A 144,179-nucleotide genomic window follows, 5' to 3' on the forward strand; every position below is an offset into this window, starting at 1 on the left:
ACGTGACAGGAATGTCCCACTTTTCAGAAAGGCGGGGAGGTGCGGCATCCAGGTGCCCTCCCCAGGCTGAACCGTTGGGGCTGCCCTTCTCCACCCAAGGTGGGCACGTCCCTACCTCACTGGCCGAAGTTCTTGGAGGCCTCCACTCCCCTGGACCAGGTGCTGGTGACTCTGGCCAGCCCGGGGGCCCACACGTTCCCAAGCTGATTCCAGATGAGGCACGTGGGACCTTCTGGGAACCCGACAGAACCCTGAACGAGGCTGATGGCTCTTGCCAGCAAAAAGCAGCTCAAGCCTTGGCCACGTCTCCCTTGAGATGCCCCAGTGGCCTCCAGATCCTCAGGGCACTCGAGGTCTGTCCGATTTGACCCAGTTACTGCCGATGGGGAAAGGCTTTCTGATGAGGACCGTTCCTCCTTTCTTCCGCTCCCTACTTGCCACTGAAAGCTTTGGCCCAAATCAGGCAGCTGCTTTGAAGAGCCCACATTCAGAGTCACTCCAGGCACTTGGACCAAATGTCTGCAACATGACTTTTCTTTCCAGAGTCCACCCTGGATCGGGCCGTGGATTTGAGTGAATATGCAACGTGGGATCTTTGAACTAAAGTGATGGATACAGTGGCTGCTCCACATGGTATTGGGAAAGGCACACGGGAGCACAGACCCCCAAAAGAAACGTTCAAACCCCATGCATCTGTGGGCTCTGGAATCATATTGTCTTCTGGTCATAAATTTGGCCACTTCTACAGGATCTAGCAGGGAGAGTCCCACTACTTTTAGGGTCACTGACTTGCTGGTTATTTTTTTTTAAAGAGAGAATCTTAAATGTAATCTGTTATTTTTCCTCATACACTTTTCTATTTACTGCTGGAAGTCTTTAGTATCGATCTTGAGGTGCAAACATCAACAACATTTCCTTTTAAACAAAAATGTAATTTTTTGGTATCATACAACAGTTCGATTCTTCATACCCCATTCTAGGATGGTTCTATAAATTTGCTGAGAAAAAAATGGTAATGATGGTCACTGAGAACAACTACTTTTAAGTTAAAGACAACAATGACAAATGAAGATGTATGAGATGAATTACATCGAAAGCGCACTTGTGAAGAAGTGATATTTGCCTTGTTTGGGTTTTGTTAAACTTTAGGACCCTGTTTATCATACTTGTGTTCTGATTTGGAAAGTTAAGTAGGGCCTTCAGCATGGCAACATCAACTTGTTGGCTGTGAGGAAAATGATTTCTAAAGGGGTACCTGGGTTATAACGGTTATGGGCTGTATCTTCAGGGAATACAAGTCTGTGATCACAGAGAACACGGCACTTTCCATCATAATGTTCCTAGAACATCGTGCATTATCATTTTCAACCATATTCTCAAATTTACGTATAATCTTTTAGTAAAATTATATCCACGACGTGGTGAAATGATCACAGGATAGTTCTGTGTCTGTAGAAGTGACTGCAATAAGTTAGTGTGATGGACTAACACAAGTATTATAAACAGTTTTATTTTTCTTTACATGTACAATGTGTAAACATGGCTTATCGTCTGCATTTCATGATGGGATGTCACCATGAGAACGGATATATTGCACTTGGTCATGTCACACAAACGGGTACCATTCCATCAGACCCAGCCGCAAGCATCCCCCCTGCCCCCCGTCACACGACCTTCTTTGGAACAACGTGGACCAAACAGGGGTTCGTACACGTTCCCCACTTCGCATCAACAACTGATGTCAAATTTAGTTGTAGGTGAATTTGCTCACCAAGGGATGGTTTAGGCCAAGACTTTGGGGGATTTTAAGATAAAAATGAGTCTACAAAACATAAAGAAAATTAATCCAAATCCAGTGAGTACTTTGGTTTAGTCAGGATCAGGGAATCTGGGATCTAAAATCATTATTGTCTAATTTTATAATTTGTTGGTATATATTTTGTACAAGTTCAAGGAAATGAGATAAAACCCATCAGCTTCCAGGCGAGGCACACGTGAGTAGGTTGGCAAGCACGTATGCAGTCTACATTTCCCCATGTGAAGGAGTACACACCGAGTTTTCTGTGGTTATTCCTAAAGAACTGTTTGTCTTAATAATACATCATGTTTAAAGTCTAAAATGCCAATGCTTGCAAATACATTTGTCTTTAACATAGTATACTGAATATAGGAAGAAGCATCAGTATTGTATACTACTCAGGATTTAGGTATTTATTTAGGTAGAAAAAAATGTTTAGAATACTCTGGGGGAAATAGGATTCATTTATAGAAGAATATTTCAGGGAATTTTTTTTTTTTTTTTTTTTTTGCATTTTTCAAGGATATACATTCGTACTGATTTTTGCTTCCAAATATATTTTAAGGCTGTTTGGTAAAATATATACCAGATATGAGGTTCCATTTACAGGGTTTTGTCCTTACAGGGAATTCTTAACTACTCAGCTTTAAAAAAGTAAAACTTTGAAGCTAAACATGCTTTAATATCATCTGTGCTCCTACGAACCCCATGCTTCGTGAAATGTAGACTATGAGGAAAAAGAAAAGCTGCAGGCGTTAAGGCGCGCCCCAGCTGTGCGAGGACCTCACCGAAGGCTCTCATACATTATCAGGCTGCAGGGAGAGCTGGGTGCGTCTTAAAGTGCGAGTCAAGGTAGGAAAACAAAGTGCTATGGGGCAGGGTCTGTGCTGCTGGGCTGGGGGCACAGCACTCCTGGGGCCGCAGGGGACCCGGCTTTCGGGCGGAAACGCCGCGTCACCTGCTTTTACCTGGAGTCACAGCGAGGACTCTAGTATGGGGTCAAACGGATAAATCCACAGGCGCTTCCTCTGAAGTGATGTCTGAACAGACACACACACCGTCGGATTGGAACAACGGTCACGGCATCTAAATTTCATGAGACGAATGGGAAACCTTCCGTTAGAGACCTTCCTATTTTTCTCTGGTGCCAATCAGAACCACGAAAACGAAGGACTTTTGCTGAAGTCCACAGCTGGAAATCACAATGTGCCCTTTTTCTTTTTGTTTAAAACAGGCAAGAAATATATTCTTGACTTTAGCCATACTGCATAGGACAAGAGAATTCTGGAAAAATACAAATGTAAACTACGTTTCTTCTTTACCGTTTTAACTGAGAGATACTTACCACTCACATTCATGTTTCTTAAACTTTTTACAACATCACAACTGTCATTTTAAACAAGCAAACTTTTTTTGTTTTGTTTTGTTTTTTAAGGATACCCTGGAAAGTCAACTGACAGAGCATTTGAGAATATATATACATCTATAAAAAAAAATCACATGGTGCATAAAGGGTGAAACTTAAAGACAGAACCATGTGTGACATCTTAAGTTACAAAGGAATAAAAAATAAATGACTCTTTTATCTGAGTGAGGACAACTCTTTGCCCTTTCTACTCCTGCTACAGAAGTGCCAGCCTTTCTTAAGACTCTGCTCTGTTTCCATCTGTCTCTCCCTGTGTGAATGAACATTCAGCTGACTTTCTGATTGTGTAGATGCTGCGCTGAATATCTGTGGCGAGGGCAGACTTCTCACCCCCCAGGTTTCTGGAGAAGCACATGGCGGGGAGCTTGGTGGCTGGAGAGATGACTTCTCATCACCATAGACTTGGCACAGAGAACCACGTGAGGGGTCAGCTGGGTTCAGGGCACGGTGACCCCAGGCCACGGGTGGGGTCTTTCTTTCCTGCACTCAAGCTGTAGCACCTTCCTCTTGGGTGTCTAATGCCTCGAGTGAGTGGTGAGATGCACCCATTCATAGTTTTTTTGTTATTCTTGCCTCTAATATCACACAATTTATAAAAATATAAATAACAAAGTGTGAACTGGGTTCCATCTCGAGAGGTGTTCCTCGTCCCCCTCTGAGAACAGAGTGGGTAGGTCAGGTGTCCCCATGCCTCTCCGTCCCTGCTGACGGGAAGCCAGGCCATCCGGGGAGAAGTCGTCGTGGCCGTGAGCTCGCAAACCGTGGACGTCAGGGTGTTCCAGGGTGTTTATGGCACAAACACAACAGCCGGGGCGAGCTCGCTGGAGGAGTGACACAGGAGTGACCAGGGATGTGATGCATGGCACGGGTGATGGGGAGAAGGGGAGGCAGGGGCGGGCCCGGAGCCCTAGAGCCGGGTCTGGGCCTCGGGGATGTAGATCTCGATGCTGTCGGCCCGCTCGCTGGCCGAGCTCTGGCGGAAGGACGCTGCCCTCTTGGCTGCCGCCAGACGCCTCCGGGCCTCCTGGCGCTGTCTGTCCGGCAGGTCCAGAGACTTCTCTCTGGTGATGGGAAGTTTCCCTTTGGGGGGCTTCTTTGGTATTGGAGGGGGGACCTTTCTTTCCTCCTGAAAAGCATCACAAGTCAAAATTGGGGGAGTCAGAGGAGCCCGGCCGTCCCCCCCGCCGCTCACAGCCCCGCGCCCACCCGATGCCGGCGTGACCCTGCCCGGGGTGGGCCTGCTGCGCCTGCCCCCAGATCCCCTGGGCGGGAAGTGTTTACACACGAGGACATCCATCCTGCACGTGCGCGTGGGACGCCGCCCTAGTCTTAGAGTTATTTTGACCCTGTTGCTGGGTGAACACTTGGCAAGCGCTCACAGGCTCACGTTCTTGAGTTTCCCAGGGGTCTCGGAAGATGCCGCTTGACAGCCCTGTCCTACGCGACAGTCTTTTCAACAAGACTCCAAGGTCCAAGGACATGGAAACCTTCTCACAGGGTGTCCCAGGGAACTGATGTCCAAATTCTCTACTATGGGCCTTAAGCCCTTTGACATGAACTACATATGATGTTTCGCTTACTTGGTAAAAGGATGCAAATAACTATTTCTGACCCTTAGCTCGTGTTCTCAAACAAGTCACCCCAAGATACGTGTATGCCTCTTCCAGAAAGAGAAATGGCACAATTCTGCAGCAAAACAACACACAATGCTTGCAAGGGTCCTGGTGGAAGGTTTGTGTCCCACACTGTGTTCTCTGTTTGCTGTGGCCCCTCGCTAACAAGGCTGGACCTTCCCAGTGGATGGAGGGCGGGAACTCAGCAAGCAGTATCCTTGTCAGGAAAGGGGATGTTACATACGGGGCCCGGATGCTGCCTTTTCTGAGAAGATAGTTGTTGAGGGCGGCACCCACTCCTCTGTCTCTTTCCCTTCAGCCTCCAAAAGAATCCGAAGGGCACCAGATGGGCCCGGGCTTGGACACTAGCGCAGGTTCAGGTGAACACATGGCAGAATCCTGATGTTGTGTGCTATTGTTTTTGGCAGGAAGATCGTTTTGGTGTCTGAAACTTTGTTCCCATGACTTATTTTAAAATGACTTGGACCAGAAGCAACGTCCCTCCTGGCTTTTTGGCAGGGATACAATCAGGGGTAATTAATTTGTGAAGACTTCCAGCTATTTCAAAATTTAACTCCTGCCTTAAGTGCTTGACTGTGATTATCTATCTCTCTCCTCTCCTTTCGCAGCCTCTGAAATATGGGACTGTAAGAAATCAACCATTCTTGTGAGTCTCCGTTTTCAAGAGGCTTACAGGCGTCCTGCAGTGGAAGGGGTGGGGGCAGGTGGCCGAGCAGATCTATGAGGCAGAGGGTCAGGACTTGTGTCCCGAGTGCAGGACACGGAGCCTTGGCCGCGTTCAAGGGCTGCTCGCCTTCTGGACGGGGTGCTGTACCCTCAGCAGGAACCGTGTTCATTTTGAGGACTACTCTCTGTGTACAGTTGAGGTGGAAGGGATTATATTAGCTGTCAATTACCGAAGAATGAAAAATAGGGAGGATTTTTGCATATCATCAGACTAGTTTAATAAGTTGTATTTTTAGTGATTTCTTCGAAGAACTTTTTCATTTGGAATCATTACTTATGATTTCCTTCACTTCAAAAGCAAACCATAGATTTCCTGGACTTGCTTATGTACAACCTGGTGGTTTGTGGGACCCTCGGCCCCGTTATCTGTGGTGAGGACTTTGTCAGCCGCCTGCAATGGAGCTATGGCCTCCAGCCTGGAGCCCCACAACGATGGTGGGCAGCACGTTTCTGGGAAAATGGGTGATGACGATGCTTTCATTCTAACTATCTAGATATACACCCTGAACTACATATTAAACACCACTGTCCCAAAGTATGTTGGATTTTCTTTATCATTTTAATTGATAATGTCTGTCCAGAAAAATCAGATTATGATTACGTAGAACTTCTCTAAAATGTGTTAGGAAGTCAATGTCGTTATAGCTAATTCACACTTATCTATTAGCCCCAGTAAAGATGATCTCTAAAGGGAAGAGGTGAAACCACAGGTTCAAACTTAATGGACATTTTCAGCCTATTTCAGGGCCAGGAAGTTTACATCCTCAAATTGTTCAGGCAAGTTTAAAGGGTTCCTTGTCTTCAACTGCAGATGTGCAACTGGAAAGTTTATCTCCACAGGAGGCATTGTAACTGAACTGAAACTTCCCCGGTGGGAAACCATCTCAGTACAGTACAAACAGAGGTTTGATGGCGATAACGCAGAGGACAGACCCTACCGGAAACCAGACTGCGGCGGACAACGTGATTTTTGTTGGTGTCTTCCGGGAATTGTCAGCAAGAAAGGGACTCACTACACATGCTGACGACTTTAGCTCCACCCCGATCACGCACACATGGGTTTATCCCTGAAAATCGGATCCCGTACTGTTAATCAAAGACCGAGACACACATAATAACGTGGCATTTGGAGGAGGTGGCCTGGACGCCGGGAGGTGGCAGCGGCAGGTGGGGGGTTACCTTCCTCTCCGGGGACGCCACCTCCTTCCAGTTGCTGAGCTTCAGCTGGTGCAGCTCGTCGAACTTCATGCTGACGTCCTGGACGGACAGCTGCAGCATGTCCCAGTACCCGGCCAGGTCCTGGGAGGTGGGCCTGGGCATGGCGCTGGGGTCCTGCCGACACACACGCGCAGTTAGAGCTGCTGAGACCTCGGGGGGTGGGGGCGGGGCTGCTCTTCCCAAGGAAGCGGGTTAGGGAGAAGCCCCACGAGTTCAGAATCGGGTGCAGATATTCCCGAGGGCCCACGAGGATTCAGGGACAGTTCCCTTAAGTATTTGCTGACAGTTAAAAAGTCTGAAAAGGCTACATTCTGTATGATTCCAACTCTAGGACCTGCTGGAAAAGGCAAAACTATGGAGATAGTAAAAGACCAGTGGCCATGGGGGTTGAGGGGAGGAGGGGAGAACAGGCAGAGCACCGCGGATTTTTAGGGCAGTGAACCTACTCTGTGGGATGCTGTAATGGTGGATAGGTGTCATGATCACTTTGTTCAAACCCGTAGAATGTCCAACACCGAGAGTGAGCCCTGATGAGAACCACGGACTCTGGGTGGTGACGTGTCACTGGAGGTCCATCAGTTGTAATAAAGGACCATCTGGTGGGGGTGCTGATGGTGGGGAAGCTGTGGTGTGTGCGGGCAGGGGGGTGTGTGGGATTTTTCTCTGTATTTTTCTGTATTTTCACTCAATTCTGTTGTGAACCTAAAACTGCTCTAAAAAATAAAGTCTATTAACCTGATTAAGAAAATGGGCAGAGGATCTGTCTTCCAAGGAAGACATACAGATGGCCAACAGGTGCATGAAAAGATGCCCAACATCACTAATCATCAGGGAAATGCAAACTGAAACCATAATGAGATGTCACCACACACTTGTCAGAACAGCTACCAACGAAAAGACAAGAGATAACAAGGTTAGTGAGGATGTGGAGAAAAGGAAACCCTTGTGCACCGCTGGTGGAAATGTAAAGCCGTGATGGAAAACAGTATGGAGTTTCATCAAAAAATTAAAAATAGAACTAGCACACAATCCAGCAGTTCCACGTCTGGGTATTATGTGAAGAAAACAAGAACACTAATTCAAAAAGATATATGCACTCCAACGTTCATAGCAGCATTATTTATCAATACAATAGCCAAGACGTGGAAACAACCTAAATGTCCATCAACAGACAGATGAATGGATAAAGAAGATATATATATACACAGTGGAATACTCAGCTATAAAAAAGAATGAAATCTTGCCATTTGAAACAACATGTAAGTCAGACAGAAAAAGAAAGATACTGTATGATTTAACCGTTATGTGGAATCTAAAACTCAAAACGAGTGAACAAAAATCAAAATGAGTGAAATAGAGTCATAGATACAGAGAAGAAACGGCTGGTTGCAGAGGGAAGGGGGTGGGGGGAAGAGAGAAATAGGTGAGGGAGATTAAGGGCTACAAGCTTCCAGTTGCAAAATAAATGAAATGTACAGTGTGGGGAATATAGTCAATAATTATGTAATACCTTTGTGTGGTGACGTATCGTAACTAGACTTACTGTGGTGATCAGCTTGAAACATCAAATCACTATGTTGTGTAACAGGAACTAACAGTGTTGTAGGTCAGTTGCATTTCAAAAACAAACAAACAAAGAAACAAACTCTTAGAAAAAGAGATGAGACTTGTGGTTACTGGAGATGGGGTGGGGAGTGGCGGAAGGGGGTCAAAAGGTACAAACTTCCAGTTACAGGATAAACAGGTGCTAGGGATGCGATACCCAACATGATAAATACCACCAATACTGCTGTGTGTTATACAGGTAAGCTGTTAAGACAGTAAATCCTAAAAGTTCTCATCGCAAGGAAAAACATATTTTTTCTATTTCTTTACCTTTGTACCCATAGGAGGTGATGGATGTTCACTAAGCTTATAGTGATAATTATTTCATGATGTATGTAAGTCACATCATTATGTGGTACCCCTTACATTTACTCAGTGCTGTATGTTAATTATATCACAATACAACTGGAGGAAATGAGAAGAAGAAAAATAAAGTCTACTGAAGAATACACGTGTAGTTACATTCCTTCGCTGTTTCATTTTGAAAACGCTTTCTTGGAACCTGGGGATGGTGGCACATGTTAAGGCTCCAGCCGCTTGACAGTTTGTGCAGCAGCAGGCCCCATGGTTCTGGTCGCCTGTGGGGTTACTGGGAAGCTGGTGCCCGGGAAGGGTCTGCAGTGGTGCTGGTGGTCATGGGCGCTGGGGAGATGGGCCTGGAGCCATGGCCGTTTCTGTTTGTTCTCTGAGCGGTCTCAGCCCTGCTTCTAAAGGTCAGGGACGCCCTACAAATGTACCATGTATATTTCGTCGCTCCCACGCAGAGGGAGGGCAGGCACGTCGATCTCCTGAAGGGACAGAACTGTCTCGGGGACAGGTCCCCACCCTTGGAAGGTGCAGGTGATGCCACGGAGCGGCACACGGGCAGCCAAGGGCGCATGTGGCCCCAAGGTGGGTTTGCTTCTGCACACGGCGCCTGATGTATGTGTAGTTTCAATGAGTTGTCTCTACTTAAAGCTGGGTGACTCCACAAGAGCAGAGGGCCAGCGGCCTGGCCACGCCCCCAGCACCCAGCGCTGGCTGGTGACCACAGCCCTGAGTTCCCCGGGCCACATGACCTGCCTGCAGGCACCTGAGTTTGCCAACCTCGGGTTAAGGGTGTGGATTTTTCTGGGTGTGGTTCCCTTGATTCAGTGTGGGGCTATCTCAGGTTAAACAGACAGAGAAATTTCTGATAGGTAAACATTTATCTGAATTTGCTTAAAATGTGCCATTTCCGGCTTGTTTATAAGTCCTTCCCATGAAGCACATCAGGAACTTCTATTTGGTTGGGTTTAAACTTCCTTTAACCTTTGTCTTAGTCCATCTGGGCTGAGAGAACAAGAAAACCACAGACCGGGGGCTTATGAACAGCACAGTCTACTTCTCCCAGTGCTGGAGGCTGGACGTCCAAGGTCAAGGTGCTGGCAGATCCTGTGTCGGGTGAGGACCCCCTTCCTGGTTCACAGACGGCGTCTTCTCTCTTGTGTCCTCACGTGGAGGAAGGGCTGGAGTCTCTCTGGGGTCTCTGTTATGAGGGCACTGATCCCAGCATGGGGGCCCCACCCTCATGACCTCATCATGTGAATGTTGGGGGACACAGACATTCAGTCCTGGTTCCACATCCACATCCACAAGCTCACTCTTTGAGCCCCATCCGTTCTGCCGACACAGCCAGATGGCAGCTGTGCTGACCTGAGGGCAGAGGGTAAGAACTACTGTCCAAGCAACTTGCACAAAACGCCCTCATTTTCTCCTTCTCCGTCTGGAGTGAAAGTTGCAACCTGGGGCCATTGTCTGCGGTTTGAAGCCCGTTCTCCATTGAGCCACCAGGAGGCGACCTGGGCATGTGGATCGAGGAGCCCAATGGGCAGATGCAGGGTCAGGTGCAGGTGCAGGTGCAGGTGCAGGTGCAGGGTCATGGGCAGGTTCAGGGTCAGGGTCAGGGTCAGGGTGGGTTCACGGGCAGGGGCAGGGTCAGGTGCAGGGTCAGAGTCAGGGGAAGGTTCAGGTGCAGGGTCAGGGACAGGTGCAGGTTCAGGTGCAAGGTCAGGTGCAGGCCCAGGGGCAGGGGCAGGAGGGTTCATCCAGTCGCCTGGGTTGTCACGTACTTGCCTGTCTGAGCTCAGCCACTGCTTGTGAAGAAAAGCAGAGCGAAGGTCTTGCCTCCGGGGCCGTGTTCTGCAGGTGATGGGGACGCACAGGGGCTCCCTGGACAGTCGGGGCTGGGGGGGGGACTCCTCCCCCCAAAGGCGGGTCCTCAGCTGCTCTTCTGGAAGATGACACAAGTACAACGTCCTCTCCCGCAGGTGCAGGCGTGACGGGGCCTGAACGTGTCCGAGGGATGGAACGGGTCCCCAGGTGGGACTTCAGGCCCTGGTCCTGCCCCACGGCTGTGCTGAGGCTCATGTCGCCCGAAAGTGGACTCTGTGGTCACCTGCCCTCCCCGCTGGGCCGGCGAAACCTTTGTCCTCTGGGCTCCCAGGGAGCAGAGGCCGTGGCGTTGGTGGAACTGGGCACGGCCAGGGTCTGGCTCTGTGCAGGAGGTGGCTGCATCTGTGTCCACTGGACATTCAGACGCCCGATCTGCTTGTAAATCTCATTTTTTCATGTCAGTGGTGAGCCAGGCCGGTCCCCTCCCCCAGCAACGTGTACAGAGCCATCCGTCCTTGCTAACCGCAGGCCGTGGGGTCCAGGTGGGATGTGGGCTCTGAGGCTCCATGTTCCGGAACATTCTCTGGGAGCTGTGTGTCCTGAGAAGGGCTGAGAAGAGACCGTGGGTCGTGTTCAAGTGCACTGTTAGACCGGCCGGTCTGAGCGTGACTCCATTTCTCCCTGTTCTGGGGTGCTGAGCCGCTGGCCCGAGAGGCACTGGTATCGACCCGCCAGCTTCAAGGGCGGGTCCTGCCCGGTGTCGTCCATCCTAAACAGCTGGTGGGCTCTTGACGTATCTCCTGGGGCCATTTTTTGACTGAAAACTAGTCACCGGCCTAAAGCCGCAAAGTGTGGGCAGAGTGTGGCTTTGCTGAGCAAGGCCTCCGCTCGTACTGTCAGCATTTCAGCATCTCTGCTGACAGGCCTGCTTAGGGCCCCAACCTGACCTCCTCCAACAAATGCTCCAGACTCTTTTGGTCTAATCCTAGACGGAGGTCAAAAGAAAAGGAAGCCGTCACGCCAGACTTTTTAAGGTTAACACAAAACGCAATCTGACATGTGTAAGACGGATCAAAACTATTAGGGTGGATAATTTTTAAGTCTAATATCAGCTGCTTCTGGCAGAGAAGACATGCAGATTTTATAAGCTTGAATAATGCGCCTCTGCTGAGTGTAGGGTCCTGAAGATGGGGATGACCCTCCCCACCAGACTCGGTGGAATACGGACCATGCTCTCCAACGGCCTAAATCAATTGCTTAAAGATGATCATTCAATACACATGACGGAGGATACTAGAACATGCCCAGTAAACATGATAACTGAATGTTTCCACAGCTGTATGTTTCTTTCAGGGACTCTAAACCTGCCTGTTTCCCCTTTTAAATGTTGATTATAACTTCATGTCATAGGCAACCAGGTGGTAACTCTTCAAATTTCATGATGAACTTGAATGGGATTAATTGGAAAATATTTGAGAAAACATACTTTTTAATGATCCTGATTAAAAGGGATAAATTGGCAACTCTGACGTGCTATGCTGCCTTTGATGTGGAAGAACATTCTGTAAATCCACACGCCTCCTTGTAAATTTAAAAACAGAACAAAACAAAATCAAATCACCTTGAACCATTGCTATGGGAGACCTTGCAGAGACCTACTTGTGTTTTAATGAAAATGTTTGGTCTGAAAGAAGTCAGTGTATGGATTATAAATAAAAGAACCTGGAAAGTAATGTGATTACTGTTTAGTTATTTCTCCAAATAATATCAAGTGAATATTTTCTTTAGTCAGATAAGGAAAAGTGTGTATGTAACAATATATACTTATATTTATTTATACACAGTATAGTATACATATAAGTATACATATAGGTAAGAGTGTCCCCTTGATTTTCAGGAAGATCAGAACCAAGTTTAATGCCAACCGTATTACCTAATTTAGTCCATGGTATTTCTGTTCACTCCTGACTGTAACATATAAAGCGCAAATTATCTCTAAAATCTCTTCCTAATCTCTTGCACTGTGGTTGTTTACATGTTTCTATTCAAGCCACCTCCTAGCACCGTCCTCACTGTGACATCCACCGTGACAGTGATTTATGCTTCCCCTCCTTCCTGAGGTCCCCTGGGGGACAGCCGGGTGGCAGAGGACACCCCTCACGGCTGGGGAAACACCTGTCTCCTTCCCACCCCTGCCCCTCCCCTGCCCACACCCCCGATCCCTCTCTGCTTTGGCTGCACTTTTAAATCACCCCCAAAGCTGGGAGTGTCCCTCTACTCATTCACCAGGCTGCACCTGTGCAGGGGTCTTTTAACAGGCAGGAAGGCGGTGAGCACAGAAAGAACAGATGTTCAGCTTGGTTACAAGGGGCCGAGGTTACCTGAGGATCCACTTACCATGTTCTGTTGGCAAAGCCAGTAAAACTGCTGGAATTTCTGCGACATCAGAAGCTGGGCGCTCCCAACAGCACTCCTGATTTTCCCAAGAACTGTTAAAAAAAAAAAAAAAAACAGGTTTAAAACTGGGTCAATTAAAAAACAAAAGCAAAAGCATCACACAAAGGGGATATGACCCAAAGAGCAAAAACTATTATTCTATCATCTCTGTTACTGGAGGTGAAACTGTTGAGTTTATTATGGCCACGGGCTGAACTGTCTTTCTGTCTACTCCATTCCTGAGCATGAAGGAAATTCAAAGACGACCTGTCATACAGAGTGAAGTAAGTCAGAAAGAGGAAAACAAATACCGTATGCTAACACGTATATATGGAATCTAAGGAAAAAAAAAAAAAGGTCATGAAGAACCTAGTGGCAAGACGGGAATAAAGACACAGACCTACTAGAGAATGGACTTGAGGACACGGGGAGGGGGAAGGGTAAGCTGTGACAAAGTGAGAGAGTGGCATGGACATATGTACACTACCAAACGTAAAATAGATAGCTAGTGGGAAGCAGCCGCATAGCACAGGGAGATCAGCTCGGTGCTTTGTGACCACCTAGAGGGGTGGGATAGGGAGGGTGGGAGGGAGGGAGACGCAAGAGGGAAGAGATATGGGAACATATGTATGTGTATAACTGATTCACTTTGTTATAAAGCAGAAACTAACACATCATTGTAAAGCAATTATACTCCACTAAAGATGTTAAAAAAAAAAAAAAATGACCAAATGCCAGCTACTAGGATACTTCAGTGTTGGGGGAAATTTAGCTTGGAAAGCTACTACTAACACCACCAAGCCCTTCGGGGGTCAGCAGGGTGACCAGTTCCCCCGACCTGCTCACATCACCATCCGCTGACCCGTGGAAGCGTCACATTCGGTGGTAGTGAGAACATCCAGCTTTGGGGTACCCTGTGGGCTAGCTCACCAGCGCTTTCAGGGCATAGGAAGTGTCAGTTTAATCCAGAAATGATTTGTAAGTTGTAAGACTTTAATCAAATAGCACTTAAAAAATGTAAATAATATAGTTTTGTCAGTGGAAAGGATTTAACCAATTACCCGATAGCTATGACAACTTTGGGATTTGCACTGGGCAGATAAAAGACTTTGGGCATGAAATTTCTGGGAAAAACCCACAGCTGCTACCTCCAGGGGCCTCCATACTTCCCATCTTTCTGCCCCAATCCTTCCTTAGCCTGTATAAACGTCATCATTATTTTGGAAATAATAGCTTTGGTGGATCCCAGCTCCCATAATTCTCAAAAGCATGTAGGAATCTGTAGGAAAACATTTCTGGCGACTATACCCAGGCCCACTTATCTCTGATGTTTTGTCCATAAGCAACAATTCCCAGCTATTTCACTGAGCTTACACAGCATCTTCCTCTGATGGCCAGAAGCATCTTCTCTTCTGGGTCCCCCTCGAGACTCTGTGCAGAACACAGATAACAACCAGCCACACGGACCCCCTGAAACTCAAAGTCGGGCCAGTTTGCTAGTCTGGTCATTCCCTCAGGCTTTCAAGAGAGCAGGGCAAGCTTGTCTCCAGTGCCCTGCGGGCAAGCCTTCAGGAAAAGGGGGGTTTTAGCCTGGAGGTTCGTCCATCATGAAGCAGAGACACAGCCATCACCACTAACAGGCTATTTAAGTACTTACTCTGGACGGAATGCTTACGTCCTTGAGGTTTTATCTGGAGAAGAGCCCACAAAGGCCAGCCCCATCAGCACGTGAGTCACCTGGGGGTCTGGTTACAGGCAGATTCTGACTCAGGGGGTCTGGGGTGGCGCCTGAGACCTGGCATTTCCACAGAGGCGTAGCCTGAGTCCAGAGAAGTAAACTCAATTTCGTTACCTTTCTCCCCAATTTCCCAAACATCAGTAATTTTGACAGGCAGCCTTCAATAAAATGACTTGAGACATTTAACGTGCTTTAGAAACTGGCATCAAAGACTGATCCCTGAGCCTGGCCACACAGCTGCTGAGACCCTGTTCCTTGGCTTCCCTCGAAGGGAACGGAGTCACAGACACTGTTGGGAAGGGCCTTGATACCACGTAACCAAGTGTCACGTGTTGGAACTGATGTCCCAGAAATAAACCCATTGCTCTGAGGGGTGCTGAGGACACATCCTAATGTAACAGAAATCAGCCACACAACAGAAGGGATAGCACAGCCTTCATTTTTACAGGGTGAGGATCTGGGCCTACAGACAACGTGTTCGTAACTTGATGCTCTCCTGGGGAAGTTAATGGCCTGAAACACTTCTTAGTTTGCCTGTGTTTTCTTACTTGTCCAGATTGTTGTTCCCCAACGTCTTATTATGGCAAATTTCACACACAGAAAACTTGAAAGAAAGTATCACAAGCACCTCCACCCCATCCCTTAGAATCACCAATCTCGGAGCGTGTTTATTTTCCTGACCCACTTGGATAAGCTGTGGCCAGAGCCCCATCTGCCATCATCCTGTATGACCACAGCGCCATGACCGCTCCTAAGAGATGAGGAGTTCCCTAATATCATCCAATTCTAGCTTGCTCCTAAAATATGAAGAAGAGTTAAAAATGTAACTTTTAATACAAGTGAGTTAGCTGGATAACACTCTGGCATCCTTTCAGACTTAAAAAAAAAATGTCTTGTCAGCATCTTGACACCTGGGCCCTCGTGTCTCCTACCAATCCACTGCGAGAGGGGCTTACTACCCGAGACCCCCCCATTCCGCCCACCTCCTCTGTCTGCTTTGCCTGCAGCCTGGCAGGAGGGCAGTGGGGTTGGAGCACCTCCTGGAAGGGCCGAAAATACTTCCTGATTTGTTCCCAGTTTGATTCCCCAAACTGAATATGTTTCTGCAGCTCTGGTCCCACTGCTGCTGAGTGGAAGAGTTAGCTTTGTTTTTGAAAAGTTGAATTTTCACTTGTAAACCCCTATAACTTGCATGACGGATGAAAACCTTTCAAGAGACCTGTTTTAACCAAGCTGTCACTGCAGGAATATATAGAAGTGACTCATGTATAAGTGCACTTCTTTTCACTGACTCTGTGCTTCCTGAAATGGTATTTATTTATTTATTGTTAATTTCTCTAAGCCTCAGTTTCTTTTTTTTTAATTTAATTTTATTTATTTTTTTATACAGCAGGTTCTTATTAGCTATCCATTTTATACGTATTAGTGTATATATGTCAATCCCAATTTAAAAAGTCAATCAGTTTTACCCATTTTGAAGTTTTAATCCCCAATTTTCATATTCTTCTTAAAACGTACTTCAACGGAAGTGTTAATATAAAGTACTTCAGTTTATCATCTTTAGCACAACATGGATAGGTGGGTGATATCTGGGTGTTGATTTAATGCAGTGGAGACTTATTATAAAGGGTATAAATTGATTATTGCTAGAGAGAGATAATGACTGTCAGAGTGTAGCTAATGACCTGATTGCAAATGGCAGGAGAATTTGCTGCTCAGTGAACGGGGATGATTCTATCTGATACCTATAATGTAAATAGCTTCCTATAATTGCAAAGAATTTGAAGCGAAAATTCAATTTATTCTTTTCCACTATCCTTCCCTAATTTTGTCATAGTTTAGACACTTTCTTTCAAGAGTTACAGATTAGGACGTATGCTCATCAGAATGCAAACGTACAAAGAACCTGAGACAACCCTGGCCTTTGATGTACAAAGATATTTGATTAACTGACTTGCCCCTTTAATTTATTTTTCATGCGTGTTCTACAATTTTCAATTCTATCTAAATTTGCTATGAAGTGCCAGGACAACATTTACACTATTCTTTTCTTTCAAAATTTGAGGTGGGTTTTTCTAAAATTTGCAGACAGTTTGAAATGATCATTTGAAGATATATTACTCCGGGATCTCTTGGGATTCCTTCCTGACTCATTTTGTAGAGCAGGCTGGGGGACACGGCTGCTTCCACAACCCTCCTCGCTTCCGGATCTCTGGCTTTATCATTTTCGTTTCGTTTCGTGTTTCTTGAGCACACGTTTCTTTTTATGCTCCAGTTTGCCTGTGGCCACTGGGTGGCTGGGCTGTGTGGGGACATCTCCGTCGTGCACTTACCACATCCTTAGCAGGATTCCAGGATCCCAACCAGGCTTGTGTGTCCTGGCAGGGGTCTGGAAGCAGTGGCTCTTCGTCCCCTGGACGACTGGTCAGATCCCAGAGGCTGTAGCGGCTGCGGTGCTCAGAAGCATCATCATTAGCTCTGGTCTTCAATGTGCTGTCTTTGCTGATGGGGACTCCTGGGCAAACTGCAGACCCAGGGGCACTTTCTCTGTGGCCCATGTCCTCCTCGTCTCCTGCATTGCCACGTGGCCCACGAATCCTCAGGGTCACTCTACCTGTTGTCTGCTCTTCCCTGTGCCGACCGCACAGCGACCAAGCCACGCCCCCTGCCACCGCCGCCATCCAGGGAGCATCGCCCCTCCGCACGGAAGGACTGGGGGACCCATGCTGGACACCGAACCCCGACGCTGGCGTTAACATGACTAGTGAAGCCGGGGTCCCTTAGATGAGGAAGGAAATCACCAAAGCCCCCAGCTCCGTGAGTCTGCCGGTCCGTGCATCGGACTTGGCGATGTTCAGATTATTCGCTTTTGGGCAGAGCTGTTTTGGGGGCAAGAGAACGTCCCAACACCTCTCAAGAGACCCCATTGTTGAGTTCCTTATACCATTCATATTTCTACAGACCTGCTGAGTAAGATCTTTGTGGTTCTGGAACCATTTCTTTTATTTCAGAAAACATACAATTTTTTTGGTTTTACTTTATGCCACTTACCCGTTTGGTTTAACATAATTAACACAAAAATCCCAAAACACTAGTCTAGTGATGGTTTACAATCCTTCCAGAATATATCTATTTATGTATTAACAATAGGAAGCCTGCTTTAACATGACTTACCTTAAACCAGTATTTAACTGGGCTCACGATGTTTTTATTAACCACAGAGGGCTGAATGAATCTAAATTCGTTCAGTCAATTCAGTGAGCTGTGATTATAAAATTACAGCTTGGGAGAAAAGTTATCTCACGTAATGGAAATTTCAATATTCCAAGCTCAGGGTTTTGGTTCAACAGCCATTTAATTTAAGCTTCGCTTTTTGAAAGGGCCGTAACCAATAACTCTGTATCTGTTCTTAAAACGAGGACTAGACTTGAAGGTTACCTGACCTTTAAACATTACTAGGGAAACAGCTAAATGTGGCTAATATGGTGCTAGTTTAATGGGCAAAGCATACAGTTGAGGTTCAAAACAACTGTTTTGTCATCTTGGTCCACAAAAAAATAAAGCCAGGCAAATAAGAGAAGAAATTAAGAAAATCATAAAAAGGATCAAGCAGATCTATTCTCTGTTCTTTGCCTCTGAGCCTCATAGAAATGCAGTTGCACGTAGTTATTGAACGGTGGTAGGAAAACCCACGCAGAGTCACGATTATTGAGCTGGTGCTTGTGGAACGGGGTCTTCCCCAGCCTGGCCGAGGGCGACTGCAGAATGCGTGGGGTTTAGATGCTACGCTTTAAGAAGGCGTGAGCAGGGCTGTGACCACGCCACCCCCACCCCCACCCCCGGCCCCGGGTGTGAGTGAAGGCTGCACCTCTTCCCGCCTTCTTCCTCTCTCTGACTCTCAGTTGCACAGGGCTTCTGCCAGGCACTGCTGGTGGATAATCGATGTACCAAGTGTGAGCCTTCCAGGAGCCTAAGATCTCAAACGACAGCAGGGGCCGGGTGGTAAGAGCGCTGGGAAAACGCAGAGCCGTCCCCGCCTTTGAGCAGCATGTCCCCAAGGCAGTGGAGGGCGACAGAGCCCAGGGACTCGAGAGGTCGTGGCTCAGCCTCCCCCTCGGGCAGGTGCAGAGTCCACGTCTAAGGGAGGGTCTTCCTGGAGGGTCTCCCAGCCAGTTCTCTGCCTCTGCTTGTGCCCTTGACCCTGCTCTCTCATCACCATCCCCCCCCCCACCTGCTTGACCAAACCCACCTCCCCTCAAAGTCCAGCCCAGATGCCACTGTCACCAGGAAGCCTTCTCAGACTTTCCCTGCTGGCAGCATCTCTCAGGCTCCTGAGAGAGCCTTTTAAAAGCACTGGATCTGCACTGCTCTTGCTACGCTTCATATTTCTCACTCGCCATGAGCAGCTCTGCCCTGGTCTTACTTCACCCCTTCTTAGGTCACCGCAGCTTCTGTGCTATACACTCCTCTTCGTATCCACCTGCAGTCTATCGAACGACTCATAGTATGGGTTCAGCAAATATCTGCTGGGTGTTTACAAGATGGAGAGAGTCCAGAAGAAGGTCCCAAAGGTGCCAAAAAGATTAAAAAAAAACTTGTGTATGGAAATACAATTGAGGGATGGCAGAAACTCCCTTCCCGCTCCGCCTTGCTGAAGGAAAAATGTGTTCTCCAGATGTCCAGTAATAAGACAACTGAACATCCTAAGTGATGGACTCTTACTGTTGATGTGGGTCACTGTAGATCATCATATCGGATTTCAGACACAGTACACTTACGGCATTACTCCCAGAATTTTCTTGAACGCCCCAGTGACAAGAAAATCATAACTTATGACAATGCTTCAGTGCTGAAGCCTTTTAATTTCACCTCTCAATTTCCAAGGGCTGAGGCACAACCCAAGTATGTATTTTAAGGCTCAGGGGTTCTCTCTGGACCACAAATGGGTGTCACAGATTCAGAGAATCAGAATGAAGTAAACGGCCAGGGATAGGGGCTCAACATTTTCTAAAAGAGCAGAAGAAGACAGTGTTAGAATACAGAGAAGGAGAAGTTCCCAGGAATGGAACATCTGGATTGAAGAATGTCGGGCAGCGTGGTGGGAAAGCACAGCTTTTGACACAAGACAGCTCTGACTTCGAGCCTGGATTCCATTGCTCTACTCTGTGGAATGTGGGGCAAGATTTTAACCTCTCTGAACCTCAGTTTCTTTACTTCCATAAAGGTGACAGTATTTTCCAGGTATCATGCTATGCTGAGCCCTTGAAGATGTAAGTGATGCACTTAGCGTAGCCCTTGGCACTGTGTTCAGTACATGATGGCTTAGAGATTTCTTTTAAAAAACATATCTTTAAAAAAAATGATAATCCTTGATAAAATAATAACTGAATTAAAGGTACACAATAAATATGGAAAATCACGACATGGCAGGTTTTGCTCTGGGTTGTCTTACAAACACAGCAAGGACTAAGGCCTCCATCTCTTCCACGCACAGAGGGAGACCAGAACCTTGTGGATGTGTCCTAAACGGTGTAAATCCACATGATTCTAGAATAAAATGCTACAGACATACTGTGGGGTAAGCCCTGACAAGGGTTACCTCTTGCTGAACTGTCCCCCCATCTCCTCCCCTTCAAAGGCATTTCACGGAGGAGCCACAGGGTAGGAAACACATCCCGACTCATCAACCTCAGGCTCACGTCTTACAAGCCCCGAGGACCGCTCACCAAGCCCGGGCTGAACGCGGGGGTGTGTACAGAGCGGGAGCTGAAAGTCTCCTTCAAATCCCCGGTCAACTTGGGATAAAGAGGATAAATCCCTGATACAATTCAAACGGCTTCGCCCTGTTGAAGCACATACTGACAAGTGAAGAAAAGCTGCGGGAAACGAGGGATTTTTAAACATCGGATTGAGCGCAGTCACCGTCGGCTGTGCCCTCGACAGGTGACACGTGTGGACAAACGCATGGGGGCGGTGTGACTTTGGCAGCTACATGCAGCGATGCCGCACGGCTGGGGCACCGGCTACACTTCCTCCAAAACCCTCAGCGTCTAGTACCCACTCCAGTGAAGGAGGTGTGGGGTGTGATGACTGAGAGAGGAATGTGGGAGAAGAGAACTGGGGATTTGAAGGTACTCTCCCCCTTTCTTCCTAAGTTAACAATGTACATTTTAACAACTCAGGATCAAAACACCAACCATTTTCTTGGACTCCTCAGTGGCCAGGGCCACTGTGTCTATAAGTTACCGTCCTGATACTTTCATCCTTGTGCCTCCACTGCCAGGATTACTGACATATTCTCCTACAGCAGATTTCTGGACATGCAATGTCAGGGTGACATTCCCAAGGACATCAGGTGTCCTTTTGAACTTCAGGATTTATAGTGATCTAGCAATTGTACAAAGGACTTCATGGAAAAAGAAAAAATTAAGAAGAGCATGCTTTGTCGAGTTAAGACATTCAGAAACGCCTCTGTGAAACTGTATTTGGTAAAGACAAGTGTTAGTTGTATGTACATTGCAATCATTCTTGTGGTATTCTTGGTCTATAAACAAAGTAGGGAGCTATCTGTTTCGAAATCAACACAGCAATTCATAAAGGATGCTGCTTCTGGACAATCCTGACGATAAGTTTCTTCAGGAAAAGGGGAGGCTGTGCCTTTCTGCGCAAGAGCTGGAGACCCACCTGGCGTAAAGGGTTGGGAGCAGATCTGCGCTGCCCACATGAGGTCGGGGAACTTAGATCCCCACCCACCCGGGGATGGGGAACCGGGAGCCGCCATCACCAGCTGGCTGGTTAGTCGTCTACCATGTCCAACGTTTCTTTGGCATAAAGCCAAAGCAATTTCTTATAAACACAGGACAGTCATGATTCTAGAAAACGGCTGAACTGCTCCATATCAAGTCATTGCCAGAATTCAAGAGAACCGGCACGTGGAACAGGAGATAAACTACATCCCTGTGAGCACAAGCTATCCTGTTATCCAACAAACAAAACAAAACAAAAGGATGCCCTTTAATATTTTAGCAATTGCTTTTCTGCTCATTTACTTGTGTCTTAGAATTGGTGGGAGGCAGTAGGAAGCCCACTCATTTAAATTTACTCAGGGACCCAGGGACTTTCCCCGGGGATCCTGCCATTTGTGTTACGGCAACATCACGAGTGTCTACAACCCTCAGAGGAGACCTGGGTCCTTACTTTCCTCCGCGAGGTCGTTCTCCTCCGCTTCCCTCTCCATCTCTTTGCACCAGCCTTCCATCCTCTTCGTCTCGCTGTGCAGCAGCTTCAGAAACCAAGCGCCGTCCCTGTGGCACGGAGACACGTGGCCGCCATCCACCGTGTCCATGGACGGGTCCAGCCAGGGGTCGGGAGGGGGCAGGTCGGCAGTGTCCACGGGGGTCCGATAGTCCTCTCGGTAGCTGAAGAGCCCCTGGGTCCGGACGGTCCGCACCGCCCCGTACTGGGTCGGGGTGCTGGGCTCCGAGTGCCTCTGGAAGGAGGACCCGAACTGCAGGCCCTTGTCCTCCGTGGCGACATGTCCCGGGAAGCCCTCCAGCTCCAGGTCCGCCTGCACAGCGGCCGTCACGCTGTTGGAACGCTTAAAGCGTCCGCATCTGCAAGGGAGGCAAGGGGGACAAGTGGGGACTTTGCGAGGTGACCTCGTGCAGCAAAACCTAGATGCACCCATCAGGAGCGCGCCTGGGCCACAAGCCGGCACCTCGCGGAGAAGATGAGCGTTTTCATCTCTATTACAAGCACTTTGGTGCTTCATCTATGGCAGAACATCATTTGGCTTTGCAAACAATGAACCTCTACCTTCTACCTAAGTTTCAATGTCTAAACAATGCCCACTTAAGACTTAAGTTTATTGCACGACACAAGGAGGCTTGATGTATCCCGTGAAACCACTATCTTGGAGTGGTCACTTGCCTTTCAGAAAGACACTACAAGTTTACTCTCTTCCGTTTGTGGCATACACGTAAAACGAAGCCCTGCTGCTTCTTTTATGTCTACAATTCTTTTAAGTAATAACATCTGTGTCCTACTGAGTTTTGATGGCTGTTCCTATCGCAGCTTAGCACATGAGTTTCTTCTCCTATCTGAATACTGTCTTTTATGCAAAATAATGAATCCAAATTCTGACCTCAGCAGGTGTTTAAAAAACATTTTCATCGTATGTATTTAAATGTCAGTCATTCCACACAGCCAGTTACTGAAATGATTGGCAGAAGTGAGCTTATAACAGGAGTACAGATTTTGCTGGTGAGAACTCTGGGGGGGGGGGTGTGTGTGTGTGCGTGCACGTGTGCATGTGTGTCTGCATATCCAAACTTTGCCCATGCTACATGTTTTGGCTCCTCAACAACTGGCCCCCCAGATGGCACACAGCTGTGAGTACAGCTGGTTAATGGACCTGCCACCATCTCCTGCCCTGGAGGCAAAGGAGCTGAGAACAAGCCACCGCCGGGGACGGAGACAGCCAGCCCAGGTCCCCAGGTACAGACGACGTGCGGGTTCTGAGAGCTCGGCGTCCTGGGGAAGCCATCAGTTTGTGTCCTGAATTCCTTGGCAATCAAAATCTTTGCAGGTTGGTCCTAAAGCCCTCCACCGTGAGCGAATCACTGGGGCTTCACAATGTAATGCGCTCATCAAAATTTGTTCTTATGAAATTTACAAGATATGCTATTTTAAATATAAAATAAAATAGCCACCCTGTTTTTGTTACAAAAACAACACTCCTGTAATGGACTTCTCTGTGTTTGACAGTTTGAGGGGTTCCTTTGAAGTGTCACAATCCCAGCACAGCTAAGGTCTTAAACTTCTTTCAATCTCCCTCCCTCTCTCTCTGTCTTTCCTTTTACTTTTAACATTATAAGGTGAGAAAACCTGTGTTTGTTTCACCCTCAGCCTGTTTTTTCCCTTTGGATAAAGGACTCTAACATTCAGAGCTGCCAGCCCCTCTGCTTTCGTAGGTGGTAAATTACTTTAGAAAAAGCGAGTCCCCTGCCACTTGCAGAAACAAGGCATAGGAGGATGTTAATGCACACTTGAATGATATACATTGAAAAGTATAAAGATATGACCCTGTTTCCTGGCCTGAATTACTGATGGTCAAATGCCCTGAATCATTGATGGTCAGTGTGGTCTAGACACTTGCAGTCAGGTTACAAACCAAGAGCCCCGCTTGGGAGATGGCGGGTATTTGGGTATTTGGGGGGCTGCTTACCGTTTCTCGTCCTCCACCTGCACGCCAACAGATTGGTACTCCCGCAGGCCACGGCTCTCCGTGTCAGAGTCGGTAGCTGTTTCCACCTAATTCAACACAGAACACCTTATTTTAGAACCGAGGCATGGGACCTGGGCCAGGGACTCTTTGTGTGTGTGTATTCATTTGTGGTAATTAATTATGTATTTGTTTAATTAATGCAGAGATGCACTTGACCCAGGAAAATGACAGAGAGAGGGAAATGCACTTATATTGGTGTAAGTCAGTTGCTACTGTGTTTCGTCAAATTCTGCATCACCACTTGAACTCAACACGGCACCTCAGTCTTTTAAATGTATGCAAATAAAATTGCTTTGTTTAGCTCGGGCAAAAAATAGGTTTTGTTAGATTGCATTATGAGAGGACTTAAAAGCTCTTATCACACCCTACAGGTACAGCATGAACCAGACAGAGCTAACAAAACACACAAGCGATTTAATAGGACTGTGCTGATGGCTGCATCCACATACAAGAACACACGGAAGGAATTTAAGCCTTTACCAGGAACACCGAGGCAACCTCTCCATCTGCGCCTACACAGAACTGTCTCTCTTTTGCTAACGACTGTGCCCAGAGCAGGGCGATGTCAGAACAGAACAGAAATCGTGCATTCTACACACAATCCTTATGGCGTCTGCGTTTGCCAAAAAGTCTCCCCGAACCCAAAGAACCATTTACGGTCATCACTGGTGTAAAGTTAACTCATGAGAGAATTCTAATAGCGCAGGTTTTCTAAAACAACAGACAAATAAACAAACAACTCCCCCCCGCCCCACAAACTCTCAGTATGAAAAGTCTGCAAAACCAAAGGTTAGTTTAGTCAAATATTATCCCAGCTACTACACTGTCCCTTTTCCTTTTCACAAAGAATATTGCCTACTGTCTCAAAAGGACTTTTGACCCCAATCCACAAATGTCATAACTAAACTGTCAAACACATCTTTTCTTAAAAATATTCATGATTGCTGCAAGGGTAAGATACAAACCATTAAACGAATAATCAGGACGCTCTCCTGTGAGTTATGAAAGAAAAGGTGTACTTAATCATGCCTGTAACTTGGGATGCCCCTCGGCTAAGCCTTTGTCACTGGGGGCTGACTCATTTTGTGGTGAGTAGAAGTCGTGGTACTAAGAGCGAGCTGGCATTTGTTTTCCGCTGACCCCGTACCAGGTACCATGCTAAGAGCAGACAAGTGTTACTACACCTGGTGCACATGATACCCTGTGTCATTTCCAGCCACATCGAACACTGAGGAATCAGAGAAGGTGAGTAACTTGCCCAGGGGTGCACAGCTTGTTGGGGGCAGAGCCATGCTCTGCACTGATCCGCTGTGGCCAGAATCAACACGGCCCCATGGAGACCCTGCAGCTCCCGGTGGGCTGCGGAGCTGGGGACAGCAGTCGGGGGCTCCCCACTGTTTATTGGTGTAATTCTGAAAACATGCACAGAAGTCGTCTCTCATTTGTGTTGCGTATTTTGGCGGCTGGAAGAGGAAATAGGTTGACTGCAGGGGGCAATGTGCTCGAATAAAATTCCTAACCTTGCTGTTAATCACCACGTCTTTTGAGTTTCAAGTGGGTCACGGCTCACATAAATGTTACCTTGCTGGGTGGGGAAACTGTTGTTATTGTTTTACACAAAAAGATTGCAATAAAAGTTAATATATTAAAAATGTTACCCCACGTCAGTGCAAAAGGAGCTGCCTGTGCTTTAACTGCTCTTCCATTCTATGGCTATAACCTGATTTATTTAATCAGTCTTCAATGGAGGGATAATTTGGTTATTACTAATTTTCTGACATTGTCAATGACGCCGCTATAAATACACGTCTGCACGTGCATGTACTTTGGTTACTATACTCACAGCCCATATGGTGGCTGAGGCAAAGGTATCCCATTTTACAGTTTTGGTCAGTATTGTCAAATCTGATAGATACATAATACGGGTGAAATTGCTTCATTCGTATAGTTTTAGAGAGGTATTTGTAATGGAAAGAGCATTAGCTTTTAATCATAAAAATGTTCCAAGTATTTCCCTTACTTTTTCCAGTCTTAGGGTTCTGGGCTAAAGAAGTTACCTCGAATTCTAACAAATTATAAGGTGACACGTGGGGACAACAGGAGGCTAGGAAAGTAGGATAATAGTAACATATGGTAAGTTTTCATTTCTCATGACACAGAAGAACTGTGCAGCTATGAAAATGATGGTTTAAGGATGACACCATGAAAGATGCTTACGATACAATGTCCACTAAGGAATGTAGACAGGCAGGTGGCGTGAGCGGTCAGATCACAAGACGTGTGTGCACACATACAACTACACATCTTCACAGACACATAAACATGCCATAAAGTGACTAAAAAATACGACCAAGATATCACAAAATGTATTTTTCTTCCTTTCTCTAGTGTGTACGTTTCCTCTTATAATTCTCTTATTTTTACAGTGAATGAGGAAAAGCAGCTTTGGAGGCAGTCAAATCCTGCCACTTGCTGGCCGTGTGGTACTTGGGTAAATCTCTTAAATTCAGTGGAGTCTTTTCTTCCTACTCTCAAAAGCGAGGGAAGCGCTGGGCACCTGGTCTGATTGATGTAAGACTCTTTGGGTGGAGCCAGATTCAGGTCAGCTTCTCCACAGCACATCTAATGCTCTGCCCTCTCACCCCCGCTTTTAAGATCATCAGCTATATTAACAATAAGGTATTAAATTCAAGGAGTTTATATTTAACGACTTTTTTAGATTTTACAGTGTTTGTCATATGAAACCTTTGTAAGAAAAACATGAAGATAGCTCTACTTTTCAGAAGGTAAAGGTGAAGGGGGATATGATCCAGTGGTACAAGGCCAGGATGAGCTAAATATTTATCATTTCAGAAATCCTGAGACAGCTTTATGTAGATGGGGAAAAAAAGTAAATTTGGGACAGAGAAAAGGAATTACTGTTTTGCACAGTGGAAAGGAAATCAAAGGAATCTTTTCCCGAGAGAAATTTCTGCCTAGGAGGGTAAAAGGATTGTAAAGGTTTTGAGAAATATATGCGTACATTCATTTTTTTACAAGATCCACGGTGTTCCAGGCATTGAGAAGAAAGATGAAATCAGCAAAATTCCTGTATTTTAAGCGAACTGTCTGTGAAGCAAACGCTGTACTGGAGGTGCTCGCTGATGAAAGGGGAAAGGAGCACCCCATCACTGCAGTGAGTGGTGGGCGCCGGGATCCGGAAGCCCCTGCCTCACTCTCCCCGGGCCTCAGTGGAGGGACGGATGCTGAGCCTCGGGCCAGGAGGAGCAGTGGGAAGGAGGACGGTCCCGCACAGGCCAGTTAGGGAACAAGGAGTTTGGTGTGGCCGGTGTGTGTGAGTGAGTGCACACGTGTGTGTGTACATGCCTGTACACATGTGTGCAGCACATGTGTGTACACGTGAGCGCACGTGATTGTGCATGTGTGTGTGGCCTGCCTGTACGCGTGTGCACGTGCATGTGTGTAGCGCATGCGTGTACAAGTGAGCGCACATGTGTGACTGTGCATGCGTGTGCGTGGCCCGCGTTTTCGGGAGGTGAAGGCTGATCGCCCATAGTTGGAGGCACCAGAGAGAAGCAAGCTGTTACCAGGATATTTGCTGGAGCTCCAATCTCAAGTTTTTGCTCTAAACTGAGCTCCTTTTAGGCTCTGCCTTCAAAACTTCACACATAGCAAAGCGGGTACATTGCTTCCCATACAAAGTCCCCGCAGTTCCCTCAGGGACCTATTACAAGTCCAACAGTTAAATATGATTTGCCAGCCCTGCTCCGTGAGATGCTTGCAGCCCCAGCAGAAGCAGTTAGGAAGGTGGGGTGCGGAGGGAAGGCTTGCTGGAAACGTGAAACGGCTGGGACTCCGAGGGCGTCCTGGGTCAGGGTAAATCAGCATCATCTCAGAGAGGACATTTAAACCCAGTAACCAGCTGGTGATACCGCAGAGTGGGAATCGCTCCCATTTTAGAGATGGGGTGACTGAGGCAGACGGGATTGAACGATCCCTGACATTAAACCACATCACAGGGTCTGGGAACAGTAAACGTGTTCTACAGAGTTTCACACGCGCACACACACACACACACACACGTAGAAACTGCAATAACAGACAAATCACAGATAAAAACAAAAATGAGCACAAAGAAAATAGCTAAATGTCACCACCATCGTGAGGAAAAGTGAGGTAGGGCCAGGTGTGGGCTCCAGGTGAGAAGACAGGTGTGCTGGCTGGGATATGTCACCAGGAGGGACCCAGGTGTCACGCACACCTGCAGGGCCTGGGGCAGGATGTCCCGGAGGAGCCCTTAGCTGAGCCCCTGAGGACCCTACACATCAGTGCTCCTCCCGGGCCTGGGCTCCAGGGAACGTGCAGGCAGGAGGGCGCAGTCCGCTCGGTGGGAAGGACAGTGTCTGTAAAATGAAAAGACTCTGCACTGTCTAAGTTTCCCCGACGGCTGTGGTTCTGGGAACCCGTCAGGTCCTGGTCTGGGAGGCCAGGCAGGAACCCATCCCCCCAGCGCTGGATGGGCACGCAGAACACCAGCCCCCCTGCCCTGCAAGCTGAGGACAGCGCGATGGGCCGGGGGCGTTGCCGTCCTCCATGCGGGGTCATGGGCTGAGACCCACAGCAGGCTCCCGGCGGGGGTCACCGCAGGACCCTCCTTTCTTCCCCTTCCGTGTGCGGCAGGACACTGCAGGCTGGGGTCCCACCCTCCCCCTGTGGCTGTGAACCTGTAGGCAAGTCACTCACCCCCAGCCTTGGGTTCCCCGTCCCTGATGGGGATGTGGCTCCAGCTGGCCTGTGGGGTTACTGTGAGGTTACTGTGAGGATGAGGGCAGCTCGGGGCGGGGCTGGGACGCAGACTCAGCAGATCCACGCGTGGCCCCAAGCCAGCCCCCTTCTTCGCCCTTCGCATCACCTCTACTTTGTGCCCTGACCACCCTGACGCCCTCGAGCATTCTTCTAGAGCTCTCTAGGCATCTAGGGGTGGTCCTTCCATCGGCTCTGTCTTCACTTCATCCCTCTTCCCCCCTGTACTCTCGAGCTGGCGCCCCACACCCATCTGTCTCCCGTTTATCCTGACACTCGAGTTTCTTGGACGACATCTTCTTTGGCTTCCAGCTCACTTCCCTTGGCCACCGCGAGGTGACAAGCTCGCTTCGTGCTGTGACATGCCACCAGGAGGAAAGCGGAACCCCTGCATTCGCACGCTCGCCCACACTCGCCCACCGACACTGACCGAGAGCTCGCTATGTGCCAGGCGCTGTGCTAGGCGCTGTGCTAGGCGCTGGGTACCAAGAGGCGGCAGGTGAGCCCGGCCGGCACGCGATGCGCAGCTGGGGGCGGGTCCGGAGAGGCTGGTAGGGAGGGTGGCCTCGGCAGAGCAGGGGACCTTCTGGGGAGAGGCACGGCAGCCGGAAGCAGAATGGGGCGTGAGGGGGGCTCCTGGGGTGACTTGCAGGCAGGAAGTGGTGGCCGGATAAACTCGCTTTATGGGCTTCTGGAATTACCTGAAATTATCTGAATTATCTGGAAAGTTCCCGCTATTTTCGGGTAAGTTGGCAACTCCTCGTGTTTGGAAGTCAACCCCCCAGCCTTGTTTGTGGCTGGGTGGGCAGTGCACCTGTGGGAGGTGGTGGGTGGGCAGACCGGGGGGCACACGCGCCCAGGAAGGTGACCTTGGCCTCCTGAGCTTGGGGGCCTCACAAGTCTCGTCTGGAGACGTGAGTCTAACGGCAGAGCGACCCCCGAGTGAACGCTGGCTGCCCCCGTACCAGCACCCCCCGCCCGGCCAGGCCTCGGCTGCAGCGAGTCGCCTGCCCATTTGAGCCCCAGTTTCTTCCTCATCAGAGTGGGGCTGATTCTGTGTCATCAGGGGATGCAAGAGTTCCCTGCAGTAATATGGGAGCACCTAGCATAGAGCCTGGCATATAGAATCAGGACAGAGAGAGGTGACATGAGCAGTTGTATGAATAATCCAAAAAGGGAGAAAAAATAAAATTCATGCGTACTTGGCTTTGGAGTATATTTTGGTACTTACATCTGACCTTGGGTATGGCTGATGCTCTGGGAATTCAGAATCCTAAACAAAACAACGAAGCCACAGTGTGGAGACCGGGCTCAGAGGACCCGGACCAGCGGGCAGTCTCCCCAGCCTGCGTCCCCCGGCCCCCGACACCCAGGACACGGCTCCCCTCTCACACCTGCTGAGCTCGCAGGCCCTCCTCCCTGGCGCCAGGAACGCCCTCGGCTGGACTCGGGCTGGTGGAGGTGCCCGTGCTCGCCGAGGACACCACGGGGAACCTGCCTGGCTGGCCGACACCACCTCTTGCAGGGAGTCACGGCAGAAATCTTGGGAAACGTGGTCCATGCGAGGCCTGTCCTGGGCCGTCCCCGGGTTGGGGCAGGAGCTGGATGGTGCTGTTCCTAGCCGGGCGCCTTCCCCACCCCTGTGCTCAAGTGGACGTGGTGGTGGGAGCTGGCGCAGAGGCAGCCTCTGTGGCCTGAGCGGAGGTGGCTCGGCCCTCGGTGCTCAGAACACAGTGACCAGAGCTAACCCACCAGCGTCCTGGGGTCGGCGCGGGGACTTTCGGGGCCACCTCGAGTGGCTGTGAGCCCCTTTTTCGTACAAGCAGCCCTTCCCTGTCCTTCACCTTTGGTCCCAGTGCCCTTCCTCCCCACTCTACTGTCTGGCCACTAGACTAAAAATCAGGTTTCAACCACAAAACCTCCTTCTTAAGCATCAGAATAACCTATTTCCATACTCTCCAAGCAGCTGGCAGCCCCTGGAAATGCCTGGGGGGGGGCCCTCCGGGTGGCGGGTGGGCCTGGCCGGGGCGTCCCGCCCGCTGCACCCACAGGCCGGCCTCCCCTGAAGGCTGGGCCCGGGCTCTGGAGCCTCCGGCCCCCGCGGGGTCCCTGCGAGGGCCCGGGCCGAGGCCGGCAGTGCTCGGTCTGTGTCACCGTGGGGGGCACGCGGGAGGTACCTGGACCCCGACGGAGGAGCGCCGGCTCTGGAGGAAGCCCTCCGCCTTGGACACGAGGGTGGCCTTGTCACTGGTCCGCGCCGAGCCGCCCTGGCCCTCGGCGGCATGGCGCTGGGCTGCGGCCGTCTCCAGGGCCAGGCTCATGGCCTTGTTGCTGTCCAGACTGTCCGTGGAGGTGTAGAGGCCGCGGCCGTCCTGGGACCAGGGCACCATCCTCGGGGCGCGGCTGTCCTGGTAGGCGTCCTGCGTGGACTCGGTGCTGCTCTGTGCTGCCACCGAGATCAGAGGCTTGGAGGTGGCGCGGGGGGGTACGGGCGGCGGCGTCTTTTTGTAGTTGGTGTAGGACGCGGCTGGAAGAGAGACAGAGGCCCGTCAGCGGGGCCGGGTCCCCGCCGCCCGCAGGGAATCTGGTCCACGACCCGAGCCCTCCCGTGGCCACTGGGCAGGTCTCTCCCCGACGTCTAGCCTAGGAGAATGAGGCAGAGTGTGGGGAAAATGCTTCAGGCTCAGAGAGGGTCGACAGGGATGTGTGTATAACAGCAAAAAACTATAAAAACACCCCCAAATCCAGCAGAATAAGTAACGTCCGACTCAGCAGGACGCAAGGCAGCCACACCATCGTCTTCACGCGGGTCATGGTAGCAGGTGAAATGCTCATTGTATAACTCTAAGTTCAAAAAGCGGGGCCTGCTCAATTCTATCCAGTCTAAGATGGAATATATTATAAAGAAAACCTGTGAACGAAGAAAGATGAGAAGTACATTCTAACCACGGTCATCATTCAGTGACGGTGTGGCGGACAGTTCTCTGTATATCCTACCAACGCTTCTAATGAACAGGTATTCTTTTAATCATGGAGAAAAACACACAGTATCAGAAAGCTCTTTGCTCCCCTTAAGTACACACTCCCTGGGTGTAAACAATTGGAGCCGACTGAGAAGGGACCTGGGTCTCCACGTCTACCCGGTTCATAACCAGCCACTTCGCCTCCTCTGAGCCCTGCACACATTGGAGTTCTACACACGCCGCTGACAGTAAACTCCCCAAAGAAAATAAGTGCAATTCGACATGAAATGATATTAAATGCCTCTTAGAAGGCACCCAAAATTCATCAGATGTATTTGCTGGGCTCTGGGTGTTACCAATGTTCACAGCAGGAATATATCACATCCGCTCTGAAGGAATGCGTTTTCCACAGGTGCTGGTCGTGTTTCTTTACCTGGAAGGAAGAACTGGCAGAAGTGTTTCCGAGAGGGACCCGGGCACCCTCATCACCATGCAAAGCACTCGCGCCCACGCAGGGTGCAGGCGTCGGGGGCTGTTGGCTTGGGGACCAGACGACGTGCCCAGGAGGGCGGCCTGGGAGGGCCGAGCCTCGTCCGTGAGGACAGACGGAGCAGCTGTTTCCTTCAATGCCTCCAGACACTGTGCCCGGGGACCACCATCCTGCTGCGGTGTGGAAATGCACCATTTCCTCTCCTGTTTGTGGGGACTTCAACCAACATTCCTAACCCTTACCCTCTGCGCCAGTGATTTTTAAATCTGCGTGAATGGATTTTCCCGAGAAATAAAGCCTCAAATGTCATCCCAGATGAACACAGGCAAATAAAACAAAATGAGTTTGTCATGTCAGGATGATCTGAGTTTTAAGGCATAACAACTTCGCATGAAAATTTATGAAACGCACACATTTTCGAAAGGATGAATGGGAAAGAGGCGCTGAAGGGTGGGAAACACAGGGAGGCACACGGTCATTAGAAAAATGGGCTCCGAATATGTTTACACCCGAGAAACCTCTAAAAGCATTCTCTTTAAAGACGCCCATCAAGCTCTAGAGGAAAGCTGTGGAAAGCTGACTTTATTCAGGGCTTTATTGTGGGAGATTCCGGTGTTTAAGAAAAGGCTCCCAACCTCCAGCACTTACCACTAGTTGCTGTTCTAGATAAGCCTGAGCCCGGAGGCTGTGTCGCCAGCCGAAGGAAGCGGCCCTCCCTGACGTGGGGCTGCGAGTGGCTCCTCCTGCTTCCCCCGGACCGTCATCCACACCCCAGGGCCCTTGTGCCTCAGGTCCGCTTCTTAAGGGCACCTTCAGCATCGTCAGCAGACCTTTCCCCTGCGCTGTCCTAGCGGCTAAAACACTTCGGTTTAAGGAGACCTCTGTCCATCTGGTTTCAGTCAATCACAAGGCGTCCACCACCAACCCTGCAGTCCCTCCTGCCCTGGTCCCGCCCTCTGTCCTGTCCTCTAAAGCCTGCAAAGCCTCGGGACCACCAGACCTGCTCAACGCAGCCTTTTAACCTCCCTCACACACCTACCGTCGCAGCCCTGCCAGGCCCCCTCAGAGCACACCCAGGACTGAACGAGCTTGCTGAAAGCCCAGCATCGTTCCCATGGGGCCCAGGTCACTAGGACGCAAGGTCCTAGGAGTCAGGGAGCCCGGCCCCATCACCAGGCTAGGGAACTGCTCCAAGAGAAGAAAACTTCAAAGCAAAGAAAACCTGCCTCTTCAAGAACGTTAATTCGTGAATGTTTTATAAAAACATGTTGTCACAGACATAGAAAATGGACTTGAGACACGGGGAGGGGGAAGGGTAAGCAGGGACAATGTGAGAGAGTGGCATGGACATATATATACTACCAAATGTAAAACAGATAGCTAGTGGGAAGCAGCTGCCTCGCACAGGGAGATCAGCTCGGTGCTTTGTGACCACCTAGAGGGGTGGGATAGGGAGGGTGGGAGGGAGCCGCAAGAGGGAGGAGATATGGAGATATATGTATATGTATAGCTGATTCACTTTGTTATACAGCAGAAACTAACACACCATTGTAAAGCAATTATACTCCGATAAAGATGTTAAAAAAAAAAAACACTGCGTCAACCTGAAGTCTTGCTGTGGATGCTGTGACTCTGGATGCTTGGAATTTGCAGCTTCTTCCCCGTGGGCACCAAAGTCACCGGCTGGAGAGGGTGTGGAGGAAAGGGAACCCTCCTACACTGTTGGTGGGAATGTAAATTGGTGCAGCCACTGTGGAGAACAGTGTGGAGGTTCCTTAAAAACTACAAATAGAGCTACTATATGATCCTGCAATCCCACTGCTGGACATATATCCAGAAAGGACAAAAGCTCTAATTTGAAAAGATACATGCATTCCTATGTTCATAGCAGCATTATTTACAATAGCCAGGACATGGAAACAACCTAAATGTCCATCGACAGATGAATGGATAAAGATGTGGTACATATATACAATGGAATATTACTCAGCCATAAAAAACAATGAAATTTTGTCACCTAGAGATTATCATACTAAATGAAGTAAGCCAAAGACAAATATCATATGATATCACTTATACATGGAATCTAAAATATGATACAATGAACTTATTTACAAAACAAAAACAGAGTCAGACATAGAAAACAAACTCATGGTTAACAAAGGGGAAGGGATAAATTAGGAGTTTGGGATTAGCAGATACACACTACTCTATACAAAATAGATAAACAACAAGGTCCTACTGTATAGCACAGAGAACTATATTCAATATCTTGTAATAAACTATAATGGAAAAGAATATGAAAACGAATATATATATATGTATATATATCTGAATCACTTTGCTGTACATGTGAAACTAACACAACATTGTAAGTTAACTATACTTCCATAAAAAATAAATAAATTTTTAAAAAAGAAGGGGAATTTCCCATATTTCCATTCTGGTTCTTTTAGAGCTACAGTAAATCTTCCTTGCTTCAGACATACAGTGATGTAAGCGTGCGTGTGATCTGGGAGAAGCTGCCTTCTCTCAGCCTTAGTTTGCTCATCTGTAAAAGGGAAGCAGCCACAAAGTCACTTATCTGCTGTAGCGAGGATGATGGGGAACAAAGCTCACGCAGGGGCGGGCGGAGCACGGTCTTGGGAAGGGCGGCCCTTACAGCGGTGGTCACTTAGAGCTGCTCATGGCTCCTCCCCCAGTGGACAGAAAGACAAACACCAACAGCAAACAGCACTCGGCACCACCTCCTTTCTTTGGAGGCTGTTACCAGGTCACCGTAGGGGTGTTTATGAGACACAGTCCCGGGGAAGAACAATCTCTGTGCACCCCGCCTGGAGCACACCCAGGGGCACGGCTACGACTGGGAGAGCGTCTCTGTGGCCATCTGAGCTCTCCATCCTTTAGCCTCATGGAAGCTGCAGAACAACCTTGCCGGTTGATGGCACTTGTTCTTCCATTTCCCAGATGAGAAAACGGAGGTTCCAGTGGCTTTAAACATTTTCCTGAGGGCAGCCAGCGAGTCAGGGGCAGGACGGGACCCAGCGCCACCCCAGCTGCCGACTAGAGAGACTCCTTCCTCCTTTTCCTGACCTTGACCCGGCTCAGCCTGCTTTAATTCCTGGGGTATTTTGGACGGGACCCCTGCATCTAATCCCCCGCCATCCTCTGAGGCAGCTGTCCTCAGGTAGGCAGTGTAGACTTGGGTCCCGGCAGCCTTGATGGCTGGTTTGCACCACTGGCTGTGGAGTTCCAGGGCTGCCACGCTTCCATGAGCTGTTCCAGGGGACGACCACGTGACGTCCCCCCAGAACGTGGGGCTCCCCTGAAGACATGTGGGCCGACGTTTAGCTAAGTGGCCCAGGGAATGTTCTGGCTGAACACGTGAGGATTTCCCACCCCCTGGGATCCAATCACCATCTTCTCGATGGGGGAAGTATGTGCAAGGGTGGGACAGTTTTAAGCCCCTGAATGTATTTATCACTTGTCACTTGATTCCCCTTGAAATGGCTCCAGTGAAAATCCAACACATACATTTATAATGAAATAAATAGGCGCTACCTAATGTTTTGAGAGTAAATTTACACAAGTTAAAAAAACACATTCAGAAAACACACATAAAAACTTCCAGGCACCCAGATATCGGATCCATTAGTACACATTAGTACAGAAGTCAAAATGGGATTTGTAGTTTCAGACGTAAGACAGGCGTTTAACACATGTTTTGAATGTCCCTTTTGCCACCCTCTCAGGCCCTATATGCACATGATGTGATTCCTTGTGTGACTTTGAATGAGGCTGTTTACTGCTGACGATGCAACACTTTTATATTCTTGGTCAACTGGATGCTTTTGAATTTGATAATTTAAAAATTAAGTGTCAGTTGTCAGTCTTGGGTAAATAAAAATTAATGTATACAGACTACTTTAGATAAGTAAAATAACACTGAGACAGAATTTTTGAAAAATAAAGTATATCAATGTATTCATTCATAAGTCCATTCTTCTGACAAATACATGTTGGTACTTACAATCTCATGAAGCAGAATTGTATATTCTTAAACGCCTCCTTAGAATTAGAATTAGAAGCTGGGAAATATAGTAAAGAAAGAATTAAAAATGCTCATTTGAGCATGTTAATTTGCTGCCATGGATTAAAATAAACCATTATAGGTAACATTTTACACATTCAAGAAAAATATTCGATTATTCAGTTGAACAGTTTAGGTAATAATGATTGAGCTAATTGTTAGTTACAGGCTGTATTATCTATCATTTTCTACATGTAGGTCAGAGAAACATTATATATGAATGAAAATTTTAATTTTAACTTAGCAATGTAATTCTGTCAAAGTGTATACAGCTTCAAAAAGCAGATGAATCAACAGAGAGATTTCTAAACATCCCAAGATTTGTTTCAATAAAAGGGATCAAATATAAATTTTAAAGTAAAAAATGAAATGATTACTTAACATCTTTAGGTATCTGAAGGCCTGACTACTCTATTTTTATTTTTTAATTGAGTCCAGGCAGGAACATTCTTTTGGTTTTAAAAGCCTGTCATCGATTTCTTTCACCATGTGTCTAATACTGTGAAAATCCCTGGAGATTTTCAAGTGGCTTCCTGATTCTAGGGAGAGAGATTAAAATGCACTTGTGTTTTAATCCATTTCCTGAGTTAGTCTGGATTCTGTTTATGTCTTGGGGATCAGATGAGTTGGTGAGACTCACCCTGAAAATAATGGGGGTGACAGAAAGCAGCGGCTCTGTGACGTGCCTTCTCTCCTGAGTCTACTGATACCAATATGAGACTTTGTGCCTCCAAGAAAAGGTTAATTACACTATTTAAGATGGAAGGAGCCATGCATATAATACATTTTAGGGAGATTTCTATGAAAATTGTACTAAACTAATAGTAGTGATACTTAAAGGACATGTTACTCTTCCCTGTTAGAGCTGAATGAGAACCATGGCAGAGGCATGTGAAAACCGTACTTTCCCAGATATACGTGGTACATATACATGGGATTGAGTTAATCTCATTGGGACACTTTCTGAAAAAAGGGCTCAAAGCCCTGGTCAGAAGGGTGTGAGCTGGGCAGATGGGGAGAGGCTGCAGCTGCTGACCCTGCTGGCCAAGCAATCTGTGCCCAGAACCTCGTAGATTTATCCTGATTGTGTGAGAAGGGCCACATTCTAGACGGCTTTGTCCAATAGCATAGCCCTGAGCCAAATTTAAATGACCTAAACTTCTAAAATATCTGAACACCTCAACTACACTTAAACATCAGTTCCTCTGCATTTGAGCTGCATTTCAACTGCTCAATAGTCACGAACAGCCAATGGGGACAGTACTGGACAGAGGCCAGAGAACATTCTCATTGCTGGACGGTGCTGGTCTAGAGGTTTTCTCCAGGCAAAGTCGAATCAGTATGAGCACCCCCCATCTGTTCAACAGATGACATAAAGCAGAGGACATCGATCATAAGGACTTCCCTTTAGGTCTTCAAAGTGTTGGGTTAGCAAATCTACTGAAGGAGAATTTGGAGAAACACATTTTATTGGAGGTAAAGTAACTTGAATGGGATGAAATACACTGCTGCTCAGTCTATACTTCCACATGGCTCTGCGTAATCTCAAATGTGAATACATCGTTACTTTAAATGCGTGCCTAGTTATCCCTCCACACCTGGAATTCTGGACACCATTTCTGAATTCAGTCCTTACAAGTCATTTGCAAGCCAAAAAGGAAATTTAAAAATTAGCATTCTGTCATATAAATACGTAATCAAGATAAAATAATTTTTGAAAGTCAGGCATCGCCGTTCTACTTGAATGTAACAGCGACACTTAAATTCACTGCACTCTTCATTAGAACTTCAAAGATAACAGCATAAAAGGAATTACAGTCATCAAGCCCATGAATGTCTAATGAGAGTCTGGATATTGGAGAAACCAAACCAAAGGCAAAGGTTCGACATAAAAGATTAAAGCTATTTTGACACTTTAATTAATGTTAGTCTCAAAACGTAAGTGTAAATCAAACAGGACACAGAAGTCTTATCCCACTGGCGTGCACACAGTGGTTTCCCTAAAGTTACAAAAACTTGCGTGGGTTCCCCAAGTTCTGGGGCAACATTGATGGGCTGGTAGCACAGACATCTACCTCGGATGTGTTAATTAGCAAGAAATTATAGTCTAACCAGCATCTAACATCTTGCAGACTGTAAAATGAAGTGATGACAGCTGTTTCATGGTTTGAGACACTTCCTGTTTGCATTTTAAATATTTAAAACTCACTTTGCACAAGAAGAACTTGGATTTTCTGAAGAAAAACTGAGAATGAGCCAACTTTTAAGGATGTGAAGAATCAGATAAGTTTCTAAGTACAGAATTCTGAGTGTTCAAGGGCCCAGGCAGTAAACAAAATGATAACACAACAGGGAATTGATTATAATGACGGCAAGTGCTGAGCTTATAGAGATCAGATAACAAGACAAAACAATGAAAACATACGGGCAGCAGAGGGTGTTTCTCCCCCCACCCCCCGCCCAAATCAAGTGTCCAGTGTGACACAACTGTGTCCCACGTCTTTTGAGAATGGGAGGCTTTAAACTTAGATGAAAAACATTTTTGAAAAGAATGATTTGTTTCAGTGGAAAAGCTGACAGACCAATCACAGGGACACAACTGGGTGACTTGGGTCAATCTGTTCGTGGAGAATTTGCAGATCAAGTAGTGGATGGCACTGTCCTGTCCTCACAAGCAATATGTGGGCTGCTCTTTGTTTCACTTGGGACGTTTAATCGTGAATAAAGTCTACATTAAAATTGTGCCAGAATTGTATTTTTACCATCAAGATGTGGGAAGGGGTAATTCTTGGGTGGGGTTTTGTTTGATGGCGAAACCACCGATTTTCATGTCTGCTCATGGCAAATAAGGAGTATGTAGCTGTGACCCACTGGAGTTAAAGTATCCAGAGTTACTACACTACTGTCTCTTTACTCAAGGGAAAGCAAATGACCTTCCAATGAAAAAATAAATAAAATGATAAAGCTGATGCTACTTGCAAGGGTAAAATCAACCCATAACTTCTGAGCTATTTACACCTATTGATACTCAGCGTCTAATGAATACATCCTAAATATTGTCTACTTCTCCCAGAAAGTTCCATAAGAAGGTTGGAAGACCCCCAGACCTCTAATACGGACAACATAGTCACAATCTCAAGGTGACTGTAGTAGAAACAGATACACAGTCATGGATCCTGACACACAGGACAAGCGTCAGAGGCATCTTCTGTGTGTGCCGTGTTGAGATCAAGCAGTCAGCTGTGCCAATAAATCAGAGCTCCTGGCCGGGGGCTTCCCGGTGACCTTTCTGAGCCTGCTTGAATCAGTGACCACTAACAGTTTGAGCACGAACAGGTCGTGTGGCCAGGATGCTGGTGGCCACTAGGGGCATGGGATGGGGTGTAGTGACTCTGCCTGGACGCAATGAGACCCTGGCCCTATTCTGGCACTGCCGTCAGCGGCCATGGGGCTCCAGGCCCCACTCCACCTTCTGCAAAGGGATGGATCCTACTCTCTAACAAAGCTCGCCGACCCAGCACAAGGACAAATACGGTGCAAACACAACGTGTCTGTAAACTCCTGCTTCGTCCTGGCCATGGAACTGTATCTGCTCTGAATTTCCCATTAATAATGGGACCCTGAAAACCAGGGGCCTCTAACAGCAGGAAGGGCTCACTGCAGCCTCCAATCTCCAGGAAATCATGTCCCTCCCTGGCCTGCAGGAGAGGGTGCATTGAGAGAATAGGTTGGCACGGAGACAACAGTGAGTCATCCCCAAGCCCGGCCTTGAGATAAAACAGGGAGGAGATGAGACATGGACCAAAGTGGCCATTTACTCTGCTTTTCAGAAACTGCTGGCAACGTGTCGGTCTGCCAGCTGCCTGCCATTCCTGGGCTCCACCTCCCATGATATTCTTTATTAAAAAGAAAACCTGACCCTGACACCTGGAGCTAGAAAACAGATGACGCAGAGTCTGTAATGAAGCACAAAGAGGCCCTAAATGAGTCCCCACAAAGGACTGGTTTGCTGATCCATGCGTCCCTGGATGTCTGCTGGTGACTGCAGTGTGCTGTCAACGTCACATAAAAAGTTTTACTCTCAGCTCTAAACTCATAACGTCAATCACAGAGTGAAAACCACCTGCACTGGGAACAGTGCTACCACCTGAGGGCAGCTCAGAGAGAAAAACATCCTTTACTAATTAACCTGTTTGTTCATTGTTTTCATTAAAAACTCAGCAAGTATTTCTTCAATGTTTAGCACATTCCAGGCCCTGGGGACCCAACGGTGAGGAAATCCCTGCTTTCCTGTTCTTTTGTCCCGGGAGAGGAGACGCTGAGCCAGACGCATCATTAAAACACAAAGGATGCTCTAGCTGACAGACTCCAAGTGCAACTTCATGACATGTTTGTGAAAAGTACCACGATGTGTATCAAACCCAATTGACTTTTCTGCCTAAACCTGGGGTCTAGTTTAATATTCAGTTAGCACCAGGTTCATGGAATTATTTTCTTAAAGGAGAGAGAGAGAGAAACACAGCATCTCTAAATTCCACACCTGCATGTTAATGAATGTATAACTAGAAAAAAAGCCAACTTAACTGAAGGGAAAAGAGGAATCATTCAAATGGGGCTTCAGAAAAGGAACTCCCTGATCTCCAGCCACAGGCAGGGCCTCTAAGTGCCTGGAGTGTGGGCGGGGCTTGCCGTGGGCGTCCACACCTGCAGGACAGTGGGCGGGGCTTGCCGTGGGCATCCACACCTGCAGGACAGCATCCATCTTTCTTCTCCCTAACCTTTCATATTTGGTTCTGATGAGCACAAATGCAGACTGAGACTAGAAACAGAAGCTTTTCTGCAGCCTGGCAGGTGCCCAGTCAATCAGGCATTTTCCCGCGTTACTTAACTCTCACCCACCTGCCCTGGGTGCTTCTGCGGATTCGCGCAGTGAACAAAGACATCAGGGCTGCGTGTGAGGTGGCTGGTGGCCGAGCACCGCAGGCAGGAGCCGAAGGGCCACGCAGACCATCCTCGGGAGGGATGGAGGTCCAGTGACCCACAGCTGCCTCTGTGGCCTCCACCCTCTGGGCACCCTGGGGCTTTGGGTCTCCCTGACGATGGAGCTGACGCCTGACTGAGGACCAGGGCAGCTGAGGTCACTGATCAAGAGCTGAGCTGAGCTGAGCTGGAAGCCGCTCTCGGCTTGACGCTGAGGATCCTGGACTCCCAGGGGACTTTCCCGCTGCTGTGACAGGTCTCGCTCATTTCTGCCAGCCTCAGGGCTGCCCACTGAACACACAGCACATGGAACCTAGCGGGTTCCCCGTTTCAGCCACGCAGGACACCTGTCAATCCTATTAGCTTCAGCACTTGGACCTTGGGGTGTAGGTTTGAGAGAGTGAATGGGTTTCTTTGTTAGCGCTACTCCCCAGATACTTTCCGTGTGATGCCAGAATTATGCTGAGTGGGGAATTTCTTGGCAGAAATGGGTATGGAGACCTAGATTTGGAGCAATAGTAAGGGAGCCTGTATCTGTCCTTTCCCCAGTATCTCTGCTTCAGAGACTCTGTCCCCACGCTCCTGTCATCTACATACAAGGGATGCAGATGTAGACTCTGAGCATCCTTTGAGAGGCACACAGAACCTGCCTCTTCAATAATCCCAAGTGCCAAAATAACTCATTTCCTTTTGGCACCGTCTGCCACCTAGTACAAGCCTTTTAGAAAATTCCCTCACAGTGACAACTAAGCCTCAGTCTTCAGGAAAGAGTGTGTGGGAGGAGATTTCTCTGTCCCACAGTTAAGATCTAAGATCTAAGTTCATGCCGTAAATATTCGGAAGAGAAGAGAACTTTGAGCATTTCATGAATCATAGACCACTTTGTAATAACTCACCATTAATAAGTAGAAGGGATCAAATGTTAACTACCAAGTATTAGCAGAGAAAATTTGAGCATGGTGATTATCTATTTGCAGATGTGTCCAGAGCTTCTAAATCTATTTCAAATTCTGTTTCCCTTCATTTCATGAAGCATCTCTTTAGTATTTTAGAGACATTAGACACAAAATAAAAATCTGTGGATTTGATTCTGTTGATTGTGTGACTGATCAAAATGGCAGTGCAGGAAAGACCTGCTATAAACCCATAAACCGATAAAGAAAACACCAATTGTCCATTAGAGAAAGCGATCACAGCACACACAGACAATTTAAAGAACTGGAAAGGTGGCCTTGCCCCATATTTGCCGTATGGGTTTTTCTCCAGGAATTCAGCGGACCTACACCTGTTCATGCCAGAAACAAGCACTGTTCCTTAGCTGGCGAACCTTTTCCTTCTTATTTCTTATACTCATGGTAACACCGGATACGATCAATCAGTTCATTCTTCCTTATCCCTCTCCTTCTTGGTTTCCAAAAAGTAATAAATGGATAAACAGAAGTATAAATGTTCTTTATGATAAATCCACTGGGAATTTCAAAGCTCTCCCATTATTTGTGTTTAAAAAGCACAGCATGGCTCTGCCTCTTAGTGGCTATGTTAGGATGAAATAAATCCAATGTAATTAATTATTTTATAAAGGAATGTTTTACACATATGAATATGTGTTTCCTATGGTCTATAGAACTATTTCCTTACTATGTTTCACTGCCACCTATCTGTCATTTGAAAGGATCCAGGCAGATATAACCCAAATCCCTAAAACCATAAACCAAGCCCACTATGTATATGTGTGTAGCACTCCACTTTTTTTGGCTTCTGAAAAGGGGTTGAAAGATTAATCTCAATTCAATCTCTTCCTCCAAACTTGGGAATGTTAAAATGGCCTAAACAAATTCCGTTTTGGCCTAATACCTCTACTGAAAATGAATGATAACCAGCCAGCACTAACTATAAGGTAGAGATTTGAATAGCTCCAGTATCTTTGTAAAGGCAAAAGGAAGTTAGTGATGGAATTTTTTCCTCACTTAAAAAATATTTTGAGCTATGTGTATTTGGCTTTTGGACATCCTCAATGTTAGAGAAAGGCAGTTCCCTCAAATTCAGTTTATATGCCTGAATAATTCTTACCTTTTCAGGGAATCAAAATCAAAATTGGAAGGATCACCTGAAATGATTTTGCAATTAGTGGGCCACTAAGGACCTCTTTTCAGAAGTGCTCAGATGTCATCTGAGGAGTAATTAACAGGCATGGGTTGCTGCCATTCTGGGAAAACCTCTGCACTTGACCTACATGGCAGGATAAAACTTCGGGATATTATTTGTATGTTTTTTCCCACAATCCTTCCCATTGCAAGCAGCTCTGGGGTTCCTCTCTGCAAAGATTTTGTTGGGGGACGGTAAATCCAGGTTAACCTCGCCTTGACTTTGGTAAAAACCTAGACTCAATAGAGGTTGCCCAGGGGTCAGCGGGGAGAGGCCAGAGAACAGAGTTCTGCAGAGAATGGCGGCAGGAGGAGAACCTGTGGGTCTCTGAGCAGCTGAGTCCTGACCATGCAGTGGAGGCCCAAGAACCCTGAGGCCATGCGGAAAGGGACACGGAGACCTTAGGGCAGCGGGTGTCCGTGACCGGGGGCCTCCAGATGCCTTGATGCCACATGGGAGTCCTGGCCTTGTAATGCCCTGGGTTCACCCCAAAATGACCAAGGCTGAATATCAGGCAGGAGGGGTGGGACACTCAGAATTGGTATTAAACTGATTTAAAGAAAATAAACTACTGTGTTATTTCTTGCACAGCTAAGTTGTAGGTGATCCACTCACATGTCACACTGAATATCGGATAAAGAAGTCGGTGGGTACCATGAGTTGGTACCGTCCAAAGAAAAACATCCGAGAGAAAAAGCTGAACGAGAGGTCTGAGGGAAGGGCTTAGCAGAGGGGGAGTTTAAATACTGAATTTTGAATATTAAGTGAGTGCAAACTCTTAGTGTAAATAGATTTAAATATTTTATACGCTGTAAATTCTAAAGTCAACCATTCTTACATTCAACAAATATTTACTGAGTCCTGTACAGCCCAGGTGTACAGATCAGGAGATTGGGCAAATCTAAACTCAGCTGCAGCAAATCCCAAGGTGCCCAAGTGTGGTCCTGTCCTGACCTTGGCTGATACTAGGAAATACAGCAACTAAAGATCAATGACGCCCCAGAACCATGGGTTTGTGCACTGTCTTGGGCAGGATGTGCCAGCCTGTGAGTAGCAGCCTTGCTTAGTAGTGACAGTGGCATTTGTGATTTCCAGCTGGTTTCACCAGAGCCTGGTGGGGTAAGACTGGTCACGTAGCTGCAGGTGCCCGTGTGGCCAGTGCGCCATGAAAGACCCCACCCTGAGCAGACCTCGGGCCTCCTCGTCCCGTGGTGTTTGCACACATGCTGCTGCTGATATCAGAAGGCATGTTCTGTGTGACTAGCAGTGAGAGGACAAAGAAACCCTGGGCCCCTTTGGATGCATACTGTCCCCCTGTTGTGTACTGTGTCCTTTGATGCAAATTGAACACTCGTGGGTGGTAACCTCCAGCCCCTGTTCTAGAAGTTTCTGATACAGTGTTTAACAGCTCCTAGAGGTGCTTGCTCTCATGGCAGTGGAGGAAAGACAGTCAACAGTAAAAGTTAAAATAATTTCTGATATCGATTATCTATAAGAAAACCTAATACTGCAAATACTGAAAACTGCACATATCTTACCCTGTGGCTGCAGGATGCCTTGTTGGTCAGAGCAGAGAAATTCTACTGTGATACCTGCCGCTGGGCTGTGACCCGTCAGCAGCTCGGTCAAGCCGACACCCTCCTTCTCAAGATAACGTTTTAAATTCAAAAACTAAAATGCAGAGGATTAAAAAATTACATCAAAATATAATCATCAAAATGTTAAAAATGTTTGTGATACGTTCGTGTCTATTAATGCAGTACATAATGAGATCGGGCAACGGGACTAATAACTACTGTAATTTCAAAGCCTGATGAGCGTAAATGGTGTTTCGAGATGCCTGCAGGAATCGTAGGGCGACTCTGAACTGACACTCCAGCACTCAGAGTCAGATGCACTGCTAACGTGAGCGTGTTCCGTAGCATTCCTAACCCAGGGCGCTGTAAGTTACAGTCAGAGGTCAGAAAAAATAAAGATCCACTTTTTATCCCAGCTCAGTTCATGTGGCCCCGAATTCCTGGATATATTAGGGACCCCCAGGGGCCCATGGATTCCAGGTTGGGGACCTCAATTCTGGAGCCCGTGGCCTCTGTGGGGAGACTGTTGCCAGCTTCCTCGCTACAGTTTCCTGCAGGGCGTCAGCTGCAGACCCGCCAGGTGAGGATGGGAACCTTCTCCCTGGAACTACATGCCCTTAACCCAGCAGTCAGGATGAGCTCCGGGCCCTGCAGCTCTGTTTCTGCTGAGTCCTGGGCCCTCCCTCAGCCACCAGCTGACTGCCTCTTGGTTGCTTCCGCTGCTGGGCCTCTCACTCCCTCCTTTATGGTGATGGACACTGGCTTCTCTGGCTGCCACCCTCGGTTCTCTTCCTAGACCAGAACTTCACCTGCCCTCCGGCTCATGCACGCTGACAGCCCTGGTTAACGAGTCACCCAACCAGTGCCAACACAGTCCTGGCAGTGGGGACACTCTCAGGGACTCACCTGAACCGCCAAGTGGGACTTCTTTTCTCTGATGTCCCCGGGCCCCATGGGAGGGTGTGGCCCCCAGAAGGTAGCATTTGCTGCCTTGGGTCCGAGCCTGGGCCACGCATGTCCACAGGGAGCACGGTGTCCTGCAGGCCAGCTCCCTGGACGCGCCTAAAACCTGTCATGTGACTGTTGGGAACCGCCGGCTTTCTGAAACGAATGGTGTTTTCATACTTTTACATCTACCTGATTGATCATTTTCAAACGTAGCTTATCAACATCTGTGAAAACACCTTCCATCTTAATGAACCCCCCCACGGCCCCCCAGCCACAAGGACAGAAGATTCTGATCCATCTCGTTAAAGTCCAGGTTTTTGCCAGAGAGAGAGAAGGTCTGCTGGTGAAAATTCTCTGTGTAAATACTCTGACCATTTAAAACATAGAACCTGAAGAAATATTCTTTGGAGATACTGTATTAGTCACGTCTGTCCAGAGAAACAGACCAAGAGAATGTATCCATACATAAAGAGGTTTATTGTGAGGAACTGGCTCATGTGACTATGGGGGCTGTCAGGACCGGAGGTCTGGGGGGCCAGTCAGCCAGCTGGGAGAGACAGCTGATGGGTAAGTTCCAGTCCGAAGGCCGGCAGGCCCAAGACCCAGGAAAAGCTGATGTTTCAGTTCAAGTTCTAAGGTAGGAAAAAGCAGATTTCCTACAGTCGGGCAGGGGGAATCCTCTCCTACTCAGGGGAAGGTCAGCTTTTTGTTCTGTTCAGGCCTTCAACTGATTGCGCATGGCCCACCCACATTAGGGAGGGCAATCTGCTTCACTCAGTCTATTCACTCAAAAGTTAACTTGTCAAAGAAACACCCTCACAGAAACACCCGGAATAATGTTTGACTAAACATCCAAGCCTGGCAAGTTGACACATAAACTTAACCATCACCGGTATCACATATAGAATTTTCCAGCATTCCTCAGCTGGAAATGCCTTAGTCCTCAACCACTAGTCCAAAGCAAAAATCAACCAACCACTAGCAAACAGAATGGGAAAGACAGTGATAGCATAAGACAAACAGGTTTCAGGAAGTCTCCTCCTCTTCCCTTTCTGAACAATGCTTCAAAGGATAATTTTTCTTAAAGGCGAACTCTCCAGAAAATAGAAATACATAACAGGAAACCATTTTGTATAAGTCCAAATACACCACATTAAACTGTCAAAGTGTTTCTTGGAAACTATAAGCAAAGAAGAAAAATCTGAAGTTGCAAAAGTAACAAGTGCATTATACTTTTTAGTGCATTTTAAAGATAATGTATGGAAAATTATTAAGTCCAGATAATCAATAAACTCTGTGTAATACAGGACTTTATGGACACATTCCTCTGATTTCCAATGTTAATTCTTTTCTACCTCATCGCAAGGAAAGAAAACTAAATCCTGTCAGTGAGTGATTTGATTGAAAAGCATTGCTACACTATTTCTTTCTTCCTGAGAGCAAAATTATTTTCTTTTCAAAGTTCTTAGAATATTTTATAATTTTGTGAATTTAAATAACTTGTTTTAATTTAAATTTTTTTAACTAACATATTATAAGAAATAAAAGCCATAGTATCGATGCTTTCTAAACATATTTATGAGAGGATGTAAGTATACGCAAATAGTAAATATAATTTGCTACTGTAGCCTAAATGTTTTGCCATCTCATATCTCTATATCTTTAAAAGGGAAGTACATTTTATTTATTTTTTATTTTTTTGTGGCCACGCTCGTGGCTTGTGGGATCTTAGTTCCCCGACCAGGGACTGAACCCGGGCCCTCGGCACTGAAAGCATGGAGTCCTAACCACTGGACTGCCAGGGAATTCCCAGTACATTTTAAACATAAATGAAAATTAGGATTTTTTTTGTTTTAATAAATATGTACTTTTGTTGGAATGCATCTGATAGGGGGGTAGGAAGGAAGGAATTAGATGAAGAGCAAAGCAGTGAAGGCTTCCTGGAAGAAATGATTCCTGGGTTGACTCTGAAAGCATAGCTAAGAATTAGGCAAAAAAAAAAAAAATATATGAAAAAGCAAATTCTGGTCTCAGCAAATAGGATATGCCAAAGCCCAGAAGTGAGAGACTGTCAGGAGGGGTGAGTGCCAGGGGAGAGGGTGAGAGGGCAGCTGGGGGCCGGGCCGGGTCATCCAGGTCACACACTGGCTGCAGACACTGTTGCCTCGGCTCACGGAAACCACGAAACCATGGGGGTACCAGGTGGGAAGTGCTGGACCAGGCTGAATTTTCAGAAAGTTGGGTGGAGGGTGGGTGAGAAGGCACTTAGGGGACCAGCTGGAGGGCTAAGCAGAGCTCCAGGTGAGCACGGCCGGGTGCGCAGCAAAGAGGGTGATGCAGGTGCAGGGGGCAGGCTGCCTGGGAGGCCTGAGGGGTCAGCCCCACAGCGCTTGGATCTCTGCAGGATCCTAAAATCTAGCTGAATGATTCATTCATCCATCCGTTTCTTTATGCAAGCATGAATTCATTTATTGAATCACTGATTATTCAGGGCGTAGGATGTTAAATGTTAAATCTGACTGGTTCACTTCTCCACAAGTTAAACAGTCATTTCTTATAGTGACTGATCACTCCTGCTATCCTGATGGCCCCACGGAATCCCCAAGGGTCCTGGCTCGAGGAAGGAAGGAGGGTGGGAGTTGGAGGGGACATCATGGGGGAACAGGCTGGAGTCACGTGGCCAGAGCTTAGGAAGGTGCCAGACTGCACACGATGGAGGCTGTCTTGGGAACTGGAAATCATGATGCATGCTTCAGGGACAAGGTACTATAGAAACATAAACAACCAAATAAAACAAGGTTTATGGCTGTTTCCTCTGTCGTGCTTTGTATGGATTTTCCCTTCCTTGTAATGACTTCTGGAATCAGTTCTGGCATATGTTGAGACAATTTTTGACCCAGAGAAAAATCAGTATAATCTAATTTTATAGAGTTTTCCTCCATGATATCAATAACCTTCTCTCCCTAGGAAAATCGGGTGAAATGCATATTTAGACAAGTAAATCTGTCTGATAAATCATTTCACAGATGAGAAAGAAACCATGTGTGAAATGAAAGTAGATATTTTCAAAGCCACTTCATTTAGTGAGAGGACCCTAATCAGTAAGTGGGTTTTTTCCTAACAAGAGAAAGAGTGGGATGGAGATATGCCCACGGTTGCAGGTCCCAGGGCTGAGCAGTGGATTCTGGTCCTATTTCAGCTTCCTGGAGATTAGATTGCAAGCGTCTGTTTCAGCTGAATCACCACCGCCTTGAAGGGTTGAGGGAAAAACAGGTGAACTCAAGCCCCCCAAACAAGCAAAACATTTACTAGCAGCATGAACCTGGCAATGTTGAAAATAGAATGCCTAGCATCAGAAAATCAACAAACAACAAATGCTGGAGAGGGTGTGGAGAAAAGGGAACCCTCTTGCACTGTTGGTGGGAATGTAAATTGATACAGCCACTATGGAGAACAGTATGGAGGTTCCTTAAAAAACTAAAAATAGAGCAATCATATGACCCAGCAATCCCACTACGGGGTATATACCCTGAGAAAACCATAATTCAAAAAGAAACATGCACCCCCAATGTTCATTGCAGCATGATTTGCAATAGCCAGGTCATGGAAGCAACCTAAATGCCCATCGACAGACGAATGGATAAAGAAGATGTGGTACATATATACAATGGAATATTACTCAGCCATAAAAAGGAACAAAATTGGGTCATTTGTAGAGACATGGATGGACCTAGAGTCTGTCATACAGAGTGAAGTAAGTCAGAAAGAGAAAAATAAATATCATATATTAACGCATATATGTGGAATCTAGAAAAATGGTACAGATGAACCAGTTTGCAAGGCAGAAATAGAGACACAGATGTAGAGAACAAACGTATGGACACCAAGGGGGGGAAAGTGGCGGGGGGGATGGTGGTGGTGGGATGAATTGGGAGATTGGGATTGACATGTATACACTAATATGTATAAAATAGATAACTAATAAGAACCTGCTGTATAAAAAAAGAAAAAAAGAAAAATAGAATGCCTAATACATATTCTAAAGCTCTTAATGAGCCTTTCATGCATATGGTTGATCTTTAATTATTATTAGCAGAATATTAATATTACATATTTGCATTCATATAGGTGAGACAACAAAAGAACACCAACTTTCATGTTTCAAGCTCAAAAAGAAACATTTAAATAAATCTTATTCTTCAAAATAATCACCGGGAATGTCTTTGAAAATAACTTTTTTTGGGAATTATTTTCAAAAGCTAATTTTAGAAGTATAAAAGAAAATCAATGTGTCAAAATAATCTCTCTCTCTCTCCACACATACGCACACGTCAACCAAGGATAGCTATTAAATGTTATATGATCTTCCAAGCAGTATTTTAACACAAAATCATTGAAACCCTGTTTTTGCCTCTCTGACAGGAGACTCTGAATCTAACTGGAGGTTCAGCTTTCATAGAAAGTGGGCATTTACATCCTCCTCATTTGGATGCTTTTGTTTTTCTACGTTTTTCCAGACAGAGGTTTCTCATTTCTTTGGTATTTTTCACAGTCTTATTAAGTAGACTATTGTTGCACGCCATCTCAATTCTATTTAGGAAAGAAATATAAATATTCAGTTTACAATGCTTAGAGTAAAACAGGGGAAGGGGGGAATTAAGGATTCATCTGCACCTACATTTCTTCAAAAAGGCAACTTGTAATTCGATATTTCAAGGCAACTCGATATTTCTCCTAAGGTTTTCCATCTCTCCTCTTATTTCCCAGACCATTCCCTAACTCTGGAAGGCACGCCTGCTCTCTGGCTCTACCACAGTCTGGAGGAAACTGTGACTCCATAGCTAGGCCAAGATCCAGGAGAAACTTCGAAGAGAAGCATTTTGGGGTTTTTTTTGGTGCATACACGTTGGGAATACAAAAATGTACTTGGTAAAATGATATGTACATAAATTAGAATTTTACTCTGAGTTCTGCACTGGTTCTTGTATTATCTCTATGAAACCTGTTTTATTTTTAGTCTCCCTGGAAGGACAGCTCTGTAAACAATAAAGTCATTTCCCACTAGGTAATTATTGTTTCAAAGCACTTCTGAAGACCAGGAGAGCGCTTAATTGTCACTTGCTCGTAGGAAACACTCAGCGAATATTGGTGACTATATCAGTAATTACCCCGTAAGTGTGTTTTTATAAACTGCAAGGACGGTAAGCCTCATTACTTCCCTAAGTTTGCTCATTTTCCACATTTTTCCCCACCCCTACGAGGGGCAGTCCCCAACTTCACGGACAACAGGGTCCCCAAGGGGTGCAGTACCACCGCCCGCAAGCCCCCGACGGCCGCCCCTGCAGCCCCGCATGGTTCCCGCAGGGCCGGGCTTCCAGAACAGCGCCCACGGTGACCCCCGGCGTTTCTTCGGGAGGCCCCGGGCTCAGCCGTCGGAGGGCATCACCACCTCCACCCTGGGCCACAGGACAACATAAAAAGATCACCGAGACCCACAGCGCTCTGTGCACTAATCCTCAGGCTGACCTATCAGTTACTCAGAGCTACCACTTCTCTTGGACACCATGGAGAACCGAGAATCTGAAAAGCTAAGCTGCCCAAGGTCTTAGAGGGATGATGGAGCGGATTTGAATCTGGTTCGCCTTGCGTCCCACCTACAGGTGCTGCGTGGGACAGCAGAGGTTTACGGCAGCGGCTTGAGGCCTGCAACTTGTAATTACATGCAGTTGTCCCAAAGTCGCGCCCACTGTCTTGGCTTCAGACACACCCAGCTCCGCCCATGGCGTGGTGACACGGGTCCTCCCCCACTCTGGTCCCCAGTGCTGTCCCATGAGCCAGCTTCTCTCCAGTCCTTCCCAGAACTGTCCCTGTTCCCCGCTACCCCACACGACCGCAGGTCCAGATCTCACACTCTTCGCATTGCTGCTTGTGCCTGGGCTGCTCGGCTTGGCCTTTCTATGTGGCTCGGCGACTTTGATGCTGGCTGTTTTAGGGGTGTCCCCAGGCCATGCTTATTCACTGTGTTGTATAAATAACCATAGTGCAGTGATATTTAGTTTACGTGGTAAATTTTCAAAGGGGTGGATGTGGTTTTCCCTAAGAACTGAAGGAAACTGTGACCTTGAACCAGCACAGCCCCGAGAAAATGAGTGAATTTACATTAACAATCGATTTGCTCTGCGGCACTGAATCGTGGTTACGGATCTGCTCACCAGGCCACAGAGACTCAGGCTGGACCCGCGCTGAAGGACCCTAGGAGTCATCGCACGTCAGCTGAGGCTTTCCTGCAATCTGTTAAACTTTGGTATTTGAAACACAATCACCTTCCAAATTTTCCTATATAAAACTTTATGAAGACTCTACATGAGTATTGTAAAGTACCTTGACAACCAACAGATTTCATCCTAAGAAGAAGAAAGGTTATCTATGAAAGAAATGTTTCAAAACACCATTGCAAACAGGACCATGTCACAAGCGTAACTGGGAAGTGTCCAAACGTTTAGAGGGTAACTTACACCCACTCCTTGCAGGACAGAGGTGGCGCACGCCTGTACGTGTCCCCGGAAGGTCAGAGGGCGTCCCTTACCTGCCGTGGGTCTGGTGGTTGAGCTGACGTCAGAGGGAATCACCATGGGGATACGTTCATCGTCTTGGGAGTAACCAGCTTGAATGGCTCGGAGGTAACTGTGACTACGTGTGCGGAAGCCTCCCGGGAGGTCCAGGGCATCCATGGCCTGAGACTCCACTTCACTGAAGACGGATTCACACACCGACTCGAGCTGCCCATTGATGTCCACCTCGCTCATCTGGAACGACCGACAGCCCGGGTGATGGCGAGACCCAGCCAAGGTCATCACGGCCACGTCGCAAAAGAAAAGAGAGCACAGGTCACCCCCACCTTCACTTACCGTCTTCCATTTTCAGCATAATTAATTTGAAATCAGCATTGGGAATCGTTACGCTTGAGAAACAGCTTATTGTGTTATTTCTTACAAAACACTAAGGAAAACCGCCAACTCCCAAGATGTCCTTGAAAGCCTGTGGACCCCGAGGCAGAACTTTAAAGGATGGCTGGCAGTTATTACCAGTGCAAGAGAGACGGGGAGCTTAAGAGTTTCGCATGCTGTTCAGAATATTAGTCTTCCCTCTTTCTCCGTTTCCAGGTGATGCCTTCGCGTCCTGGACTGTTTACAGCTCAGACAACCCCAGGCGTGGAGGCTCTACCCGCGAGACTCACGGAAACGGCTCAAGCTCATCCCATTCTGCGTCCACTCAGCGTCCTGGAAACTAGCGCCCAGCTCGGCAACGCGCTCACATCCTTGTCCCAGGAGAGCAGCACAGGCCCGTGTCCGGGACGGTGCTGCTGTGTACACACAGCATGGGTATCACCTAAACTCCGGCGATGCTGTTTCCCTCCTTCAGTCTGGGATGGTAGTGCCTGCGCTTTGTTTGATGGTTCCGCAAGTAAAGGCATTATTTTCAAGCCTGAGATTTAATTTCCAGGTAGAGAGTCACCCTGGGAACCTAAACGTTCCAACTGTATTTAAAAAAGAAATGATCAGGCTTTGGCTAGTGCAGGGGTCGTAGGAGATGTGCACGCAGGGGCCTGACCGTCGGGTGAGCTGAGGGCCTCCGTGTGTGCAGTTGATGGCAGGACATGCCTTCTGAGGTTTCTAGGTGGTAACGCTCGTGTGCTTCCCAGGAGCCAAGTCTAGAGGTTTTAAATGGAAACCCAATAAAGTGACATAGAGCACTAAAGCAAGGTTAAAGAGCACGGGGTGGGGGAGGGATGGGAATTTTAAGAACGAAAAGCCCCAGTTGGGCAGGTGATGTGCAGCCGCTCCCAGGCCCAGGGCTCGTGGGCAGAGGCGGGGGTGGGCCGGGGGAGTTGGCGTTTGCCCCGTGGTTGGAGGGGACTTGGATGAACGGCCCCGCCCTTACTGCTCCTGTATTTAGGGCCCACCCCCCGGGGGGCACCGTACATGCTAACATGGAAGCGTGTGTGGGGATGCCTGCGGTGACCCTGACACGGGAGGGCTGAGGCTCTGGGGGGCATGGGAAGGTGTGAGTGGAATCAGGGCTCAGGCAGAGGCCACAGACGGGGCTCACGGAGGGGCCCGGGAACCTGGGCTGGTCTCCCTGCGCAGGTAGACTCTGCCTTCTGACCCCCTCTGCTCTCCAGCACCCAGTCACTCCTCCCAGCCGTGTCCTTACAGCTGCCATGACCTGGTCACCGTCTCAGCCCAGCAAGTCCAATAGTCATTCATTCCACTGCTTGAAATGTCACCCACAACTTCCTGAACACCCCCGGTTATGTTGACAGGTAAATAAAAAAGTATTGTTTTAAACACCAAATTAATCCTTTTCCTCTAATTGTTCACAGAGCAAAAGCAGGTAAAAGAATCAGATTTCCCCTTCAATAGGGAAGATACCTTCTGCCCACCTCTAATTGTAGACTTGGGTATGGGTCCCGGCTTCTACCTGAGATGCTTTACCTGAATCCCCTGCTTCTACCTGAGATGCTTTACCTGAATCCCCTGCTTCTACCTGAGATTATTCAGGAGCTAGAATAATGGCTCCTTTCCTTTCACTGGACAAATCCCAGCGAGAACAGCCCATGGAGGAAGGTGCTGAGGGGGATTTAAAGGCGGGACTGCTGGTCCGAAGCCCAGGGTAAGAAAAGAGAATCTTCAGGTTGTTCAGTCAGAAAAGACCAGAGAAAAATTAATGGGCGACTGCATCATCCGAATGGTTTGAGGGTGTCTGACGTTGGAAAGAGACACACAAATTCAGGGCAAAGACAGATGACGACACCCCACCATGATCGCCTTGGGTGCCTAGTGAGGGAAATGCATCTGAAACACTCGCACTGGTTTGAAATATGACATTTTCTGGAGTACAAATTCCTTTCAATCTAAATTTTCCCTTATGTGGAATTATATCAAAAAGTCTCAGATTGTTTTATGTCATTTATGTCAAAGATCCACGTTAGACAACCTGAAAAAGCCAGAAACTGAGTGATGCTGCCAGCGTCCACCAGCTCCAGGACGCAGGATTTCGGTGGATCCCTCCCTTTCTGCAAACCCGCCTGTGCCCAGGAGTTTCTCCATCAGGAAGAGACGCTATCAAGCTTGCACGTGCATTTCACAAACGACTGATGGACATTTCCGTGAGGACCATTTGGACAGTGCTTCCAGCTACAAAACTGATCAGTGAGGTTCTAGAAATGAAGGGGACTTGTTTTTCACCCAAACAAGTAGTTGAGAAGGATCTCAAATTGGTCTAGACAGGAACTGAAATGACCTGTTCTCTGAGAGCTGATTTGTTCACTAGCTTGAGAGAGATTTGGAAAAGTAGGTGTTTTGCTTGGCAACTCAAACCACAGCTCGGGCCCATTGGAGATGTCCCAGGAGGACGTTAAGCCAGTGCGGTAAATAACCAGTGTGGGCTGAAGCAACCAATTTCTTTTGTGAACTATAAATGCAGAAAAGCACTTAAAGTGCTTCTGGAGAATGTGGGCACCGAGAAACCAAAGAAGAGAAAATTGGGAAGATGGTGAGAAAGGTGACTGTCCCGTTGGTAGCAGAGAGGTCGACATACAGCTGGGGGTGGGCTCCTCGGGCGTCAGGATGGATGACAATTCCAGAGCAAGCATGACGGTGAGGGTATGGGGGCCCTGGGACCGTGCGCACAGCTGCCAGGGGTGAAAAACGGGGCAGCCGCTGTGACAAACCATATAGAGTTTCCTCAGAAGGTTAAAACTAGAACTCCTGTCTGATGCAGCAATGCCACTTCTGGGTATACGTGCACAAGAACTGAAAGCAGGGACGTGAACAGACACTTGTACACCCGTGTTCACAGCTGTGTTACTCACAGTAGCCAAGAGGGGGAAGCAACCCAAGTGTCTGTTGATGGACAAACACAATGCGGTCCATTCACACAATAGAATATAATTCAACCTTAAAAAGGAAGCAGGGCTTCCCTGGTGGCGCAGTGGTTGGGAATCTGCCTGCCAATGCAGGGGACACGGTTCGAGCCCTGGTCTGGGAAGATCCCACATGCCGTGGAGCAACTAGGCCCGTGAGCCACAACTACTGAGCCTGCGCGTATGGAGCCCGTGTGTCTGGAGCCCGTGCTCTGCCACAAGAGAGGCCGCGATAGTGAGAGGCCTGCGCACTGCGATGAAGAGTGGCCCCCGCTTGCCGCAACTAGAGAAAGCCCTCGCACTGAAACGAAGACCCAACACAGCCAAAAATAAATAAATACATAATAATTAAAAACTTCCTTATTAAAAAAAAAAGGAAGCAAATTCTGACACAGGCTACCATATGGATGGACCTGGGGGAAAGTGAAATAAACTAGACACAGAAGGACACATACTGTGTGAGTCACTCATGTGAGGTCCCTGGAGGACTCAGATCCACAGAGACAGAAAGTAGACGGTGGGGCAGGGGCTGGGGAAGGGGAAAGGGAAGTCAGTGTTTAGTGGGGACAGTGTCAGTTTGGGAAGACGAGAAAGATCTGCAGATGATGGTGGTGTTTGCCCAACAATGTGAATGTACTTAATGCCACTGAACTGGACACTGAAAAGTGGTTAAGATGGTAAATTTGTTGTTATGTATATTTTACCATAATTAAAAAAGAAAAGGATGCATGACAGAAAGAAGCTACGATCACACTGAAACAGCTTTTCAAAGACGAGAAAGAGAGAAGAGACGATGGCAGGACCTGACCCGGAGGAAGGCAAACGTCCTTCCTTCAGTGAGTGAGGATGCAGGGTGCCCCCCACCCCCGTGCGGGTCTCCTGACATCCCCCCGCCCCGGCACCCGTCCTGATGCACAACAAAGCATCCGCCGCAGCCCTGAGCTTCCCGGGTTCCTGGGAAAAGGGAGCATCGTCAGAATTATCCAAATGGTGGACGAGCAGAAACAAAGTAAACGCAGAGACTGTCTAGGGACGGTGACCTCAGGAGATTCGGCCGGGCGGAGCCTCAACAAAGATGCCGCCTGGGGACAACACAGCGAGGACCAGCTCAGAGTCTCACTCGCGCCCTCGGCCTCGGGACCGTTTTGTCTTCCCGCCCAGGGAGCGGGCGTAGCTGCCCCGTCCCCAGAGCTGCCCCGCTCCCATGACAATGGTCACATTGTGGATCCCAGGGCGAGACTGAAAATATTCCATTGCACTAGCTGTACATTGGGTCATAGGGACACTGAGAACCTGGCACCGGCGTGTACGGAGTGGCGACTAGGATGTGAGGGGTGAGGAGGGCCGGGTCCGATGGGGAAGAGGGAGAAGGTCTGTAGGGACGCGGCGAGGCCCCCCGGCAGGTCCCCCTCTTCCATCTGGGGCCTCCGTCTCGCTCAAGCAGTAAGAAGCCGAGGGGAAGGTTTGGACACACCTGCCACCTGGCATCTTCAAAGAATAAGGGAGGGTGTGACCTTGCTCCAGGCTTTCCTGGAGCTGAGAGGGTGTCTGTCCCCAGAAACACCAGCAAGCTTGGGCAGCTGGTGCTGGGAGACCCTGTGTGTCCCCTCGAGGTGGGACCCAGACCCTCCACATGGGGGACGTGACACAGGGAAGGAGGCTGCTCAGCGCGGAGGGGATGGAGGCCAAGACGGCCCGCTAGTCAGCCACCCCGGCTCAGAGCAGGTGGGAGAAAGAATGACAGAGCCATAAATGCAGCCCCTGCCCCAGCAATTAATCTTATAAAGTTCCCGGGGGCGCAATCAGGCCAGGATGACTCCAGGCCGGAATGCGCGTCTGCTCACGGCCTGCGGCCCTGGCTGGGAGCGGGGAGGGACCCCACCTGGCTGACGCAGCTGGCCTGGCTGAGGGTGCTGACGGCCCGCATGTAGCTCTGGTTCCGGGAGCGGAATTTCGGGGAGCTGTAGTTGGCAGAGGGGTCCAGGCTGTGGCCGGCAGGCCCGTCGCTGGCAGCTTGCAGGTAGCTCTGGCTACAGGAAAGACACGAAGAGAAGAGAAGAGGCTTCTGTGAGCATCTCCCAGAGGCTGTTACCAAACTTCGTCCTGCGGTGGACACCTTTGCCTCACGTGAACATTCCTGACAGACACTCGCACAGATGCGATTTCCTCAAAAGCAATAGGGGAGCCTATTTACAAACTTGCTTTGAAACCTGCCTTTTTATGATCAGGTAGTGACATCAGGATCACTCCACATAGAATAAAAAAGTGCTGAAAGCACAGGTAACTCACACACCATCAGAGCGAACTGGGGTCAAAAAACCATGAGAGTCTCATAAAAATCATGGTAGCTTTTAGCAACTTTACACACTCAGAAAAATAAAAGAAAAAAATCAAAGGCTTGCCTTCAGTTTTAACTTATGAGAAGTTGTGCAGATTACACAATACAGGCAGAGAGCAGACTGAAAAATCAAATCCATATTGTTATCATAAGGATCATTTTCTTTCAAACAGCTTTAAAAATCTATTTCCTCTGGTATCCCTCCTTGTTATTCTGCAAAATGTTAAAAGTATGGGAAAACCTTGAGGGTGTCTGGCATGTAGAAGGTTCAGCTTAGCTTACGTTTCTGACTGACTGAACTCTTTTCAGGTTTTGGTGACAGACTTTCCACAATATAGTAAGAATTCCTCTTATTTGACCCCAAACTGGAATAATGTGGACACAAATAATGAGTTTATTCTTCTTTCGTATTGCAGATCACAATGGGAACATTAAATAGGATCACTGCACAGGCCTGTGTATAAAAATGTGTCTAAATATGAGGTTGTTAATTCTGACTCCAGATATGGCCGAAGAATGTTCCCTTGTTTTTCAAAGTAAACTCTTGATGTAAATTGCTTTCTCTGTGCCTTACTTCTTTAGAAATGGGGCAGAAGAGAAAAAAATGGGCTCAATGAAAAGTTCTCATTAAGCAAAGCCCATTTCTTATAAAGTCATTATTTTGGGTAAAATTAATAATATGCATTTTTAGATATTAATAGAATACAATTTATATTATAAATTATTATAAAAATAATTTTTGTTTTAAAACCAGATGTATAACATATTCCAGCTCCTACCTTCCTCGTCTCTACTCAAAACAAAAAAACAAAGAAAAAAAAAAAGAAAAGAAAGGAAAGGGAATGGGAGAGAAGTGAGCTTGGAGCCAGCTCTGACCTTGGCTCGTAAAGGGTGCAAGCCCCTGCCCAACTCCTCGTCACCCCCGCTGCTCCGGGCCAGGGTCTGCACCAGCACGGCCGCGGGTCCCTTTGCGCCTCCGTGGGCCCGCAGCTGGAAGCAGGCAGGTGTGCGACCACCCGCAGCGCCCACGGCCGCCACGTGGGGCCCAGGCTAGCTTGGACGTGACCTCGCCAGCCTCACCTGCACCGTGTTTAGTCCCAGGTCACCTGCAGGGGCCTGAGCATCGCGGCCTCGGTGGTGCGTGTGGAGGTGTGCTGCCCGGACCCTCAGGCTCTCGGCCTCATGTTTGTTTTTGCAAAAATGAAACCTTTCTGGGTTCCCCTCTCCTTCTGTGTTTCCTTGAATCGCTGACTTCACACTACGATTTCTACCTGTTAGCACTTTTCTCTTACTTCCTTCCGATAGGAGACCTTTCCCTGCTGATTAACACGGCTCTTCACCGTTTCAACATTCTCAAATTAAAGTTCTGAGAATTTTTAAGAGAAGGGCTGTGTCTTCTTGATCTCTGTATCCAGATTTCCAGCCCAGAGCCTGGCGCCGTGAGCCGGGGGGGCGACTCAGAACTACAGCAAATGCCCCTTTGGTCGTGGCTGGGTGGTACCCACACACAATTCCGTGTATTTGTGATTCTACGTTTCAAATACATTTTAAAAACCCCCAACCATCTCCTTATTCCAACACAGGGTAGCCTCTTAAAGAAGGGCTTCCACTATAGAAAGCTAATCAGGTTGTTTTCTTTTACAGACTCACAACAGTTAACGTTTGCTATACACTGTTATGCTGGATCCCTGTAAGCTTCTGACCCGGTACCAACCCATTCAGCGCTCGTGGGAACCCCACACGGTAGGGCCTCATTGTGCAAACAGGCAGACCGAGGCGCACCTTGCCCAGGTGCCCCCGGGGTGAACGCAGAGCTAGACTCCGGGGCCAGGCAGCCTGGCTCCGAAACTCATGCTTTTAGCCCCAAGATTGCAGCTGCTGAGTCACAGGAGAAGAAGGCCCGAAAGGTCTGGTCCTCTATCATCAAATGTTTTAAACAGTTAAAAAAACCCAACTGGAAGATCCCACATGCCGCGGAGCAACTAGGCCCGTGAGCCACAACTACTGAGCCTGCGCGTCTGGAGCCTGTGCTCCGCAACAAGAGAGGCCGCGACAGTGAGAGGCCCGCGCACCGCGATGAAGAGTGGCCCCCGCTTGCCGCAACTAGAGAAATCCCTCGCACAGAAACGAAGACCCAACACAGCCAAAAATAAATTAAAAAAAAAAAACCCAACTGTGCCTCATTAGGGTTAATAGAACTTTAAACATTTTAATAGCTTGGCATCTTCTAATACTGCCCAGGAAGGCCAGCGATCCTCACGAATCACAGACCCGGAGACGGATCAGGAGCTGAGACGGGGAGGTGAGTCGACGGTGGAGGGACAGGGCTGCCGTGACCCACTGGAACCGGGGCCGGGACCCCAGGGCCTGTCCCTCTCCCTCAATTCCTGACGATGGAGTTCTGCTCTTCCTCAGAAATCCGTCTTCGGGAGTTGATACCACTTTGAAGTTCCCTTTAAGCCCCTCAGTTATTCCCTCATAAGAATAACTCCTACTTCGACATCCCAGTTGTCAGGCATGGAAATACATCTTCATGTATAGACTTTCTGGTGGCTCAGAAATTCTTAAGAGGAAACCATAGAACATTTTCTAAAATAACATGAAACATTTTTTTTTCCAGTTTTTTTCCCTTTCAAACGATGCCCACGTTAGACAGTCATATATGCATAAATGAGATTGGAAACCTATTTTGGAAAGCTGTAAGAGTGAAAAGGAGTCATATAAAAGAGGTTTCCTAGTTTTCTACTTCTTCCTTTCCCTCTGCAAACTGTGTCAGAGCTGTTTGCTGGATCACAGGCTCACAGACCTCTTCTGTGACTTCGGATCATCGTAAAAACAAATTCACGTAACAGAATACATTCCAGTCCTCTGGATTCAGCTATTCAGATCCACGTGGATATGCTTGAATATTTAGACAAAATAAACAATTCTCTTTATTTTTGTCACCTTAGAAAAACAGTCAAGACTCTAAGTAGGTTGTATGAAGGAGAAATATAAGAAAACATTTTTTTTCAAACTAAATGTGTTTATTCTAGATACAGAGGGCAACTTCACATTTTTATAAATGGAATCTGACTGGAATGGCGTGCATATATGACCACTGTCTTCACTGCATTACTTGGAGAATGGCACATTCTAAACATCATTACGGATAGGGGTGTGAGAAAGTGTGTGTGTGTGTGTGAGATATAGGTGTGTGTGTGCTATTCCTCCTACAAAATGGAAATTATTCTAATGTCTTTCAGCACACATGTCACATAAGCATGCAATTAAGTGATTTCAGAAAATGTTTTTTTTCCAGATTATTTCCATATTTAGACTAAAAGGGTCCTTTAAGCTTTAATTGCAGTCGCAGGAGATGAAGGTGTGCTTGTGCCCTAATTACACCATGCTGGGCCGGGGTGTCTATTGGTGACAACGCAAGCGCTCAGACCCTAAAAGTGACACTGGAGGACCTGGCACTCGGGGCCTGGGGACAGCTGAGACCTTCCCGCCTCTATGGAGGCTTCTGAAACGGGTCAGGAAACAGGCTCAGAATCAGGTTCCTGCATCTGACTTGAAGGCCGGGGTGGGGGTGGGGGGGTGGTGCTCACAGAGGAATGGCTCACGTCACGTGGCTGGAAACGCATCCGGAGAGGAGGTGGCCGCGTCCGGGGCTCGTGAGGGAGGAGCTGCCTGCAGCCCGGAGTCCGTGAACTTTCTACGCTCTGCCGAGGCTGCCCTTGCGTCCTGCACTTTCTCCTCGTGCCTCGCTCGACTGTTTGGACCTGCTGCTCCGATTCTGCGCCTCTGTTCCTCACGTGCATTATTTTACTGGCCAGTACCCCCTGCGGGGAGAGGCCTTTGTACCTTTCCCGTAAATTCTGCGGATTTCCTCGAGAGGGTGCCAGGAGGAGGGTCAGGCGCGGAAGACAGCAAAGATGGAGGAATAACTGCCAGATCAAAACGCAGGGCACCCAGTTGAGTTTGAAGTTCAGAGGAACAGCAAGTAACTCTTAATATCAGTATGTTCCAAACGTGTCCCAAATGGGACATCCTTATACTAAAAAAATGCACTGTTTACCTGAAACTCAAATTTCACTGTTTGTCTTTCTTGCATCTGGCAGTGCTACAATGGAGGCATGCCCAGGGTTATGGTGTCAGGGACGCAGTCGGGAGCGTAGGTGTTCCTAATGCACAATGTCTGGGAGTTTGGTAGAAATGTCTTAGGACACACCTGGGGGAGCTGACAGGGGGGCTGCTCAGATGGGGCCCCCATTTTTCCGGGTCAGATTTTGTCCAAACAAAACATTTCAACTGTTTGATTTTTTTGAAAAGAACAAACCTAGGTGAAGTCATCAAAAGAACATAATTTCTTCTAATCAAGGAACAGAAAAATAAACACCACTACATTGTTATAAATTGAGACAAATTGATACATGTGAAATGTGCAGAGCTCACATTCAGGACTCAATGAATTCTGACAGTTTCTTTTCTGTAACCCTCACCCACACTCTCATCAGCATTCTGGGTTGTCATTCTTCTCAAGCTGAGCCATTGTACTGAAAGTGAAGTGGTGTCTCCTTAAAGCTTACTCCTCATTTCCTGGATGACTAATGATGTGATGATTGGTTATTTGTACATCTTCTTTTGTGAAATGACTTTTCAACTTTCCCCCCCCATTTTTAATCGGGTTATTTGTCTTCATAGTTTTGTTTTGTGGGAGTTCTTTATGTATTCTGTATTCAAATCCTTTGTCAGATAGGCATTTCAAATATTTTCCTTCACCTTGTGGCTTGCCTTGTCCCCTTCTTTTTGGAGTCTCTTGGTGAGCAGAAGTTTTAAATTGTGATGGTTAGACTCACTCTTCTGTCACATTGATATAGTCTGTCCTTTTGAGTTTTCCTTGTCCTAAGAGATTTCACCTCCCGCGGGACAATTGGAAATGCCTGGAGATATTTTGTTGTCACAACTTGGGGGTGGGTGCTGGGCAGAGGCAGAGATGCTACCAAAACTCTATCGTGCACAGAGAGTCGTCAACTGAAAAGAGTCGTCTGGCCCCAGATATCACTAGTGCTGAGGGTGAGAAACCCTGGTCTATTCTGACACCAATAGCTCTCTGTCTTAAGGGCAGATGGTCTCCAACCCACAACAGCATCATCCATATTCTCCTCAAGTGAGTGCCCATTGGGCATTCATCACAATAGACTATATTATAAAACAAACCTTAGCAACTTTGAAAGAATAGAAATCATACAAAGTATGTTCTTGGACCAAAATAAATTAAACTAGAAATCAATAACAGAAAGATTTCTGGAAAATCCCCAAATATTTGAAAGTTAGGTCTGCAGCGACTCAATTCAGATATGAAAACAGGTTCTGAAAAGTGACCCGTTTGGTCCATCTGCTTAGACTAGTTGACGTCCATGTGATGAGTATTTGTTCATCTTTATTAGCGAGGATTAAAAGACGAGCAGATTATCAAGACTCCTACCTCTTTTGGTCAGACTATGTGTTTTGGCAGAGTATGTGAAGAAGGGACCCAGTTTCTAAATGAAGGAGCTCTGCCTTTTCTCTGTCATGCTGAAAAGCTGATATATAATACTATGTAGGTAATATTCCTTCCCTTAACTATGCCTTTCTTGGCTTTGTATATGTTGAAAGAGATAATATCTTTTGAGGAACACGTGTCAAGCAGGAACTTTGGCATGGATTTGGTTTCTGTTTTAAGGATTAATTAATGAAATGCCTTTATCAACTTTGCAAACTTTTTTTTTAATATATGAATAAAACGGACCAAGGAGCTGGATCTCCTGCTATACTCACATGCCTGCTATCTATCAACTAAAGCTATCATTACTGTCTTGGACAAAGTGGCAAAAGATAAAATGAAATCTTTGTGTGAATTAGTCAGTAGGGTCTGACACACGCTAACAATGCTGCTGACTAGCACCTCAGTATTTCAGCACCTTAGTACAATAAATTTCAATCAGTCGACAATAAAGTGAGTGTTTCAACTAGAAAAAACAAAAACAAAAACAAAACAAAACAACATCAGTCTTCTAAATTGGTTCAAAGAGGAAGTCTCAATGGAAATTTAAACCTATCTTGTACAGATAAGCAAGGGGAGGGAGAAAAGCTAGAATGAACCATGTTGCATTAGATTATAGTCAGAGACATCGGTATGAATTCATGTTCAGCTTGATACAGATGCAGATGGGTAGACAAAGTAAATAATTATAGATATAAGCGTGTATACCAGCTCTGCCTGCTAAGGAAACTAGCAGTGAGCAAATCCGGTGCCCAGATCTTGGTTTCTAAACACCATTCTCCTGAAAGGCAACAGGGATCCTTGAAGAGACAGCTGGTTCTAGGGCTGGAAAAAATCAGATAGTGTGAGTTGTCCAACTTTGTTCTTAAGATTGTTTTGGCTCTCCTAAGGTCCTTTGCATTTTCACACACATTTTAGAATCTTCCTGTCCGTTTCTCTAAAAAGTGAGGCTGCTTTGAATTGCATCAGCTTTCACTGAGGTTGCATTGAAATGATACCTCAATCTGTGGAGAATTAACATCTTAGCAACATTGCAGTTTCCATCACAATTTCTCTCTCCATTTGTGTTGGTCTAATTACATATGTACATGCTACATGTATACATGCACATCTCATACATACACACTGAATTCACAAAAAATGTCTCAGACAGATATCTAGCATATACTTAACACACTCCAGAGTGTATGGCTGCTTTCTGTAGCAGAGTTAGTTCTCCGGAGCTCCTACCTGGGGCATTTTAGTTTTACATTATGTGGTGATGGTCTCTGTCATCTGTTTGGCTCACAGACGTCTCAGTCCTTTTGTTGTTGTTTGTTCAGAGAACTCGCCACTGTGACGGGCAGAGGTGGGCTCCTCCTGCAGGACTACACACGTTAACTAGTTCCTTTCTCAGACTCCCCTGGAGCTGGGGGAAGGGCACATGACCTACGCTCCTCTGATGAGATGCATTCCCCCAGACCTGGGTGAAAGCCAGGATCATAAAGCAGAGTCCACGCTAACGGCGGGATCGCGTTTACAAGGTCATGTGGCCGGGGTTCAGCCCGGGGGTGTCAAACCGAGAGGTGTTTGCACAATGGGGCTGGCAGGCACTGGCTTCACTACGGCAGTTCCGAGCGAGGCTCTTTCCCTGCTGGAGATCCTCCCTTATTTTCTCATACATGTCCTTTCTGCTTATTTAAAGAGCCCGCTGTTGAGTTTATGACCCTCTAAGCCCTTCGTGTGATGAAACTGTGTTTCCTGGATGCTGAGTATTCCAAGTGGCAGCTGAAGCCACACCTGGATTTTAACAGAGAACAGTGTCCCCCAGGGTCCCTCTGGCTCCACCGAAAGGCTCCTCGGGTCCATTTTACTGAAAACACTGTTGATCCGAAGACCCTCTAAGTCACATATCACAAAACTTGCCTTACTACCCATATTTGTATTAGAAATTGCTGAGTGTAACCAGAATAGAGGGTATCCATTTAAACCTTTGACATTCAGCATTTCTGAGGTTTATTCTTTGAAATTCAATTTGCTAGCATCTTTCACTATAATTTATTTTTCCAAAGAGACACAAAATAGAGGTCAATATTAGTGAACTGTGTACGCAGAGTCCGTATAAACAGAGAGGAACCCAGAGGCCTGCAGACCAACATCATCAGTAAGGACCACAGCAGAGCAACCCCTCTTAGGAGATGTTTTTTGGTGTTAAAACGCTCTCCCCAAATATGTTTACCCAGCAAAATGAGTCATTTATCTAACACACATTTATTGGGCACCAAGGACAGAAACAAGATGATTGAATACTCGCCCTTGTTCTCAAGGAGCTTGCTGGGCGACACATAAATTTTAATAGAATTCGATTTTCCGAAGGATATATTTAAAGAGACCCAATGTCTTTCGAAAAATCCTCTTCTTCTCCATTCAAATTGCCTTATAGTTCAACTTATGAAATGTATTTTAAGGAAAAGGTGGCACTATTGCTCAAAGGATTATGAACTAGAGTCCACTGTAAGGAAAGCAGAGAGATTAAAAAATCAGAAAGAACGATGAGTATTAAGGAAAAGCTCCAATTACTTATCTTCCATGTTATGACACTCTATCAGCACCAATGGATGTAAATGTATCAAGGTTCATGAAAAAAATCTGCTCTTGTTACAAAATGATGTGCCTGTAAGCCTTCAAAGATGAAAGCATAAATGGATATAAATAAGAAAATTAAAAAGTTAAAATGAGGGATACATTTTATACAAATATATTTATATTTATACATACAGCACAATATAGTGTAGAATACATTGAAAATTTACATTATTAAGTAAATGAGGTTCAGCCAGTTTAAAAACAGTCTGGGAGCACTATTTACAATAGCCAGGACATGGAAGCAACCTAAGAGTCCATCAACAGATGAATGGATAAAGAAGATGTGGCACATATATACAATGGAATATTACTCAGCCATAAAAAGAAACGAAATTGATTTATGTGTAGTGAGGTGGATGGACCTAGACACTGTCATACAGAGTGAAGTAAGTCAGAAAGAGAAAAACAAATACCGTATGCTAACACATATATATGGAATCTAAAAAAAAAAAAAGGTTCCCATGAACCTAGGGGCAGGACAGGAATAAAGATGCAGGCATAGAGAATGGACTTGAGGACATGGGGAGGGGGAAGGGTAAGCTGGGATGAAGTGAGAGAGTGGCATGGACATATATACACTACCAAATGTAAAATAGATAGCTAGCGGGAAGCAGCTGCACAGCACAGGGAGATCAGCCTGGTGCTTTGTGACCACCTAGAGGGGTGGGATAGGGAGGGTGGGAGGGAGACGCAAGAGGGAGGAGATATGGGGATATATGTATACATATAGCTGGTTCACTTTGTTATAAAGCAGAACTAACACGCCACTGTAAAGCAATTATACTCCAATAAAGATGTTAAAAAACAAAAAACAAGCAAACAACAAAAAAACAGTCTGGAAGCTCCTCAAAAGGATACATCTGATGTTCCCAAATGACCCTGCAGCTCCACCCCCAGGTATGAGAGAATGAAGATAAGCGTCCACATAAAAACTCATGTAAGAACGTTCACAGCAGAATTATTCATAAGAGCCCCAAAGTGGAAACAACTTAAATGTTCATCAAGTGATGGATGGATAAATAAACGGTGATGTAGCCACATAATGGAATATCATTCAGCCAGAAAAAGAGAGGAAGAACTGACACCCACCGCAAAGTGGAGGAACCTTAAAAACATGCTGAGTGAAAGAAGCTGGACACATAGGGCACGTATAGTAGGATTCCACGTCCATGAAACATCCAGAACTGGCAAACCCGTGGAGACAGAAAGCACATTGGTGGCTGTGGTTGGGGAGGGATTTGGGGAGTGACTGCCGGTGGGTGCGGGGCTGCTTCAGTGTGAAGACATGTCCTCACATTGATCACAAGGACCTCTGTGAATATACTACAAGCCACTGAATTGTATACGCCAAGTGGATGAATTGCATGATCTATAAACTATATCTTAGTAAAGCTGTTAGGAATCAGATAAGAAAAGGACAATATTTAGTTTTCTGTCACTTGTCAATTGAAGTGAAATGTATGTTCACAATGATGGTTTGGGAGGAATTTTCCAAAGGAAGCTGAGGCCCCACTCGCCAGTTCACGGTGTGTTCACGGGCCCTGGGCATCACCGGGAGGGGAGGGGAGGCCCCAAGGCCACACAGGTGATCGCAAAACGCTTTCATTGTCCTCATCTCCTTTGAGGCTGTCTATGATTCTCTGGGGAAGGGATGCCAACCCACTTGCTTCATGAAGGCAAGGGGATCCTTCCTGAGAGGGGACCCAGGGCCCAAAGGTCCCAGAGCAGGCGCTACAGATTCTGCACAAAGATCGCTACCTCCAAAGCCTGCACGTGTTACTTTAGTATTATACATATATTTTAAAACATTTGCAATGCATTATTACAACTGTGTGATAAAATAATAGTTCAGAAGAATACAAAACCGTGCAACGGTTCATCTCCAGAGCAGAGAGCTGCCAGCTTTGGTTCTGGCGCCATCACTGACCCAGGGCCTCAGAGCCAGCACAGGGCCTCGTGCTTTGTTTCCTCCCTTAGATGAGAGAACTTTAAGTCACGGGGCTGGGGGTGGTCGCTGAAATGAGCAGAGTGCAAGGTCTCAGATTGCTAAATGGAAAAATCCTACCCTGAAGCGGCATCTTAGGCAAACAAGGATGGGGAAAGTTTGTAAAGCTAATGGAAAAAGTACAGGCTGGTCTCACTAGACGGTCCGATTGGTGCTATCAGGAGAAATTCTTGCCATCATCCGTTTTCTGAGCTGTGAACAAAAAGACCTCAGGAGAATATGGAAATGGCCTTCCTTCTCCGGGTTGTGATAAACCTTCTCCGCTGAAAGGACCTGCACATCACCAGCCACGTGAACGGAGACCAACGCAAAAGGAGGGCTTTCAGCTTCACCTTAACATGCGCCACCCCCAACCAACCCCTGCAAAGAGGGAGGGGCTGCGGGCCGAGAAGAGCAGAGGTCTGCAGCCAGGGGACCTGGGTCCGGGGTCTGAATTTTTCCCTCTGTCCACCCTCGCAGTGTGAGGCTGAGTGCATCGCTAACGTGCTTGACCCAGACTTTCTCCCTTTAACAATGACCAGCCCAGCCCCACGCACTTCAGGCTCGTGCAGACAGTTCAGTGACTCAGGCCGCGGCAAAGATTCAGAGAAGCTTGCTGCCAAGTCATGACCTCCATCCCACTTCTCTCACTAGGGCTTCAAAGACAGAGGCGACCGCAGCATGTATCTCGTCACACCACAAGCCCCGTACAGAGTGTCAGACCTCCCTCCGGCGGTGCTGGGCAAGGGCTCCACTCGGCGACTATTCTTGAGACCATCGCAGGGGAACTTTCCTCTGGCCTGAGATCCTTTCATGGCTATTTACATCCACACCTTCTATGTTTGAGATCGTTTTTTAAGCAAGTACAGAGCTTTTTTCTTTATTAAAATTTCTGACAGTTGCCGTTTTATATTAAAGGCTAGTGTCGGGGCAGCAGGAAAACATCCATTTAATGGTTTCACAAGTGCTAACCTGTATCACGATCCCCTGGGGGCTTGCCAATAATGTAGATTCCTAGGTCCCATTCCCAAGATGGATTTAGAGGGTGGGGTCAGCCCCAAATCCGAATTTTAATAAACATTCTAGGTGATTCTATGTCAGGTGGTCTATGGACCAGCCCACACTTTGAGAAATGCAGGTCTACTTGGATAGAAGAAGAGGGGACCCCACTGAGGGACCTTTTAGAGAATCTGGATGTTTATCCATTTCATCCACAAACAATAATAAACACACTCTTGAAAAGTCTCTCCGCCGGTGCTGGGAGACAAGGTTTGTATCTGCGTGACGGGCAAGCGCCGTGCACTTAGAGCAGGGCCCCCAGGGCACAGCTCACTCAGCCCTGCTTCCTGGAGAGAAAGCCTGAATCCACGCAGATGCTGACCACCTCCGGTCAGAGTCCAGAGCGTCTGGTCACCAACGTGGTCGTTGTTTAAACATCTCGGGCACCCCTGTGCCAACTTTGCTCTGAGCACTGAGAATGGTGACATGTGACTGTGGAATCCCTGACACAGGGCAGGTGGGGATGCAGAAATGGGGCCCTGAGGTCCTTGTAGGGCGGGGAGGCAGGGTCGGGAACTCTTCTCGTGGAGGAGACTTGAGTGTAATCATTGCCCTGGAGCTCATCAAATATTAAACGGTCACGTATTGACCGGCGTTTCCTGCCCGGAGAACAATGAGGGAACGTGCAGGCTGGCTTAGAAGCATCCTAACCCTTTCCCAGGCCTGGTCCCTTAGACAAATAACCACCACGACAGGACGTATTGACTGTTCAGCCCTGAGCTGGGCTCGGTGGCCCATCCGAGGGCGGGGAAACAGGACACCAGATCAGTGATGTGAAGCTTTTACTGATGTCATTGCCCGGCCCAACGGTTTTACCAACAGCCAGGACATCGGGGGTGTGGGTCAGACAGACCTGCGCCTTCAGGGAAGGGGCTCTCGGGGCCCGTCCGAGGTGCTGTGCGGTCCAGTGACCAGCTTTCCGAGTCCCTGCTACATAAACATTCAGAAGAAGCCTACCAAACGGGACAAAACGAGCACTGCTGGTCGGGCTAACCAACCTGTATGGCTTATAGGTAATGGCGGTCCAGTAAGGAGTTAATTCCATTAACACGCCAACTGGTACATTGGATGTATACCTTACCATTGATTAACTTGTTACCTACGTATTTAACTACTATACCTCTTGGGTGCCACCACGCTGGGCACAGATGTGAAACACAGAACTCGCCTGCATGTGCACGGAGCTCACGCTCTCGGGCGGAAGAGGCTGCACACAAACGATGATAATCAACACTAACTTAATACTTCTGGATCGTGGTGATCAAAGAAAAGATAGAGTGCACATTCAATGACTCCATCATACAGTTGGCAAAAGGAAGCAAGATAATGGCCATTTTGAAGAAAATGGAAAACCCAGAGAATTTGTGAGTGATGGGTGAAATCGGCCAGCCGTGGAAACAGCTGGCCGCCCTGGGAAGCTCTGCTACGGGTCCAGCACCCCTGTCGTCTCTGAATTATCCAGCGCAGTTACCGCGAGGACGGTGACTTTCTCAGAAATTCTGCTGCCTCACACCCAGAATCTGACTGTTTCTTGCTCTGGCTTTTTCTGCCCTGCTGTGGCCTCCATCACCTGAATCAGGAAGGCTGGTTACTGCAGCATCACTGGTCTCCCTGCCTCTGCCCTTGCAGCTTCTCCAGGCCGACTTCCACCCTGGAGCCAGCATTCCCGCTGACAAAGAACTTCTCCTTGACAGGCTTCAGTCGGGCCCCTCCGAGCCCCGGCCTCCTGACTCTGCCCCCAAAGAGCCCAATTTTAGGGAGAATCCTGCCAAGTCAGAGTAGCCAGAATCCCTCACCCGATATCTGCTCACCCCCGGTTCCGATGGGGTTCCCTGTGCCCCGCTCTCCTCCAGGTAAGGTCTGATCACCTGCCCGCCTGCAGCAAGAATCCTGTAAGGTGGGTTTGGCCAGAATCCCTGAGCCCTGATGTTTCCTCTTGGAGATTTTCCATCTGCGACCCCACCCTGCTCCCGGGCTGGAACCCCTGCTTGTCCTTGTGTGTTCACAGTTGAGCCTGGTCCCTCTCCCCCTGTAACATCCATCGCAGTGGTGGCCACACCCACCGTGATGGCTCTGGACAAAGTCGGCCTCACCCTTCTAATCAGGGTCATGGGTAACTTTTCTCCTTAAGGCTGTTAAGACATGAATTAGATGACTTCACCTGTCTGCTCAAACCACTGGCTCCCTCCGTCCCCCAAAGTAACGCGGCAATGGATTTATGATCATGTGGATGGCAGGGCCCCGCTAACCTGCCCTCCCACCCAACCCATCGCCTCTCGCCTCTCTGACGACCTTTCCCCTCCTGGCGACTTATTCCAGCCTCACCGGACTCTGATTCTCCCGTGACTCTGCAGCACGCCCTGCTCCCCGCCAGTAACTCAGACATCCTCTCGCCAACACCTGTGCCTGGCTGTCACCTTCCCGGGAAGCCCACCTTGACCAGGCCACTTCACCTGCAAGCCCCTCCCCAAGCCACCCACATACCCACACTCGCAGGCCTACCAGACCCCCAGACTCGGATCATTTTCCCCCGTGGCACTTCCCGCCTCTAACATGTGATGCCCTTCACTCATTTATTACTGATTAGTTATCACGTGAATGGTCTGTCTTCCTCTGTTGGAGACTAAGAACCACGAGGCCTGGGATTTCTGTCTGTTTTGTTCATTATGTTTCTAAAGCACCTAAGCGGTGCCTGACACCTCACAGGAGCTCGGTCAGTATCTGCTTGACGGGAAATGAACAAACGCCCTGAACTGGACTGGGCAGTGCCAGCCTGGATGGGCCATGGCCATCCCTCCCTGGCCTGGGAGAGTCTGGATGCAGTAAACACACAGCAAAGCATGAGTGAGTCTGCAGGGTTGCTGCCTGGACCTCTGTGGATGCAGGCCTCAGGGTGTCTCCAGCCCTGGACACTTTGGTTTTATCAGTCAGCACATTCTCCAGTTTGCTTGAGCCTTTCACCTTCAGAGCTAAAGATCCTGGATCAGACATGACCTCCGAGCAGTGATGTGTAAACGGATGGCTGAATTGCTAAAGAAAGACCCGATTTCAGTGACATTTACCAGCCACAGCATATCATTAACTACAAATAACAATGTTTTGCAATAATTTTGAACCTACAAAAAGTTCCAAGAATATTGCAGAATGTTTCCATACACCCTTCCCCCACCTCTCCTTAATGTTCCCATCTTACATAATTGTAGTATAATTAGAAACACCAGGAAATTGTAACGTATTAGAATTTGACCAGTTTTCCCACGAGTGATATTTTCACGGTCCAGGATCCATCCCAGGAATCCAGGCTGCGTTTGGTCGTCCTGGCTCCTGAATTTCCTCCAACCTTTGACGATTCCCCCGTCCGCCCTTGTCTGTCATGACGGATGCTTTGGAAGAGTGTTCATCACTTATTATGTAACTATCCTCTCACTTGGGTTGTGGACTTTTTCCATCATCAGGTGGAGGTGATGCATCTCTGGTGAGAACCCCTCAGAAGTGACGTGTTCGCTCTGTGCATCATATCCAGGGTGTATGATATCTTTGCATCTCAGAGGGTCGATGTCAACCCTAATTACCTGGTTAAGTGGGGGAGGGTCCTTCTGGTTCTCCACTGTGACATTTCTATTGTTCCCTTGATAACTAATACACGTCTTGTAGGCAGATTTTTTTTTTTTTTTAATAAATTTATTTATTTATTTATTTATTTTTGGGTGTGTTGGGTCTTCGTTTCTGTGCGAGGGCTTTCTCCAGTTGCGGCGAGCGGGGGCCACTCTTCATCACGGTGCGCGGGCCTCTCACCATCGCGACCTCTCTTGTTGTGGAGCACAGGCTCCAGACGCACAGGCTCAGTAGTTGTGGCTCACGGGCCTAGTTGCTCCGCGGCATGTGGGATCTTCCCAGACCAGGGCTCGAACCCGTGTCCCCTGCATCGGCAGGCAGACTCTCAACCACTGCGCCACCAGGGAAGCCCTAGGCAGATATTTTGAGGCCAAACAGACATGAGCATTCGCTCACCCATCGGTCACTCTTGCTGCATCAGTTAACATGGCGGTGCTGGCCCAGGTGTGATTTTCTTTCCCCCAGTCCTCCTATGTTAAAAATTCTACTGCAAGAAAGCACTATCCTGCTTCCCCATCATTTATTTATTCAGTGCTTTGCAAATATCAGTATGGACTCATGGGCGCTTCTTTTGTGGATGACAATCCAATACTTTTATTATTTCTTCTGTGGCTCAAACTGTCCTAGTTTTGGCCACTGGGGCTCCTTCAGGTTAGTCTGTGTCTTTCTGACATGTCCCCACCGTGCCCACCCCTCCACCAGGCCCAGAAGGCAGAGAGAGTGGGCACTCGGCAGGTAGGCAGCACCGGGTCTGGGAGGTCGGGTCTCTCACCTGGTCACCAGGACTGTAGGGGCCACTCCTCTCCGCCATTGTAGACTCAATGTGTCCAGGCTGGACTCAGCACCTTCCCGATGTCTGCTCCTCCTGCCGGCCTCCCCCTCTCACTGAATCACACCCCCAGCCCCGCCCAAGTAGCAGCCTTGGGGGTTCCCCTGTGCCTGCTCCTGTGTCTGGCTCTGTCCCTAACATGCGTACCTCCCCACACATTTTCTCCACCCCCACTGCCATCACTAAGGCAGCCCCTGACAAGTCATATGGATTTCCTGATAGACACCTAATTGTGTCCACCCAGACAGACTGATCTCTCTAGAATAGAAATCTGCTAGCCTCCTTGAAATCTTCAGTGGCTCTGTATGACCTTCAGGAACAATTTTTTAAGAGAATTATTAGCCTCACAAAGGAGATGAGTGGGACACAAAGTTACAGTAGAAATTACCTCTAATAACCACACATAATTGGCCCCAGCTAAAACTTCCTTATAAGCAATTCCATCCATCAAATATTATTAAGCATCTACTCTGTGTCAGGATAACGAAGATGTGTTGTGTGCTCTCAGGAGACTTAGAGGGAAGTCTGGTAATGGAGACCACATCAAATAAATAAATTCCACGTCAGCTGGTGTGTGCAGAGGACGGGGCATGTAGGGAGGACACATTCTGTTCTACCCTGCAATAGCTGCCTTTGTTCCAGTATTTTCCCTATTAGCACCTGAGATTAAATACCACTGTGGCAGTTAAATATGTATTTCCATTTTTCTCACTCCATTATATTTTCTGATTCTTGATTTTATAGGTTAAATATTTGATTACCTACCACTGTATAAAATAAGAGGTACACGCTACTTAAGAAGAAAGAGTTCTTTTACTATTGCAATGTTTAATGACAAATGTTGAATTTAATAACTATTTGATACTCACTGTACAAACGTAAGAATCAATAGTAGAATCTACTATCCTGTTGTGATAGGAGATAATCACTAAATGTATTTCCATTTGAAATAAAAATAAGAGTGTAACTGTACCACAAAGAGATCATAAATGGGGTCCCAGTCAGCTAGCAATGTTTGTTGAACATTCACTGGATGACAATTACAGGGATAATAAAAAGAAATGAGTGTACATTGTCATTCAAAGAGGTCATAATTTAATCAAGAAGTAGAGAAAAACACAGAAGATAAAAAAGAAGAATTATGACATCAAATGTGCAGGAAAATGACAGATGGAAAACTCTCAGTATGGGAACTCTGCAATAGTTGAAAGTCACCCGATATTGGGAGGGGGCCTGATGCTGGGAGGGGCATCTGTGCTGGGAAAGCCCTTGACTGTCTGGACCAAGGGGATGTTGGAGGCTCCTTTTCCAAGTACTCCTTGTGGTGTTGGACTTAGAAGTGATTTTAGAGAGACTCCAGGTAAGTAACCCTCAAATACTCATCCCTTTCACTCCATAAAGGAAGAGGTTCCCTGGTGACAACACCAAGCTGCAACTACTCCCAATGACACACATCTCTCCACCAGCATCTCTTACTGTAAGTCTCATGTAACATGAGCCTTGGAGACACAAAATGTGGGAATACTACTGGGAATAAATTTCATTTTATGGCTTTAAAATTCACATAAAATTATAATTCCACTTGCAGCTGAAAAGTCTAATAAAGTCACTGAGCATAAATTTATTACTATTGTAACTTTACAACACAAGGAAAATTCATTTTAAATGCAGTGTTATTATTGGAGAGACAGTAATTACAGGTTACGAGGGCACTTAGAAGGCAATACAACTGATTTTCAATATCTTTTCTTATTTTAACATTAATATATGCTTTTGGAAAAAGTTTTAAAATATTAAAAAAAAAATAAAATTCAGCTACATATCCACCACCCAAAGATAACCATTACTAATATTTTAGTGCCTTCCTATTTTATTTTTTTGGCTGTGCCACTGGTTTTCAGGATCTTAGTTCCCTTACCAGGGATTGAACCTGGTCCAATGGCAGTGAAATCGTGAAGTCCTAACCACTGGAGTGCCAGGGAATTCCCTAGTGACTTCCTGTATTAGTTTTCCACTGCTGTGTCTGATAGTTCATTTTATGTATCAACTTGGCTACACTGTGGGACCCAGATGTTTGGTCAAACAGTATTCTAGATAGTGCTGTGATGGTATTTTTTTCTTTTTTAGCTGCAATTAATAGTTAAATTGGTGGATTTTGAGTAAGCAGATTGCTCTCCATTATATGGGTGGGCCTCGTCTAATCAGTTGAAAGTCTTAAGAGGAAAGACTGACCTCCTTGGGAAGAGAAATTGTGCCTCCAGACTGTCTTCAGACTCGAGCTACAGCCTAAATTCTTCCTTGGGCCTCTAGCCTGCCAGTCTGCCCTGCAGAATTTGGACTTGCCAGCCTGCACAATCATGGGAGCCAGTTCCTTACAGTTAATCTCTCTGTCTCTGTCTCTCTCTACACACAAACACACACACACACACACACACACACACACACCCTATGTTTCTGGAGAACCCTGACTAATACACTGCATAACACATTACCATAAATTCACTGGCTTAAGGCAACACTCAAGGGTTAGCTCACATCATAACTGTAGGTCACAGTCTGGCCCAGCATGACCGGGTTCTCTGCTCACGGTATCACAGACGGACACCAAGGCTCCAGCCAGACTGAGTTCTCACTGGAGGCTCTGGGAAGAATTAACATAAGTGTTTTTTTGATATATATTGCCAAATTTCGCAATAAAAGAGATTTTAAAAACACTTTTAACCATGATAAAATGATTATTTCAAAAGCAGCTTAGTTCATCAAAACCTCACTTTTTAAACTCTGTGAAAATGATTTCTGTCATTTAAAATTAACTGTTTAGTTTTAGGTGCCTAGTTAATATCTTGGCAATCTGTACATTTATTCATTTATTTACTTGATATCTTATTTACACACCCAGCCCTTAACATACACTTACTTACTGGATGAACAAATAAATGGAGAATTCATATATTAAGTATCATACACCAAGGAAGACAATGATTTCAATAGAATAAATCATCTTTACTACATTTGGGAGAATTGCATATAATGTGACTTAGTAAAAGTCACTGCTGCTTCAGGTTTACTATTCGGCTTAATTTTATTTAATTTTGCACCCAGATCTTACAGATTTGCCTCTCTTTGCTCTAATCTCTTTATTCAGTGCATTCTCTGGAAACAGTCAGTGCTTTGACAGCCACTGGCTTCTGGTTTATTAACAGAAAGTCCTGTCTGACCTCTCACAAGTGCTCAGCTGATCCATCTGTGTGTCACTGTTAGATGTTTGAAGTCCACAGAGGTAAAGACAGTGACTTGTGTTTAAAGAGTGATTGCTTTCAACACTCTTCACTGTTCAAGTGTGACAAATTCTTTGTCCATTATGCTATCTGAACTCTGGCAGTTCAGCATGAGGTGAACTGAAGAAACGTCCTCAGCTCTGTGCAGGAAAGCACATATCACACTTAGATGAATGGGAGCAAAAAGGCCAAAAGTAGCTCTGTGGTAGACTGAAGAGTGAGTAAATGCGTATGCAGCTGTGAGAGTGATGAGGAATGACGACTTTTGGGGGAATCGAGAGCTCATACAATGAGAAATGGGAAAACATTGGAAAAAAGAACAATATTTTATCTGTTTCTCTAAAATCAAGTTCCCTGCCCAAAGGGCTGGAAAGGAAAGGTGGTCAGTATTAAAAACTTTACACAATACTTAAGTTTCAAAAAGTAATTAAAAGGAAGAAAAATAGTTACTAGTGGCTACATTCATCCTAGTAAGTTGATCTTTCCTTCATTTAATTCATTCAAACACTTGATCATGGTGAAAATCAAAACAAAATGGCAGACTATCCAGAAAGTAGTGACAACAAAAGCATCACCTATCAGGGTATGTGTGAGGCAGGTATAGGTACACCCTTAGGAATATTCATAGTCTTAAACACTTTCACTACTAAATAAGCATTCAGCTGAAGAATGAGAGAAATAACAAATTAGATCTAAGGAAATACAAAGAAAAAATTAACAATAAGAGCATAAATTACTGAATTAGAAAACAAGAAAACAGTAGAGAATAATAACTCAACACAGAGCTGATTCCACAGTCTGAGAATCAAAAGCTGAGGATTTACTAGGGAAACAATCAAAATAAATGAAGAGGTGTGACGGTGAGATCCTGGTGACATCCATGAATAGAGATAGAAAAAGGCCACAGTGCTGAGCGGGTCCACCTTCCTTCACAGATAGACGCCTGCCGAGTCTGCAAAGCCTGCAGTGGGATTGCTTCCCCGGTGGGTGGAGACCTGAGGGGCACAGCGCCAGGTGCCATCCCTGTCCCTTGGTCCCTACCTCCTGTTCAGTCTCTGATGAGAGATATTTTCAGCTACCTGGGAAGCCGGGAGGTCGCACTCTTCAGAGCTGCAAATACACACTCGTAGTGCTGGCAACAGCTTTAACGTGACCTGGCACAGAAGAAACCCCCCTGGTTTCCTCCAGCTGAAATGGAGGGTGTGGAAGTCACCAGACCATGGGTAGCAGTGGAAACTGTGAAAGAGAATACTGCCCCATGGAGCATATGGTTCCCTATTGGTTGAAGATTTGCACGTTTAAGGTGTGTGATATTTTCAAGGAGGCTAGCATCTGGTCCTTTTGGGACTAATTATTAGAGAGTTTAAGGAGTTGAGTGAATGTGAATGGGCTTTCACACATCTTTTCAACTTATAATTTTTATTTTTAGAAACTTTAAAAATGATGATTTTACTGGTGCCCTTAATAGCAGTTCACTTATTAAGTTGATTAACAATGATCCCTGACTAGGGATTCATAAGAAGTCAGTTTTCTTCATTCATTCAGTGTGTATGGGGCCCGTATAAAATGCCACACAGTGAAGCTACGATGGCTGTTATAGACAGGACATCTCTCTGTTAGGGAAAGCAGACAGGCGTACGGTAGAGGCAAGGGCAGAGGACTCGGGAAGCGCCTGGCGGGGCACTGACTCAGGAAGACCCCCAGGAGGAGGGAACCCTGAGCGGGTACGGAAGGGTGAACAGGAGCGCGGAAGCGTGAGCCGATGGTGCAGTCAGGAGACCGCAGGGAGTTGAGCGGGGCTGGAAGGCAGATTGCCAGGAGCCTTGGGCAGGGTGAGAAGAAAGGCTTGCCAGGCTGCGAGGGGCTGGAGGGTGAGGGATCTGCCCTGGGGCTCAGCCAGGGGCCCTGGGTGCGAGGATGCTCCGAAACGGGACGCTGAGGGGAGACGAGCCTGTGATACACTGGGCCTGGGGTCGGTATGTGAGAGATGCTAGGAGCTGGGGGGGGTGGGGTTGCCAAATTCAAAAGGGAGCCCCACATCAGGAAAGAGCAGAAAAGTCAAGATTGATGGCCCTAGAAATGGGGAAAGTGGCCTTGTGGGACGCTCAGTGAGCCGTTCTAGATGGATCCTGCACGCCCTGTGCCCTTCGGGGTTTCTCGGGTTGACCCCACTGTGGTCCCGAAGCAGACCTGACCCCTCCCCAGCAGCCAAGGGGCACGACCAGTTGCTACCGGCCAGTGAATTCCAGGAGAGTCACAGGGCAGGTGTCTAGGTCATCGAGATGACCAAGTCAGTGTACGTCTGGAGAAAAGGAAGCTCCCTTCTCCGAGCGCAGGTGAGGAGCCAGAGGGACCATCTGAGCCCATCTTCCCATCTCTTCTCCGGCGCTCACCTCCGAGCCGGGGTTCTCTCCTGTGACTCGTTCGATCTCCTCTCCAACCAGCGGCCAAGGGGCATGTCTTATGTTGCCTGATGTGAACCAGCAAAAAGGGGGTGAGGCTGCAGTGCTCTCCCCTCCTCCCGTCCCGGATTAATGTTTATGCCTCGCCACAGAGGAGCTGCCTGCACACACCCCATTTTACCGCCTTCTGTTTTTGATTTTGCAGGATTGGGTTTTCCAGTTCTGGTTCAGTTGCCCACTGTCAGCATCCCTCCCTTTCCGCACAGCTCTGGGCATGGTGGCAGGCGCATGGTCCTGTAGCTATCATCACAACGCAGATATGGAACTGTCCTTTTTTTGCACAGCCCCAGATGTCTGTCTGTCCTCGTATTATCCCATATTCGTGCCTGAAGAACTTCCTTTAATATTTCTCCTAGTACAGGTCTGTTGGCAATGTTTTTCTCTGCTTTTGTTTTTGTGAAAAAGTCTTTGTTTCACTTTCATTTTTGAAAGATACTTTCTCTAAGTCTAGAATTCTGGGTTAATAGGTTTCTCTTTTAATACTTTAAAGATGTTACTTCATTATTTTCTGGCTTGAATACTTTATGACAAAAAGTCTGTGAAAATTTTTTGTTCCTCTGTATGTAATGTGTCTTTAATTTTTCTCCAGCTTTCTTTAAGATTGTCTCTTTATCCTTGGTTTCTGGTAGTTTGCAAATGATGTGTGTATACGTGTGGCTTTTGTTTTGTTTCTGGTACTTATCTTTCTTGAGATTTTCTGAGATTCTTCAATCTGTGATTTAATGTCTTTTGTTATTTTTATGAATTCTTGGGCGTTATGTCTTCAAGTGTTTCTTCTATTGACTGCTTCCCCTTCTCTTTTCCTCCCAGGATTCCGGTGTGTTGGACAGTTTGATATTTTCCCAAAGTTCTTGAATGCTCGTTTCCACTTTTTATTTCTTACATTTTCTTCTTAGCGTTTCAGTTTGGTGATTTCTGTGGACCTTATCTTCAAGCTCACTGATTATCACTCAGTTATGCCGAGTCTGCCGAGGAGCTCAGCAGCAAAATTCCTTACTTCTAACACCATGATTTTCATCTGTAGTATTTCTAGCCACCTCTTTCTTCTAATTTTTCTCTCTCTGCCAACTTCTCTTCTGTGTATGTGAGTAGTCCACGTTTTCCCTTAGATCCTTTGGCATTAATTCGTTATTTTTAGGTTCTCTCTGATAGTTCTATCATCGGTTATCTCTAAATCTCCTCTTGGCTGCTCTGTTTTTTGAGAGTGGGTTTTATTTTCCTTTATTGTGTCTTCTAAGTTCTGATATTTCTGAATAGATGGCACATTTGCATAAATGAAGGTTAACACTATATACAGAAAAGGGACATACTGAGATGTCCCGGTCCCAGCCCTATTGCACCTACTTCCTCTTCACTCCTTAGAGGTAAACATTTTTATTAGTTTCTATTTATTCTTCTATTGTTTCTTTATGTAATGTAAACTGATACGAGTTTTAATCTTATCTTCCCATTTTGTTATAGAAAAGTGGCAGCTATATAATAATGTCCTATGCTTTGCTTTTTAAAGGTGATGTAACCTGGATCGCTCCAAATCGGTACATAGAAATCTTCCTCATTTTTTATAGCTGCCTAATATTCTAGTATATTCTGTTAATAATATTCTACTATTTTAATACTTGTATATCTATTATTCAATCAGTACTATAGTGGTGAACTTTGGATTGTTTTAAACTTTTGCTATTACTGATGATGTTGCAATGAACAACATTTTACTTGTGACACTGCTTACAGGTGTATCCAGAGGCTAGATTGTCCCAAGTGGGACCCAAGGCCTACTGATGGGCATGTAGGCAATTTACAATTTCTTACAGTGATATACAATGAAATTGTGCACATCATTACATTTTTGCACATATTTGCATGCTTTACAGCAATTTCTTTAGAATAGGATTTTAGATTTTTAGTTTTAAGTGGAATGCCAAAACACTCTCTATAAGTTTCAATTATTGATAAGGTATGTAAACAGTCTTTTTAAAAAATTAAATTAAATTAAATTAATTTATTTTTGGCTGCATTGGGTCTTCGTTGCTGCGCGTGGGCTTTCTCTAGTTGCGGTGCGCGGGCTTCTCATTGCGGTGGCTTCTCTTGTTGAGGAGCACAGGCTCTAGGTGCGTGGGCTTCAGTAGTTGTGGCACCTGGGCTCAGTAGTTGTGGCTCGCAGGCTCTAGAGCGCAGGCTCAGTAGTTGTGGCACACGGGCTTAGTTGCTCCGCAGCATGTGGGATCTTCCCGGACCAGGGCTCGAACCCATGTCCCCTGCATTGGCAGGCGGATTCTTAACCACTGCGCCACCAGGGAAGTCCCATAAACAGTCTTTTCTGGCCTTTGTCCATTTTTATAGCTACAGTGCTCACTTTTTCCTTACTGATTTGTAAGGCATCTCTTCGTATTAAGAGTATGAAAATGTGTCACCTGTATTATGGAACATTTTCCCAGGTTTTTATGATTGTTTTACTTTGGTGACAGTACTTTTAGTCTGTTGATTTGTTTGTTGGCTTTTACCATGAATACGTTTGTAGTTTTAGGAATTAAAATCTGTCAATGTCTTGTAGTTTCTCACTGTGGAATAAGGTTTGGATACGCCTTCTCCAACCCAAGATTGTAAAATATTCATATACACACATTCATGTACATATATACACATATACATATACATACACATGTATATACACATACATGTATACACACATGTATATATATATATACACACACACACACCTGTATATACTCACACATACAAATATGATTCTTATGCTTATATCTGTAACCCATCTGAGTTTATCTTTACATATGAAGTAGTTCTTAAAATAAGCTCTCCTCTCTCTATAAATTTAAAATGCTACCTTCTTGAGAGAATGACTCAGAGATGTTCAAAATTATTAGAGCTTTGACTTCTCAATTCAACTAAGCAGAAAAATATACCCCAAAGCCCCCAAATTAAGTTAGTTGGTCTACCTTTCATAATTATAAAAAGTGAATTCTCCAGATACTAATACATAAGTTAATTTAAAAATCCAGTAAATTAGATTCAGTAGCATCTTGAAATTTGCACTTCATTTAAAATAATTCTAAATGGTGTCTGCCTATGGGCAGGGTCTGACCCACAGAGAGACAGGGTCTGTCCCCGGCCTGGGGGTCTGATTTTCCTGATCAGTCAACACCTGTTGAGAATTCTGAGCAGTAAGACAGCTGTGACAGGTCTTTGCGTGTCTGTTTTTGTTTCATTTTTCTTTCGAGAGTGAAAAAACTTTCTGTCTCCTTGCACTCTACAGAGAACACAGCAAGGTGAAAGCGAAAATCCTTATATGTGTAATAAGGACATGCACCCAATTGTCAGTGAGAAGACTGACTTTTTTCTCAGTTTAACAGCAGGAAGACAAGACACCGTTCAACAGAATCACTGTTCCCAGAGGTCAAGCATTTCGAGTACGTGCAGCCTTCACAGAAGGGCTTTTATATTATATGGCTCAAAAGGGCTGGTAACAGGCAACTAAACACCCAATCTCCTTTCAGGTCTTAGCCGGGCAGATTGAAGAAGGGCCGCTGGGAAAGTCCATTTTATACCAGTGTTTACTGTGACTTGGCAGGCTCGTAAAATTCCTAAGGTTTCAGTGTGCCCATATGATAATTCAATGATAAGAACATAAATCCATCAATCCATCAAATTAAAACTAAAGTATAATTACTAGGTTCATCTGGCTATTTTATCTGCATTCTTAAATACCATTATGAATGTGAATAGAATTAATTGTGCATACTGAGAATAAAACCTAAAGGAGGTTGGCAGACACTAATTCTTACGTTTATCACTTGACTCTTAAACCGTTCTGTCAGTCAGCTCCTGCTGGTGAAGTTCTGTGGTGTCAGAGGGAAATCATTCAGTGCACTGTTAAATCTGATGGCTTTCAGTCATATTTTAAACACAACTTTAAAACTACCACTTCCTTTCCCTCAGAGATCATGCTGGTCCCCAGGCACACGATCCTGCTATTTGGGTGAAATACTTTCCTTGGACGTGGGATTAAAAGAACTTTTCATTTCAAACCCCTGGTCCCTTACGTGGCCTTCAGTACCTTGTTCCTCTAACGCAGGGTTCTGTTCCATAAAATGGGCACAGTTTTTATTTCCCTGGGTAAAGAGTTGAGTTTTCATGATGCCATTTAGGACAAAAGTAAGTGAAATTATATTGAAACCTATAAAATTCTAAGATGTGCTAAGATCCTAACAGGCAATAATAACAACTTACTTGATATACCTCCCGGTAACATATTTTAAAGAGAAATTTCATATGTTAACACAAAGAGCAACTTGTTATGGGAGTTTCACGGACTTTGCAAATTAGCAGAGGAGTCCTGCAGGGCACGGTGTCGTCTGGACATGTCGCAGGGCGCTGCCCCCTCCCCTTCACATCTCCACTGCAGTGTCAGATTTGGGGGAAAAGAATAATTCACACATGTGTAAGGAGAATTTAGCACAGTGCCTGGCACGTGTCGGAGGGATGAACGGAGTGATAAACACAGAATAACGGGAAGAAGGGCCCAACCGAGGGCTTATCTCTGCAGACAGAGTGGGCAGTGTTTGCAAGGCCAACGTAGACGTAAGTGAGCTGAGAACAGCAGCAGGTGTTAGGCAGCATATTCTATTCATTTCCCCCCAAGCTTCCCGAGCTATGAAGTGCAGTGGGTGTGCTGGAGTTAGAAGCCTCTGTGGATGAACCCCCAGCTCCATTTCCACAGGCGGATGGTGAACGGTTACGCTGTCCGGTGGCCTTGCCTCTCCATCACTCTCTTGGGTTTCTGAGGGAATTTTTACGATGCTGGGTAATGATGTGGGTTTTACAAATGTAAACTCTTAACAATATCTTCTGAACATCGTCAGCATTGGCGCCTGGTACAGATGAGGGGAGGGATGAGAGGCAGGCGCTGACCGCTGAAGAAGAAGGGAATCGTGGTCCCGCGGGGAGAGGTCAAGGGTTGGGGACAGGGCTCCAGGGAGCACGACCAGCCTGGGGTCAGCAGGCAGGGAGGAGGGACCTTGTCAATAGGAAAACAAAGTGCGTAATTCTTACAAGGCCTGATTCCTGCTCACGGTTCAAACACTGCCTGCTTTTATTTCTTTTTCATGGTTTGCTTTCAATGTGCACAATCATGAAATGAATCACGAACTTTTAAAATGAGGAGTTAAGTCGGTGGCCCTACCCAGCGGATCAGAACCCCAAGACCTGCTAAGCACAACTGCTGCCCGGGGGGCGTGGGGTTTTCAGATAACCCAGAGTTCTCAGATGTGTCTTCAGGCACCCCCAAATCAAGCTGGGGAGACTGATGCCTGGTCCAGCCCTCGACGGCTGGGTGCCTGGGTCAGGTGATGCTTCTGGCTCCCCACCCCTAACCCCTCACTTCTTAAGTTCCCAGCACAATCTTCCACTGACAACCTCTTCCAATGGTTTGCTTTCTTTGCTTACACGCCCCCCTCCCGGTTTTCCCTCTGTGAGCTCCACAGGGCAAGCCTCTGGCTTGGCTCCCAGCCACTGATTCACAAACCTCCCCGACCACCTTCTCTGTGTAAGGCAGCGCCTTACCTTAGGGGACCCGTAAGGAACGAGACAGACGTCGCCGCCTGCCTCACCCATTCCTGCCTGGCATCCCCAACACAATTGCTGAGGGATTTAAGTGAACGAGGTCATCAAGGTACCGTTCACGTTTGTCAAATGTAGGATACGGTTCAATTCAAAATTTTAATTTTTCATCCTGTGAGGTTACATTTAACGGATGACTGGATTTATCAGGAGAAATCACACCATTGTTTCACATGTAGCCATGTGCACGGGGCACAGGTGGGGGATGACACAAAGGTGACACCCTGGTCACAGCCCCATCCTCTCACTACGTTACAAGAACAACTCTGGATGCAACACCGGCAAAGCACTGAGCTGCTGTTTCACCCTCTTGTTGAACCTTCACACCAGAGAAGCCACAGCTCGTGGTGGGAAAAGCAGACAGTTCTTTGCACTTACATCCAGACTTAGCTGGAAGGACCAAAAACACACAAGGTGACTGCTAAGAATTACAGTCATATTTTCATAGTTCAAATGAATAGTCGAGTTCCTAGTTTCCTCTGTTTATATTTTGGAAATTAGTTAAATTTATCAACAATGTGTCTTTGCATGCACCCCTATGTTCACTGCAGCACTATTCACAATAGCCAAAACATGGAAACAACCTAAATGTCCATGGACAGATGAGTGGATAAAGAAGATGTGGTACATATATACAATGGAATACTACTCAGCCATAAAAAAGAATGAAATCATGCCATTTACAGCAACATGGATGGACCTAGAGATGATCCTACTACGTGAAGTAAGTCAGAGAAAGACAAATACCACATGATATCACTTACATGTGGAATCTAAAATATGGCACAAATGAACCTATCTATGAAACAGAAACAGACTAACAGATATAGAGATCAGACTCGTGGTTGCCAAGGGGGAGGGAGGGGGATGGAGTGGGAGTTTGGGATTAGCAGATGCAACTAGTATATATAAACTGGATAAACAACCAGGTCCTACTGTAGAGCACAGGGAACTATATCCAGTCTCCTGGGATAAAACATAATGGAAAAGAATATCAAAAAAGAATGTCTACGTGTGTATAACTGAGCCACTTTGCTGACAGCAGAGACTGGCACAACATTGTAAGTCAACTATACTTCAATTAAAGAAAAAACAAAAAAAAACCCCAATGTATTTTTGGACAAATATACAAAGCATATGCTACGATATTTGTAAAATTAATCCAGTTCCTGCCCCTACCCTGCAAAAAATTTGTTGCCTACATGTGCACTTGTAAAGTTATAGTAAACAAAAAATTCCCCATTGTGATTTTCACACACACACACACACACACTCACACTCACACACTCACACAAATGTGCTCCTGATAAATAGCTGGAATGATCTGAGAAGACATGGATGGGTCATCGGCTATGATAGGTGCTTGAAAATTAATATTTGACATAGAAACTGCCCAAGTGTATTCCCTTAATTACTATGCAATGAGTAAATAACCGAAGGTCTGATTGATTTTTTTTTTTAAGGATTTGAAAATTGATGGCCATTGAGTCTAATATTTTCAACCCAGGACTTTTTCTAGGGTTTTTTGACAACTGGCCGCGGTTAGTGTGAGAAGAGCCCTGGGATGGGGTGAGGGAGGCGCATGGGGGGCTTACGTTTGGAGGTCTCCCAGCGGCCTCTGTCCGATGGACTTGAGCAGGGGCTCCGGCCGGAGGGCCAACTTGGGGGACATTTTGGGGCTGGAGTCCGACTCCCCGCTTTCCTCGTCACCCATGGCTTTGATGTAACTCCCGCTCCTCATCCTCCTGCAGGGAATTTCCTCGTCTTTGCCCCCAGTGGGGTACCCTCCCCACTCGTCCTGGGGCACCTAGGAGAGAACAGACAGGGCGTGCGTCAGCCTTGGCGTGAGAATCCCGTTACTGCCTCTTTGGGGACAAATCCTCTGAGCTCGTGAAGACACAGCTCATTATGGTCACTTAGCATTGAAAGTCAGACGCTTCTTAGAGGTCTGTCATTCAAATCCCAAAAGGACATTAATATACAATTATTGTTTTCTCCCCTGTTATAAAAGTAATAAACGTTATGGGAAAAGTGAGACAATGTTAGAAATGTAGAAAGAAAAACCCATTTGTAATCTCAGCACCTGGAAAACAGCACCACTAACATTTAGATTTATTTCCTTCTTGTAGGAAAGCAGTTGAAACTTGAGAAAACTGGAAAAAGAGGTCTGCAGTGTGGAGAAGAAGAAAGAAGAGGAAGAAGGAAACCAGGAGGAGGAGGCCCTGCTGCGTGGTGAGAGCTGACAGGGGTGCACCCCACAGTCGGGTCGTGGCCCACACGCCAGGGCCCTGCACGCCCGGGAAGCACACTGCGCTGGGTTGGGACTCGGACCCCAAACGCTGTCCACGGCCTGGGTCCCAGCAGAGCGACGCCCCCTCAGCGCTTCTGGGTCACTCCCGAGGTGCACGGGCTACGCCGCGAAGAGGATGAAGCAGGCCTGCACTCCGTGTCCACCCCCCATCTAGGAAACCCGGCGTCCTCACACAGCACACACAAGTCACAGGGTGTCTACACCGCACGCGCCTGCCCCGTGCAGCTCACGCTCCACCAGCCGTGACCCTTACAGAGACCCAAACCACGCCCAGCAGCGGCCGAGGGTAGAGGGTGCACGATTCCACACATGCCCGCACCGTCACGCGGAGTTCCACAGTCCAAGGACCTAACACATGTGCTCTCCGTGCTGCAGGATGGGATCTCCCAGAGCGCTCTTCACCGAGACAGAGGACATTGCCAGTCTGTCCTGACAGTCTTCAGAGGCAGGGTTCTTCCTATGGTGACTATTCAGAGACTCACGGACACTCCTTAGATCATCCTAAGAGGAGTCCTGCCATTTTTCCAGGGTTTAAAAAAAAATTTATTGAAGTCTAGTTGATTTACAATGCTGTGTTAATTTCTGCTGTACAGCAAAGTGACTCAGTTACACACGTATATATTTTTTTCATATTCTTCTCCCTTATGGTCTATCACAGGAGATTGAATATAGTTCCCTGTGCTATACAGTAGGACCTTGTTGTGTATACATCCATATACAATAGTTTGCACCTGCTAACCCCAAGATCCCAATCTACCCCTCCCCCAGCCCCCCTTCGCAACCACAGTCTGTTCTCTGTGTCTGTCTGTTTCTGTTTCGTAGATATGTCCCTTTGTCATCTTTCCAGTTTTGATGGCGCCAGTGGGCCCATTTGTCACCATCCCTGCCAGGGATGCGCACGCCTGGCTGGAAAGGCAGAGTTTTCAGCTGAAGGCACCTTCTCTCCATTTTCTTAAAACACATCTTCAGACATCTTGCATGTTACAGCCCAGGAGGGGAAACCGGGGATGGGACAGGATGTACCTTCTGCGGTTCCGGCCAAGACAAGCAGGGACGGGGCGGCCCCTCACTGAGAGGCAAGGGGGTGGGCATCAAGCCCCTCCAGGCCCCGTGGTGACATGTCGTGGGTCCTGCCTGCAGTTTGTGTTTTAAAACAGCTCCCCCTCCGCCCACCCCGAGCTGGCTTAGGTCCACGGGAAGCGCGTGGAGACTTCGCAGCCACACACAGGAAGAGGAGGGGGCTTAACAGGATGGAGATTCCAGGTCCTCAGTGGACCCTGACCCTTAGGGCTGTGTGGCCCCGGGGGATCCGCAGCTGAGTCCCTGCAGCTGCAGAGCAGGGGCCGTGTGGGTGGCGTTTCCAAGCTCCTTGTTGCCGGGTGCTGAGTGCCTGTCTCCAGGGGGTTTCAGAGGACAGTGACCCTGGGGAGTGGTCCAGAGTGGGCGGGCGGGCACGAGGCCACAGACGGCAGTGCAGAACCGCTAGAGACACGGTGGAGGAGAGAAAGGCCCGGTGACAGAGCAAGAAATCAGCCCCCGGGGAAATAGGCGTAGATTTACGCACATAGAAGGTATCTCCTGACGCTCAGGATGTGGGGCACGAGGAAGAAATGACTAAGGAAGAAGGAAGACTGAGCTTCTCTGGGCATTTAGATCCTCATCCGTGGGTTTTCTTACCAAAAGTCAGTTTTCCACCATCAGAACAAATTGCCAGGATGGAGACAGATGTGGGCACAGACATTTCCACGCCATTTCACGCCAGGTGGTAATGTGGGTCCAACCTTTACGGCCACGTATCAGAAGACTTCAGACTGTGGGCGCCTCTGACCCAGCAATGTCCCCAGACAACAGGATTCACGCCAGGGACTGTGAACCATTCATTAGGGTCAAAGGAGGAAAACTGATAATATCTGATGGGGTGGCGGGAAATATTTACTACAAGCATGCCATGGATACTGTGCAGAAGAACTGATATTTAGCCGAGGAAGGGTGCTCAGGGGCAGGAGCATTTTTAGAGTATGCACTCCGTGTTCTTTTACTTTAAAGACAGATATGCCTGCAACATGCATAGACACGTAGCCGGAAGGATGTGGAATCATCCCTGGGAGATAGTGACTGCGGGTTTCTCAATGATTTTTCTTTATACTTATGTCTTCTAAATTTTCTACATGGACCATATATCTTGCTAATGTAATAAAAAGTAAACTTTAGAACATTTAGTCCCGAATGACAGTACATTTCAGTAGGGAGGCAGGCATAAAAGAAAGTGAATTATGGTTTAATTACGGCTGCAGAAGCAGGTGTGGAGGGAAAACAGGGAAGCGGCCAGTGGAAGCTGTGGACAAAGAGGAAATGATCTGGGAAGGCTTCCTGGAGGAGGGGTCTGGGCTCTAACTTCCTGGGATTTGAGTAGCAGGCAGAAGAGAGAGGCACACAAAGGCCCAGGAAGGAGGAGGCCGGGGTTCCTCTATGGGCCGCGCGCTCCAGGGAGGGAGGCTGGAGACGGCAGGAGACAGATGGAGAGGAGCTGGGAAAGATGCGTCCCCACTGGCAGCTTTATGGAGTTTTTGTGAATTAAAAACATGTTTCCGTAAAAAAAACAAAGATTTTTTTCCCCAGCAGCTTGTGAATTAACTAACAAATGAGAGCAGCTTGTATTTTTTTGTTTCTGATGTAAGCCGCCAATTTCGCAGTCTCTGACAGGAGAGATTTCAATACAGAAGGAGTGTAAACCAGAGTCAAGCGTGGGCTCTGAATACTGCTTCCAAAGCACGTGTCTCCAGACTATCAAAAGAACAAGGGGGTGACACGAAAATGCCACCGTGCCTGAGTCAATAACTCTTTCTTGGGTATATTACAGTGTCAAAAACCTGCAATGGCAGGTAAGGGTGGCCAGGGTTGGCCCCAAAACAACAAGTGCTTTAATGAACGAACAAATGAACTTCCTTCCACAGTGGCCACTGACCTCTGCAAATCCATGCGTGATCTTTGCTGCATTTAGCGATAATTATTAATTTAGTTCCTACTTGCCTAGAGTGATATTTATGATGTCTAAATAGGCATTTTCCTAAGGTTGAGTTGAGTGTACAGTTCAGTGTCTCCTGCTTCTTGCTTGAAGGAAACTTCAACGCGGCAGATTAAAATGTCCTTTCTTCCTTTCAAGCAGCAAGGCACAGGTGACAAGGGCCAGGGTTTTGTAATAATATTCTCTTTCAGGTGTTGAAACCAAGGAAGAAAATGCCATCAAACGCTGTGTGTCCCTGTAGGGAAACGTCTTCTCCATTCATTCCAAAAAATTTCTTATTTTTGTTTTAAATGCATGCCAGGCACGCTCGCCACTGGGAATATAATTGAGAGCAAGACAGCTGGGCTTCTCAGTTCCAGGTTGTTACAGTAAACAACAGCGGTTCCAAGTGGGGACACCCTCTAGGGCCACCCAAGACATCCATCGGGGGCAGCCGTGACTGCCACATACCTGGGGGGCACGACCAGCATCCCGGGGGCCAGAGATGCTTGTTCTCAGGAAAGCACGACACAATCCCACCCCATGAAGAACTGGTTTGTGTGCTGTATGCTTTTCTGTCTATAATGACCTGAGCCTTGAATCTAACTCTTCTTTGTATGTAAACTAAAGGTTTTTTGCTTTTTTTGTTTTTCGTTTGCATGGTTTTAATGAACAGTGGATTTTTCAGGAATGCAACTAACCATGTAAATCAAGGCAAGAGAGAACTTTGTTTGGTGTGATACTTCACCAAGAACTGTTTACCATTTGCCGAAAATCCCATCTGGTGGGTGCATCTGCTGGTGGTACGTGAATCATTACTATTCCCTCCACGGGTCTAAATTATTGTGTCTTCATCCAGAAACAAGCTTCCGAATACTTCCTTCTGTACATGTTTGCCATGTGCCCAGACATTCTTATATTAAAATTCATGTTCTTAGTTAAAAGTGACCCTCCTTTTATTTCTCTGTTTTTTTAGCGTTTGGGCACATTATACACGTAAACAAACCTATACAGTTGACCCTTGAACAATGCAGGTGTTGGGGTGCTGACCCTCCATGCAGCCAAAAATCCGAGTATCACTTGTAGTCAGTCCTCCACATGCTCGGCTCAGCATCTGAGCAGTCAACCAGCCGTGGATCATGTAGTGCTGAGTATTTACTACTGAAAAATTCCACCTACAAGTGGACCTACGCAGCTCCAACGTGTGTTGTTCAAGGGTCAAATCTATACTCAGAATAGCGTGTGTAGGTCGGTTACACATGAATTTCATTTTAATTTTTATTTATTTATTTATTTATTTTTGGCTGTGTTGGGTCTTCGCTTCTGTGCGAGGGCTTTCTCTAGTTGCGGCAAGCGGGGGCCACTCTTCATCGCGGTGCGCGGGCCTCTCACTATCGCGGCCTCTCTTGTTGCGGAGCACAGGCTCCAGACACGCAGGCTCAGCAGTTGTGGCTCACGGGCCTAGTTGCTCTGCGGCATGTGGGATCTTCCCAGACCAGGGCTCGAACCCGTGTCCCCTGCATTGGCAGGCAGATTCTCAACCACTGCGCCACCAGGGAAGCCTGAATTTCATTTTAGAATAGTCCAGGAGACACCATGAAATATTTGCTATAAACAGGATACTTGGTTTGACATGTTTAGGAGCCATGGTTACGGGCAGGAAAGTTGTTTAAACAACTGCACAATGGGTATAAATGCATGGACTTTGGAGAGGGCGTGGTTTAGCTATCGACAAGCCTCATAGGACCTGAGAAGGCGTCTCATAAGAAGGCGTCTCACGTGTTCCAGAACCACTGCGTACAAAAACAACTTTCTGAGGTTACCAACTTAAACGAGGGATCAAGGTTAGCATTACCCCTGATACGACATATAAACATCACGTACCCCTTGATATGATGTACTGAATAGGACACAATATCACTTCTGGGTATTCTTGCCAAAAATGCATAACTTTAATCATGAAAACATCTGAGAAACCCAAACTGAGAGACATTCTACAGAATAACTATTATTCCTCAATAGTGTCAAGGTCATAAAGGCAAGGAAAGATTGGGGAACCACCATGTATTGGAGAAGATTAAGGAGAAACAATAACTAAAAGATTGTGGGAACAGAAAGAGGACATCGGGGAAAACTGGTGAAATTCAAATGAGATCTGTTTTTAAGTTAATAATATTATAACTGTTAATTTCCTGATTTTGATAACTGTGCTATGGTTATCTAAGTTGTTAACACAGGAGAAATGGGGTGAAGGGTACACCTCACTTTTCTTTTCTATTATTGCAACTTTTATGTAAATCTAAAATTATATCAAAATAAAAAGAAAAAAATTAAAAAAAAAAAAAAAGGAAGGCGTCTCCTAAGAAGGCTTCCCAGCTGAGCTTGGACACTTGGGAGGTGGGTGGTGCTGGGAGGGGCGCTGAGGGCGGGGAGGCAGGGCCCGGGAGGAGGTGCAGGCGGAGGGGGGCCCTGCCCCCAGCCCAGGGGAGTCGGCTTCTGATGAACCCAAGTCCACCTAGTTCTAACCCTCATGCTCTTGGGACGACCCCAGTGGTTCTCAGCTGGGGGTAATTCTGTCTCCCCGGGACACTTGGTGACGTCCGGAGACAAGTCTGGTCATCTTCAAGATGGGGGGACTGCCTCCTGGCCGCTGGAGGCTTGAGGCCAGGGATGCCGCTCACCATCCTCCCCCGACCCCCATGCACAAGAGAGAACCGCCAGCCCGAGTGTCAGCTCTTCTTTGATTTCTACCGTGCACATTCACAGTCACACACAGACCTCGTCCTTCTTAACTGGTAAACGTGGCTAGAGTAGAATATTCACCCACACAATATTATAGGTTTATATAATGACTGATGATTTTCCAAGCGCCTTTCTTACACTGTGTTGAGTCTCACCACAAAGGCTGATGTATATGAGATCAATGAGGCAGAAAGGTTGACCGGGCTCACGGCTGGCAAACACTCGAACCGCAGCATCCTTCAGTGAAGAATTTATTTCAACAACGTTTCCCAAATGCCTGTCACAGGCCTGAGACCATACAAGGGACTAAACATGATGCACTGAACGGGGTGCGGCCTCCTGGAGGTGATCCTGTGTGCTGGTCATCCATTAGTCCCCTGTCGGCACCGTCCATATGTGCCGGGCACTGTCCATATGTGCTGGTCACTCTCTTACGTGCTGGTCATGCTTCCCATGCCCTCTCCTGTCCCCTCTGGTCCCCGGTCTCCTCCCCCCACCCCCTGCTCTGTGCCCTGACACTGAGGGAGCCTCTCGCCAGCCCGGGTCCCTTAGCCTCCGGTTCTGGTCGGCTCTGCAGAGGACTGCACTGCGCGGGAAGTGGGGAGGGTGCGGAGCGCCTTCCAGAGCTCTCTCCAGCTTCGGGCCCACAGTCTGGCAGGAGCTGCTTCAACCAGGCCTCCGAATGCTGGGGGTCCTGCCTCCACGGGCCCCCTCTCTCTGGACCCTGCCCACATGCCTAGGACGGTAATGGTTTCCCTTGTGCTCTGGGAACGGCTCCTTTCAAACCCTTCCCAGGAGATGCCACTGCTCCCCAGGACCCACCCGTCCACTGTCACGAAAGAACAGAGATGGCAAAATGCCCCACGATGTGAGCGTGTCTTAGGTGCTGATGAAATTGGCCAAGAGGTGTATGTGGAAACACGAGAGACCGATTGTGAAAAGCGCCCGGAAGCGGGAGGAGGGTTTCCATGGGGACTCTGGGGGAAGGGACCCGCCACCTCAGCAGGTTTGGGGAGTAACCCAACCCACAGAGGGGCCAGAGAAATCTCCTAGTGGCCACGATGCCAGCCATTCCCGGCGGGGACAGCCCCGGGGCTCTGGGGGGCTGGGAACTGGGTGAAACAATTAAGTTTCTGAGAAGCTTATCAGAATTACTGGTTTTCTGGAGTTGGATGGTCTTTATGTGCCCTAATTCCAACCATCCTGAAGAGTCATGAATCCTGTGAGAGCAGGAGGGGCTGGGGGCTCATCCATCCTCCTGATCACCCCGATTCCAGAACCACCCAGACGCCTCCAGTGCCTGGAAAGACGCTTGCTTTGTTGAACCGACATCTGAGTATCTTTTCACTGCTTCCAGGTGTCCTGCGGCATCACAGGACAAACGAGCCTCCTCGTTCCTTCATTCGGGGCTTTATTACGAGTCCAACCCCACCAGACGCCAGAATAATGCAGTGACGGGGGTGCGGAGTCCTGTTGGGGAGACAGATTGTAGACCAGCGAGCAGAGCAATGCAGGCGGAGGGAGGGACGGGGGCGCGAGACACACTCTGGACAGATGGGGCGGCCACTTCAGCCAGGCTGTGGGAGGTGGTCAGTCTCAGAGCTCAGCTCTTAGTCAGAAGTCAGCTTTCACTTCTGATCGCGCGGAAGCACACGTCCAGGGCTCTGGAAGCCTGAGGCCCCTTGAAGTGCTTACTGCAGAAACCAGAAGAGGCCCCCTTTGGTAGAGGTGGATGGTTTCTCTAAAGCACAAACAGAACCCACTGAACGAATGTCATTGGGAAATGCAGTGTTTGTAGGATGTACTTCTGTGCGCACGCCGGATACTTCATCAACTTTATGACCCAGCTTCCGCTCTGGGATGCAGGATGCTCACGACTTACGGAGCGTTTGGAGCCCTTTCCCGCGAAGGATGATGGGGCAGTCTCGGTGCCCGGGTCTGGGGGCATGCGGACCTCGGCGGGATGGAGCTTGGGAGTGGGGCTGAAATATTTTGCAAGTGTGGGGAGATTTTCACAGTGCACAGTGGCTCTCCCTCCTCCACGGTCCTTCCGCTCCTCCCCTCTGGCGGCTCCCTGGAGTCATGTCATGTTGGGACGGGAACTCTTCCTGCATTAAACACCAAACAAGATGCTGCCTTTGGAACAGCAGCATCATTAGCACAGACACTGGGGTAAGACCCCCAGTCGCCAGGAGAGACCCTGCGGGTCTGGACCACCAGTCGGGCAGAGACAATCAAGAGAGGAAGGAGGGAAGGAGAGTGAAGGAGGCCTGCGGAGAGGCCAGGAGGCCAGGATGGGAAAAGGGGGTACCGAGCTGGTGCTGGCCCCGGGCTACGTGCCACTGGAGTGCGAGGTGATGGGGGCCAAGGCCTGTGTTCCTGGCATGTTCTCACGTGTCCCTGCCGTGTTCTCTAGACGACGCAGTTGCCCTCACCCGTCCTCCCATTAGGGCCGGGCGGGCACCTCCTACCTTCGTGTCCCTAGAACCCAGGGCAGCACATGACAAGGGGGCCACCTGTTCCCTGAGCTAATCCCCCGCAGGTCACCCGCCCAATTCACGTGACATTCATTAACACTCTGACCTTAGACGCTTTGTCTGCTGATGGAGAAACTACCCAAACTAGCTCTTTCAAAGAAAAAAAAGGACCATAATTTTCTTTCAATTCTGCCCATTGTCTGCTTTGACCTACTTAAAAACATAAAAACTCTTGCTCTACTGTTAACTATGTATTCCGTACAAACCAAAGGTGAAAGTGAAAAGCAATCATTTTGTTCAGCTCCAAATCTCTCAGCTTTTGGTGGAAAAAGAAAAGTGTATGAGCATTTATTTCTCCCTTCTGTTCTTTTACATCTTATTCCTGCGGTAGCATCTACAGACAAATTCTTCCAGTGCCCCTACCTTCTGGCTGTGAAATAAAATCTGCGCTGGTGAGGATCCAGAGATTTGTATCCTTCCCCAGAAAGCGTAATGCAATCAGCATGGTGAAGCCCTGTAGCAGAAGGTCCTGGAAGTCCTAGCCCAACAGGACAAAGGAGCCTGGGAAGGAGGCGGAGCTCGCGATGCTCCTGGTCTCACATCTCTCCCCCGTGATCCAGCGGGGGGGCCCCCCCCCCGGGAAGGACGCGGCTGGCTCCCTTCCGGGAAGGAGCGGGAGGGAGGGGGGCTTGCTGGGAACCCGTCTCCTGAGTGAGCGCCTCACCCGCGTCTCTCTGGGGCCCCGTGGCACCGCCCTGCCTGCGATGTGGCTCCCACCGCGGGCGACCGTGGTCCAGACTGTTCTGAGGCTGCATCGTGAGTGGACTCCAGACAGTATCCCTTCACGAGGACCACGTGGCTGGCTCTACGACTGCCCACTCCGAGTGAGGCCCCGGGGGTTTGCGGGCCTGCATGATGTTATTTAACACCAGGGGTTGTTCCACCGAATCACAACTTTTCACGGGACCCAGTCACTTGTCATTTCTCACACATTATCATATAAGGACGAATGTTCCGAAGTCTGGAAACCGGGTTTTGCTGGAGCCACGGCTGGAGGGACGACCCTCTCGCTCCACCGGGCGAGGTCCTTAGTGACCCTCATGCGAGCAGTGAGGGACCACGGGCGGGGATGCTGATGGTGGAGGCCCGACCACCGCCTGACAAACACGAGGGCACGAGATGCGGCTACGTGACCCCTTGAGACCCCACAGTTGGAGCCCAGACTGCGGGGAACGTCAGACAAATGGGTTCCTAACCACCCCCCAAAATAAAATCCCTGGGGAGGACAGTGGAGGCAAGAGAGGGCAAAGAGAAGGAGACAGAGGAGAAACCAACAGATTTTCCATGGACAGGTCACCCCACCCCGCGCAGGGCCCTGATCTGGATGCCGACGCCAACAAACCGTGAGAGAGAAATGTGGGCAGACAGGGAACCCTGGACATTGACCAGATATTGAAACTCTAAAGAACTGTGATTCCTTAATGTCTTAATGGCATCACAGTTGTGTTTCAAAAGGAAGAGCCCTTACCTTCAGTGTGGGTCTTTTAGAGATAAATACAGAAACACCTACCTAGGCTGTGTGGGCTTTGTTTCAACATAACCTGGACCGGAAGGCAGGTGAGGTACTGATGGGACAAGACTGGTCCTGAATCGATCGTTCCCGAGGCTGGGTGATGAGTGTTTGGGGTTCATTATGTTGCACTCTTGCCTTTGTATTGGATTACTAGTTTCCATGATTAGCAGATGTTCGGTTAAGTGGAGAGGGGACAGAAAATGTTTGAGAGGGAGGCCCTAAGGGGTATGAGGTGCCCCAAGAAGTGTCGTGGAAAAGTCAGGTCATTGAGTCAGGCACCCAGGGGCCCCATACCCCAGCTGTAGGTCCAGCCTGACGTGCTCAGGGGACACTGCATTGGAGATTTCCCAGGTCCAAACACAGACACAAACAGGAGAGTTTTGCTTCTCTCACAATGACTAGACTGGGCCCTGGATGGATCTGTCATATTTCTTTAGAGATGTACAGGTAAAAATTTCATATTTATATATCACTGGCGTTTGCTAACTACAAGCAAAATTTAAGTCTCTCCCACTGCTACAAAAATAATATTTTAGCCATCTACCAATTTGCCTCCTTGAATAAATCTTCCTATAAAAGCAATTTGGTTAGCATTTCCTTTTAAAACAGAACCACTGAGTTTTGGACCATGTTCCAGGATGGCAATTGGAATTGCTATAATGATTTGCAGCCACCTGACGCCCGAAAAGATTCACAGTTGTTTATCTGTTCCATTAGTTGACCGTCTGATGACTCAGCCAGCATTTAGCACTATTATTCATTATTCCGTGAGGATCTCTCTAACCCAGAGCACAGCCTACAGCAACTGCTGTCGGGCAAGTCGAAGGGATTGTGAATCGGAATACAAATTATACAAACACTGAAGGAAAACTTCAGAATTTCCAGCTTTGCTAACAGCACTGTTAGCTAACAGAAGTAATTGCAGAGGCCTCTTAAAAGGGCTGGGTGCCTCTCAGTGGCTGGCGCTCCCCCAGCTCCCTCGGGGGTGGCATGGTTAGGAGGCCGAGAGGAGAAGGGAATGATCTAAAACAGAGAATTCCACAATATGTCACCTCCAGCCAGCCACTGCCTTTAATCTGTTTTTGCCTTTGGTGAATGTGTTTCATCCACACCCCAGGGGAGTGCATGTGGTTTCCATAATCATGCTCCTTGGCTTAAAGATGCTACTGTCGGGTAAGGGCCGTGAACTCACTCAAGCTCACTCCCGGACCAAACCAGCCACTTTCAAATGGGAAAGCACTCCCATGGGCTGGCACACGTTTGTGGCCGGTGCCACAACATCCTGCAGCCTTGGAGGCATCCGAGGACCGGCCCGTCGTACCCAGGGCTACGGTCTGGAGGAAGGACGGGGGGTCCCCCTGGGCCCGCCCCACTCGGCCTGCCGAGACGGCACGCGGTGCCCTCCCTTACCTGCAGGTAGTGGCAGGGCCGCAGGGGCGGCTTGAGCTCCGGGAGCCCCAGCGGCTTGTCCAGGTGCAGGGAGCTCTTGCGGTAGGCCTCCTTGGCCTGGCTCACCGTGAGCGTGGACCAGGAGCTGCGCTTCATGTGCTTGGCGTCCGGCGCCAGGGCCAGGCCCTCACAGGCTGAGCACTTGACGTCGCTGTTGCTCTTGGAAATCCGCAGCGAGAGGTCCCCGAAGGGGCCGGGCAGCGCGTCGGGGTAGCAGTGGGCCGCGGGGTCGGCGTGGTGGCGGCTGAGCGCGCTGGAGGCTCGGTAGGTGCTGTCGCTGTCCAGGTTGTCGTCCGAGCTCCACCAGCTGCTCAGCCCCGAGCGGTGCCGGCCCTCGGCCTTGCGCTCCCGGCTCTTACTCCGTTTGCCGTGCTTGGAGTGGTGGCCGTGGGCGTGCTCGTCCGCCCGGCCGTCCCCCTTGGTGCCGTTGACGTGGCCCTTGGACGAGCCCTCCAGGGAGTGGGACTTGGTGAAGAGCTTCTGCACGGAGTGGACCAGGTGCCGGATGCGGCCGGGGCTCTCGCTGCGCTGCTCGGCAGCCGCGGAGGCGCGCTGGTACTGCAGCGTGTGGAAGCCGTCCCTGTGCAGGGGCAGCTGCTTCTCGAACTGGTCCAGCAGGTTGGCCGGGATCCGGTTGGCCTTGGCGCCAGCGTGGGCCACGGCGCAGTCGTCCCTGGTGTCGTAGTGGGAGCTGTAGTGCATCCGGGGAAAGGTGCTGCTGGACACGTGGTCTCCCAGCGCCACCGGCAGCATCACGCAGTCGGAGTGGACGGAGGTCCGCGGCGAGCAGCGGTGATGCTCCATCGGGCAGCTCTCGGCCGGGCTGAGCAGGTAGGGCTGCCGCGCCTCCGGGCCGCGGTGCAGGCGGCCGTGGCTGTGCTCGCAGTCCTCGGGGGGCGTCAAGCCACAGGTGTGGCCGGAGCACAGCGGGGGCTGGTTCCGACTCCCGGACAAGCCTTTCATAGTCCTCAGCGCAGGGGAGTACCTGTCTTCATTGAAGTGCTGAGTCGGGGACCATGAGTGCTGCTGGTCTGTTGAGAGAACACAGAAGCACCGCGTCAGACTCGGTGGGAACATGGACGGAAGCCCTCGCTTGACACCCATCCCTCTACACGTGGACTATTTGTATCCCGTGGCCGCTCCTGGTCTGGACGCTCAAGTGAACGATCATTGTTTTATACCACATCGCCTGCTCCAAAGTATAAGAGCATTAAAAGTAACTTCGATATTCCCCAGTGTGGTTCGACAACTACGAATACTTAATGCCTAATACGTTCATCAGGTCTCTTGACAGCAAGATTTTGTGGTGTTAAACAAATGAACAATTTGGGGGAAGAAAACAAGTTACATTTCAACTAGACTTGCGTGTTGTGGTTCCATTTAAGAAGTTTGAGAAATCACACCTGCTATTTCATCAGTGATACTGCCTGGTGGGCTGATGCACCACATGCTAGGGTGTTGTCATGAATCATTTAAAGCTGTGTCCTCACTATGCAGGCGAGGAGCAGAGGTGACTTTCTCAAAGCCACCGTCCGTGTCAACACGAGGATGGAACCAGGATGTCCTGACTTCCTATTTCAGATTGTTGATTTTGAGCTGTACAATTCTACTCAGAAAAATCAGGAAAAAAAGGTCTGATTTTGTGAGCTGCACTATTAAACACAGACCCTCGAACCACCAGAGCTGACCTCTGCAGGATGCTGGGTGCCCTGGTAGGAAGGCAGCTGAGCTCAGTGGTCGAAACGGGGGCCTCTGGGCATGGACTAGTTAGGCTTAGGGTCCCAGTTCTGCCAACACTAGTGTGGGACTCTCGGCAGGCTTCTGTCGCCTCAACTGTGCGCTGGCAACAAGCAGAGGTCCAGGAGGAGGACACGCTCCATGATTATTTTTAGCTACATTATTATGACTGTAATTGTTACCATTTTCAGTTCTCTTGGGTCAGCATGTATAAAGTCCAGGGTTTACTGGATTCCAGGCTTTGCTAGAGGAGCCCCTTGCTCCACTTCTGCTCCCTGCTGTCCCAGCGTCTCTGCTTCTGTTGCTTCCAGCTGGTCACCAAACAGATGCAGGAGACACAGACTCTATTATAGTATATGATATGCCTATATACTATGTATGCATAATGCACATATCCATATAGAATATGCATACCTAGTATATAATATGCATACAATATAATCTATCCAGGAAATACAGACTCTATTATAGCATATGATATGCCTATATACTATGTATGCATAATGCACATATCCATATAGGATATGTATACATAGTATGTAATTTGCATATACTATAAATATAAAGGAAATAGACTCTATTATAGCATATGATATGCCTATATACTATGTATGCATAATGCACATATCCATATAGGATATGTACACATAGTATGTAATTTGCATATACTATAATATATAAAGGAAATAGACTCTATTATAGCATATGATATGCCTATATACTAGGTATGCATAATGCACATATCCATATAGGAAATGTATACATAGTATGTAATTTGCATATACTATAATATGTAAAGGACATAGACTCTATTATAGCATATGATATGCATATATAGTATGTACACATAATGCATATATCATATATAATATGCATACATTGTATATAATATGCATACATTGTACCTAGTATGCATATAATATACACAGGAAATACAGACTACTATAGTATATAGCAGGGGTCCCCAGCCCCTGGGCCACAGCTACCAGTCCGTGGCCTGTTAGGAACTGGTGGCACAGCGGGAGGTGAGCGGCAGGTGAGCCAGGGAAGCTTCATCTGTATTTACAGCCGCTCCCCATCGCTCGCATGACTGCCTGAGCTCCTCCTACTGTCAGATCAGTGGCGGCATTAGATTCTCATAGGAGCACGAACCCTACCGTGAACTGCGCATGCGAGGGATCTAGGTGGCATACTCTATGAGAATCTAATGCCTGATGATCTGAGGTGGCGCTGAGGTGGTGATGCTAGCACTGGGGAGCGGCTGCAAATACAGATTATCATCAGCAGAGAGGTTTGACTGCACAGAGACCATAATAAATCAAGTGCTTGCAGACTCATATCAAAACCCTATCAGTGAGTAGCAAGTGAAAACAAGCTCAGGGCTCTCACTGATTCTGCATTATGGTGGGTTGTATAATTATTTCATTATATATGACAATGTAATAATAATAGAAATAAAGTGCACAATAAATGTAATGCACTTGAATCATCCTGAAACTATCCTCACCCCCCCTCCTCCCCCGTCCGTGGAAAAACTGTCTTCTACAAAACTGGTCCCTGGTGCCAAAAAGGTTGGGGACCACTGGTATATAGTATACATATATAGTACATAATATGCACATATGGCATGTAATGTAATGTATACCAGAAATACAGACTATTATAGTATATAATATGCATTTATAGCATGTATATATAATGCATATATCCATATATAAAATGCATGTATAGTATGCGTATAATATATAGAGGCAATAGATCCTATTAGAGTGTATAATATGCATGTATAGCATGTATGTATAATGCATATATTTGTATATAACATGCATGTATAGTATATAGTATGCATGTAATATATAGAGGAAATAGATCCTATTATAGTATATAATATGCGCATATAACATGTATATGTAGTGCATATACTCATATATAACATGCATATATAGTATATAGCATGCATATAATATACACAGGAAATAGATTCTATATTATAGTGTATAATGGGCACACATAACATGTATACGTAATGCATATATTTGTATATAATATGCGTATACTATAGCATGTGCAGGAAACACGGACTCAGGATGGCAGGCTCCCTGAGGCTACCGGCTGGCCCCAGCCCCGCGCCAGGCCCAGAGCGGATGCTCTGAGCTGCGTGGTGACCAGATACGCCGGCAGAGCCCCTCACTCTAGGTTCATCTCTCAGCTCTCCTGGGAAGTATCCTGTGCTTTGTCACATCAAACTGCTGCTCCTTCTAAAAATTCCTCCGCAGGTCCTCTCCACGCTCTGCTCCCCAGGCTGGGGTGCTTTCTCCAGGATTTGCTCTTTGAGACTCGGCTCCGGCACCACCCACTGCAATTCAGACAATGCCCGGGCCCCCTGTGCGCTGTCCTCAGGCTGAGGGTCCAGAAAGGGACGATAAGGGGACCTTCTCAACGCGTGAGAGCCTCGTCTCCTCAGGAAGGAAGCTGTCTGAGCCCCGACCCACCTCAGTGTCCAACACCCTCTCCCCAGGGCCAGTGCCCACCTCGGCCCCACCCGCCTGTCCTCCTCCACCAAGAGCGTCCCCCACTCACCCTCTACTCACGAAGCCTCGCCTGAGACACACACCAGCACGCACAGAGCCACCCACCCTGACCCCCAAAGTGGCCTCCAAGGGCCACTGTGGGAAACAGGAAAGAAAACTGAGAGACATGAGGCTTCTCCCTGATGACCGCCAACCCAGCTCTCCCAGTGATCCACGCAAGGGAAACATCACCACCTGCCAAGGACACTGGCCCAACGACTGGTCCAAGGTGTGGAAATGGAGCAGGACCCCATGGGGCCCCCCAGGTACACAGGCCCTGCCGTGTCCCCCGTTTCTTGCTGGTAGAAAAAGGCTTTCGTTTCCTAGGCCTTCCCCGAGTCCCAAAGAGCAGACTCAAGCAGTTACTAGTTAGGGAAGTGAGGGAATTGCAGAAATAAAGGAAAAGCAGTCAAGCAAGAAACGTAATGAGAGATTAGACAATAGTTCAGGGATAAAACAGAGTCCTAGTTCCTCCTCAAGGGATGTACCTACCATCTGACACATATCTTGGGGCTGTTCTGCAGAAGCTAAGACCCCTGCCCCGGTGGAGGCTGGTGACTACAGGCTGAGACCCCAGACGGCTCGGAACCAGGAGGCTGAGGATTGAGATTCCTGGAGCATCACCCCGTTGCCGCACCACCGACCAAGCAGAAGAAAGTCACGGTCCCTGCAGCCCTCACCCCAAAGGTTGCCTTTAAAAACCTTATGCTCAGGCCAGCCAGTAACACGGATCAGAGACAAACCTACGTCTCCCATCTTCTTGGTTGCTGCCTCTGGATCAATGAACCTTTCTCTGCACCAAACTCTGACCTTTCGATTTGTTTGGCCTCACTGTGCATCTGACACACGGACTCGGGTTCGACACCAGTGTGGGTTCAAAAGGTCCCCTTTTCAGGCTCCAGAACTGCCACTTGTCAGGCCAGCTCAGATGTGGGAATGTATCATAAGAAAGGAGCCCGGTTTCACGGATCCCTGAGAAGTTAGGGGCAAGACTTCTACCTGGGAGCAACTGACAGCAGGAGAGAAAGTAAACCTTTTCTGAGGATCCCAAGGGGCTCTCACTCTCTCCTGCACGTTCACAGCAAACGGTCCCCAATTCCAGGGTCCATGGGCCCTTTATCTCCAAACAGAGCTTTGCTTCATCCCATTGTGAGGTGCTTCGCTGTCTCATGGGAGTGGCCATCCCATAATAGCTATGCAGTGCCTGTCCTTCTCAACAGCCAAATCATAACTAGAGCACTTCAATATATCAGGCAAGGATATTTTAGATTATATTTTAATATAATTAAAAGCAAGTTTTCAAAGGAAGTTCAGTATTCAATTGATAAACAGCAAAAACTGTGTTCTGTAATCTAGACTTTACAGCAGCATAAAGTTGTCATCCTATTATCTTTTGCTTCATTTTTCCATTAACATGTAATTTAATACAATTCTAATCTTCCTCCATATTAAAAAGCCAGCCCATTATTGCTCCACTCACGCATCCCATTTCTACCTAATGTTTAGCCTGCAATCTACACTATGAATGTGGCTCCATAAAAGAACAGCATAAAAGAGAAAAGTTTAACTGAAATGAATTAAATTTGATTATGCCACATGTTGATAATATTCTCATTTTCCCTGAATTCCCTGACATATGCGTGGAAGCTTACACATTACCTGTCAAAAATAAAACAATGACAACACACAGGATAATAATCCACCGTAAATAATGGCGATACCAAAACATATAATGAGGGCTTGTACTCTATAGGTTTTTTAATAAGTCTACATAACATATAACAAATACCTTAGGGGCTGGTAATTTCTCTTTGTGAAAGTGAGGTAACAAACACAAAATGCGGAAGGCATCTTAGCTTCCTAATTTACAGCTATTCACTGAACACTTTTTTGTTATTAAGCAAAAGAAAACAGCAATTATCATCATTAGTCATTAACTGTCTCCCCAAATTCAAACTAGAATGTAAATGCACATTTTACTGCTGGATTTCATGAGACTGTTGGCATACCCAGTCTAAAAAATATATTTTGAGTGGAACGAAACCTTTTAAAATACAGCTAATGCGATGGAGTGCTCACTGTACGTGGGGTCGTGTCACAGGCTTTACCCTCCTGGCAGCCCCCCGGGAGCAGGGCCTGTCCCCACCGCAGGCTGAGGGGGCCAAGGCTAGCAGGGCAGTTGGGCAAGGTTCCCCAGGTGGCACCACACGCAGACACACACGTGCATGTGCACACTCTCATATCAGAGCTGCATCGGAAGCCCAGCATCCAGCTCTGGGCTGCTGATGGATGGGGAGGATGGAGGGGGCCCCTGTGCCCTTTCTGGTTAAACCAGGCTCGTGGTTCCAACACCAAGCCCGGCCTGAGCCACCCAGGCTGGACACACACTGCGGCGAGGGGCCCAGGCCCAGGTGTTTGGGGGAAAGCGTGGAGGCCCCTGCCTCCGGGTGCAGACAGGCATGGCCGGGCCCTCCCCAACCCCACTGTGGGTGCTTGGAGGTCCTTCCCCCGAGGAAACCAGCTTTGTCTCCCTCTGCCAGAAGCTCACTTACACCCAAGCTGCCTGACTGCCTGCATCTGCCTCTGATTTTATCCCCCATCAGGGGGAGGGACAGACCTTCCACTGCGTCACTTGCCCCTGCCCTCACTTGGGAAGGAAAATCCTGTAGGAGGGAGAGGGCCGCTGAACTAAACGGAAAGAACAACCCAAGGAAGACAAAATGAATGGGCAAAAACTTTATCCAGTGGACCACGGTGTTGCTTGCTAAATAAAGAAGGATGTATTTTCCCAAAACTAGTGGAACTTATCAACATTTCCTCAGAAATTTCAGCTGGGTCTTGTGCAAAGCCGTGAGGCCTCCCTGGTGGTCCCTGGAACCGCCGCTCCCTTTGCGTGCTGCCTTGTCCTCCTCCCCACTCCTGTGTCCTCCCCGCTGGCCCCAGCAGCACTGGTTCAGCCCACTTCCCTTCATGACTCCTCAGGAGCCGCAGGCCACCTGGCCATCTCGCCAGGACCTTGCGACACAAGTGCAGGTCAGGGAACCCAGAAAGAAAGAGCCGAGTGGACCTGTTCCCGTATGTAACGTGTGAAGGTATGAAAGATGGGGCCCACCATGTCAAAAGGAGCCTATCTGAAGCTCCTTTAAAAAAGTTTCCTCAAAAATTAAACAGAAAAGTTCAAGATTTATATCCTGACAGCTACAAAATATTGCTGAAAGAAATTAATGATGCTCTAAGTAAATGGAAAGATATACCCAAAAAAGAATGCATAACTGAATCACTTTGCTGTACAGCAGAAATTAACACAACATTATAAATCAACTATACTTCAATAAAAAATAAAGATATCCTATATTCATAAATTGGAAGAATGAAAATGGTTAACATGGGAATATTCCCCCAAATGACCTACAGATTCAACAGAATCCCCATCAAACCCCTAACTGGCTTCTCTGTCAAAATTCAAAACCTGATCTTCAAATTCATATGGATAGAAAATGAGAACTAAATCTAAAGCTAGCAGGAGGAAGGAAATAATAAAGCTCAGAGTGGGGATAAATGAAATAAGAAACAATACAGAGAATCAGTGAAATCAAAGTTGGTTCTTCAAAAAGATCAATAAAACTGACAAACCTTTAGCTAGACTGAAAAGAAAAAAAACACTCAAATTTCTAAAATCAGAAACCAAAGTGGCGGATTACTACTAACCTTATATAAATAAGAAGGATTATAAGGGAATACTATGAACAATTGTATGCCAGCAAATTAGATAACCTAGATGAAATGGACAAACTCATAGAAACACACAAATTATTTTGAGAAGAAACAGAAAATCTTGGCAGAACTATAAGACAGAACTATTGGGTTGGCCTAAAAGTTCGTTTGGGTTTTTCGTACAACCCCAAATTCGCAGGATACAAGATCAAAACACAAAAATCAGTTGTGTTTCTACATATGAGCAATGAACAATTTCCACAAAGGAAATTAGGAAAGCTATTCCATTTACAATAACATCTAAAAGAATAAAATATCTGTGTCTACATTTAACCAAGGAGGTGAAAGGTTTGTACACTGAGCATGAGAAAGCAGTGCCGAAAGAAATTTAAAAAGACCTAAAGAGGGCTTCCCTGGTGGCGCAGTGGTTGAGAGTCTGCCTGCCAATGCAGCGGACGCGGATTCGAGCCCTGGTCTGGGGGGATCCCACGTGCCGCGGAGCAACTGGGCCCGTGAGCCACAACTACTGAGCCTGCGCGTCTGGAGCTTGTGCTCCGCAACAAGAGAGGCCACGATAGTGAGAGGCCCGCGCACCGTGATGAAGAGGGGCCCCCACTTGCCACAACTGGAGAAAGCCCTCGCAAAAAAAAAAAAAGACCTAAAGAAATGGAAAGACATCCTATATTCATGGATTGGAAGACTTAATATTTTTAAGAATTCAATACTATCAAAAGTGACCTACAGATTCAATGCAATCTCTATGGAAATTCCTGCCAGCAATTTTGCAGAAGTGGAAGAACCAATCCTTAAATTCAGTGGAAATTCAATGGGCCCCAAATAGCTAAAACCATCTTGCAAAAGAAGAACAAAGTTGGGGGGGACTCACACTTCCCAATTCCAAAACTTGCTAAAAAGCTACAGTAATCAAAACAGTGTGACTCTGGTATAAGGATAGGCATATAGACTAATGGAATAGAATTGGGAGCCCAGAAATAAACCTATACATCTATGGCCAAGTCATTTCTGGTACAGGTGCCAAGAGTGTTTAGGGAAAGAATAGTCTTTTCTATAAAACGTGCTGGGACAACCAGATTTCTACCTGCAAAAGAAAGAAGTCGTACCCCTATCTCACACTGTATGCAAAAATGAACACAAAATGAATCAAAGACCCAAAGAAAGGCATAAAAGTATAAAATTCTTATAAGAAGACACGTGTACTTCTTTGTGAATGTGGATTAGGCAATGCTTTCTTAGATATGTCATCAAAAGCACAGGAAAAGAAGAAAACATAGATAAAATGGACTCCTTAAAATTGAAAACTTTTGGGATTTAAAAGACACCCCCAAGAAAGTGAAAAGACAACCCGGAGAACGGGATAAATATTTTGCAAATCAAGTATCTGATAAGGAAATTGTATCTAGAGTATATAAAGATCTCTTACGACTTAATTATAAAAGACAAATAGTTCAAATTAAAATGGGCGAAAAATCTAAACAGACATTTCTCCAAGAAGATATACAAAGGGCCAATAAGTACATGAAGAGATGCTCAACCATCACCGGCCATCAGGGAAATGCAATTGAAACCACAATGAAATACCATTTCACATCACTAGGATGTCTAAGTAAGAGACAAAGTAACAAATGCTGATAATGATACAGAAGAAATGGAACCTCATTCCCTGCTGCGGGGGTGTCAGATGATGCAGTCGCTTTGGAAAGTTCTTCAGAAGGGTAAACACAGTGTAACCATGTGACCCAGGAATTCAAATGTGAGGTACATGCCCCAGAGAAATGAAAGCAGATGTCCCCACAGAAACTTGTATGTGAATGTTCATAGCAGCATTATTCGTAATAGTAAAAAAAGGAAACAACCCAAATGCCCATCAATGGATGTACAAAAGTGGTTATGTCCATCCAAATGGAATATTATTCTCCAATAACAACCAACTGAGTATGGGAACACCGTACAGCATGGATGGACCTTCAAAACATTATTCTAGTGAAAGGAGGAAGTCACAAAGGACCACGTATTACATGATTCCACTCGTATGAAGTGTGCAGAAGGGGTAAATCCATAGAGACCAGAAATCGATTGTTGAATGTCAAGGGCTGGGGCAGGAGGATAGGGGGTGACTGTCAGGGTGTGGGGTGATGAAAATGTTCTAAAAGTAACTGCAGTGGTGGTCGTACATATCTGTGAATATAAAAAACACTGAATTGTACATTTTAATGGTGAACTGTATGGTAGGTGAACTATATCTCCATAAACATCTTAAAACTGAATAACTACATACGAAGAAGACATAAAAACACAAAATTGAATATATACAAAGTTCACTTTAAAAAATTTTCCTCATGTGTTTAGAACTCAGTAAAAGACCTGTTTAGTAAGATTTAGGAAAGCAGTATGCTTGTTGGTTTGCTTTTAAATGTCCTCTCTCTCCATGGTAGGACGGATGTGATTGAGCTGAGTCCCATTAATTTGACTGCTAGGCAGCTCAGGGCCAATTTGGGGTCCACGGACAGTCACTTGTTTCCCTTTGCTCCTTCATTCTTACTGAAAGTTCTCAGATCATGATTTCAAATTTGCATTTATATTTCATCAGTATATTTTACATGTTTTTGTTATTCACGTGTCACATTCTTATGAGATGAGGAATAAATTAGTGAATAAATTAACTTTAAGTGGTTCGATACTATTAGTTCAAGTTATACAGTAAACGGTTGAGAGCTGTTGAATCACCTGCCGGATAACGGCTGGGGAAGTGCGAACGCACTCCGGCTGCGCTGGGGGCAGGGTCAGGAATCCAGTGAGCTGGGGGCCAGAGCTTTCCTCACTCCTGTTATCCAAGGTCTGATAGCTCACGCAGCTATCAGACCTTGGATTTCCTTGAATTTGAATTTCCTTACCCATTTGTGGTTTTGCCTTTATTTGCCAAACAGTTCAAAGCCCTTCAAACCTGGGCTATGCACCAGGATCACCCGGGAAGCATTTCAAAGCGCGGTCCCCAGGCAGTACCCCGGACATGGTGGGACTCTGTCTCTGGAGCCGTGGCAGCTCCCCAACCCGTAAACGTCAGATGCTGCCCTCGGCTTCACGCGGGGCACTGCTGTCACTTGTCGAGTCTTCCCCTGTGGCTTTGTGTCCCCAACTAGCGCCCTTCACCTCTGAGTCACTGTGCACCTGGGGGCGGGGGGGGGGCGTCCCTTGAACGACTGTCACGTCTCCATCATGGCTGGTAACTGAATGAAGATGTAAACAAGCGAAGCTAATAAAGAGGATTTGCACCCTGGGCTTCGCCAGGGGCAGGACTCGCAGGGAGGTCTCCAAGGTTCTTAGGCAAAATTTAGATCCTCTACCAGCTTCTAGGCTGGAGTTGCTGGAATCACAGAACTACTTTCCAGCAGCTGGAGACCTTTTGAAGGGAAGGTTCTGTGTGAAACGCTCTCTGCTTCCAAACTGTGAAGCACTGGGTGCAGTACTGTTGAAACGGTTCTGCTGCCGAGCTTTTCTGGCCCTTCTCTCTGCTTGTTCTTTAATTCTTTTTTTTAAATTCTGCTTTTGTAAAATCACGGGCCCCAAGGGCAAAAACGCTCAAAGCTTGTGCGCTTTCAACCCGTTTTCAGAGGCACAGCGGTATACCCCCGGGCACTAACGCTGCCACGGTTCTTAAGCTGAGGGCCTTCGGGCCTGCGGGGCTCAAGACCCTCCCCTGTGTTACAGATGCAGGTCAGCTCGCTGGGCCCCGGTACTGTCCGTGGAAGCAAAGTCCACAGCTGCTCCCTGACCTCGGACGGGACCGGCCGGGAGGAGGCGCGTCTGGGCCGTGATCCAGGTGTTTTTCTTTTTCTCGTGGGGTCACAGATGCCTGGACGGAGCGGCCCAGGGGGAGAGGCCGAGGCAGGGCGCCTGCGGTGAGAGCCTCTGTCGTCCCCCTCCTCTCGCGCTGACCTGACCTCATGGTTCAGCCACCTGCCCACCCTGCATGTCCCAGAACCTGCCCATATGCAGGCGGTGACAGGTGACCGAAACCAGGGGCAGGCCGCAGGCCAGGGACGGAGGGAAGCGTGGACAGCCAACCCGGGAGGGGTGACAGTGTGTGTGTGGGCCTCTCCCCTCTCGTGGGCCTCGGGGTCTGGGGCGGGTCGGGCCTGGGCCGGGGAGGGGCCTGGCGGGAACGCGGTGGAATCTGCGGGCAGAGCAGCTTGGAGGCTGCACGGACTTGGTCTACTCCCTGGAGCAGAGAAGCGGCAGAGGGGCCTGTCTGATGCGCCCCGGGGCTGTGAGCACCGGAGGGGGTGAGGCGACGCGCTCAGGCCTCCTCCACGCCCCAGCCCAGGGGACGGCGGCAGGTAGTGCCCTGCACCCACGCGCCCCGTTCACAGGTCGCAGCTCTGACCCCCAGAGAGTCTGGAGACGGCGCCCGTGAGGAGAGGGCTAAAGGTTAAGTGAGGTCCCCGCAGGGCCCTGACCCGCAGCACTGGTGTCCCCAGGGGAAGAGGGGGGGACACAGCGAGGAGGGCCCTCTGCCCCCGGGCACCCTGACCTTGGACTCCCAGCCTCCAGAGCGTGAGAAGCAGACGTCTGTGGTTTAAGCCGCCAGCTAGTGGCGCTGGCTGTGGAGGGAGCAGCGGGGGTGCGGGCGGAAATGCCGACACGTGGGCCGTGTGACCCCCGACGCGGTCCTCCCCGGAAGCTCACTGCCAGCGTGTCCCTATGGGGAAACGGGGTTCAGAGGGGGGAGTGGCAGCCCTGAGCCCGGGCCCAGCATGGCTCGGAGGGCTCCTCCCCGCCCACCTGTGACGCGGGCTCCAGGCTCCGCTCCTGGGGACGCGACTGCTGCCCGCTACCTCCAGGCCCATCCAAAGAGGGGTCCGTAATACCGAGTCACAACCGTGTTGTAACCCCTGGTCACGCCTGTCCCCATATACAAAGGTGTCCTCCTCTCAGGAGCCTCATGGGGGTGTGAAAACCAACACCGACACGTCCACAAGTCCACCTCTGACCCCCGAGCCGGGGCCCCACGAACACACGTTGTTTCAGCTTCTTCGGGTCCCTTTGGACACGAACGCTGTTTGTTACGAAAACAAACAAAACCCACGAGCGTCGGATCCCATCCTGGGGAGGCTGAAAGACAAGATGAGGAACCCCTTCCGTGACAGGAGGGCGTGTGCCGGAGCCAGGAAATCTAGGCTCCGGCCTCCGACCCCGCAGACACGGCCTCCCCGATCGGGCAGCTCGGTCCTTTCAGGAGCTCCGGGGGAACAGCGTGGGCCTCCGTCTCGGACGACAGGGTTTGAATCATGAGGGTAAAATCGAATTCCTAGAGGAGGGGTCACAGCACCTGGCAGAACCTCAGTAGACAAGGCAGCGCGAGCCGCCCTCACCCTCAGGAGGAGGAGGGGGTCACAGCATCTCCATCCCCCGCGGCCCCTGCACGGCGAGCACCACCCGGGAAGAACTTTCCTCTCCTTACAAAGCGCTGTGCCGGATTGTACGCTGAGCCTTAAACAGAGAGCAACACAGGGATGGAAACAAACTTAACATGCTTTCCATTTTCTCTCCATTCAATTCTGGTCTGCTTTCCAGGGAATTTCGGATGGTGGAGAGAGCGCGTTTGGCGGTGAGATGAAGGCACAGCCTTTCTGAGGCACAACACAGCCTGCGAAGGAAGACGAGTACTGCGCACATAGAGTAGTTTCTGAACGCACTGTAGAGCTTTGCGTTAGCGCAGAAGTGTATTTTGGGTGGATTTAGGTGGAGATAAAAAGAAGACAGAATTCAGCATGGACGGCAGGGTAACCAGGAAGGAAAGGAAGAAGGGAGGAGAGAGGAGGGGGCAGCCTGCAGGCTGCAAAGAGGTTCCTGGCCCAGGGGATGCTTTCCCTCTGCCAGGAGCCTGCTGGGGCTGCCCTGCCCACTCCACGCAAGGCCATGCCCTCCGCAGGGACCTGCATCAGCCTGAATCCATGATTCCCCGCGAAGCGAACAGCTCTCTTCCCTCCAAGGTCTCTGTTCCCACGGCGGTGCTTCTCTCAGCAGGACCCTCCGCACTTTACTGGACCCCACCCAGCCTTGAAGACCCACTGCACAGGCTTTCTCCTCCTGCAGGTGTTTCCCCAGACTCTCCATCTAAACCCACTCATCCCTCCTCTGAGCATAAACAGAGTGTCTCCGCTATGACAGTTACACATTCATTCACACATTCTTCCATCTACCCATCCTCACCCTCAGCCACCCGCCCAGCATCCACAGGGCACCAGCTCACGGTCAGGTGTTGGGACCGTCCCTGTTCTGAGGCAGCAATGCCTGAGACGCTCATTCCACTGGAGGAACGAGCATGTGAGCAAACAGAAACCTCTGTGACAGAGAGAGGCACGTGCAGACAGGGGGGAGTTGGGTGAGAGGGACCCAGGCCGGCGAAGAAGGGTCAGGGGGTCGAGCCATCATCCACAGCTGACACGTGACAAAACCACTGCTCTAAGAACGCGATTTCCCGGGGTCAAACAGCTCAGGGGTCCAAGTTCCAGCTAGACCCCCACCGCCCTGACTTCAGCTGTCCTCCTTCGGCCCGCCCGCAGCTTTATCCAGGACAGCACTCACTGGCCCCTTGCCTGCTCCAGGTGCTGGGGACCCCACGCTGCTTTTTCCTGCTCCCCTGAGCCGACGCTCGCAAAAGGTTTAATCCCGTAGGTGGATGAACTGAACGGGGGGTCGAAGCTGCCCCCTGTCACCCCTGTTGCATCCCGGCAGGGACACCAGCCTTCTCAGGTCTAGCCGTGCAGGACGGCACGTGTGTTGTCTACAGCCTGCTTCTCTTCTGGCTTCTCCACCTCCTGGAGAAATGGCTCACCTTCCAGCCAAGCCCCGTCCACTCACAGTCTAAGCTCGGGGCCCTGGGGACGGGGACAGAGCTGGCGTGCGCTGCCGCCCACACTTTGCAGGCGTCTGGACTGTGGGTGCTCAAGCGCGGTGCACCCAGGGGGGCTGCAAGAGATTCTCAGAAACACCTCTTCCTGCAGCCCTGCGGCCGCCTTGTTCAGGTGGATAAAAACGGCCATCTGTACAAGCACGTCAAGGAACAGTGCAACCCCAATTCACTATTTTTAGTAAAACCAAATCCATCGCCTATTCTTCCAACTATGCACATTTGGACAAGAGGTCAGTGTGCTGCCCCAAGGCACAGCTGCCTGACCGCTCATGACCTGCCCACATGTCACACGACCTTCCATAAACCCTGCTTCCTGGCCATCCTTCAGGGGATGAGGGATTGAGGGAGGTTCCTTTTCCATCGTGGCGTGAGGCCAAGCCAGCACATTGTGGGTGCGTTGATGATGGAGAGAATAAATCACACCTTCTTTCTCAGGGATTTGAAATCCAGACATTTGGAGAGAGAGTTTGTCAGTGCCGTAGCAGCAAAGGGGGGAACGTCTCAGAGGCTGTGTGGGATGACCAGGTCCGAGGGCACGATGCCCAGAGCAGCAGTGACCCCACCTGCACGGACACTCCATCTGGAAGGATGCTCTGGTCCCCTGCAAGCAGCAGCTGGGCACATGCTGACAGGGTCCTGTCCCCTTGAACCCTCGTGACCTCTGCAGCAAACTGCCTTCCTGAAGGTGACCTGAGGCATCTGTCCCCGGCAGCCAGAAAGAGCTTCATAAGGGGACACTTGGGGGACGAAAACCGCACCTCAGGCAAATGGAAGCAAACTGCCAACTTGCAAACCTAACTGACCAAAGGAGGATTTTACCCATTCAAACCACAGTCTCAGCTAATATTTAGGATTTTATTAACTCCTGTAATTTGTTCCATAGTGTATCCTGCAGTGTTGATTTCGCACACACACACACACCCTAGTGATTTAACTTGGCTCTTAGATCGGCAGTTTCCATCAATAATTTGTAAGATATGCAAGTAGCTTTCTTTTTTACCCCCGTTAACTCCACACAGATCAAAGTTCTACTTTAAAAGAAAAGTTGCACCTAGATGTCTTTTGAACGGACGATGTCAACACGCGGAGTTTTGTGATTCTAAACTCAGGTGCCGAACTCTTCAGCTACTTTTCAGAATTTCCTTATATTTTTGATTAAGCTTTTATGGTGAGCACGTTGGCAACTTAATTATACTTAATTACCAAGTGACTTCTTATTTATGGGCTAAATAAATAGCTTTTAAACAGATCTTTATTCTGCACTCAAAAACAACAGCTTCCAAAGCACAAAAGAAAATTGCTATCAGTTGTAAACCCAAACCATTACTCATGAGGCCCAAAGTCATTTCTGACTCTTTATTAGGAAATATGCCTTGTGAAATACGCGTGTAGCTTCACAAAATTATAACTGTTTTCCAAGTCTCTTTCTCCCTGAGTTCCTTTGATACAAATCAGTCTCCTTAATTTAAATCACAAGTCTCTTTCTCCCTGAGTTCCTTTGATACAAATCAGTCTCCTTAATTTAAATCACAAGTCTCTTTCTCCCTGAGTTCCTTTGATACAAATCAGTCTCCTTAATTTAAATCAATCTCTCTCTCTCCTTTTACATAGTTTTTGATGATTATCTTATATTTCTGCCTTGACAAAAATTTATAAGCTGTCAGAAATGTCTGTTGCCAATTCCCAATGCATATATCCAGTAAAAGAATGCTTGTTTTAAAATATTTGATTTTTGACAATTATTTCATAAGCAATTTTGAAATAGGAGTTCATAGTAAATTTTAAGGTAGTGTTGATGATTACCTTAAATGTCTCAATTTATAAACTTGAAGTTTTATGAAAATTAAATTCATTTTAAGATTTTAGATGATGGAAACTCATAATACAATCCCTGGTGTAAACATTTTAATTTAAAATCTACGCTCTCCACCGGAAAGTAGTCAAGACAGGATTCATTTATCACCAGCGGTGCCTGGCAATTTCCAGAAGCAGAGTGTTCTTTTGCTAAATCAAATGATAAAGGAAGCAACACCAATATGGATTTACGCCATTAGCTCATTTCTCCCCAGTATCAATGACTACGACTGAAGATTCATTAATAGGGAACATTTCTTTGGGGAGAATGTCTCCCTGGAGAACATTTAGATCAGCCCTATGCATGTGAATGACGCATCTGGAAATAGTTTACATGTGGGAAGAGGAGGAAGAAGTACAGGGGCAGGTGTGGTGCGCCGTTTCCTGTTCTCTGTTTGACCATACTTCTCCTTCCTACAAAGATCCGTATTCAAAACCTTTGAATAGAACTGAACCTTCTTTTACTGCGTTACAAGTCAGAGAGAGAGGTGTGTCTACAAACCAGCCCCTTCTTTCTACTCATGTAAAAAATAAAATTGAAGTCAAAATATATCTGCACATTTCTATGAATCAGATAGGTATATTAATAATTAAAACAAGCTGTTGTGGCCAGAAAGTGGCAAAGCATGACTCCTGCACTACGGGAGGGTGTTTATAAATTAGTATGACCTTCTGGGAAATAAATGAGGCAAAATCTTAGAAGCCATGAGAATCTTTATACCTCACAGCCAGGGAAGCATACGTACAGTATTCTACAGAAGGAGAAATCTCAGATGATGAAGTCACCTCTGCACAAGGATGTTTCTGGTGATCTTAGAAAACCGACCTCCTATGTGTTTGTTGGTTTATACGCTGACACGTTCCAGTGAGGATTTAGTTTGTTTTTACAAATACAAATGAGAAAGTGAACTAAATTGAAAAAATTTAACTATGAAGCAAGAGAAAGGAGAGTAGGAACGGTGATGGGGCCAGGACCTCCTGTCTTAGCTACGGCTTGATTCTGATGCCCATTCGAGGAGAGGAACACCCGATTCGGTTACCTGCATGCTAGAGACACAAGAGTCAGTCAGAAAAATGCAGTTTCAAAATCACAGGAGAATTTCCTTCTCTGTGTCCCCTTGCAGAATATATTTTCCCAGCTTTGTTGGGACATAATTGACATATCGCGCTAAGTCTAAGGTATACAGTGTGATGACTTGATACACGTACGTATCGGGAAATGTTTACCACAAGAAGGGTAGTTAACACGTCCTTCCCCTGACGTCTATAATCACCATTTGTTGTTGCTGTCGTTACGGTGAAAACAGTAAAACTCTCCCGTCTTAGCAACTCCAAGTACACAATCTAGCGTTGCTGACTATAGTCGCCATGCAGTGCGTTATGTCCCCCAAACTCAGTCATCTTATAACTGAGAGTTTATAACTGACAAACATCTCCCCATCTCCCCACTTCTTAGGGAATATAAAATATAAAAATTCTTATAGAATATTAAAATATTAAAAGGGAAAGAAATATCCCAAATACTAACATCCTCAATGTTTAAAGAAATCATGAAGGTAAGAAAAATAATTCCCTGAAAAAATTAGCAGGTAAAATGAAAATAATTTCATAGACACAAAATACAAATTACTAGCAAAATATTTTAACCTCACTATCAAAGACCACCAAACCACATGAATAAAATATCTTTCAGAAGCATAGATCCATTTACCAAACTGTTGCACCTGGAGCTTTGTCCTAGAAAAATAATAGAACAAAGAGAGAAGGATGGTCTCATTTCACAATCACCTTTTGTGAAATTGGTTCCAAGTAAAGAACACACACACACACACACTCGCATACACACACAGGGCTCTCTAATCATCTCATTATTGAATGGGTCACCATACTTAATTTTAATCAACTGCCCCACTTTTTCTGCGGGGGGAGGGAATTCAAGTTACTTCCAAAAATGGACTTTAAGTTAAAAAAAATAAACTTTCAGCATATTGAGGGCAAAGTGAAGTTACACAATATACTTTTGGGGGATTTGAGGTTTCTCAACGTTTGTTAAACACAAAAAGTTGGAAAGAAATTTCAAGTTAAAGAGTGTTGGAGAACAAATGGAATTGTTGTACCTAGCCAATTATATTTGGAGTCCAAAGATGCTCTTCAAAGTGGGACATTTCTGCTGAGTTCCCCGTGGACCCCTGCCCCAAGCCCTCATGGGCCCCTTCCCAGAGGGGACGTCGTGTCCACTGAGATCACTGAAACCATGGTCACAACAACTTTTACACGGGATGGGCCAATATTGGACACGTTTACTGCCTGTTCAAGGTGCAATTATTTGCCAGTTTTTTCATGTTGTACAACAGCAACTTCTGTTATTTTTAACCACTCACCGTACCGGCACTGGTCTGGACTTTGTAGCAGCCCCAGTTCTTGGTGATGAGTGCTCTTTGGGTAGTGAATATTTTTGGAATTGGTACTTTTTATAAACGTTAACTTATCTCAGCATTAGATGAACACTCCGTTCTCTAAATTGTCACCTTCCTTCCAAAACCTGTGGTCCATCTCACTGACCACCGCTGAGGCAACAAATGAAGGAAATGATAAACATTTCCTGACATCACAATTTGACCAAAATCAGGAAAGTTAAATCACATGAACATTTGAAGAAATACTGGGAAACAGTAAGGAAGAAAGTGGGATTAAATACATGGATGGACCTAGAGATGATCATACTAAGCGAAGTAAGTCAGACAGAGAAAGACAAAATTATATGATATCACAAATGTGGAATCTAAAATATGACACAAATGAACTTATCTCCGAAGAGAAACAGACTCACAGCCATAGAGAACAGACTTGTGGTTGCCAAGGGTGAGGGGACGGAAGGAATGGGAGTTTGGGATTAGCAGAGGCAAACTAGTACATATAGGAAGGATAAACAACAAGGTCCTACTGTAGAGCACAGGGGACTATAGTCACCATCCTGTGATAAACCATACTGGAAAAGAATATGAAAAAGAATGTATATACATGTATAACTGAATCACTTCGCTGTACAACAGAAATTAACACAACATTGTAAATCAACTATTCTTCAGTAAAATTAAATTATTTTTTTAATGAGAAAAGGTTCTTACTTTTCCTTAGCATCAATATTTACTTGTGGGGAAGTCACTCAGGAAATTGGGGCTTTTGTCTGCGTTCTTCCTAGTCGTGCCCTCTCCTCGGTGACACTGCCCTGTTTCTGTCACCTTTCTTGGCTCCTTCTATTTCTAAACGGGAAACCAGAGATGCTTGTGGCTGCCTGGTGGCTGCACCTGCCCAGACCCTGGGGGCCCCTGCTGCCCGCAGGATGGGGGAGGCTGGCGGAGGCCTCGGCACCCCGCGCCCCTGTCCCCTTGCTCCCAGACCCTGCACACACCCCGTCCCCCATCTGGCCCCCCGTAGGCCTCCTGCCTCTGCCAGGGATGCCGCACGTGCCCCTCCCTGCCCCTGTATGCCCACATGGTCAGTTCTCTCCACCTCCCACCTCGAGGGTGCGGCAGCCTCTGTGACCCCCGTGCCCGTGAGGAAGCCCGCAGACCCAGCCTCGCTTCCCAGTAGGCGTCCTGACGCCTCAGGGCAGTTTTCTGTATCTATTTCAGTGCAGGGTTTCTGAAAGAAACAGAACGTTAAGAACGCAGGTACCCCGCCTACGACCAGGACCACCGGCCACCGCACTGTCACGTGGATTTAGGTGGTTCCGTGGCAAATGCCCGTTGCCCCTGCGGGATGATAAGCTTCATCAAAACGGGAGGGCCAGGTGACACGACCCCTCCCCTTCCCAGACCCGGCCAGGCCCCTCTTCTCCCCGAGGCCTCGCCCGGTCTGTAAAGACTCGGACAAACACTAACAAAGTTTCTATCAGCTCAAGGCCGCATCCCTGGGAGACCCCAGCCCGAGAAAACAAGGTGCTGCAGCCACACCTGAAGACGGGCCCCGTGTCCCAGCCTCTGGCCTGTCCCCTTTGGCCGCAGTTACACTGACCGAAATCCATCCTTACACCTGCCGGGTGTCAGCCGTGTTCACCTCTGACGCCGGGCAGAAGGCACCTGGCGCGCGGCGTAGGCTGTGGGATTCCTGTGCCACGTGGGTTCTGCTGTTTCCTGACATGTGCTTATGTGATGCTCCCTCAGGCCCTCTTTGGATGGATGAGGATGGAGAGAGAGGGACTGAGGGCCAGTCAGACACAGCCCCCAGAGGCGGGAGGGACGCAGTCGGGATGGACTGACGCAGGTGGCGCTGGGGTCCGGACCGTGGCTCAGTCGCGGCCTGACTCTCTTCCCTTGCGGAGGGGCTGGGAGACGGAGAAGGATGGTGGGGGACTGCGGGGGATGCTCCGAGGCTACAGCTGTGAACAGGACTGACGGACGGTGGTCTGGCTACTGCGACGTGTGAGGAGGAAAACCGCCTCGTGGGGGAAACACAGGAAGGAATGCCCGTTCCCCCTTTCTAACTCCTGGGTCCCCCCAGTTCATATGTAGGAGTCCCACCCCCGTGCCTCCCGACGTGGCTGTATTTGGGGGGGGGCACTAGAGAATCACTTCAGTGAGGCCACTAGGATGGGCCCTGATCCAGTGTGACGGGTGTCCTTACAAGAAGAGACGAGGACCCAGGCACGTACAGAGGGGTGACCACGTGGGGACGCGGGGAGGAGGCGGTGGTCCACACCCAGGACAGAGGCCTCGGGGACCAGCCCTGCGATGCCCCCTCTTGGATTCCAGCCTGCAGGGCTGGGGGGAGTAAACGCAAGCCCCCCGTCCGCGGTGCCGAGCTACGGTGGAGCGGTTAGCCTCCAGACGCGGCGCCTTACGCTCAGAAGCACAGTTGGAGGGGCCAGTTCCACTTCTCCTGGGCCGCGGCAGCGTGCAGTGATGCGCTCCTGCTTGCCCCCAGGGCCCTGTAAAGAGGCCGCCAACAAGACCACCACGGGTCGCTGGCAGAGGCCGGGCTCCGGCCCAGCCGTGGGACTCGAGGCCGACGCAGTCCCGTCCCTCAGGGGCTCCCCGGGACAGCCGACTCGGCCCCCCGCGGGGAGGACCCCTGCTCCTCAGAGTACAGACAGCACCTGCTGCGCCAGTGAACCTTTCCAAAGATGACAAGTAGTTTACTGGCGCCCCAGAGCCCGACTTCCTTTCTTCCAAACCCTGAACACGAAGAAACCGCTGAAACCACCGGGTCCTTGGGAGGCCAACGCCTGTGCTCACGTGCCCGCTGGTTTTTCCAACGATGTAGCAACTTCCGTGGGCCCTGATCTACGATACGATTCCTCCTGAGCCACGAGAGAAATTCAGCTCACTGACTGAATTTGTTAAACTGAGTTGTTTTATTCAGTCGATTCATTCCATAGATTTCTTCTGAATCCCTATTAAGTTCACAAAGTGCTGAGAGAGGCCGGGATGGGTGCGCCCTCGGGGGCTTGTCTTACATCAGTGAGAGCAGATGCGCTGGAGCGCTTGGATGCCAGGTGTCACTCCTGCTGAAACCGACAAAAATAAAGCACGGAGGCCCCAGAGTCCTCAGGGACTGCGGAGTCCTGCCCTTTAGGATCTGGATGCCTCAGCCGTGGTCTGAGCAAAGTTTGGGATCTGCCTTGGGACTGGGGAGAGCTGGGCTCGTACCCAGACGTCCTGCCCAGTTTCCAAAGGATGGCTCCACAGCCCCATCGCAGATCTGTAGTGGGATTCCCAGGACGGCCCAGAGACCCCAGGGCCGCCCGTGTGGGGTAGGGCAGCAAGTCCCCACATCTGCGTGGAGTCCTAAACTGCAGGCCAGCGATGCTGTTTACAACTGGGCCACGGCCACTGGCCCAACGTACGGCTCTCCCCATGGAGGCTCCACGGGAGCAGTGGATTCTCCTCTGAACGTTTCACTGAAGGGTCATGTCTTAATGTCATGGTGTCCCCTGAGAGCCCAGAGTGGCGGGACTGGGGTCCCTCCCCCAACTTATTTTATTTGAGGAAATTCTCGGGACGGATGGACGAGGTCGCCCTTCAAGGTCGTCCTGCTGGTGTCTGGCAGAGCCGGGACACCAGTGATGATCGTTCCTTGGACAACGGTCTTTCCAGCACCCCTGCCCATCTTTATTCTCTACAGTTATTGTGAAAGACAGATGAGAAAATGTAAAGCTGTAACCTTCTCAGTCTGCAGAGCTATTCCTTGGTTTTTATTCCAAAATTCACACAAGACTACAGAAAGGATAAATGGCTGTTGTTTGCTAGTTAACGTGATGTATTTGTTTGGGAAACATTTAATGTCATATAACTTGAAAGTTTTTGAATTACTATCCAAAATAGGTAATTTCCATTTCCTCATTCTGCTTGCTCATTTTTCTTCTCTCTGACAAAATAGAAGCTTCTGTATTGAGCTCCCACGTCTGGCCGGCTGCCTCATATGGGTTACCTTAGTCCTTCCGATAGCCATGCTCGGAAGGTGTCCGTACCCCCTGTACTGATGAGGAAACCAAGACATCACAGGCACCAAACCTGAGCCCAAGATCTGCGGCGGGGCGTTGCCGTGTGTTCTTGGCACCTGGCGTGAGCTGCGTACATGTTTACTGGCTGAACCAAAGGAAGGTCCCCAAGACAACTGCCCTGATGTCCGACCTCTCCTGACCTGCCCCCAGGCCCACCGACGGAACGCGGCTGGCCTTCTCTGTGTCCAGCCGACCCAAGTCGCTCTGGGCGGACCTGGAGCTGCCGAGGGAACACAGTTTGGTGGAGAAGAGAAACCTCTGTGTTACCGGAGATACCGCGCTAGCAAAATTCTTTACAATAGGAGGAGTCGAGAAGGGACATGGTAAGCGACTGTGTCCCATGACCATCGGCTCCATTAAAATGTGCTCTACATTCACTGCATTTGGCAGCTTCCACCCGAGCCATCGCTGTGAAATCTAGAGCATACTGATGGCTCCAGCCGTCCTGTGACTGCCTCTGCAGCCAGCCTGCTTTCCCACCCCCGCCTCTGCCCACCTGCGCGGGGACCCCCCCTCACGGCACTCCTTCTGCCCCCCGAGGGGCCCCGCTGCCTACCCCATCCATACTGCATCCCTACAGCTTTCTCTTCCAAAAGCACAGCCCCGACACTGCCCCTCCTCGTTAAACAAACAAACAACCCCAAGACCTCTGAATTGCTCAGTATAAAATCCAAACTCTCCAGACAGGCAAGGTCCTTTGTAGTCTGTCCTCAGAAGGACCCTCCACTTTATTTCTCAGTTTCTCCTTCACATGCTGGTTGCCCATGACCTCCTTCAGTTCAGCCTAAACATCAGCTCTTCTGTGGGCAGGGCCACTGGCAGCTGAAGCTGCTGGCGGGGCTCGCACCCCTCCTTCTGCGTGCAGTGTCCTTCCTTGCTTGTCCCCCAGCCTCACCGCCACCACTTTTGTACGGCTGAGCCCTTCCCCTGTGTTAGTTTCCTCTGGATGCTGGGACAAGTGACCACGGTCAGGAGCTTAAACAGCACTCGTTAGGTTTCTGGTCTCTGGTCTGGCAGGTACGGAGCTTGAAGTCGCCACCCCCATCCCCACAACGAGTAACAAACTGAACAAACTGAAAGTCAGCGACTCTTCTTAGACACAGCAGAGAACCAAGGTCACTGATGCAAAAGTTGAAGATGCAGACAGGTGGATACAGAGAATCACAACTTACCAGAGCAGAATCCAGGGCTGGGGCAGAGGCAACTGAGCTGTAATTGAGGACTTGCTGGAGGCTCTGTGGGGACAAGTCTGCAAGGGGAAAATTCTAGGGGACCCAGTCTTGGGGGACCCACACTTCGTAAGATTTACCTCCAGGAGCCTGCCTGGTTCTCCCAGTGAAGATCTGAGAAAAATCCCCTCACTTCCAACAGAGGGAGGGAAAGGAGCCACACTGAAATACGCCAGAGCATGCTGTTCTCCTTAACAAGTTCTTCCTTCTGCAGAAACTCTTCTACCAGAGCTAACTTACTGGGGTTGGTTAGAGCCCATCTGAGCTGGCGGAAGCCTCCCTAGCCTTCCTGCCTCACCTAAGTGGAGAAAAAATCCAAAACAACAAAACACGAAGTTTTAGCCTCTGACACCTACAGCTACAGCGTCAGTGAGCACAGCCCAACTACTAGAGAGAAAAACATGGCACCTCACACCAAAGACCTTTCACCAAGTACATCACCTGTAGCTTTTAACCGAAGGTTATAAGGCAAACTAAAGACAACACGGTTTGAAGAGGTGCAGAGCACTAGAACCAGAGACAAATATGGCCAGAATGTTGGAATTATCACACCAGGGTTTAAAACAGTTATGATTAATACACTAAGGGTTCCCATGGCAAAAGTGGATGTAATGCAAAAACAAATGAGTAATGGAAGCAGACAGATGGAAACTCTAAGAAAGAATCAAAGGAAATGCTAGAAATCAAAAACACTTTGACAGAAATGAAGAAAGCCTTCAGACTGAACACTGATGCAACAGACTGAACACTGATGCAAAAGGAAGAATCAGTGAGCTTGAAGAAATGTCAATAGAAACTTCCAATACTGAAATGCTAAGACAAAATGATTTAATTAAGAGGCAGGACAGAATATCCAAGAACTGTGGGACAATTAAAAAGGTGTAACACATTTATAGTGGGAATACCAGAAGGAGAGAGAGAAAAAGGAACAGAAGAATATTTGAAGCAACACTGACTGAGAATTTCCCCAAATTAATGACAGACACCAAACCACAGATCCAGGAAGCTGAGGGAACACCAAGCAGGATCAATACCAAGAATATACATGTAGGCACATCATATGCAAATATTCAAAATCAGAGACAAAGAGAATATTTGACAGAAGCCACAGGAAAAAACAGCTTCCCTGCAGAGAAGCTAGGGTAAGAATTACACTGGACTTTTCTTCAGAAACTATGCAAGCCTGAAGAGAGTGGATGAGATATTTAAAATGTTGAAATAAGAAAAAAGAACCTCACTAATTTGTAGTTCTATATTCAGCAAAATATCCTGCAAAAGTAAAGGAGAAATAAAGACTTTCTCAGACAAACAAAAATTGAGGGAATCTGCTGCCAGTAGATCTGTCTTAAAGGAAATGTTAAAAGAAATCCTTTAGGAAGAAGAAAAATTATATAGGTGAGAAACTCAGTCTATACAACAAGGGAAATCCATTAGAGAAGGCATAAATGAAGGTAAAGTAAATTCTCCTTTTTTTCTTAACTTATCTAACAGGCAACACTTTGTTCAAAATAATAACAGTGACCAGTGATTACAGCTCATGGACAAGTAAAAGAAAAGACAGCAATGTTATAAGGGATAAGACAGAAGGATTCAGATGCTCTGTTATAAGGTATTTTCACTACCTATGAAGCAGTATAGTGTTATCTGAAAGAGAACTTGCATTAGCTGTAAATGTATGTTGCAAACCCTTAAGAAAGTAGGAAAAGAAGTATAGTTCATGTGCTAAGGAAGGAGAGAAAACATAACCCTATAAAATGTTCAATTAAAACCAGACAAGGCAGGAAAAGAGTGGAAGACAAAAAACAAAACAGAACAAAACAAAAAAACAAAAAACAAGGATAATGGCAAACCCAGTAACAAATACAGTAGATATTAATCCAACTGTATCAATAATCATGTTAAAAATCAATGGTCTAGGGACTTCCCTGGTGATGCAGTGGTGAAGAATCCTCCTGCCAATGCAGGGGACACAGGTTCGAGCCCTGGTCCAGGAAGATCCCACACGCCGCGGAGCAACTAAGCCCATGCACCACAGCTACTGAGCCTGCGCTCTAGAGCCTGTGAGCCACAACTACTCAGCCCGCATGCCACAACTACTGAAGCCTGTGCACCTAGAGCCCGTGCTCCGCAACAAGAGAAGCCACCGCAATGAGAAGCCCGTGCACCACAATGAAGAGTAGCCCCACTCGCCGCAACTAGAGAAAGCCTGTGCACAGCAATGAAGACCCAACGCAGACAAAAATAAATAAAATAAAATAAAATAAATTTTTGAACTTCACATCATCTTTATTCATTTATTTATTTATTTTAAAAACATCTTTATTGGAGTATAATTGCTTTACAATGGTGTGTTAGTTTCTGCTGTATAACAAAGTGAATCAGCTATACATATACATATATCCCCATATCTCCTTCCTCTTGCATCTCCCTCTCACCATCCCTATCCCACCCCTCTAGGTGGTCACAAAGCACTGAGCTGATCTCCCTGTGCTATGCGGCGGCTTCCCACTAGCTATCTGTTTTACATTTGGTAGTGTATATATGTCCATGCCACTCTCTCACTTCGTCCCAGCTTACCCTTCCCCCTCCCCGTGTCCTCAAGTCCATTCTCTACTTCTGCGTCTTTATTCCTGTCCTGCCCCTAGGTTTGTCAGAACCATTTTTTTTAAATAAATAAATTTATATATAAAAAAATCAATGGTCTAAATACACCCTTCTAAGAAAGATAGAGACTGTCAGAGTGGATAAAGCTGAAACCCAAGTGTACACTGTCTACAAGAAAATCACTTTAAATATAATGACACAGAAAGATGAAAAGTAAAGGGATGGAGAAAGCTATGCCATGCTCACACTCATCAAAACAAAGCCGGGATGGCCATATTAATGTCAGACAAGGCAGACTTCAGAGCAAGGAAAACTGTCAGGTGTAATGAGGGGCTTGACATAATGATAAAGTGGTCAACTCTCCAAAAAGACATTACAGTCCTTAGTGTATGCGTGTCTAAGAACAGAGCTTTCCAAATACACGAGGCAAAAACTGATGGAACTGCAAGAAGAAATAGATAAATCCACAATTATAGCTGATTTCAATACCCCTCTATCAGAATGGGCAGACCCAGCAGGAGAAAATGAGTAAGGATGTAGCTGAACTGAGCGGCACCATCCGTCAAAGGGATCTGACATCTGTAGATGACTTTGTTCAGCAACAGCAGACACACCTTCTTCTCAAGGTCACACAGAATATTCACCAAGACAGACCACTGAGCCATAAAACTAACCTTAAAGATTTTTAAAAAATAGAAATCATACAAAACATAATCTCAGACAACAATGGAATTAAACTGGAGATCAATAAGAGAAAATCTGGAAAACCCCCAGATTTGGAGAACAACACATTAAACCCCACATAGGTCAAAAAATAAGTCTCAAAAGACATTTAAAAATATTTCAAACTAAATGAATATACAACTTATCAAAACTTGTGGGATGCAGCAAAAGCAATGCTCAGAGGAAAATTTATCATACTGAAGCGATATATTAGAAAAGATGTAAGACCTGAAATCAATAATCTAAGCTTCCACCTTAGGAAACTAGAAAAGAAAGAGCAAATTAAATCTAACATAAGCTGAAGAAAATAATAAAAATTAGAAATAATAAAAATTAGAGTAATAAGAATAAATTAAAATGAAAACAGGACATCGGAAAAGAAAATCGATGAAACCAAAAGCTGATTCTTTGAAAGATGAATAAAATTGATTAGCCTCTAGCCTATTTAAGAAAAAGAAAGGGAATACACAAATTGCTAACATCAGAAATGAAAGTGGGGCCATCACTAATGATCCCACAGACATTAAAAGGACAGAAAAGGAACATTATGAACAACTCTAAGCCCACAATTTTGATAACCTAGATAAAATGGACCAATTCTTTGAAAGATATACCTCCCAAAATTCACACAAAGAGAAACAGATAATCTGAATAGACCTATACATGCTATAGGAAATTGAATCGATAATTAATAACAGAAAACACCAACCTCAGATGGGTTGACTGGTAAATTCTACCAAATATTTAAGGGAGAAATTATCAATATATCAATTCTCTACAGTCTCATCCAAAAAAATAGAATCAGATGATATATTTCCTTACTCATTCTATTAGGCCAGCATCATCTTAATACCAAAATCAGACAAAGATATGACAGTAAAGGGAATCTATAGACCAATATCTCTCATGAACACAGATCAACAGACTATTAGCAAATCAAATCCAGCAGTGTGTAAAAAGATTTATATACATCATGACCAAGCGGGATTGATTCCCTCTTGGAATGCAAAGTTGATTCAAAATTTTAAGATCAATTATGTAATCCACACATCAACAGGTTAAAGAAGAAAAATGTATTCAACATAGTAATGGAAGCCCTAGCCCAACAATCAGACAAGAAAAAGAAATAAAAGGTATCCAAATCAGAAGGGAAGAGGTAAAATTGTCATTATATGCAGACGACTTGATACTCTATATAGAAAACCCTAAAGACTCCACACAAAAACTATTAGAACTGGGACTTCCCTGGTGGCACAGTGGTTAAGAATCCGCCTACCAATGCAGGACACACGGGTTTGAGCCCTGGTCCGGGAAGATCCCAAATGCCGTGGAGCAACTAAGCCCATGTGCCACAACTACTGAGCCTGCGCTCTAGAGCCTGTGAGCCACAACTATGGAAGCCCGCATGCCTAGAGCTTGTGCTCTGCAACAAGAGAAGCCACCGCAATGAGGAGCCCATGCACTGCAACGAAGAGTAGCCCCTGCTCGCCACAACTAGAGAAAACCCGCGTGCAGCAACGAAGACCCAACACAGCCAAATAAATAAAAAAATAAAAGTTAAAAAAACCCCAAACTATTAGAACTAATAAATGAATTCAGCAAGGTAGCAGCATACAAGATTCACATACAGAAATCTTTTGCATTTCTTTACACTAACAATGAAATAATCAGAAAGAGAAAGTGAAAAAAAAAATCCCATTAAAAAATACCTAGGAATAAACCTAACCAAGGAGGTGAAACACTTATATGCTGAGAACTATAAAACATTGATAAAGGAAATCGAGGATGATTCAAAGGAATGGAAAGATATCCCATGCTGTTGGATTGGAAGAATTAATATTGTTAAAATGGCCATATTACCCAAAGCACTCTACAGATTTAATGAGATCTCTATCAAATTACCCATGACATTTTTCACAGAACTAGAACAAATAATCCTAAATTTTACATGGAATCACAGAAGACCCAGAATTGCCAAAGCAATCCTGAGGAAAAAAGAACAAAGCAGGAGGCATAACCCTCCCAGACTTCAGACAATACTACAAAACTAGAGCAATCCAAACAGTGTGATATTGGCACAAGAACAGACAAATAGATCAACGGAACAGAATAGAGAGCCCAGAAATAAACCCACACACCTACAGTCAATTAATCTTCAACAAAGGAAGCAAGAATGTACAATGGAGAAAAGACAGTCTCTTCAGTAAGGGGTGTTGGGAAAGCTGGACAGCCACATGTAAATCAATGCCGCTAGGACACACCCTCATACCATATACGAAGATAAAAAAGTGGCTTAAAGAATTAAATATAAGACATGATACCAAAAAACTCCTAGAAGAGAACATAGGTAAAACATTCTGTGACATAAATTGTACCAATATTTTCTTAGATCAGTCTCCCAAGGCAAAAGAAATAAAAGCAAAAAATAAACAAATGGGACCTAATCAATTTATAGCTTTTGCACAGCAAAGGAAACCATAAGCAAAAAGAAAAGACAACCTACACAATGGGAGAAAACATTTGCAAATGATGCGACTGACAAGGGATTAATCTCCAAAATATACAAACAGCTCATACAAGTCAATATCAAAAACCAAATAACCCAATCAAAAAATGGGCAGAAGACCTAAATAGGTATTTCTCCAAAGAAGATATACAGATGGCCAACAGGCACATGAAAAGATGCTCAACATTGCAAATTATTAGAGAAATGCAAATCAAAACTACAATGAAGTATCACCTCACACCGGTCAGAATGGCCATCATTAAGAAGTCTGCAAATAATAGTTGCTGGAGAGGGTGTGGAGAAAAAGAAACCCTCCTGCACTGTTGGTGGGAATGTAAATTAGTGCAGCCACTATGGAGAACAGTATGGAGGTTCCTTAAAAAACTAAAAATAGAGTTACCACATGATCCAACAATCCCACTCCAGGGCTTATATCCAGACAAAACTATAATTCAAAAAGATACATGCACCCCAACGTTCATAGCAGCACTATTTACAATAGCCAAGACATGGAAGCAACCTAGATGTCCACCGACAGATAAATGGATAAAGAAGTTGTGGCACATATATACAATGGAATACTACTCAGCCATAAAAAGAATGAAATAATGCCATTTATAGCAACATGGATGAACTTGGAGATTATCATACTAAGTGAAGTAAGCCAGACAGAGAAAGACAAATATCATATGATATCACTGATATATGGAATCTAAAAAAAAGTGACACAAATGAACTAATTTACAAAACAGAAACAGACCATAGACATAGAAAACAAGTTTATGGTTACCAAAGGGGAAAGGGGTTGGGGAGGGATAAATTAGGAGTATGGGATTAACAGATACACACTACTATATATAAAATAAATAAGCAACAAGGATTTACTGTATAGCACAGGGGACTATATTCAGTATCTTTTAATAATCTATAATGGAAAAGAATCTGAAAAAGAATACATTATCTACCTATTTGTCTATCGATCTATCTATCTACCTATCTATCTGAATCACTTTGCTGTATACTCAAAACTAACACAATATTGTAAATCAACTATACTTCAATAACAAATCAATTATATAACCCACACATCAACAGGCTAAAGAAGAAAAAAAATCGATATGATCATATCGATAGATGCAAACAAAACATCTGACAAAATCCAACACCCATTTACGATAAAAACTCTCAGTGAACTAGGAATAGAAGGGAATTTTTTCAACTTGATAAAGAACATTGACCAAAAACCTACAGTTAATACCATACTTGATGGTGAGGAACTAGACATTTTCCAGCTAAGATCAGGAACAAGGTAAGGATGACGCCTCTCACCACCTACTCAACATCACACTGGAAGTCTCAGCTAATGTAACGAGACAAAAAAAGGAAATAAGAAGTATACAGATTGGGAAGGAAGAAATAAAACCATTGTTGTTTGCAAATGACATGATTTTCCATGTAGGAAATCCCAAAGAATCAATTAAAAAATTCCTAGAAATAATAAGTGATTATAGCAAGGTTGCAGGATACAAGATTAATATTCATAAGTTAACTGCTTTCTTATATATATTTTTATTTATTTATTTATTTATTTTTGGCTGTGTTGGGTCTTCGTTTCTGTGCGAGGGCTTTCTCTAGTTGTGGCAAGCGGGGGCCACTCTTCATCGCGGTGCGCGGGCCTCTCACTACCGTGGCCTCTCTTGTTGTGGAGCACAGGCTCCAGACGCGCAGGCTCAGTAGTTGTGGTTCACGGGCCTAGTTGCTCCGCGGCACGTGGGATCTTCCCAGACCAGGGCTCGAACCTGTGTCCCCTGCATTAGCAGGCAGATTCTCAACCACTGCGCCACCAGGGAAGCCCAACTGCTTTCTTATATACCAGCTATGACTAATAGGATTTTGAAATTAAAAACACAAAACCATTTATATTGGCAACAAAAAATGAAATAATGCAGCATAAATCTAATAAAATATATACAAGATCTATATGAGGAAAACTACAAAATGCTGATGAAAGAAATCAAACAAGATCTAAATAAATGAAGAGATATTCCATGTATATTGGAAGACTCAATATTGCCATGATATCAGTTCTTCACTACTTGGTCTATAGACTCAGTGCAATCCCAATCAAAATCCCATTAGGTTATTTTGTGGATAATGACACACCACCAATTATAAAGTTTATAAGGAGAGGCAGAAAAGTCAGAGGACTGGCTGCCTGACTTCAAGACTCACTACCAAGCTACAGTTATCAAGATGGCATAGTGTTGGTGAAAGAACAGACAAATAGATCAATGGAACAGAACAGAGAGCCCAGAAATAGACCCACACAATATAGTCATTGATCTCTGACAAAGGAGAACAGGAAATTCAATGGAGAAAGAATAGGTTTTTTTTTTTTTAAACAAATGGAGCTGGGGGACTTCCCTGGCAGTCCAGTGGTTAAGACTCCATGCTTCCAATGCAAGGGGTGCAGGTTCGATCCTTGGTCAGGGAACCAAGATCCTGCATGCCACATGGCGCAGCCAAAAAACACCCCCAAAACAAGAAAACAAATGGTGCTGGAATAACTAGATATTCACATGCAAAAAGAAAAAAAGAATCTGGATACAGACCTTACACCGTTCACAAACATTAACTCAAAATAAATCGTAGACCTGAATGTTCAATGCAAAACTATAAAACTCCTAGAAGATAAGAGAACATAGGAGATAATCTAGGCGACCTTGGGTTAGACAATGAGTTTTTTACCAGAAACGTGATCCATGAACGAAACAGCTGATAGGGTAGACTTACTTACAATTAGAGACTTATTCATAATTCCCCAAACTTGGAAGCATCCAAGATGTCCTTCAGTAGGTTGATGGGTAAACAAACCACGGGCCATCCAGACAATGGAATATTATTCAGTGATAAAAAGAAATGAACTATCAAGCCATGAAAAGACATGCAGGAAACTTAAATGCATATTCTTAAGTGAAAGAAGTCAGTATGAAAAAGATACACCCTGTATGATTACTATTATATGACATTTTGGAAAAGGCAAAACTACGGAGACAGTATCAAGATCAGGGGTTGTTAGGGTTGTTAGGGTTTTAGGGTTGGGAGGAGGGATGACCGGGTGGAGCACAGAGGGTTTTCAGGGCAGTGAAACTACTCTGTATGACACTGTAATTGTGGATACATGACATTGTACATTTCACAAACCTACAAAATGTACAACACCAAGGGTGAGCCCTAATGTAAACCATGGACTGTAGTTAATAATTATAGTTAATAACCTGTAATAATAATAATGGAACCATATTGGCTCATCAACTATAACAAATGTACCACATTAATGCAAGATTTGATAAGAGGGGAACCTGGGGGGTTGATATATGGGAACTCTGTATTTTCTTTTTTTTTTTTAAACATCTTTATTGAAGTATAATTGCTTTACAATGGTGTGTTAGCTTCTGCTTTATAACAAAGTGAATCAGTTATACATATACATATGTTCCCATATCTCTTCCCTCTTGCATCTCCCTCCCACCCACCCTCCCTATCCCACCCCTCTAGGTGGTCACAAAGCACCGAGTTGATCTCCCTGTGCTATGCGGCTGCTTCCCACTAGCTATCTATTTTACATTTGGTAGTGTATATATGTCCATGACACTCTCTCACCCTGTCACATCTCACCCCTCCCCCTCCCCATATCCTCAAGTCCATTCTCTAGTAGGTCTGTGTCTTTATTCCCATCTTGCCACTAGGTTCTTCATGACCTTTTTTTTTTTTTTTCCTTAGATTCCATATATATGTGTTAGCATACTGTATTTCTTTTTCTCTTTCTGACTTACTTCACTCTGTATGACAGACTCTAACTCCATCCACCTCATTACAAACACCTCCATTTCATTTCTTTTTATGGCTGAGTAATATTCCATTGTATATATGTGCCACATCTTCTTTATCCATTCATCCGATGATGGACACCTAGGTTGCTTCCATGTCCTGGCTATTGTAAACAGAGCTGCAATGAATATTTTGGTACATGACTCTTTCTGAATTATGGTTTTCTCAGGGTATATGCCCAGTAGTGGGATTGCTGGGTCGTATGGTAGTTCTATTTTTAGTTTTTTAAGGAACCTCCATACTGTTCTCCATAGTGGCTGTATCAATTTACATTCCCACCAACAGTGCAAGAGGGTTTCCTTTTCTCCACACCCTCTCCAGCATTTATTGTTTCTAGATTTTTTGATGATGGCCATTCTGACCGGTGTGAGATGATACCTCATTGTAGTTTTGATTTGCATTTCTCTAATGATTAATGATGTTGAGCATTCTTTCATGTGTCTGTTGGCAATCTGTATATCTTCTTTGGAGAAATGTCTATTTAGGTCTTCTGCCCATTTCTGGATTGGGTTGTTTGTTTTTTTGTTATTGAGCTGCATGAGCTGCTTGTAAATCTTGGAGATTAATCCTTTGTCCGTTGCTTCATTTGCAAATATTTTCTCCCATTCTGAGGGTTGTCTTTTGGTCTTGTTTATGGTTTCCTTTGCTGTGCAAAAGCTTTTCAGTTTCATTAGGTCCCATTTGTTTATTTGTGTTTTTATTTCCATTTCTCTAGGAGCTGGGTCAAAAAGGATCTTGCTGTGATGTATGTCATAGAGTGTTCTGCCTATGTTTTCCTCTAAGAGTTTGATAGTGTCTGGCCTTACACTTAGGTCTTTAATCCATTTTGAGTTTATTTTTGTGTATGGTGTCAGGGAGTGTTCTAATTTCATACTTTTACATGTACCTGTCCAATTTTCCCAGCACCACTTATTGAAGAGGCTGTCTTTTCTCCACTGTATATGCTTGCCTCCTTTATCAAAGATAAGGTGACCATATGTGCGTGGGCTTATCTCTGGGCTTTCTATCCTGTTCCATTGATCTATATTCCTGTTTTTGTGCCAGTACCAAACTGTCTTGATTACTGTAGCTTTGTAATATAGTCTGAAGTCAGGGAGCCTGATTCCTCCAGCTCCATTTTTCGTTCTCAAGATTGCTTTGGCTATTCGGGGTCTTTTGTGTTTCCATACAAATTGTGAAATTTTTTGTTCTAGTTCTGTGAAAAATGCCAGTGGTAGTTTGATAGGGATTGCATTGAATCTGTAGATTGCTTTGGGTAGCAGAGTCATTTTCACAATGTTGATTCTTCCAATCCAAGAACATGGTATATCTCTCCATCTATTTGTATCATCTTTAATTTCTTTCATCAGTGTCCTATAATTTTCTGCATACAGGTCTTTTGTCTCCTTAGGTAGGTTTATTCCTAGATATTTTATTCTTTTTGTTGCAATGGTAAACGGGAGTGTTTTCTTAATTTCACTTTCAGATTTTTCATCATTAGTATACAGGAATGCAAGAGATTTCTGTGCATTAATTTTGTATCCTGCTACTTTACCAAATTCATTGATTAGCTCTAGTAGTTTTCTGGTAGCATCTTTAGGATTCTCTATGTAGAGTATCATGTCATCTGCAAACAGTGACAGCTTTACTTCTTCTTTTCCGATTTGGATTCCTTTTATTTCTTTTTCTTCTCTGATTGCTGTGGCTAACACTTCCAAAACTATGTTGAATAATAGTGGTGAAAGTGGGCAACCTTGTCTTGTTCCTGATCTTAGTGGAAATGGTTTCAGTTTTTCACCATTGAGGACAATGTTGGCTGTGGGTTTGTCATATATGGCCTTTATTATGTTGAGGAAAGTTCCCTCTATGCCTACTTTCTGCAGGACTTTTATCATAAATGGGTGTTGAATTTTGTCGAAAGCTTTCTCTGCATCTATTGAGATTATCCTATGGTTTTTCTCCTTCAATTTGTTAATATGATGTATCACGTTGATTGATTTGCGTATATTGAAGAATCCTTGCATTCCTGGAATAAACCCCACTTGATCATGGTGTATAATCCTTTTAATGTGCTGTTGGATTCTGTTTGCTAGTATTTTGTTGAGGATTTTTGCATCTATGTTCATCAGTGATATTGGCCTGTAGTTTTCTTTCTTTGTGACATCTTTGTCTGGTTTTGGTATCAGGGTGATGGTGGCCTCGTAGAATGAGTTGGGGAGTGTTCCTCCCTCTGCAATATTTTGGAAGAGTTTGAGAAGGATAGGTGTTAGCTCTTCTCTAAATGTTTGATAGAATTCGCCTGTGAAGCCATCTGGTCCTGGGCTTTTGTGTGTTGGAAGATTTTTAATCACAGTTTCAATTTCAGTGCTTGTGATTGGTCTGTTCATATTTTCTATTTCTTCCTGGTTCAGTCTCGGCAGGTTGTGCATTTCTAAGAATCTGTCCATTTCTTCCAGGTTGTCCATTTTATTGGCATAGAGTTGCTTGTAGTAATCTCTCATGATCGTTTGTATTTCTGCAGTGTCAGTGGTTACTTCTCCTTTTTCATTTCTAATTCTATTAATTTGAGTCTTCTCCCTTTTTCTCTTGATGAGTCTGGCTAATGGTTTATCAATTTTGTTTATCTTCTCAAAGAACCAGCTTTTAGTTTCATTGATTTTTGCTATTGTTTCCTTCATTTCTTTTTCATTTATTTCTGATCTGATCTTTATGATTTCTTTCCTTCTGCTAGCTTTGGGGTTTTTTTGTTCTTCTTTCTCTAATTGCTTTAGGTGCAAGGTTAGGTTGTTTATTCGAGATGTTTCCTGTTTCTTGATGTAGGCTTGTATTGCTATAAACTTCCCTCTTAGAACTGCTTTTGCTGCATCCCATAGGTTTTGGATCGTCGTGTCTCCATTGTCATTTGTTTCTAGGTATTTTTTGATTTCCCTTTTGATTTCTTCAGTGATCACTTCGTTATTAAGTAGTGTATTGTGTAGCCTCCACGTGTTTGTATTTTTTACAGATCTTTTCCTGTAATTGATATCTAGTCTCATAGCGTTGTGGTCGGAAAAGATACTTGATACGATTTCAATTTTCTTAAATTTACCAAGGCTTGATTTGTGACCCAAGATATGATCTATCCTGGAGAATGTTCCATGAGCACTTGAGAAAAATGTGTATTCTGTTGTTTTTGGGTGGAATGTCCTATAAATATCAATTAAGTCCATCTTGTTTAATGTATCATTTAAAGCTTGTGTTTCCTTATTTATTTTCATTTTGGATGATCTGTCCATTGGTGAAAGTGGGGTGTTAAAGTCCCCTACTATGATTGTGTTACTGTCGATTTCCCCTTTTATGGCTGTTAGTATTTGCCTTATGTATTGAGGTGCTCCTATGTTGGGTGCATAAATATTTACAATTGTTGTATCTTCCTCTTGGATCGATCCCTTGATCATTATATAGTGTCCTTCTTTGTCTCTTGTAATAGTCTTTATTTTGAAGTCTATTTTGTCTGATATGAGAATTGCTACTCCAGCTTTCTTTTGATTTCCATTTGGAAATATCTTTTCCCATCCCCTCACTTTCAGTCTGTATGTGTCTCTAGGTCTGAAGTGGGTCTCTTGTAGACAGCATATATATGGGTCTTGTTTTTGTATCCATTCAGCCAGTCTGTGTCTTTTGGTGGGAGCATTTAATCCATTTACATTTAAGGTAATTATCGATATGTATGTTCCTATTCCCATTTTCTTAAATGTTTTGGGTTTGTTATTGTAGGTGTTTTCCTTCTCTTGTGTTTCTTGCCTAGAGAAGTTCCTTTAGCATTTGTTGTAAAGCTGGTTTGGTGGTGCTGAACTCTCTCAGCTTTTGCTTGTCTGTAAAGGTTTTAATTTCTCCATCAAATCTGAATGAGATCCTTGCTGGGTAGAGTAATCTTGGTTGTAGGTTTTTCTCCTTCATCACTTTAAGTATATCCTGCCACTCCCTTCTGGCTTGCAGAGTTTCTGCTGAAAGATCAGCTGTTAACCTTATGGGGATGCCCTTGTGTGTTATTTGTTGTTTTTCCCTTGCTGCTTTTAATATGTTTTCTTTATATTTAATTTTTGATAGTTTGATTAATATGTGTCTTGGCGTGTTTCTCCTTGGATTTATCCTGTATGGGACTCTCTGTGCTTCCAGGACTTGATTAACTATTTCCTTTCCCATATTAGGGAAGTTTTCAACTATAATCTCTTCAAATATTTTCTCAGTCCCTTTCTTTTTCTCTTCTTCTTCTGGGACCCCTATAATTCGAATGTTGGTGCGTTTAATGTTGTCCCAGAGGTCTCTGAGACTGTCCTCAGTTCTTTTCATTCTTTTTTCTTTATTCTGCTCTGCAGTAGTTATTTCCACCATTTTATCTTCCAGGTCACTTATCCGTTCTTCTGCCTCAGTTATTCTGCTATTGATCCCATCTAGAGTATTTTTAATTTCATTTATTGTGCTTTTCATCGTTGCTTGGTTCCTCTTTAGTTCTTCTACATCCTTGTTAAATGTTTCTTGCATTTTGTCTATTCTATTTCCAAGATTTTGGATCATCCTTACTATCATTATTCTCAATTCTTTTTCAGGTAGACTACCTATTTCCTCTTCATTTGTTAGGTCTGGTGTGTTTTGACCCTGCTCCTTCATCTGCTGTGTGTTTTTCTGTCTTCTCATTTTGCTTATCTTACTGTGTTTGGGGTCTCCTTTTCACAGGCTGCAGGTTCGTAGTTCCCGTTGTTTTTGGTATCTGTCCCCAGTGGCTAAGGTTGGTTCAGTGGGTTGTGTAGGTTTCCTGGTGGAGGGAACTAGTGCCTGTGTTCTGGTGGATGAGGCTGGATGTTGTCTTTCTGGTGGGCTCGTCCACGTCTGGTGGTGTGTTTTGGGGTGTCTGTGGCCTTATTATGATTTTAGGCAGCCTCTCTGTTAATGGATGGGGCTGTGTTCCTGTCTTGCTAGTTGTTTGGCATAGGGTATCCAGCACTGTAGCTTGCTGGTCGTTGAGTGAAGCTGGGTCTTGATGGTGAGATGGAGATCTCTGAGAGATTTTCGCCGTTTGGTATTACGTGGAGCTGGGAGGTCTCTTGTGGACCAGTGTCCTGAAGTTGGCTCTCCCACCTCAGAGGCACAGCCCTGATGTCTGGCTGGAGCACCAAGAGCCTTTCATCCACACGGCTCAGAATAAAAGGGAGAAAAACCAAGTACGTGGGGATTTTCTTGCCTTTTGGGAGGTCTGACGTCTTCTGCCAGCGTTCAGTGGGTGTTCTGTGGGAGCAGTTCCACGTGTAGATGTATTTCTCATGTATCTGTGGGGAGGAAGGTGATCTCTGCGTCTTACTCTTCCGCCATCTTGCCAAAAAGGACTTCGGGAACTCTGTATTTTCTGCTCAACTTTTCTGTACACCTAAAACTGCTCAAAATAATAAAGTCTATTAATTGAAAACGAACAAAACAGAACCTCCCAAGCGACAACACACGTTTATCTTAGATTGCGGGGCTCAGAAATCTGAACTAGATTCCAGTGGGCGAAAGTCCAGACAACAGCAGGGCTGGGTCCTCCTGGGGCGGGGGCGGGGGGCAGGGGGCTCCTCGGGGAACCGGCTTGTCGCCTCCTCCAGCTCTAAGGCCCCCCCCCGGGTGGTCTGGGCCTCCTCCGTCTTCACAGCCGCGGTGAGTCCTTCTCACTCGGCTCTCTTCTCCTGTCCCCTGAGGACGCCGGCGGCTGCACCGGGCACAGGGGGTCCTGCACCGTGCGTGGCCTGGGGCCCAGGATGGCGCTGGCCGTGCAGAAGCCCCCTTCCTTCCATCAGACCCTGCCTGAGCAGGTGGAAACGCCCCAGGGTGACTCGTCGTCCCTCCGCAGAACGAAACCACGACTTAGAACACGCGTGTCACATGCGTGCCCTGCCCCACATGCAGGGCGAGGTGGGGATGGGTCAGAACCCTGGCATCAGGATCTCAAGTCCAGCTCAGCCCCTCCCCAGCTCTGCCTGAGTGACCTCCACCAAGCCTGGCCAGGAAAGCAGTGGGAAGACCACGGGCCCTGGTGCAAGAATTCATTTTACGAAGTATTTAGGGATCAGCCAGCACTGTGAAGCATATATGCACAGACATATACTTACGTGTGCGTGTGCGTGTGTATGTACATACATATGATTAAAACAGATAATTAATACAGTTGATTTTTTCAGTGGCCGAAGAAGGTGACTAGAATAGAAATATCTCACATTGGCCTAGCTTGATTCTCAGAACCCTATAGAATTTACATATTACTATCACAGTGTTTGGAAACTAAGAAAGGTAAAGCTCAAAGATTCAATAACTTACTTAAATCCACAGTAAATAGCAAAAGGAGAAATAAAAATTTTTATCTGACTCCACACCCTCCAGAAACACTAAAGCTGCCAGGAGACCTGGGCCCAAACCATCTTGAGGTCATTTCCTAGCTGATCAGTGGTTTGCAAGTAACTTGATTCTGAGACTCAATTTCTTTATTGGAAAACCGGATCCTCACAATAGCTTTGCCGTGAGCTCCAATGTTATGTAATTGTCAGCCAGCTCTATTCCACATACCTTACTTCCACACCACCCAGACATGTAGTATGTATTGGCTTTTTCCCTTTATAATGTGCATTTAAAAGTCCATTTTTAACTTCGACTTGGTCTGCCACAGCCAGAGATTAGATAGTTTGAAGACAAAGCAAACAAAACCCCACAAGAGCTAATAGGCTCTGTCCCGGTAAACGCGGATGGAGCAGACAGATCTCATTACGACCGGAATGCAATTTGGAAGCAGCAGCCAATCCAGCTGGGGCAGGGCAGCAACAAACTCGATTTTGTGCCTGAGTCCCGTGGACAAGTCACCCAACCCGGGAAGGGAACGCTCAGTATTCTGGACGGATCTGTGGGCGGCTCCAAATCAGCACCGCCTGACACACACCAGACTCTAATGGAGCAGGGCCATCAGTTTTAATCACTCCTAAATGTTTCTACTGATGTCATTTCAACAAAACAGTCTGCAGATCTGCCTTGAGTGGAATTCAGTTAGGGAGTCGCTGTGAACCGGCCGTTCCTTCTGGCAATTTCCCAGTTGCGAGGCCCACGCCCCCGCACGCTTACTTGGTGCAAAGCCCCCTAATTCCCCACCCATATTCCATTAATTCCCCGGGGCCGTATTACAACGTGAGGCCTTGTTTTTGAAAAAGAAACACGGATTTGTGGTTCCTGATGCAACGAGTACGTGGGTACTGACTTCTCGGGTTTTCATGGAACCAGCAATCCAAGCGTGACAGCAAAGAGAGGCTTGCAAAGGCCACCTCCCGTCCCGATGAGGACAGTCATGTCCAGAGATGGTGCATCCTTTCTTCTAGCAGGCGCGGCTGCCTCGGGGTGGAGGGTCCCCCACCAGGACGTTTACGCAGAGAAGCGCTCCTTAGTACTTTGCTAAGAGGAGCGACTCTTCCCCTTTCCTGGAGGTGGCCCAGGCAGTGTTGTCAGTCATGTACACGGTGGGGAGAAACGCAGTGGGGACGGGTGTGGAAGTGGGGGTTAAGGGGGCATGTGCACCAGGGGTAGGGGACGGGGTGTGGGCCCCTCTGCTGTGGCCCCTGTGCTCGCCCTGCGGGTCCTGTCTTTCTCCCATCGCTGCAGGTCTGACTGCTCCACATAGGCCCCGGACCCCGCAGCTGTCCAGCTTCTCCCTGGTCAGGAGGTGGGGGCTTTGGGGGCTGATATGGTCCCGAGGGTGAAGGCCTCACAAATGGGATCAGAGCCCTGATAAAAGGGACCCCCGAGAGCCCCCAGCCCTTCCCCCATGTGAGGACACAGCATGAAGACGCCGTCTGTGAACCAGGGGAGGCCTCAGCAGACACCAAATCTGCGAGCACCTTGACCTTGGACGTCCAGCCCCCAGAACTGGGAGAAGCGAATGTCAGTCATCTAAGGGGCCCGGCCGACGGTGTCCTGCTGTGGAAGCCCAGAGGACCGAGACTGCTGCCCCCCTTCCTCCATGTGGCTGCCAGAATCCACCCCCAGGACCCAAGCACGGTTCTTCCAGAGACAAAACCAGACGCAACTTTCACGGCTCCGGCACCTTCCGTGCATAGGAAGCCTATCCAAGCTGCTGGTTGGTACAACCTCAAGTGGCCGCCTTGGCCGCCACCCGCTCAGCCTGGCCTCACCCGCGTGGCACTGGGATGGGGTGAGTGCAGAGGGCTGGTGCTCGGGCCCCGCAGGTGGTGTGGGCGTGCTGGCCCGTGGAAACGCTTTCTGGTGGTGCCAGCCCTTACCCTCTCCCTAATGAAGCCAGAAATCTGGACGATGAAGGAAAAGCTCCCCTTCCGTTTGCTGTTTGTTTGCGCACTTGGTTTAAAGAACAGCACGTGGGCCACACAAAATACGTGCAAGGGGCCCTCCAGGGGCTCGCAGGGGCCGCTGTCACTTCCAGACGCGCGTCTGCCCTGTGCTCAGGGTGAAACACACGCCACCGACCCCTCCAGCACGTGCCCTTCAGCGCCCACATAACGTGCACCCCCCTCCGGGGCCTTGGGGGCTTCCTTCACAGCGCCCCCCGCAAACGCGGCTGCTCCTCACGCTGGGCGCGGCGGCTTCCCCACACCTGCAGCCGCTCCCCCTGGCCCCGGCACGTGCCTGTGCGCGAATGTGATCCTGCGTCTGTGTGCATGTGTGCGCAGTCTGCATGTACATGCATATTGTGCATGTGGTCGTGTGTGCGTCTGTGTGTTCACGTATATGTGTGTGCATATACATGTGCATGTATGCATGCATGCATGTGTATATGTGTGTCTCTGCGCACATGTGTGTGCGTGTGTATATGTGCGCACATGTGTGCACGTACGTGTGTATGTGTGTGCACGTATGTGCGCACGAGTGTGTGTGCGCGCACTGCCCGCCATGCTGTGTCTCTCTCTGGGGAAGGGACAGAGACCTGGTCTCTCCCTTCTCCTCCCTGGTGGCCACCCGTGCAAGTCTCTCATGCCGGGACCTTCTTCGTATGAAATGGAAGGACGACACCTGAGCCGGGCAGACTTTCACGCCCAACGTGGGTTCAGCCACCATCCATACACACGATAATCCTCTATGGCTTCTGCCCTAGGTGTCCAGCTAGATCCCCTCGTCCCACCCCGATGTGTCACCGTCCCCACGTGATCCAGACTCTGTGTCATCCGTGCGTGGTCCTCACCCCTGTCCCTCCTCGGGCCCTCACCCAGCTCTTCTCCATCACCTGATTGCCAGGCTGCAGCGCCAGTGCCCACATCCGGGGTGCTGCACCTTCTCCCACCCCCATATCATGAGACGGGAGCCACACCAGCCACCAGGTGGGGATGGGGGGAAGGACAAATAAACCAGTCCTACAAGTGAAGTGCTTTAAGCAGAGCCTGGAACTCCAGATCAGCCCATTCAGTGTAGACCCAGGTGCCACCCAGGTTCCCCAGACCCACACGTCTACCATTTACTCAGACATGAGTGCTCTTGTCGTGAATCCCTGTTGCATCCTCCTACCCAGCATAAATTGTTTTCACTCTTCTCTGATACAGTTGCAACCACACTAAATTTTATAACATTTCATTTCATTGAGTTTTAAAAATGGAGTTTCAAATGCACTTGCAGATTCTGTTTGATGAGTAATAGAAAGCAGAAAACAGGGCTTCCCTGGTGGCACCGTGGTTAAGAATCCGCCTGCCAATGCAGGGGACACGGGTTCGAGCCCTGGTCCGGGAAGATCCCACATGTCACGGAGCAACTAAGCCCGTGCGCCAGAACTACTGAGCCTGCGCTCTAGAGCCCGTGAGCCACAACTACTGAGCCCGCATGCCACAACTACTGAAGCCCGTGAACCTAGAGCCCGTGCTCCGCAACAAGAGAAGCCACCGCAATGAGAAGCCCGCGCCCCGCAACAAGGAGTAGCCCCCGCTCGTCGCAACTAGAGAAAGCCCACGCGCAGCAACGAAGACACAACGCAGCCAAATATAAATAAGTAAATTCATATATATAAAAAAAGCAGAAAACATGTACATGAAATTTAAAAATCCCTGGGCTGCTCGGAATTAACCTCACTTTGTAGGGTGTACGTGACCTTCTGGGAAGATTGGTGTAAGCAAAAAAATGAGGGTTGAATTTAAAATCGGGCAGGGAGAGGACATCTTGTAGTGGACAGAGAATCTTATTTCTGACTAATTACGGACACTTTCGTCCCCTCCGATTCCACTTCCTCCCTGCTCACTGTCTAATTCTGCACCAGCCCCATGTCTCCCGCTGCCCCCTCAGCAATGCCCACAGGATGCCTGCGTAGCCCTTCTCTGCAGGGAGATACCCAAACGTGCTTGGTTAAAGCAAATCTAACACCCTGCATGGCCTAAAAGAACCAAAGAATTTGAGAGAATATGTAGAGTTATTTGCATCTTTTGGTTCAACATCTAAACAGCATTTTGTACGCAGCAGGGTTTCAATAAACACTTGACTGGGGTGCTGGCTGGCTGGACCTCTGAGCTCTGCAGAGTTAGATGCTGTGCTGTTTATCACGATGCGAGCATGGGAGGGTACTGGGAGATGGGGGCCCTGACCTCTCGGCATGGGTTCTGTAACTTCCCCTGGTTCTATAATTATTTACTAAAGAGTGTGCCTTCTAGTTTTGATGACTGGAGTGTAGCTAGGAGATTTTGCTGAGGAAGGCGGTAGCTCCCAGGCCTTGCTGCAGATGAGGTTGGGAAGTCTTGCCACCATTTTTGGGTTCAGGAACTCTGTCTCGTCTGTCTCCAGCCTGTATCTGTCTCTTGCAGGTGGGTGTACACTGGGTTATGAGAGGCTGGTGCGTACACAGATAGCTGGTGTTGGTGACAGCTAATGTCCCTGTGACAATACAATGCCTTTCTTCCTCCCTCCCTCCTCCTATTGCTATTGGGCTGGAGGATACAGGGATTGCATCTTTGTAATAACTCTGCACAGGCTGGGGCCTGGGGCCATGTGGACGCTCCTGTCCCCTCCTCTACACCGCCCCTGAGATGCCAATGTGTACAGTTAGAACAGCACAGCTGCATGCTCACCTCCCAGACCAGAGCCAGGGTCACTGGGAAGCCAGATTA

General features: G+C 47.0%; 1 protein-coding gene across 1 annotated transcript; it reads right to left on the reverse strand.

Annotated features, from left to right (window-relative positions):
* Positions 1–4,131: 4,131 nt before the first annotated feature.
* Positions 4,132–99,809, reverse strand: DLGAP2 (DLG associated protein 2). Its single transcript, XM_061177581.1, has 11 exons — positions 98,793–99,809; positions 86,871–87,082; positions 57,804–57,951; positions 52,583–52,802; positions 30,981–31,330; positions 30,035–30,076; positions 23,941–24,026; positions 21,912–22,327; positions 12,938–13,029; positions 6,764–6,916; positions 4,132–4,350 (listed from the first exon to the last, which is right to left on the reverse strand). The coding sequence occupies exons 1-11, from the start codon at positions 99,792–99,794 to the stop codon at positions 4,132–4,134; spliced, it is 2,940 nt and encodes a 979-aa protein (XP_061033564.1). The 5' UTR covers positions 99,795–99,809.
* Between the last annotated feature and the right edge of the window lie 44,370 nt (positions 99,810–144,179).

This window comes from Eubalaena glacialis, chromosome 20 (assembly GCF_028564815.1).
Source record: "Eubalaena glacialis isolate mEubGla1 chromosome 20, mEubGla1.1.hap2.+ XY, whole genome shotgun sequence".
NCBI classification, from domain to species: domain Eukaryota; kingdom Metazoa; phylum Chordata; class Mammalia; order Artiodactyla; family Balaenidae; genus Eubalaena; species Eubalaena glacialis.

Excerpts from the sequence above, each read along its gene's own strand:
- DLGAP2 (XM_061177581.1), bottom strand. The coding sequence starts at position 99,794 with ATGAAAGGCTTGTCCGGGAGTCGGAACCAGCCCCCGCTGTGCTCCGGC. Across the intron at positions 52,803-57,803 it reads AGGCCAGCTGCGTCAGCCAG|ATGAGCGAGGTGGACATCAA; the intron begins GTGGGGTCCCTC and ends CGGTCGTTCCAG. Across the intron at positions 30,077-30,980 it reads GCTCCTCCGTCGGGGTCCAG|GATTCTGAATTCCCAGAGCA; the intron begins GTACCTCCCGCG and ends TGTTTTGTTTAG.